The 144,179-nt window shown below is 48.9% G+C and overlaps 1 protein-coding gene and 1 long non-coding RNA gene across 4 annotated transcripts; one reads left to right on the plus strand and one right to left on the minus strand.

Annotated features, from left to right (window-relative positions):
• Positions 1–4,436: 4,436 nt before the first annotated feature.
• On the plus strand, positions 4,437–102,032 carry DAG1 (dystroglycan 1). Of its 3 annotated transcripts, XM_075574064.1 has the most exons (5): positions 4,437–4,634; positions 27,640–27,865; positions 31,857–31,906; positions 85,396–85,769; positions 94,730–102,032. In XM_075574064.1, the coding sequence occupies exons 4-5, from the start codon at positions 85,491–85,493 to the stop codon at positions 97,142–97,144; spliced, it is 2,694 nt and encodes an 897-aa protein (XP_075430179.1). In that variant the 5' UTR covers positions 4,437–4,634; positions 27,640–27,865; positions 31,857–31,906; positions 85,396–85,490; the 3' UTR covers positions 97,145–102,032. The 3 variants fall into 3 exon arrangements, with proteins under 3 accessions (XP_075430179.1, XP_075430180.1, XP_075430178.1); XM_075574065.1 differs by lacking the exon at positions 27,640–27,865; XM_075574063.1 differs by lacking the exons at positions 4,437–4,634; positions 27,640–27,865; positions 31,857–31,906 and adding an exon at positions 68,793–69,079.
• On the minus strand, positions 101,119–103,632 carry LOC142468013 (uncharacterized). The gene is made up of 2 exons (XR_012788566.1): positions 103,549–103,632; positions 101,119–103,101 (listed from the first exon to the last, which is right to left on the minus strand). It is a non-coding gene; the product is annotated as an uncharacterized LOC142468013 (long non-coding RNA).
• Between the last annotated feature and the right edge of the window lie 40,547 nt (positions 103,633–144,179).

Consider the following 144,179-nt stretch of genomic DNA (forward strand, 5'->3'; position numbering starts at 1 on the left):
ACTGGGTGGGTGACTGAGTGACTGGGTGGGTGACTGAGTGACTGGGTGGGTGACTGAGTGACTGGGTGGGTGACTGAGTGGGTGGGTGACTGAGTGAGTGGGTGACTGAGTGGGTGGGTGAGTGGGTGGGTGACTGAGTTGACGTGGGTGGGTGACTTGACTGAGTGGGTGGGTGACTGAGTGGGTGGGTGGGTGGGTGAAAGTGACTGGGTGGGTGGGTGGGTGACTGGGTGACTTTGGGTGACTTGGGTGGGTGGTTGACTGGGTGGGTGGTTGACTGGGTGGGTGGGTGACTGGGTGGGTGGGTTACTGAGTGGGTGGGTGACTGAGTGAGTGGGTGTGTGACTGGGTGAAAGTGACTGGGTGGGTGACTGAGTGGGTGGGTGGGTGACTGAGTCGGTGACTGAGTGAGTGAGTGGGTGGGTGACTGGGTGGGTGGGTGACTGGGTGAAAGTGACTGGGTGGGTGGGTGGGTGACTGGGTGACAGTGCGTAGGTGGGAGACGGTGGGTGACTTACCTTGACCCCGTGGCATCTGGCTGGGGCAGGAGGTGAATTCGGGAAGCTGGGGGGGGGGCAAAAGTGGCAGGAGACCCGCGCCGCGCTTCCCCTCCGTCCGGGAGCCGGCGCACGTGAGGGGGAGTCCCGCGCCTCGCTTCCCCTCTCCGGTAGCGGCGCACGTGAGGGGGAGAGCAGGAGGCCCGGCCCGCGCTTCCCCTCTCCGGTAGCAGCGCACGTGAGGGGGAGAGCAGGAGGCCCGGCCCGCGCTTCCCCTCTCCGGTAGCAGCGCACGTGAGGGGGAGAGCAAAAGGCCCGGGCCGCGCTTCCCCTCTACGGTAGCGGCGCACGTGAGGGGGAGAGCAGGAGGCCGGGTCGCGCCGCGAGGGGGGAGGAGCCTGGAGTTTGCTGCTGAGCAGGAGGGCCGCGGCGCACGGTGAGGGTGATGGTGCGGCTGGGGATGTTGCGGAGCGTGGGGATTTGGGTGAGGTGGGGGGAGAGAGTGAGGGGCACCGGGAGAGGAGGGGGGGGGTGTGAGTGGAAGGTGAGCTGCGGTCCAACTGACGGGGGAGAGTGAGGGTGTGTGTGTGTGTGTGTGTGTGTGTGAGGGGTGTGTGTGTGTGTGTGTGTGTGTGTGTGTGTGTGGTTTTTTTTGCCCGTCACTCTGCCTCAGGCCAATGAGAGGTGCGAGGGCGGGCAGGCCAAGGGACCAATGAGATTGCCGCTAGGGACGCAGACATACAGTGCTTTCAGAAATATATAGTAGATAATCATAAGCAAGGGTCAATTAGTTCAATTCTTCGTCCAAAGTATTGTAAGCCTACAACTACATCATGGTGTGACCCTACAGAAGGGCGTACTGTGCAGGCTTAAGAATACTTTGGCCAAAGAATTGAACTAAATGACCCTTGCTTATGATAAGAAAAACAGATAAGTATTTAACTATATAAATTGTCGCATTGCATGCAGCCTTGGGGCTTCTTGTCTTTTGTTGTATGACCTAAACCAGGCGTGCGCAAACTGGTGGGCGGGAGATTTGTCTGGGGTGGGGGCGCGGCCGGTTGCCCAGGTCCCGCGCTCTTCCCCCACGCATTTAAATTAAATGCCGGGGGATCGCATGAGGCCTCTGGAACAAGAAAACCTACCGGGATTCAGACATTGTGACGCTTCTCCATGACAACGAGGCGTCAAATGACGCCGCGGGGTCATGTGACGTGACATCACAGGCGTCAAATGACGCCGCGGGTCACGTGACCCCAGAGCGTCATCTGACGCGGCTGCAGGTAGGACGATTGGGGGCGCAAATCTGGAGCACAGGGGGGAGCAGCAGGAAAAGTTTGCGCTCCCCTGACCTAAACAACCCAATGATATTTTGGGCATTGGCATTAATGGTTATTTTTTCGTGAGTAAGGGACTCTCTGCATGTTATTTGCGGGTGGTATTCCCTAACGTCCTTCCTTTATAATGCTTTGCTTCTAATGTGACGTTAACATAAGTGAAAGTTATGTTACTTTATTTAGTGAAACTCACCAGCCCTTATATCCCCTGTAAACAATTTTCCAACTCTTAACTGTCCATAAAATGTCTGTGAATTGACTGTATAACCCTGTTCTTCTAATGTAACCATGTATTTGTCATCATAACTCTGTGCCCAGGACATACTTGAAAACGAGAGGTAACTCTCAACGTATTACTTCCTGGTAACACATTTTATACATAAATAAACTAAGGTTAACTTGGCGTAGTTCAGCGAGTCTATGTCTAGGTTCTGTGAGGACCACACGATTTGTAATACTGGCACACGTTGGCCAGGCCCCGGCATTCCCAAACCCTTTAATACTTGGGGAGGGCTCCATGCTACCCAATGGTTTCCCCAAAGAGCCAGCATATTGCTCTACAAAGGGTTAACTCTTTTAATGCTGGGTCCTGCAGAGGTTCATCCTTTGACCAAGTGGAGGTCCAAAAGGCATTGATTTCTTGAAGATGGTGGGGGGGGCGTGAGAGCATGTGGAGGAACGTGTTCGTTGATTGAATACAAGGATATTGTGTGTAGGATGTGTTAGAATGACACTTTGTCCTCCCAGTAAGTGGCAGTCACGCTCAGACCATTTCGGGAAGATTACGTTTATTTTTGGTAATGCTGCGTGTGAATGGGGAATCAGGATTCACAGCTCAACAAAGGGGCAATCACACAACAAAATATGTGCTTGGTCCAGATGTGTGCTCATGTGCATGTCCTTTCCCAGAATCCCTAGCTGCAGTGGAAGCACTGTATGTTAAGAGATAATGGGGAAAGGCAGGGCTGCACACCTGTGTGAGACGTGTGGATGGGCTCACACGTGGTATTTTTATTTACTGTACAGCGTACGGTGGAGGGTTTTTTGTCACTTCTTTACCCACCCTAATTTATATAATGGGGGGGATTACTGAAAGGCAAGCATGCTGAGTGAACTAAATGATCATTAATGCTAATCAGCTGCTGCTAATCACTAGGACAAGAGAGCAATGTTCTTGGACTGTCAGAGGTCAGGGACAAGTGTCAGAGGACCCTGTTTAAAAAGCATAGTGGCGTTGACATTTCAAAGGTTGGAAAACAAAAGTAGGCGACACCAAGCTGTTTAATGGCCATCTGGACTGGGGGGCGGAGTGGAGTCTTTCAAACCATTGTTTGGGAAGGCCACCAAATTAGCAGCCGAACAACAAGAGGGAGAAGGAAAAAGACAAAGAGGCCGGGGGGATGAGGGGCCACCGTGGAAGGTCTCAAAGTGGCTTGGGTGGGGGAGGGAGCAGTGGCCAGGAGGTCCTTCCAGCCCAGGAACTGTTGTATGTATGTATGTATATATGTATATCTTTATTTATGTAGCACCCACAGTGTACACAGCGTTTTACACAGCCAATACAGTGCAGGGAATTATAATACAATAAGCGCAATAATGTCAGACAATAGGAAAGGAAATCCCTGCCCCGGAGAGCTTACACTCTACTCCAGAATGTGACAATATGATGCATTATTGATTAACCTGCCCCTCTCCTCTGAGAGGCGCTGCTGTTGTGTAATGATCTGTGATTGCATCTCTGGGATTTTCCAAGCTTTTCGGACCTCACTTCGAAGCTGTGAGGGTAATAAGGCACCTTGAGGGCCTAATTACCACCAGATCATCTCCTCAGAGGGGCTGTTTATTAGAGTCATTTAAGTACAGCTCTGTCTTGGAGGAGCCCAAAGTATACCATCGGTTTGAAACAGTAAGACATAGATATTGACAGCAGATTAACTTCGTGCAACAGTATGAAAGCACTTAGTCATGTAACACCTCCTCAACTATGTATATGGCTGTTTGGGCATCCAATTCAGAAGATAAAGTAATTCTGTATTCAAATATAGCTGTAACCATTATTCTGGCTTTACTAGAGTGCTACCCAGCAGGTGCCAATACAAGTTCTCTCTTTAGGGATCTAATCAATATGATGTTAACTAGGCATCAACTCCCCCTGAAGTGCAAGGACGTTGCTGAATGGTTAACTGCTTGTTACCCTGCTTCCCATTATAAGGAACGGCGAGGTAAGAGAATGTAGTTGTTCACTCATCCCCCTAGTCGTCGTTCCTCCTCACTTTCCATGGCGTTTGGCACTTAGGGGGGGGGGATCCTGGTGATGTTGAGTAGGATATGGCTTTGCCGACAGCATGTTGTTAATATACAGAACTCTGGGCTGTATAGGAAACAATGGGACAAGTAGGAAGCTAATGAGATTTCATCGCGTATAAATAGATAAGGATGCAGCTCCATTCAAGTTCAGAGTTTGACAGCTGAGGCAAGCTGGCCATCCCACCCATTGGTCGGCAGTGAAGAGATGGCAGCCAGTGTGAGCTAAGGACCCTACAAAGGCTGTGAGGATGATTGGCTGGGTTGTGTGTTTAGCTGGTAGCAGGAAGAGGCTTGTTTCTTCCCTAGGAATTGAACCTGTCTTTGTTAGGAGTGAGAGATATCTACGTCTTGCGAAACAAGACTGGTCGTTTATTTTATCCCAGCTTTCCGCTGCATGGCTCTTTCTCCCACCTTCTCCGCGCCCTTTAACCAGCTACATCTGACGGCTTTGCTGAGGACAGGAGAAGCCGAAGGAGGCAGAGAGACATGGAAGGTAGAGTGCCCATTTCAGCTCAAACACTGTGTGTGCGTCTCGGTGTCTGTGTGTGTCTGCCGAGGCCCATCAACACATGGACACAAACCCACATATCTTGTAGACAGAGCCACATATCGTCACACAAACACTTTGCTTGTCTGACTCTGTCTATGTACAGTCTCACACATTGTATATTAATGCCCACACATAGTCACACAAACACAGCACACAGATAATCAGAGGCATGGGCAGATGGCAACTAATACATGGCTGTGACTGCACAGAAACACACAGGGACATCTGAACGTACGGGTAGAGGAGCTACAGCTTGGGGGAATGTACAGCTTTGTGCCAATATTGACAAAATGGTGCTATTTATAAGGCATCGGCCGGTGCCGACCCCACACATTCAAGTGAATAGTGAAATAACGTCTTATGGCAGAGCACCGCTTAGTATATATGGCCCGTTGTGTGCTCATAGCAGGTCAGTGTGCAGTCAGAGTCCGCGGCAGCGCTCGACTGCAAACTGGGGCACAGACATTTGTTTTGCAGCGGAAAGCTTCTCAGGCAAATGTAAAAAAAAGTGGCAGAGTGGGTAGAATTAATATTAACGCTTCCCGTCTCCACCGCAGACAGGGAAATCTTGCAGACCACCAATGTTCAGGGCGCCCCCCATAGGTTCTCAGGCTAAAGGTGAGGAGGGGCAGGACCCCCGCCTGCCGCGGGTAGTTGCACAATATTTCTACCCCTAAAACATATGAATAACGCCCTGGGAATAAGGCTGGGTGAGGGTGCGCGTGTGTCCGGGGCGGCGTTTTCTCCTGTATTCCTGCATTCATTGGGGTTGCGGGAACGTGTGTGCGGCAGGAAGGGTTACCGGGCGCCTAGCGACGTTATTGTGATTACGTTCGGACATCATTCCATTAACCCCTTCACTGCGGGGAGGTCTCCGGAATGTTCTAGATCTGCTGGGGGGGAAAAATTATGCTTGTGTTGATTAACTCCATCACTGCCGACTTGGATGCGTCCTCGCCCCCCTCCTCCCCCCCCTTCCCTTTTGAAGCTGAGAGATTAAAAAGATGCTTATTGTGTAGGCCCCATCGCCTTCAGGAAAGTAGTGTTATGGTGTCTGCATGTAAAGACGTGTAATTCTTAAGGCCTTATTGTATATATAGTCTGATTTTCGGTTCAAACATTCCCATTAAAGTCAATAAGGATTTTCAGACTAAAGTGACCCGAACGGCAGCATCGGACTAAATGGAATGACCCGCGTAATCCTCTGAAACAAGGGAAGGACACCTTTTTTTTATCTAAAAATTAATGGGTTGCTGGTTTGTTTTTTTAAATAGGTAATTTTGTCTCTAAAAATGAAGTGTGATTGTAGGCGTTGCTGAGTTATGCTTAACTGGTATTCTCCTGTACAGTGCTGTGTACACTGAGGGGTGTCATAAATCTGTCTATAAAATTGGCAAACTGCATTGCTAATGCAGCACTATGTGACTCTGCTCAAACTTTGAGAAAGTGACTTTTGCCATAAGGGAAGGTGAAAGGGGACAGGACTGTAATTTTCATTAGAAGCCTGACAGATAGCTGTAACACTGAGTTATAGCACAGCTCCAAAAATCCACATTGTTCAATGGGTTGTCACCCAGCACAGACTATAATTCACACATAGAAATGACATTAGATCAGCCAATCAGGCAGAAGTTTGCCCTGCTGCTGCCAGTTCTGTACCTATCCTGTCTGTACGGAAGGGAAGCCCGCACTGCTGCTGCCAGTTCTGTACCTATCCTGTCTGTACGGAAGGGAAGCCCGCACTGCTGCTGCCAGTTCTGTACCTATCCTGTCTGTACGGAAGGGAAGCCTGCACTGCTGCTGCCAGTTCTGTACCTATCCTGTCTGTACGGAAGGGAAGCCTGCACTGCTGCTGCCAGTTCTGTACCTATCCTGTCTGTACGGAAGGGAAGCCTGCACTGCTGCTGCCAGTTCTGTACCTATCCTGTCTGTACGGAAGGGAAGCCTGCACTGCTGCTGCCAGTTCTGTACCTATCCTGTCTGTACGGAAGGGAAGCCCGCACTGCTGCTGCCAGTTCTGTACCTATCCTGTCTGTACGGAAGGGAAGCCTGCACTGCTGCTGCCAGTTCTGTACCTATCCTGTCTGTACGGAAGGGAAGCCCGCACTGCTGCTGCCAGTTCTGTACCTATCCTGTCTGTACGGAAGGGAAGCCCGCACTGCTGCTGCCAGTTCTGTACCTATCCTGCCTGTACGGAAGGGAAGCCTGCACTGCTGCTGCCAGTTCTGTACCTATCCTGTCTGTACGGAAGGGAAGCCTGCACTGCTGCTGCCAGTTCTGTACCTATCCTGCCTGTACGGAAGGGAAACTGCTGCTGCCTCTGATGAAACTTCAAGAGGTGTCACTAACAGATATCTTTAAATACGCCAAAAACATATGTAACCCTTCTTTCCTTCAGACCATGGAATCTGTCGCTGAAGTGGGAGCCTGGAACCTATGGATAAAAAAATATATATATATCCGGTTATAATTCAATACGGGTATGTTGTGCCCAGTTGCTCCGGCCCCACGTCACGTGTATCGCATACTGATATATATATATATATATGCCGACCTGACACTGTGATCCTTAGCTGCAGGATCGCCTTACACACTACTGCACATTTATCACACAGTACAATAGGATCGCTGCGCCAATGGGTTACAAAGTGTAGCACTTTCAGGCCTCCCAGTCCTGGGGGTTCTGGCCTATATGTTGGGGGTGCCGGCACACCCGTCAGAGCTCGTTAGAAGGTGTATGTGTGTTGCAGGCCTGTGCTTCACAGTCGCTTTGCTATGTGTCTCAATCACTCCCGTCCTGACGCGCGGTCCCGCTCGGCTGGTCTCCCTCGCACGCCTGTGTCTCTCTCACGCTCTTGCACCCTGCGGTTTGGTCCTGCTCTGCTCCGCTGCACGCAATCGTCCAGCTGCGCAGCGCTCCCTCAAAAGCATCCCCCCAAACTCCTTCAGGGTCATGCAGGAACTCCCCAACTGTCATGGCCGCCCCCTCTTAACAGCTCCTCTCTCTCATAGTCCCTCCTCCACAGTCACCTGTCACGTAGCGAGGAACCTGCTAGGGGGCAGCCAGCCTGTGTTGCTTGCAGACACAGGGGGTTACACATAAGAGAAGTTTCACACAGGTCAGATCTCCCAACCGAATTTGAAAATCTCATCTAGCTGAACTGGTTTTAGGAATATGGACCCACTTGGGAACCAAGTTCTAGAGCAGCGAGGGCTGCCACCTCGGGTCTCTGTGCCGGAATTGACAGACTCTGTGTGTGTGGCCGGAGAGAGTTGAGTTTTGTGGCTCCTGATAATATTGTTCCTATTGTGCCTGTGTGTAGAAGTTTACTGTCCCACCGGCTGCACCAATTCTGAGGTTTCAGATGCGCCTGACAAAGGGAATTTATTCGCCGAAACGTTGTGCTGTTCTCTGCCTATAAAATCATAAGAATTATGGTGAAATCTGCCTAATTTGACACACGGCTCTGATGCGCGAGTACTCCTGATGTTGAAATTCATACTTTGAAGACAGCACATGGCAGGCGGTGAGTGGAAGCCGGCACCGAGTTAAATGGAGCGTGTCCAGTCAGATGGTTCAAGGGAAGAGCGCTGACGTCACTGATTGTTTCAAGTTATCAGTAAATAAGAATATCACTTGTGAGCACATTCATATGTCTCAGGCATTATCCCTTAGCATTCAGCGCTTCCATTGCAGCCAGGGATTCTGGGTAATGACATACAAATGAGCACTCAGTGTCACCTTTTGCTTCTAATCCATTTTAACATGGACCCCTATAAGTATATTCCTGCCGAATTACACTGCTTTTCAGCAGAGCCGGGGTTAAAGAAGTGCCGAGCCAGTAAACCTACCCGAAGTAATTACAGGCTTATTGATAAATTAATTTCTTCCACCTGCTTCCCTCTGTGGCTCACTGATTTCTCTCAGTAAATTTCACTGTTCCGGTCTCCTGGGACTCGTCACTTGACAAAGACTTTGTGTGGACGTCACTTGGGAAGGAAAGATTTAAATAACTCAGATTCAGTTCCATAAGGACCCACAAATTGGAGTGATCAGAGTCAGACCCGCTGACTGGCACAGACCTAATGACCGGTCTCGGGACAGAGATGGGGAACCCCTGAACTGATGATGATTACATTTCCATTACGTAGTCATAGCCAAATTCTGACATAGAAAACAAACAGGCAATGGGGGAGCAAGGGATTAGAAAAGCATATATAATCACTTTTAGAAGTTGATGGAAGTCTTGATTGATTACATGCAATGGTGGGTTATTCAGATACACATAAATACTTACACGGCCATGTGTAAGCAGACACAATGTTTGGTAACTTTCATAGGGCAAAATCTCTCTCTTCCAACAGTGACAAATGATTTGTATGGTGAATGGGTATAAAAAAGTGTACAACACTGTACTCACACGGCCCAGTGTGAGCAATTGCAGGGATTTGGTATCTTTTTAGGTTGGCATTAACCCGTCTGTATCTGGTAATCAGCACACTAGGAGCTGTATTCAGGTTCCAAACTGGTGCAGGACTATAGATTACAGGTGGACCCCTGGCCTCCTTGCTTGGTCCAGGATCAGGTGTTATGCACAGAGTCACAGCCGGTCCCGCGTCCGGGATCAGGAAGGGAAACTCTCCTGCTCGGCTGGAAATGCTGCACAGTGATCTGACTACGGAAGCCTCGGTGGGTCAGTTTCAGCAGATGATTTAGAGCAACGCGTTTCGCCGACGGATCGGCTTCCTCAGGCTCAAATGTAGACGTGTATGGGGTCTCTAAGCTTTATATAGACCCTCTGATCAGTTAAAATGCTAATAAAGATAAGCTGTGTGTCATTTAATCACTTAGGTATTGGGTGCAGCTTGGCTATGTAATTGCCAATGGCCGCATCTATACTCATGCTTAAAATCAAGTGTAATCCTATTGCAAAACATGTGTAAACTTCTAGCAAACATGTATGACTAATAAATACCTCCAAAGCTGAGAGGGGTCTTTAAACAGGGGTTATAATAGTTAGGAACCATGATTATATCTTAATTCATGATAAAACACCTCTTAACTGATGTTTCTATATAGTGCCTCCTTGGGTCCATCTCTTTGATCTTTATACATATCAATCAAAATTACAATTTTAAACAATCACCAATAAAATCTTTAAATAGTCTCTACTTAAAAACTCAGTAAGGTCTTTTCATTTATGTAGATATTTAAATACTATCCACATATTTTGGTTTATTGAGATTTATTAGACATTTATATGACAAAAATCATATTTTATTCATAAATATTTAAATTACTCCTTTCTGAAAAATGGTCTAAAACATCCTTTAAAATTTATTAATACAAACTTGCAATAAATACTTTATAAAAATACTATACAAAATTATAAATAAAAAATCACAAATAAAAAATAAGCTTAGTGTGATTCTGGTCTGTGTGCTATATAGCAAAATCATTGTTAATATATTGAAACACCACGGGGGAGACCCCACTGGTCTGAGTTACAGAGGGATAGAGACAGTCCCAGAGAACTGGAGAGGGGGAGACAGACTAAAACGCCTCCGTCAAAGGGAGACGTTTTGGATTTATCGCATAAAATCTATGTCCCCTGCTGGTCTCAATGTAGACATTGATATCGCAGCATTCAACTGAGATTATAAAAATTATCTGCGAATATCAAACCAAAAAAAAAAAAAAATTTTTACATTGGGTTCAAAAGCGATATTTATGCTGAATCTCTAAGAAAGGCACTATAAAAACTCGTATGCCATTTACTAAATATTCTGCATTTTCCATTTTTTTCAGAACATTCACACTTGTATCAATTTTATCAATTTACGATGATTTCATTTTCAATATATTAACAATGATTGTTTAAAATTGTAATTTTGATTGATATGTATAAAGATCAAAGAGATGGACCCAAGGAGGCACTATATAGAAACATCAGTTAAGAGGTGTTTTATCATGAATTAAGATATAATCATGGTTCCTAACTATTATAACCCCTGTTTAAAGACCCCTCTCAGCTTTGGAGGTATTTATTAGTCATACATGTTTGCTAGAAGTTTACACATGTTTTGCAATAGGATTACACTTGATTTTAAGCATGAGTATAGATGCGGCCATTGGCAATTACATAGCCAAGCTGCACCCAATACCTAAGTGATTAAATGACACACAGCTTATCTTTATTAGCATTTTAACTGATCAGAGGGTCTATATAAAGCTTAGAGACCCCATACACGTCTACATTTGAGCCTGAGGAAGCCGATCCGTCGGCGAAACGCGTTGCTCTAAATCATCTGCTGAAACTGACCCACCGAGGCTTCCGTAGTCAGATCACTGTGCAGCATTTCCAGCCGAGCAGGAGAGTTTCCCTTCCTGATCCCGGACGCGGGACCGGCTGTGACTCTGTGCATAACACCTGATCCTGGACCAAGCAAGGAGGCCAGGGGTCCACCTGTAATCTATAGTCCTGCACCAGTTTGGAACCTGAATACAGCTCCTAGTGTGCTGATTACCAGATACAGACGGGTTAATGCCAACCTAAAAAGATACCAAATCCCTGCAATTGCTCACACTGGGCCGTGTGAGTACAGTGTTGTACACTTTTTTATACCCATTCACCATACAAATCATTTGTCACTGTTGGAAGAGAGAGATTTTGCCCTATGAAAGTTACCAAACATTGTGTCTGCTTACACATGGCCGTGTAAGTATTTATGTGTATCTGAATAACCCACCATTGCATGTAATCAATCAAGACTTCCATCAACTTCTAAAAGTGATTATATATGCTTTTCTAATCCCTTGCTCCCCCATTGCCTGTTTGTTTTCACGTCTCTTAAAGGGCTCTGGATTAACCCTTATTTCTGGGGTGGAAGCAGAAGGGATTCTGTTGCTGGCTCAGAGAAATAGTGAGCCACAGTTGGTTTGACGGCTCTATTGTAAGCCTATCAGTGTTAAATAAACTTAAAGGTAAGCGCCTGGTCCTTTTTTACACTATTAAATTCTGACATAGGCTATAGAAATCTAACCCCAAATCCCAGTATGCATCTGTGCAAAAACCATTTACATCTCTGTTTTAGAGACTACATTGCAGGACAAGACCAGTCCTGGTCACTTACCAGCTGTGCCCATCCTTCGGAATATGCCACATATTTGAGCTGTTGCCACAACCTCCTCCCCTGCCTGCAGATCCTGCAGATCAGTGGTGGGATCCTGCGGATCAGTGGTGGGATCCTGCGGATCAGTGGTGGGATCCTGTGGATCAGTGGTGGGATCCTGTGGATCAGTGGCGGGATCCTGCATTTTCCATACTCCCAAGCTCAGACACTGCAGTGCATTCATGAATGGACCAGACTCCTCCACGTAACTACATGTACCTAAAACACACTAGCACACTCCCTGCTGGATCGGCTCTGCCAGGTTGGAAGTCCCTAACACTTTTATTCTCAGTAAGATGTGTCTGCTCACCCGTAAACACCGGCGCTCTGGTTAGATCTGGCCTGGGTACATTTAATGAATAAGTGTTCTTTCTGCAGCTGCGTGTGCATTGTTTTAGCTTATAACATGCTAGTGTAACAATGGCACATGCCCTGTTAAACCTCTGCTATTCATAAAGACTCCAGCCCCTGAAATGCTCCTTGCTATTCATTCACACGGCTCCCTTGTATTAGTCTCACTGTATGCAGTTTCAAACACGGATGTTGTAGTCAAAATATAAAACCAGTGGGGTCAGCCCCGGTCTCGCTGCATTCAACACCATGTTTATAATTGTGTCTATTACTCTGTATTTTATCACAGGGCATACATAAAAATGTCATGTACATCACCTTTCCTGATCGATCAATATACTGCAAAATTCTCCTGAAACTCTTATTTATTTACACATTGATAGCTGCCTGTTAATCCCCACCCCTGGGGACTACTAATTCTATAAGAGGTTAACAGCCTAAATGGGTTAAGTAGGTGGGCACACTCTGATATTGCCCCTCCAAACCCCCCACCATGTGATGTAGGATGACTGTGCAGAAGGGATTGCCACTCCCTTGTATGGCTTGTGACCCGTGATGTCACCATTGGGACTATAGCTCCACCCAATATTCTAGAAGCAGGTTCTTCAGAGTTCTGACTGGGGGGGGGGGTCCTCACTGTGAGTCCTGTAAATAGGGTTGTATGTATGTAGTAAGAAGTGTCCTCTCACCGTTTGGTGTTGTCAGTTAGGAAATGTGGCCATTAAGCAAGCACCAGCAGGAAGGGTCCAAGATTGTTCTCACTACTGATAAGGATGCTGCATGCTCTTGATAGGAGTTCTCGGCATAGTAACTCCTGAGTATGTTTGGAGCAGCCCGACCGGAAAGTCCCTAGTGCAATCCTGATCACACAGGTATGGAAGAAGTATGCAGTATACAGTAGCGGGTTACTAATTCAGCAGCTTGAAGTGTATTCCTGATGAGTCCCATCCGATATATTGCATTAATAAATCTTCTTATTCACGTCCCGCCTGCCCCTACCCAGCACCATGAACAGGTACGAGAGACTGAGCAATGCCATGTATATAGTCAATCTGACGTAAACTCTAAGGCTGCGTCCATAGACACTGCAGCCGTGCGGAGGCGCGCGGAGGCTGAGGGAAAGCAGGTGCTTTCCCTGTCCTTAGTACGCGCGCCGTCCGGGGGCGTGTCTATGGGCGGGCCAGTGACATCACGGGCGAACTCATTGGGCGAACCGCTCACGTGACCGCCCTATCGTGCGAGAAATCAGTTTTGACTGATTTCACGCACATCGCGCGCCCCCTCTCGTGCGCACGCACCCCCATGGTGTATAGACGCGATCACTGCCTTTAGGCTGTCTGATGCGTGCGGACGCGTTCGAGTGGTCTGCCCCTGTAAGGACGCGGCCTAAGGCTGCGCTTATAGTAATGGCAGGGAGACCAAAATCGCTGTAGTCAGTGGATTTTGTGATACACAGCGACGGCCGCATCACGTGACTGGTGGCCAGCCAATCACATCTCCCTCTTGCCTTTTGTGCCTTCCCCCTTGCTGACGTCACAATATCAAACTATTCGAGTGCAACTTTCGCTCTAGCCACGGCGGCGTGTGACCTCACGCGGGCACGAGCACGCCACCAATACTATAAGCGCAGCCTACGTAAGTAGCAGACTGGCAATTCCGGTGACAGTACAGTGAAGGGGTTAACAGTGACGGTACAGTATCGTGACTGGGGTAGTTACATGCAGTTGTGATTCACATCTCCGTTCTCAGTGACACTCAGTGACCCCGGCATATTTCCTTGGCTCCCATGTTATGCTGCATCACAGACACACTGCGCATTCCTACGGCTTTTACGGCAGCTTAAACATTAACTACAGACACAGAAACCCCCCCAGGCCGAAACTGTACCTGAGCTCGCCTGGTTCCAGAGCGGGAGTGGCCAACTCTAGTCCTCCAGGGCCACCAATAGGTCAAGTTTTAACAATATCCCTGCTTCAGCACAGGTGGCTCAATCAGTGGCTCAGTCATTGACTGAGCCAATGATTGAGCCACCTGTGCTGAAGCAGGGATCTTCTGAAAACCTGACCTGTCGGTGACCCTTGAGGACTAGAGTTCGCCACCCTTGTTCTAGAGCATTACCTTCAAATGTGAGGGTGTGTGTGTAACTACAGACTGCGTGCTGCCTCCTCCCCGGCACTGCGTGCTGCCTCCTCCCCGGCACTGCGTGCTGCCTCCTCCCCGGCACTGCGTGCTGCCTCCTCCCCGGCACTGCGTGCTGCCTCCTCCCCGGCACTGCGTGCTGCCTCCTCCCCGGCACAGCGTGCTGCCTCCTCCCTGGCACTGCGTGCTGCCTCCTCCCCGGCACTGCGTGCTGCCTCCTCCCCGGCACTGCGTGCTGCCTCCTCCCCGGCACTGCGTGCTGCCTCCTCCCCGGCACTGCGTGCTGCCTCCTCCCCGGCACTGCGTGCTGCCTCCTCCCCGGCACTGCGTGCTGCCTCCTCCCCGGCACTGCGTGCTGCCTCCTCCCCGGCACAGCGTGCTGCCTCCTCCCCGGCACTGCGTGCTGCCTCCTCCCCGGCACTGCGTGCTGCCTCCTCCCCGGCACTGCGTGCTGCCTCCTCCCCGGCACTGCGTGCTGCCTCCTCCCCGGCACTGCGTGCTGCCTCCTCCCCGGCACTGCGTGCTGCCTCCTGCCCGGCACTGCGTGCTGCCTCCTCCCCGGCACTGCGTGCTGCCTCCTCCCCGGCACTGCGTGCTGCCTCCTCCCCGGCACTGCGTGCTGCCTCCTCCCCGGCACAGCGTGCTGCCTACTCCCCGGCACTGCGTGCTGCCTACTCCCCGGCACTGCGTGCTGCCTCCTCCCTGGCACTGCGTGCTGCCTCCTCCCCGGCACTGCGTGCTGCCTCCTCCCCGGCACTGCGTGCTGCCTCCTGCCCGGCACTGCGTGCTGCCTCCTGCCCGGCACTGCGTGCTGCCTCCTCCCCGGCACTGCGTGCTGCCTCCTCCCCGGCACTGCGTGCTGCCTCCTCCCCGGCACTGCGTGCTGCCTCCTCCCCGGCACTGCGTGCTGCCTCCTCCCCGGCACTGCGTGCTGCCTCCTCCCCGGCACTGCGTGCTGCCTCCTGCCCGGCACTGCGTGCTGCCTCCTGCCCGGCACTGCGTGCTGCCTCCTCCCCGGCACTGCGTGCTGCCTCCTCCCCGGCACAGCGTGCTGCCTCCTCCCCGGCACTGCGTGCTGCCTCCTCCCCGGCACTGCGTGCTGCCTCCTCCCCGGCACTGCGTGCTGCCTCCTGCCCGGCACTGCGTGCTGCCTCCTCCCCGGCACTGCGTGCTGCCTCCTCCCCGGCACTGCGTGCTGCCTCCTCCCCGGCACTGCGTGCTGCCTCCTCCCCGGCACTGCGTGCTGCCTCCTCCCCGGCACTGCGTGCTGCCTCCTCCCCGGCACAGCGTGCTGCCTCCTCCCCGGCACAGCGTGCTGCCTCCTCCCCGGCACAGCGTGCTGCCTCCTCCGCGGCACTGCGTGCTGCCTCCTCCCCGGCACTGCGTGCTGCCTCCTCCCCGGCACAGCGTGCTGCCTCCTCCCCGGCACAGCGTGCTGCCTCCTCCCCGGCACTGCGTGCTGCCTCCTCCCCGGCACTGCGTGCTGCCTCCTCCCCGGCACTGCGTGCTGCCTCCTCCCCGGCACTGCGTGCTGCCTCCTCCCCGGCACTGCGTGCTGCCTCCTCCCCGGCACTGCGTGCTGCCTCCTCCCCGGCACTGCGTGCTGCCTCCTCCCCGGCACTGCGTGCTGCCTCCTCCCCGGCACTGCGTGCTGCCTCCTCCCCGGCACTGCGTGCTGCCTCCTCCCCGGCACTGCGTGCTGCCTCCTCCCCGGCACTGCGTGCTGCCTCCTCCCCGGCACTGCGTGCTGCCTCCTCCCCGGCACTGCGTGCTGCCTCCTCCCCGGCACTGCGTGCTGCCTCCTCCCCGGCACTGCGTGCTGCCTCCTCCCCGGCACTGCGTGCTGCCTCCTCCCCGGCACAGCGTGCTGCCTCCTCCCCGGCACAGCGTGCTGCCTCCTCCCCGGCACTGCGTGCTGCCTCCTCCCCGGCACTGCGTGCTGCCTCCTGCCCGGCACTGCGTGCTGCCTCCTCCCCGGCACTGCGTGCTGCCTCCTCCCCGGCACTGCGTGCTGCCTCCTCCCCGGCACAGCGTGCTGCCTCCTCCCCGGCACAGCGTGCTGCCTCCTCCCCGGCACTGCGTGCTGCCTCCTCCCCGGCACTGCGTGCTGCCTCCTCCCCGGCACTGCGTGCTGCCTCCTCCCCGGCACTGCGTGCTGCCTCCTCCCCGGCACTGCGTGCTGCCTCCTCCCCGGCACTGCGTGCTGCCTCCTCCCCGGCACTGCGTGCTGCCTCCTGCCCGGCACTGCGTGCTGCCTCCTCCCCGGCACTGCGTGCTGCCTCCTCCCCGGCACTGCTGTCCCTCCTCCCCGGCACAGCGTGCTGCCTCCTCCCTGGCACTGCTGTCCCTCCTCCCCGGCACTGCGTGCTGTCTCCTCCCTGGTACTGCGTGCTGCCTCCTCCCCGGCACTGCGTGCTGCCTCCTCCCCGGCACAGCGTGCTGCCTCCTCCCTGGCACTGCTGTCCCTCCTCCCCGGCACTGCGTGCTGCCTCCTCCCTGGTACTGCGTGCTGCCTCCTCCCCGGCACTGCGTGCTGCCTCCTCCCCGGCACTGCGTGCTGCCTCCTCCCCGGCACTGCGTGCTGCCTCCTCCCCGGCACTGCGTGCTGCCTCCTCCCTGGCACTGCGTGCTGCCTCCTCCCCGGCACTGCGTGCTGCCTCCTTCCCGGCACTGCGTGCTGCCTCCTCCCCGGCACTGCGTGCTGCCTCCTCCCCGGCACTGCGTGCTGCCTCCTCCCCGGCACTGCGTGCTGCCTCCTCCCCGGCACTGCGTGCTGCCTCCTCCCCGGCACAGCGTGCTTCCTCCTCCCCGGCACTGCGTGCTGCCTCCTCCCCGGCACTGCGTGCTGCCTCCTCCCCGGCACTGCGTGCTGCCTCCTCCCCGGCACTGCGTGCTGCCTCCTCCCCGGCACTGCTGTGCTGCCTCCTCCCCGGCACTGCGTGCTGCCTCCTCCCCGGCACTGCGTGCTGCCTCCTCCCCGGCACTGCGTGCTGCCTCCTCCCCGGCACAGCGTGCTTCCTCCTCCCCGGCACTGCGTGCTGCCTCCTCCCCGGCACTGCGTGCTGCCTCCTCCCCGGCACTGCGTGCTGCCTCCTCCCCGGCACTGCGTGCTGCCTCCTCCCCGGCACTGCGTGCTGCCTCCTCCCCGGCACTGCTGTGCTGCCTCCTCCCCGGCACTGCGTGCTGCCTCCTCCCCGGCACTGCGTGCTGCCTCCTCCCCGGCACTGCGTGCTGCCTCCTCCCCGGCACTGCGTGCTGCCTCCTCCCCGGCACTGCGTGCTGCCTCCTCCCCGGCACTGCGTGCTGCCTCCTCCCCGGCACTGCGTGCTGCCTCCTCCCCGGCACTGCGTGCTGCCTCCTCCCCGGCACTGCGTGCTGCCTCCTCCCCGGCACTGCGTGCTGCCTCCTCCCCGGCACAGCGTGCTGCCTCCTCCCCGGCACAGCGTGCTGCCTCCTCCCCGGCACAGCGTGCTGCCTCCTCCCCGGCACAGCGTGCTGCCTCCTCCGCGGCACTGCGTGCTGCCTCCTCCCCGGCACTGCGTGCTGCCTCCTCCCCGCCACTGCGTGCTGCCTCCTCCCCGGCACAGCGTGCTGCCTCCTCCCCGGCACAGCGTGCTGCCTCCTCCCCGGCACAGCGTGCTGCCTCCTCCCCGGCACTGCGTGCTGCCTCCTCCCCGGCACTGCGTGCTGCCTCCTCCCCGGCACTGCGTGCTGCCTCCTCCCCGGCACTGCGTGCTGCCTCCTCCCCCGGCACTGCGTGCTGCCTCCTCCCCGGCACTGCGTGCTGCCTCCTCCCCGGCACTGCGTGCTGCCTCCTCCCCGGCACTGCGTGCTGCCTCCTCCCCCCGGCACTGCGTGCTGCCTCCTCCCCGGCACTGCGTGCTGCCTCCTCCCCGGCACTGCGTGCTGCCTCCTCCCCGGCACTGCGTGCTGCCTCCTCCCCGGCACTGCGTGCTGCCTCCTCCCCGGCACTGCGTGCTGCCTCCTCCCCGGCACTGCGTGCTGCCTCCTCCCCGGCACTGCGTGCTGCCTCCTCCCCGGCACTGCGTGCTGCCTCCTCCCCGGCACTGCGTGCTGCCTCCTCCCCCGGCACTGCGTGCTGCCTCCTCCCCGGCACTGCGTGCTGCCTCCTCCCCGGCACTGCGTGCTGCCTCCTCCCCGGCACTGCGTGCTGCCTCCTCCCCGGCACTGCGTGCTGCCTCCTCCCCGGCACTGCGTGCTGCCTCCTCCCCGGCACTGCGTGCTGCCCTCTCCCCGGCACTGCTGCTGCCCTCCTCCCCGGCACTGCGTGCTGCCTCCTCTCCTCGGCCCTCCCTGGTACTGCGTGCTGCCTCCTCCCCGGCACTGCGTGCTGCCTCCTCCCCGGCACTGCGTGCTGCCTCCTCCCTGGCACTGCGTGCTGCCCTCCTCCCCGGCACTGCGTGCTGCCTCCTCCCTGGTACTGCGTGCTGCCTCCTCCCCGGCACTGCGTGCTGCCTCCTCCCCGGCACTGCGTGCTGCCTCCTCCCCGGCACTGCGTGCTGCCTCCTCCCCGGCACTGCGTGCTGCCTCCTCCCTGGCACTGCGTGCTGCCTCCTTCCCGGCACTGCGTGCTGCCTCCTCCCCGGCACTGCGTGCTGCCTCCTCTCCCCGGCACTGCGTGCTGCCTCCTCCCCGGGCACTGCGTGCTGCCTCCTCCCCGGCACTGCGTGCTGCCTCCTCCCCGGCACTGCGTGCTGCCTCCTCCCCGGCACTGCGTGCTGCCGTCCTCCCTGGCACTGCGTGCTGCCGTCCTTCCCGGCACGTGCGTGCTGCCCCCCGGCACTGCGTGCTTCCTCCTCCCCGGCACTGCGTGCTGCCTCCTCCCTGGCACTGCGTGCTGCCTCCTCCCCGGCACTGCGTGCTGCCTCCTCCCCGGCACAGCGTGCTGCCTCCTCCCTGGTACTGCGTGCTGCCTCCTCCCCGGCACTGCGTGCTGCCTCCTCCCCGGCACTGCGTGCTGCCTCCTCCCCGGCACTGCTGTGCTGCCTCCTCCCCGGCACTGTGTGCTGCCTCCTCCCCGGCACTGCGTGCTGCCTCCTCCCTGGCACTGCCTCCTCCCTCCTCCCCGGCACTGCGTGCTGCCTCCTCCCCGGCACTGCGTGCTGCCTCCTCCCCGGCACAGCGTGCTGCCTCCTCCCTGGCACTGCGTGCTGCCTCCTCCCCGGCACTGCGTGCTGCCTCCTCCCCGGCACAGCGTGCTGCCTCCTCCCCGGCACAGCGTGCTGCCTCCTCCCCGGCACAGCGTGCTGCCTCCTCCCCGGCACTGCGTGCTGCCTCCTCCCCGGCACTGCGTGCTGCCTCCTCCCTGCCACTGCGTGCTGCCTCCTCCCCGGCACTGCGTGCTGCCTCCTCCCCGCCACTGCGTGCTGCCTCCTCCCCGGCACTGCGTGCTGCCTCCTCCCCGGCACTGCGTGCTGCCTCCTCCCCGGCACTGCGTGCTGCCTCCTCCCCGGCACTGCGTGCTGCCTCCTCCCCGGCACTGCGTGCTGCCTCCTCCCCGGCACTGCGTGCTGCCTCCTCCCCGGCACTGCGTGCTGCCTCCTCCCCGGCACAGCGTGCTGCCTCCTCCCCGGCACTGCGTGCTGCCTCCTCCCCGGCACTGCGTGCTGCCTCCTCCCCGGCACAGCGTGCTGCCTCCTCCCCGGCACTGCGTGCTGCCTCCTCCCCGGCACAGCGTGCTGCCTCCTCCCCGGCACAGCGTGCTGCCTCCTCCCCGGCACTGCGTGCTGCCTCCTCCCTGGCACTGCCTCCTCCCTCCTCCCTCCTCCCCGGCACTGCGTGCTGCCTCCTCCCTGGCACTGCCTCCTCCCTCCTCCCTGGCACTGCGTGCTGCCTCCTCCCTGGCACTGTGTGCTGCCTCCTCCCCGGCACTGCGTGCTGCCTCCTCCCTGGCACTGCCTCCTCCCTCCTCCCTCCTCCCTGGCACTGCGTGCTGCCTCCTCCCCGGCACTGCGTGCTGCCTCCTCCCCGGCACTGCGTGCTGCCTCCTCCCCGGCACTGCGTGCTGCCTCCTCCCCGGCACTGCGTGCTGCCTCCTCCCCGGCACTGCGTGCTGCCTCCTCCCCGGCACTGCGTGCTGCCTCCTCCCCGGCACTGCGTGCTGCCTCCTCCCCGGCACAGCGTGCTGCCTCCTCCCCGGCACTGCGTGCTGCCTCCTCCCCGGCACTGCGTGCTGCCTCCTCCCCGGCACTGCGTGCTGCCTCCTCCCCGGCACAGCGTGCTGCCTCCTCCCCGGCACTGCGTGCTGCCTCCTCCCCGGCACTGCGTGCTGCCTCCTCCCCGGCACTGCGTGCTGCCTCCTCCCCGGCACTGCGTGCTGCCTCCTCCCCGGCACTGCGTGCTGCCTCCTCCCTGGTACTGCGTGCTGCCTCCTCCCCGGCACTGCGTGCTGCCTCCTCCCCGGCACTGCGTGCTGCCTCCTCCCTGGCACTGCGTGCTGCCTCCTCCCCGGCACAGCGTGCTGCCTCCTCCCCGGCACTGCGTGCTGCCTCCTCCCCGGCACTGCGTGCTGCCTCCTCCCTGGCACTGCGTGCTGCCTCCTCCCCGGCACTGCGTGCTGCCTCCTCCCTGGCACTGCGTGCTGCCTCCTCCCTGGCACTGCGTGCTGCCTCCTCCCTGGCACTGCGTGCTGCCTCCTCCCCGGCACTGCGTGCTGCCTCCTCCCCGGCACTGCGTGCTGCCTCCTCCCCGGCACTGCGTGCTGCCTCCTCCCCATGCCTCCTCCCTGGCACTGCGTGCTGCCTCCTCCCTGGCACTGCCTGCTGCCTCCTCCCTGGCACTGCCTGCTGCCTCCTCCCTGGCACTGCGTGCTGCCTCCTCCCTGGCACTGCCTCCTCCCTGGCACTGCTGTCCCTCCTCCCTGGCACTGCGTGCTGCCTCCTCCCTGGCACTGCTGTCCCTCCTCCCTGGCACTGCTGTCCCTCCTCCCTGGCACTGCGTGCTGCCTCCTCCCTGGCACTGCGTGCTGCCTCCTCCCTGGCACTGCTGTGCCTCCTCCCTGGCACTGCGTGCTGCCTCCTCCCTGGCACTGCTGTGCCTCCTCCCTGGCACTGCGTGCTGCCTCCTCTCTGGCACTGCTGTGCCTCCTCCCTAGCACTGCGTGCTGCCTCCTCCCTGGCACTGCTGTGCCTCCTCCCTGGCACTGCATGCTGCCTCCTCCCTGGCACTGCTGTGCCTCCTCCCTGGCACTGCGTGCTGCCTCCTCCCTGGCACTGCTGTGCCTCCTCCCTGGCACTGCGTGCTGCCTCCTCCCTGGCACTGCTGTCCCTCCTCCCTGGCACAGCGTGCTGCCTCCTCCCTGGCCCTGCTGTGCCTCCTCCCTGGCACTGCTGTGCCTCCTCCCCGGCACTGCTGTGCCTCCTCCCTGGCCCTGCTGTGCCTCCTCCCTGGCCCTGCTGTGCCTCCTCCCCGGCACTGCTGCAGTTAATGTTTATATCGGGATAGCAATCAGTTACAGATTGCTTATCATTCTATATGGGACGCTGAGGAGATAGCTTGTTGCACATTAACTTAGAAAATGATCCCTGCATGAGTCCAGACACACAAGGGCCTATTTATCTAGGGACAGACATGCCCTTTCTTGTCATCCCTGCTTATCATGTGCCTCGTATCAGCAGTACTGTACTTTGCTCCCATTTCCCCCTTTTTGTGCACCAGATACTGCTCGCCAAATTCCGAATCTCACTCTGCCAACAAATCTGCCCAGGATGTAGACGGCATCTACTCATCAGCCCAAGGCTGCGGCCCCGCTGCCTGCGCGGCACACGCGTCTGCGAGGCTGGCGGCGCGTGCAGCCGAGTCCCCCGGTCCCATTGTGGGGCGGCTCTTGTCCCTGCAGCGTCCGCCACAGCGGGCGCTGCAGTAGCCAGCGGAGACCTGGCCTAACACAGGGGTGGCCAACTCCAGTCCTCAAGGGCCACCAACAGGATAGGTTTGAAGAATATCCCTGCTTCAGCACAGGTGGCTCAGTCATTGCGCCACCTGTGGCGCACCTGTGAGCCACCTGTGCTGAAGCAGGGATATCCCTAATACCTGGCCTGTTGGTGGCCCTTGGGGTGCGGAATTGACCACCCCCTGGTCTAACAGGTCTGCGTCAAATTTAAGAAACTTGATTAAGAAGTTAATTAAAAGTGACGCGGGCGTTAAAGCAAATGTGTCAGGCTGTGCGTGGCACAGCTAGCCTGAGCTTTGTGAACACACCCCACACCATGTAACACACAGTCCCACTTCGCTAAGTACAGGCGGGCCCCACTAATACGGCGGGTTCCGTTCTGAGGACCCGCCGTAATGTGAAAATCGCCAGAAAGTGGAACCGGCGATTTTTGTTAGGTGCGCATGCGCAAAACCGGAAATGCGCCGCTCTGCGCATGCGCGACAGAAGGAAACCCCTCCATTCCGCGCATGCGCCACCCCTGGCCGGCCCGTTCTGCACATGTGCGGACATGGCAGCCCCCTTCTCGGCACCGCCGTATCGCCGAGAAGCGGAGCGTCGAGAAGCGGGGCCCTGCTGTATGTACAGTAGGGGCAAGATATTAAAAAAAGAATAGCAGTCATCAATGTAACATATTATATCTCCTGTTTTACCCCCTTGGACCAAAGTGATCTAATGACGGGGATATGTTAATTGCCCAAATGCAGCTCCCTGTGAAATGTGAGATTAGGATGTAAAAGTGATTACTAATAGAGAGCAAGTGGGATTAGAGCTCATTTTAATGCACCTACAGTACCTCTCCCGCCCGCAGATTCCCGATGCTGGACACGTGCTGCATCATTAGTAGCACGTCCCAACCCACCACAATGTTGTCATTTTAGCAGTTGCACAACTCCGAGCGCAAGCACAGAAATGGATCAATGTCATAAACTAACACGGGGGCGACCGACTCCAGTCAGCAAGGGCCACCAACAGGTCAGGTTTTCAGCATATCTCTGCTTCGGCACAGGTGGCTCAATCAGTGGCTCAGTCGAAAGACTGAGCCACTGATTGAGCCACCTGTGCTGAAGCAGCCACTGATTGAGCCACCTGTGCTGAAGCAGGGATATCCTGAAAAGCTGGCCTGTTGGTGACCCTTGAGGACTGGAGTTGGCCTCCCCTGATCTAAGACCTCCCGGCTTGTGTTGTATCAGAATAGGCAACTACATGGTACAAGGCTACTTGTAGTTCTGCTGACCTGTCCTTAGATTGGATACGCCTATTTGACACTTCCCAGCACCCGTTCTACCTTCTCTCTCTCTCTCTCTACACATAAATATATTCTCTCTCTTCTCAGCCTGGTCATGCACCGCTGGGCACAAGAAAGCAGTTTCTGGAGGCCGACCCCAGCGATCGTCCCTTAATAAAGGAGGCTAATGCTTTGTGTATACACTTTTTGCATCGCTGTTCCAAATCAATTTCCAATTCGTTTGTCCCCCAGGAGGAGCGGAGAGAGGGGCAACAAGGAAATGTCACAGGATTGTGACTTCTAAAATAATTTGCTCTGGTGCTGACCCCGTGGGGAGCCGTGGAAAGACTTCTTGCATCTTTTTAGCGCTTAACTCTTGCTGGAAGGTCTTGCATGACTATTACTTTGCATTAAAGCACCACAGGTCCGTCGGGCACTTGAAAGGGTTAACTGTGTTTCTTCTATACAACTATAAATAAAACATTTGCAAAATGTATCCAAAGAGCTTGCAATCTAATGTATGGCTCTAGATAAATAGACTTGGTCAAGCTTGTGTCCAGCCAATGGCTGCGGCCAGGCAGGGAGCGAGCTGGTGCTTGTGCGTGGTGACATCACGAGCTCTGCTCGGCCGGGAGATTTGTGGACAGCTAGGTACGCGCGCGGGGGCCTTTTGGGGGGGGGGGCGCGGCCATGATGTCACGGAGCTGGTTCGCCCTCATTGGGTCGAACTGCTCACGTGACACGCCAGCGAGCGGCAAATTCAAATGTACTTGCTTTGGCAAGCAGTTAAGATCCGTGGAGGCGCTCGCTAACACTGGCCACACACATTGCAGCAATGTGTTTCATCTCAGCGAGCGTGAGCGCCCGCTCAGCGTCACCCTGGTCGAGGCCTTAGACCGCGATTATATTGACAGCGACTGCGCGCACAAAAGACCTCTTCTCTATGAGGCCGCCCATTGAGCGCGCGAGCTATGAAGCGCGACTGCGCGCGCGATTCTCAAGAAGCTACAAACAATTTTGTCTTTGCCAAACGACGGCCGGGTCACGTGCGCGGTCCAGCCAATGAGGGCGAACCGCTCACGTGACGTCACAGCCACGCCTCAGCGTCACCTCGGACCTCAGTGCAGGTTTCGCGCAGGCGTGCGTGACGTCACGCGTGCACGTGGCCACTACTGTATAAACGCGGCCTAACTCTTCTATTCTACTGCCGTGTCACATGACCTTTAAAGCAGCAATTATCAGTATGCACATTTTTCGTTACAGAACCGTGCTTTTTTTTAGCTCCGTTGGCCCTCCGGTTCCCAAGATAATTGCCTTATGGGCCAATGTTTCTAGTCCCATTTGGGAAATCAATATGGCTGCCAACCAAGCTCCTTTCCCACTGGCCAATAGGAATCCGCCATGTCATCAGAACATGACATTACAGCTTCCTGTTGGACAACACCAGCCATCATTGATTTTACCTTCATTTTTTCAGCAGACATAAATGTTTCAGAAACCGGAGGACTCGCCAGTTCTGAATATAAATAAATAAAAAATCCAGAGATGCGGGCATGGCAGCTTTAACACAATAGTGATATTCTGTCCGTTCCCTCTGTGGGTTTCAAATGTACCATAAGCAATCCACGTTCTGGAAATATGCTACGCTGTTCTGCAGGTGACTTTTTTTGTAATGCACACAGCTCGTGTAAACTCAGAACCCAAATCCACCACATCATATATATTGTGCCAAAAAGAGCACTACTGGGATTGTGACCTCATGTACAGAACAAAAGACAAAAAGGCCCAGTGCTACATCTAACTCGACATATTCTATCGTTAAATACTTATCTGGATGTCTTGTCATAAGCGAGGGTCATTTAGTTCTGTTCTGGACCAAGCACACCCTGATGGATGCGTAGGGACAGGCAGGATAACTCAATCCCATATACCAGGCAAGGGAACCTTCTTACTCGCTGAAGTGGTTATTTGGGGCAACAAAATACAAATAAAAAGGGGGAAAAAGTACTGAGGGAACACTGGGACATGAGAGCAATAGAGAGGGAGGGGAGCTATGGGGGAAGTGGGATAAATGCAAGATATAGGGATAGGTAAAAATCAGTCACTTTACCAGGATAGGAGAGATGTCTGCTCAGGATGGCTGCTGGTACTAAGAGAGCGCATGCTGGTCTGGGCTGATGGGAAGTTAACTGGGACAATACCACCTGGCAAGGGGAGGGGGAGCAGTCCATCCTGGTAAAAAGGCAGGGGGGTTGCCAAGGCAACGGGCTGAAGCCAGGAAACCCACAAAGGGTCGCAACATTGTTGCAACAGCTAGGCTGGCAGCCTGAAGCCAGAGAAAACACAATCCTGTTCCAGGACAAGTTCAATTGTTTGGCCAATATGCATGACATGGGGGATTTGGGCTCTGAATGTCCAGGGGCCTGTGGGCGTTTGTTAATTTCAGTTGCTAAAGCATCTTGGAGGTTAGTGACCCCTCCTCCCTGTTTCCAAGCGCACTCATTCCATCCCTTCTAATTGCAGCTCTTGCTTAGCATCTGTAACTGATCAGTCTATTAAAGACAGCCCTCGCTCCATTATACAGGCTATGAGAGCTTTCTGCAGTGTAAGGCTGCGGTCCCAGTAATGTCTGTGACACGCGCGTCCCGGCGGGGGGGGGGGGCGGCGCGTGTCACAGCGCTAACCGCGATCTGCGGTCTGTGAGGAGAGGAGAATCTTGCGACGGGAGGGGGCGTGGTCGGGGATTTGCGGGGGCGTGGCCATTACGTCACGCGGCTGGTTCGCCCTCATTGGGTGAACCGCCGGTGGGGGCGTGGCCACGCCTCCATCGCTAGGAGTAAACTCAATTTTATTGAGTTGGGAAAAACCCTGCCGCACGGCGCGGCTGCACCTTCTGCGTGACGGCGCGTACTGGGCCCAGCCCCCTTGAGGGGCGGTGCTTACACGCACAGCGCACGCCGCGCCGTGCTCACAGGCTGTACTGGGACCGCAGCCTTAGGTCCTAAGGATGGGCCACACCATGACATGGGTGTAAGCTTAAATTACTTTGGCCAAAGAATTGATCTAAATGACCCATTGCTTATGAGAAGATATACGGATAAGTATTTAACTATATAATATGGTAAGTCGGATGTGGCACTGGCGCCTTTTTGTCTTTTGACCTTTATTCTACACTGCTAGAGAAAACAACTAAAAGTGTCCCAAATGCACAGACATACTCTCTCATCCCAGGTAATAAAGGCAGGATGCCCCTTGCTTAAGTAAGGCTGAGTACATAGAAGGCACGTCTGTGCTGAGCCGTGCGGACGCTCCGCGCTGAGCCCCTGCATCCTCCATGAGGATGTCTTTAGAGGGGGCTCACGCGAGCGTCCGCAGGCGTGCTAAGGCGCTGGATTTTTCAGCCGACAGCCAAACTGTTTTTCAGAGCGCTGTCGGCTGAAAACATCCAATCAGCACGGAGCAGCGTCAGCATCACGGCGCCGTGACGTTGACGTCGGTGCGTCGCCGGCGATTGGCCCAGCGACGTCACTGCCCCGCCTCCCTCAGTCTCCCCCCGCCTCCCGATCGCGCCCTGGGCATGAAATCGCGCAGATTTCAGCAGGCGAGCCTCAGCCCTGCTACCCCCTCTATGGCCCCAGCCTAAAGTGGCAGTAATAGGTTGGGTGGTGGAAGGCAACAGCTGTGATTATGAGCGATGCCAACAAGGGCTTCGTGTCTGTTCTCTACGTCCCAATAATTGAAGGGACCTTCATTGATGCTATGGTGAGACAATGCTAAGCAACAGAACAGCTACATCACTAAGTCCTTCCCTTCCACCCTCCTTGTGATCTCCGCTGGTTTGCTCGCCACCAAACCATACCTTCCCCTCCATCTTTTTATCTACCTTGGTACTGCTGATTTCCTTGTCTGCATATAACCCTTCAACAGTCCCATATGGAATTCCATTTGGCCTACAGGCTATCCCCCTTGGATTGCCTTTTATCTAAGTGACGGAAGTATCAGAGACTGGTAAATATGGGGTCATACTCAGTACTACTTTTTTTTCCTGCTTGTTCATTTCCACTGTCTCTTATTTGCTAGCAATATGCTCTCCTTTATCACAATAGGTGCCGAAGGCAGAGAAAAGCAGGAGATGTTCAGTGGTGTATAAAGATGCTTTGGGAAACAAATACAAACCGAGGTACACTTAGCTCCTCAGCACGGCTCCCATGAGAATCCTACATGGCCAACCGTCCACAGACTGTAGGATGCCTGCTAGAGGGGAACTGATTGGACGGCTGATGGGACTGGAAAGCGACGCACGGAAACAGAGGGATCTGGCGCCGGTGACGGGTAAGAGAGGTTCCGAGCTGCAATGGCAGGGCAACGTCTCACCCTCTCTGACGTTTGGGTAATGCGAGACGTGGTCACGTAAGGCAGTGACCCTAATTCTCAGCAGAGAGCCGTGAGGGTAATATCTCCTGAATAGGCTGAACTGGGGCCGGGGCTCCTCACACCTTTCATTAATGGTATAATTATAATGGGATTATAGAAATTGGCAGGCAGATAATGGCTATTTGGGGACGCCAGCTTTAGTTTTGGATCCATAATAAGCATGTAAGTTTGTGGATGCGGTGAGGTTTTCTCACCGCTAATTAGGGTATATAGCAAGCACGGCTTCATTAATTTGCTCTATATTCATCCACCACTGCTGGAAAAGCTTAACGATTCCTGTGTTGTGCTCATATCACACTCAGGCCCAGATCCACTAAACGGTGCTACACTTTAGCACGCTTTCACGTTCATATGGATGGGATATTTTCAATATGAAAGTTGCATTGGAAGGGATCTCCTGATTCTGGACTTTATAACATATGAAGATTTGTTTCTGAGTGCCTTTTTTTTTTTTTAAATAGATTTTTTTTTTACGCAGGGGGTCTTCGGAGCTGAACCCTATTAATTTCAGCTTTGGGGACCCCCTGCTTCCGGAGATACTTGCTTCTGTAGTAGGTGCCGGTAGCCGCTTCAGCCGAGCACTCTGGGCTCTAAAGTTTAAAGCTCCCGCGTCACGCAAGCCAATAAGAAGCCGCACATGATGGCGTCGTGGCTTCCTATTGGCCCGTAGGACACAGGAGCTTTGAAACGCCGCCATTATGTGAACCCGGGTAGCAGAACTGCTACTGTCGCCCTCTACAGAGGTAAGTATCTCTGGGAGAGAGGGTTCCCCGGAGCCGAAATGAATAGGGTTCAGGTACGGAGACCCTCTGCTTCAATCCCGGATAAATAAAATAAATAAAGAGCTTGGATTGGACCCAAATCTAGCAGGATACAGGGGGTGGATGCTGTCCTGGGACAGGATTATTTATTTCTGTTCCCCCCTTTGCAGCTCTCTCACAGCTTTCTATATTTCAGTTGCCTGCTTCTCTGCTCTGAAAACACACCGTGCCTGTGTAACTGACACATTTTAGTTCCATTCCCCTTTCCACACAGCCTGCAGCTGGTTGCCCTGGCAACCTACCAATTCTCCTAGCTGAGATTGGGTCATTCCACCCCCCCCCCCCTGCCCTTGCTGACAAGTTAGTTTGGTCCTGAGACTATTCCTGTCTCCCAGGAACCCCTCACTTCCTTTTCCATCCAAGCAGGCTGAGTGAGTACAACTATTCTCCCCTACTTCCTCGCAAAAGCAATTAGTTTGACCTTCCCTTGATACAAAAGCACCCTCACACAGAGAAGCACTCTGTCACCACTCGTAACACCTACAAGCACCCTTTATTTTGCTGTGACATTCTCAATAAAGTTAAGAATATACTAAAGGACTTGGTGTGCTTTCAAAGAGGGATGAGTCCAGCTATCTGACCTTACTTATATCCTGCATATAACCCTGTGGCTGCAGAATAGATGTTATGAATCAAGGCAACTTGGTAGCATACTTCATGCAAATTGCGTCATTTTAACCCTGCGTCTCTTTGCATTCCCGGTGCATCCAGGTCTCTGCTCGACGTTTTGCGCCGTGTATATCAGTTTGCAGTTCTGGGACATTCAATAAATAGAGCTTGAGATGAATTATATGACACACAGATTATAATGAGATTTATCCGTTCAATGTCTCTCTGTCGTCTTTTATCTCGTATTTGTATATATATATAAAAAATATATATATCTGGCAAGTCCGCAGTGGTGTAAACTTCTCTGGAAAATTATTTTGCGTCACACATTGGAAACTTTATTACATTTCAAAAACAAAAATCAAATACAAAATTGAGTTCTGCATCAAAACAACACCATGTGGTGCTCAAATAATAATAACTTTATTTCATACTAGCTGATATACCCGGCGTTGCCCGGAGACAGGGAGGGAGGTGAGTTGGAGCGCCGGGGAGGGAGGGAGGTGAGTTGGAGTGCCGGGGAGGGAGGTGAGTTGGAGCGCCGGGGAGGGTGGTGAGTTGGAGCGCCGGGGAGGGAGGGAGGTGAGTTGGAGCGCCGGGGAGGGAGGTGAGTTGGAGCGCCGGGGAGGGAGGTGAGTTGGAGCGCCGGGGAGGGAGGTGAGTTGAAGCGCCAGGGAGGGAGGTGAGTGAGTATGATGGGGAGGGGTGTGTGTGGCCGAGGGGGAAGACAGTGGCAGTTGGATGACGTCAGACCCACCAATCTGATTGGCCAGAGGCTGAGGACCAATCAGATTCACCGCAGATAGCACTAACCTTTCGATTTTATATATTAAAATAGCACTTTTATCGCAATGTGACTCAAAGCGCTTCCCAGTATAGTGCACAGTATGCAGCCAGCACATAGGATTGTTACAGACATAGTCCTTGCCCTGCAGAGCTTACAATCTATGTTTTTGGTGTCTAAGGCTGCGGACATGGTGCTGCAGCCCGTGCGGAGACGCGCCATAGTACTCGGACGGTGGGGGATTTCCTAGTGACGTCACGGAGCTGAGGGCGAACCGCTCACGTGACCGCCCTGTTGCGTGAGAAATCTATTTTAACTGATTTCTCGCACACCGCGCGCCCCCTCCTGCCTCCGCGGGCACGCCGCATGTACGCAAACACTGCCTCAAGGCAGTCTGTTCGCTTATCGTGCGGACGCGTCGGCGCGGTCTGAGGTACCATGGACGCAGCCTAAGGCACAGAGAGATAAAGTGACTTGCCCAAGGTCAATAGGAGCTGACACTGGGAATTGAACCAGGTTCCCCCTGGTCCCATCGTTGCTTGTAGAGTCTGTGTCGTTACTCACTGAGCCGCTCCCTGGCACATTCTGTAGGTAGTTTAACCTTTTCGGCATAGGATGGGCTAAGTGCAAAAGGTATTAAGTACGTGTAAAATGTGCCGGCAGCGTTTGAGACTCCAGTCCATATGATCCAGCACTATTCCCGATGGATATAACAGATAGCTTGGTAAAACAGAAGCTGTGTCTTCAGACCTTGTGAAAAGTCACACACAAACTCCAAGCCCTAGATCCATCATTGTGTATTTGCGTCTCCTTCTGCTTTCCTCACTGCTACATTCTCCAGGAAGGTGTGATTCTCACACCACCTCCTCCCCTGGGAGACCAGGGCTCACTGGGCGTAGCTTTGTAATGAGACCCGCGTGCGTGCGGCGTCCAGCAGTGTCTGCCTGAGTGTTTGTGTATGGAGGGCACATACTGCGATGGATTAGCATGAGGACCTCAGAAAACCCTACTGTACGGGGGCATACGACCTTAGTGACTAATAAACGCCCTGTTAGGCTGGGTCCCGAAGGCACCCTGTGGGATGCGGTGTACTGTATATAAAAATTCAAGTCCAACTTTCTGTGTCCAGATGCTTGTCACATCTTTATGGCACATGTCGACGTGATATGCTCCAGAAGTTATTGTTTAAAAGTTGGCAGCTATGTTGAAACCGTGCAGTGCCATACTGTGCTGAGGCGACTTGCGATGTTTCCAAAACTTCTGAAAACCCCCAAGAAAAGCAGCTGGGACTGTGTCATAGTGTCACAGTGTCATAGTGTCACAGTCACACTAGTAGATCCATGTTATTAAAGAAACTTGTGATGGATTTTTGCTTCACACTGGAACTGGTTGATGTGTAATGCTCAGTACCACTCATTTTCATTGTTCCAGACCTGCCACTTGCCTTCTTTAGAGAAGAAAATGATTTGATGAGAATAAAATCTGTTATCTTGTACAATAAACCTTTTTAACGTTGGGTATGAGAGGGCACCCATTTCCCCATATTATGCGGCCATAGATTCGAACGCAGTGCCACTGCTTTTTCATGCAATTCATCTGTTGCAAGGAGGGGGTTGTTGGGGTTCTACGATCACCCGCTGTATTTATATACTAATATACCGTTCATTTTCTATAGGTACGGTATGGATACTTGATGTGTGAGCAGGAAGCACCTCTCAGCCAAAGGTAAGTTTCCTGTACACTCAGCTAACTGGGACTTGATGACCAATCAGAAGTCTGCAGTTTATGTAACATACAACCTTATCCAGCGGGAAGCCATTGTAAAAGCAGCCGCCGAATATTCATATGATGTGCTTTCTCTTCAAGCACGTTCCCTTGAAGGGGAAGCAGTGCAGATACAATATGTAGTATGCATGTCTGCCTATGTATTTCTTTAGCATAAAGAGTAAAGGTTCATTACAGGCATACCCCGGTTTAAGGACACTCACTTTAAGTACACTCGCGAGTAAGGACATATCGCCCAATAGGCAAACAGCAGCTCGCGCATGCGCCTGTCAGCACGTCCTGAACAGCAATACCGACTCCCTACCTGTACCGAAGCTGTGCGCAAGCGGGGAGACTATAGAGCCTGTTACAAACGCGTTATTTACATCAGTTATGCACGTATAGGACGATTGCAGTACTGTACATGCATCAATAAGTGGGAAAAAGGTAGTGTTTCACTTCTAGAATTCCCTCCTACTCTCTCTGTACGTTCTCCCTACCTACCAATTAGATTGTAAGCTCCTTGGAGCAGGGACTCCTCTTCCTTAATGTTACTTTTATGTCTGAAGCACTTATTCCCATGACCTGATTTATATTATTTGTTAGTTACATGATATGTATTACTACTGTGAAGCACTATGTACATTTATGGCGCTATATAAATAAAGACATACAATACAATACAATTAAGTACATTTTCGCTTTACATACATTGCGTACGTTAATGCGGGGTATGCCTGTGTTACATAGTTACATACATGCTCCGGTCCCATTGCGTACGTTAATGCGGGGTATGCCTGTGTTACATAGTTACATACATGCTCCGGTCCCATTGCGCATGTTAATGCGGGGTATGCCTGAGTTACATAGTTACATACATGCTCCGCTCCCATTGCGTATGTTAATGCGGGGTATGCCTGTATATATGCGTATGTTAATGCGGGGTATGCCTGTGTTACATAGTTACATACATGCTCCGCTCCCATTGCGTACGTTAATGCGGGGTATGCCTGTGTTACATAGTTACATACATGCTCCGCTCCCATTGCGTACGTTAATGCGGGGTATGCCTGTGTTACATAGTTACATACATGCTCCGCTCCCATTGCGTACGTTAATGCGGGGTATGCCTGTATATATGCGTACGTTAATGCGGGGTATGCCTGTACTGAGAGTTCTACCTTCTAACCCTGATTTATAAGCCACACAGCCACAAAGGCTGCTTACTGTATCTAATGTGTCCCACGGGCTTTGCTAGGTGTCCTTTCTTGGGGTCAGGATAGAGAATTCTGGCTTGGTGCTGATTGGCTGCCGTACACGCCTTTTGTATTATCCTTCCTTGGAATGAACGTAAGAAGCATAATCGGCCTGGGAGAGATCTGCTTTCTGTCACCGCCTTACTACACTGATCTTACAGTGGCTGCTGTCCCCACCCGTGACAGGGCAGAAGGTCACCAAACCGCCTCTTACCCTGTAAGAACTGTAGGACCCAGTCACACAACGCTGTTATTAAAGAGGCTATCCAAGCTGGACATTTTCTTTTTTTATACATAGGATTGAAGCAGGGGGTCTCCTGAGCTGAACCCCATTCATTTTAGCTCCGGTGACCCCCTGCTTCTGGGGGTGCTGGTAGCTGCTCTGCTTGGCTACCAGGTATCCCATAATGGCGGCGTTTCAAAGCTCCCGCACCCTGCGGGCCAATAGGAGGCTGTGACATCATCCAGTGCATCTTCCTATTGGCCCGTGTGACGCGGGAGCTTTAAATGTGCAGGAGGACCTGGTATCAAGGGACCACTCAGATATCCTAGTGTAAAGTTATCCAATTAAGAAATAATCTTTATTAGTATTATAATTAAAATAAAAAGGGGTATGTATGAAGATCACGGCGTGTGTAGCGGTGGTTAAGGTCAGTGCAACAGCAAATAAATCAGTGCTAAGCCAAGATAAAGACAGACATATTTGCCTGGCTTAATAATTGGCCATCGAGCAATGTAATGCTATGTAAGGCACTCTAATGATAGAGCTGTTCTATATGGTATATTGGCCTGGCTCAGTAATAGGCCATAAGGCAATATAATGCTATATTAGGCACTCTGTTAATAGAGCTTTTCAAAATAGCATATTAATCACCCCAAAACTACCTCCATGGGTAGACAATACTGACCCTTGTAGTCCAATGCTGGTGCTTCACCTGTACTGCACTTAAGTTAAAAGAGTGGGGGGTTATTCTTCAATAGATATAATTTTTAGTCTCTTGACCATATAACCTGATGTTTAAAAAGTGAAGTTTGGGGGTCTCAAGTCCCTAGTTCACTATGACTCAGTGCGTTAGTACTAGCCCATAGAGTGACTGATCAGGACACACGTACACGGGCTGTATCTGTAATCTATACCTCAATAGTAAGCTGGATGCTAGATATAATATGTTGTGGGTCTAACTGTGGGATAAAGTCTGTAGTGGTAGCTCCTAACGTAAGGACCGACCGGGAAGGTGACAACTCACCGTTGATACTGCAACATACAAATAAACAGACTCCCCACTGACTTGTGGTAGGAGGTACAGTAGTGTCAATACCAGGATACAAAGTATATGCGTAACTAGCCACAGTTACGTGTACTCATTTGTGCAGCCGCTGCGGGAACCAGGAAGTGTTTGTTTCTCCAATAGCGGTCATGTGAAATAGCCGCACGCAGACCGCACTGACAGGTAAGTGTATGCACTATCCGCAGAGAGCATGTATATATCCATGAAGATATCCATGTATGTGTATGATGTGTATGTTTCCAGAATTTAAGGTATTACGACAAAGGTGGCGAACTCCAGTCCTCATGGGCCACCAACAGGTCAGGTTTTAAGGATATCCCTGCTTCAGCACGGGTGGCTCAATCAGAATGACTGAGGCACCTATGCTGAAGCAGAGATATACTGACCTGTTGGTAGGGTTGCCAGGTGTCCAGTATTGAACTGGACTGTCCTGTATTTGGACACTCTGTTCAGTAAAAAATTAGAGGTAATACTGGACATGTGTGTGACCGGTATTACCTCTCCGGACATAGTGACCTGACCGGCTTGGGGGGCCGCGGGATTTCCCCGAGCAGGGAGAGAGCAGGGCTGTTGCTAGGGGTCTGGGCAGCTTCCTCCATCCTGATTGGCTGCTGCTGGGTAATGCTGCCAATCAGTTGGAGGTGTCAGAAGCCTGAGGGTGGGGCCAAGGAGAGGAGGGAACAGCATGGAGCAGAGAGAGGGGTGTGTGTGTGTGAGTGTCTCGAGCACGTCGCACCTTTCGCCATTGTGTCCAGTATTTTTGGAGACGCCACCTGGCAACCCTACCCGTTGGTGACCCCTGAGGACTGGAGTTGGACACCCCTGTGCTTTAATGCAGGTGAATGATTCATTCCAGGTCACCGAGGAAGGGGAAATCCAGTTCTTTTGTTTGTGAATCCCAACAAATGCGGGTTTCATTTCGCTGAGGTGTATGAGGGTACCGCTTTATAATAAGAGTGACACTGCACAGGCAGGAAAAGCTGGCAGAAAACAATGTCATCCCATCCCGTACCCAGCACTGACATCGGAGAAGAAAGACGCAATTAAAACAGAGCAAGTGTCCCCTGTGTGAGGCAGTACAGCTGTTGTGTGCATTGTGCGGTTCCCATCCCTCCCTCATGCTTGCAGAGGCTGTATAACACACACACACACACCAAGACCCAACCGCCCGACAGCTGTGGAATGCTGACCTGGGAGAGAGAGGGCGTCGTACTTGCTTTAATTGTACAACGTGGCAATATGTTGCCATATTTGCAGCGATGGTGCAGAGTATAACAGTAAGCAGACCGCATGAAATATTAATGATTCTCTTGAGAGTTCTGGCACAAAACCGATGCGAGTTACAGCGCTCTTCTCAGGCTTCTTAGAGTGTGTGTCATTAACGTCTTATCATGGGGAAGTAGAAAGGGTCCTGTCACTCCGCTTTAATTATTCGCCCGGCGAGGTGCGCTCGCTTCGTACTCTGGGGTCACCTGCCAGGGCCGGCTGCCAGGAAGCCATGATCTGGAATCCCGGCACGGAGTCCAAACCTCGCAACTGGCTGGGGTTCCAAGATATTTACTAAGCGGTGCTATGCTAGGAAACACCTTCCAGCGCTAGGAGACGCCATTCAAGTAAAATAGCGCTGCTTAGTAAATCTGTGCCAGAGTGCATGAAGAATTCATTCTGCTGTGCACAAGGTGTAACTCTCCGGTCCCCTCTCCTTAATTACCACCAGGACAGCTGTCGCACCACAAGGACACATCAAACGGAAGGACGTGTTTATACCGGAAAAACGCGCGCGGCGCCAAAACAAGTAGCATAAATGCAGTTAAAGTGCTCGTAGCGATGGTGACGGTCGCGGCGTGCCGTTCTGCAAAGCGGACGGCTGGGGAGGAGACATCCAGGTGTGTCTTTCTCTGGCGACGGCCGTGTCACGTGAGCGGTTCAGCCAATGAGGGCGAACCGCTCACGGCCGTGCCTGCACCACGCTTCCAAGCCTCCTCTGCTCTGTCTCCCCGGTATTACCAAGATTCTGCTCGGCGGCGGCACAGGGTGACATCACAGGATAAGGTTTGGGGGTTTACTGCCTCTGAGAGTCCCAAGACTCAAGTTTGACGTCTAAAAGAAGTACAATTTCCATACCGGCTTATTTTAATAGCACTAGCACGGGAGTGGCCAGCCCTGTCCTCAAGGGGCGCCAACAGGGCCGGTTTTTAGAATAGCCCTGCTTCAGCATAGGGGGCACAGCCATCTGTGCTGAAGCGGGGTTATCCTTAAACCCTGACCGGTTGGTGGCCCTTGAGGACTGGCGTTGGCCGCCCCAGCTGTAGCAGATTAAGAAAGGGTCATTATTCCCAGGCTCGGAGATCTCTAGTTGCTCGGGACTTTGAACATTAGGACTTTGAGATGTTTCCAAAAAAAGCTGACGCATTGCGTTACATAAGCGGTTTGAATTCACAAGACACCATAAACCCTGCGAAACGTTTAAAATCCTAAATAAACCTGCTTGACTATTGACTTACCTTGATTGATTAGGTTGGCATGTACACAATGTATTATTGTCCTTAATGGCTAGCTTGACTGCTAATGCAGATGGAGTTACATTGTATCTTATGTGCATATCGGAATTTATAGGTAATTGGAACCTGTGGAAGTGATTGAACTAATGGCTAATATACTAACGTTCTTGTAATCTCCTCTATTGTTGGCAAACATATTCTTATAGTATATATTATTTTATTATTATATACTATATAAGTAGAGTATTCTTATATTTTTAGATAGACGTGTGTGCCTCTGTGCTGGGGACGTCTTAATTGTATTCAGATTAGCAAAAGGAGGAGTGTTTAGGCAAATATAGAATTCTCATCCCAGCTGCATGACATATATATATATATATATATATATACAGTGTTCGACAAATCACCCAAAAATCTACTCGCCCAACCAAAAAATCTACTCGCCACCTAGTCCCGCCCCCAACCCCGCCCCTAGTCCTGCCCCCAACCCTAGCCCCGCCTCCAACACTGCTTTAAAATAAAATATATTAATAAAATACATTTAATAAATTCCTAGTCAGAACATTCATTTTTGACATAAATGTATTTATTGTATTACATTATACTACAATTAGTCCTTGTTACGTGTGTGTGTGTAAATGTCGGATCTAGAAATAAAAGCCAGGTGTGAATGACTAGTTTCCTGAACCCCTTAACCAGTTTCTGGACGTCCCCGCTTCACAATATCTAAAGCAGCAATCCCGCCTGGGATCTTACCTGATCCGCAGTCCCTCAATGTCCAGGTACCCTCATTCCCGCGATGTTATACATTGGAGGGAATGTGTTCCTTAACTGTCTTCTGGGTTAGGGGGGATTCCGATGTCTTCCGTGTGAAGCTTGAGTCAGATCTGGAAGAAAGCTGTATAGGTTATTTCGGTGTAGTATAGGGCTGTTAAGATATATAGGGTAAATAAGATATCCAGATCGAGAGTGTAAGAGAGAGAGAGTGTAAGAGAGAGAGAGTGTGGGAGAGAGAGAGTGTGGGAGAGAGAGAGAGAGTGTGAGAGAGAGAGAGTGTGAGAGAGAGAGAGTGTGGGAGAGAGAGAGTGTGGGAGAGAGAGAGAGTGTGGGAGAGAGAGGGTGTGGGAGAGAGAGAGAGTGTGGGAGAGAGAGAGAGTGTGGGAGAGAGAGAGTGTGGGAGAGAGAGAGAGAGTGTGGGGGGAGAGAGAGAGAGTGTGTGGGGGAGAGAGAGAGAGTGTGGGAGAGACGCAGAGGGGAGAGAGGGTGGGTGAAACACACACAGAGGGTGGGTGATACACAGAGAGAGAGGGTGGGTGACTGACTGGGTGGGTGACTGACTGGGTGGGTGACTGACTGGGTGGGTGACTGACTGGGTGGGTGGGTGACTGACTGGGTGGGTGACTGACTGACTGGGTGTGTGACTGACTGGGTGGGTGGGTGGGTGGGTGGGTGACTCACTGACTGGGTGGGTGACTGACTGACTGGGTGGGTGACTGACAGACTAGGTGCATGACTGACTGGGTGGGTGACTGACAGGGTGGGTGGGTGACTGACTGACTGGGTGACTGACTGACTGAATTACTGGGTGGGTGACTGACTGGATGGGTGACTGACTGGGTGGGTGGGTGACTGACTGGGTGGGTGACTGACTGGGTGGGTGACTGACTGGGTGGGTGACTGGGTGGGTGGGTGACTGGGTGGGTGGGTGACTGACTGGGTGGGTGGGTGACTGACTGGGTGGGTGGGTGACTGACTGGGTGGGTGACTGACTGGGCGGGTGACTGACTGACTGACTGGGCGGGTGACTGACTGACTGGGCGGGTGACTGACTGACTGGGCGGGTGACTGACTGACTGGGCGGGTGACTTACTGACTGGGCGGGTGACTTACTGACTGGGCGGGTGACTGACTGACTGGGCGGGTGACTGACTGACTGGGCGGGTGACTGACTGACTGGGCGGGTGACTGACTGGGTGTAGAATGGGACAAATACATTAGGAATAACTGTAGACAGCATAAAAAATTGTTACTATCAACCAAACACACTCTCCCATGCATACACACTCATGCACACACACCCCCATACACCCACCCATGCACACCCACACACACACACACACACACACACACACACACACACACACACACACACACACACACACACACACACACACGACGAGTTGATTCTAAAACTTCAAACAATGGGATCATCACTGCAGTATATGATATGACACTGCTATTATATGCAGAACAAGGCAGCTAATCCCGTTACTGGATATGGAAACACTCTCCCCATCCTCCAAATGAATGACACCCCAACCCCCCCAATGAGTGAGGCCCATTCCTAAGTAGAGACACGTGTAGGCCTCAACACTGCCGGACATATAGAAGAAAATGGGTCACACCCAGGGATAGGGCTGCTCTACCTGAGATGAGCACGCACTTGATCTGGGACGGCGTTCCCTCCTCGGTCTATGTTTGCAGCTTCATTCCTGGCTCTGCTTGGGGTTGCAGGCCGGTCCACCGCGGTGATTGGCAATGGGTAAACCGAAGCTTAACTGGATTAGCTGGTTATGGATTGGCTGGTTGGATTGGTTTCTAAACTGGCGCTCACCCAAATTGGCCGGATTGTAATCCTTGGCTGATCAGCTAATCCAGTTCCACCACCTGGGAGCCGGTGCACGTCCCCAACGCAAGTCGGACGGATTGCAACTCTGTACACACCAAACTGGCCGCTTGCACACACGCATACACACGCATACACATACACACACACACACGACAGGTGGAAGAAGAGGAAAGGCCGCGTGACCATCTCCTGCCCCGCGCGGGGATCGGCGGGAAGCCGGGGTAAGCCGGGACAGGGAGAGAATGGGGGAACACCCCCACTACCATCTCCTGCCCCGCGCGGGAAGCGGGGAGTAAGGGGGCTTGCAGGGAAGGAGCAGAGGGGCCGCAAGATGGAGGATTGGAGAGTACTTACTCTCCAACAGATCTCCGGCCAGAAAGAATGGCCGCTCGTTGGGGGCGGGCTCATATAGAGCCTGGGAGCGCGCGCCAATCAGCTGTCAGGTAGGGGGAGTTTTTTTTTTTTTTCAGCGCGAGCAGGGAAAATTCAGCGCGAGCAGGGAAGTTTAAAAAACAAGCACGTGTTCTGCTTGGGCCAATATTTACTCGCCCGGGGGTTAAATCCACCCGCTCTGGGCGTGTAAATGTATAGGATTGTCGAACACTGTATATATATATATATACAGATACATATACATATACAGACACAGATACATACACATACACATACACATACTGTACACATACACATACACATACACATACACATACACATACACATACACATACACATACACATACACATACACATACACATACACATACACATACACATACACATACACATACACATACACATACACATACACATACACATACATATCATCATCACGTTTTAAGTTATGGTGGGTGAAAAGGGCAACAAGAAACCTCCACCGTATTGCATATAGCAAATAAAAAGATCACTTGTGAGCACATTCACATGTCTTAGGCAGGTCTGCAACCCTGCCTTTCACCATTATCACCCAGCATGCAGTGTTTCCACTGCAGCAAGGGATTCTGGGAAATGACATGCAAATGAGCACACCGTGTCACCTTTTGCCTGAAGAACCATTGTTTCATGGAGCCCATATGCATGAAATACAGATATAATTTATCAATAATACCACCAGACCCAAAAGTGAATATTAAAGCCCCTGTTTAATAGGCTGTGAACCGTCTTCCCCTTGCTTGGGAATTTCAGACCCATTCCAATGGAGGGAGCATCCCGAGTTGATTAGACACCTAGGAAGGATAGTCTACCATGCAGCTCGGCGATGTGATATAATGGAATAAATACACCATCTGTTTGAGTGGATAACATTAGGGATATTGGAGCACAGTAGAGACGCGTATTTTGGGAGAAGGGACTGAAATGTTGATTTTCAGTTAAGAGTTGAGTTTTATACTATGTAGGAGTGCAGTTTAGTGAATTCTTTTAGGGGGCACATCCATTTTGTGTTCCCCCTCCCCCCCTTTTTGTCTGATTCACTTTTCAGTTCACAGTTTGCACCCACATCTTTAATTACCACAATCATACACTTGGTCACTTTACTCAATTAGTGTGGTTCTGTGATCACTCCCGAACCCTCTTGTTGTTTTCTAAGAGTTGAAGGGGGAGAAAGAGGGAGAGGTGGGGGCAAATGTCAGACATCCCTGGTCATATTTACCCAGCCGTGTTTACCCACAAGGACCGTATGGCCCATGCAGGCTTTAACCGCGTAGTAAATCTGGCCTTACGTGTTATACAATGTGCACCATGAAGGCCGAGCGCTTACCACAATCCAACCTCATTGATACTGGAGCAATCCGGACGCCATCACTTTGCAGGGTTTGCTGATGGATGTAGGTTCTCAAATAATGCAACGAAGACATGTATATGGGGATTCTCTGGTTTCTCCTCTCCCTGCGGCATAACGCTGACATGCTGATATAACATGGCCAGTCCATAGTGGGTGATGAGAAGAGAGATGGCCAGCTTGGCACTATCTGTGCGAAGTCTTCACAAGCTAGGACTGAGGAGCCAAAAACCCAACCACATGGGAACGGCTCACTTTAATAGTATTATCAACTGGCTAAGCAAAACTCAGTATAAGAGTTACATAGTTACATAGTGAGTTACATAGTGAGTTACATAGTTACATAGTGAGTTACATAGTTACATAGTGAGTTACATAGTTACATAGTGAGTTACATAGTGAGTTACATAGTTACATCGTAGATGATGTTGAAAAAAGACATACGTCCATCAAGTTCAACCTATGCTAAATTTAAACGACAGACACTTTATCCTATATTTAAAGGAAAGCGTTATTGCTTTTTAGATCCCCCCCGCCCCCCCGCGTTACACGCAATAAGTGTGGTTTAAAAAAAGAATAATTCTGCATGTAATTAACAAAAATTAAACTCCAGGAGAACCAAGACACCGCTGTTAGGATGTATTTGGTAGCGACCCTACCCATGGGCAATAGACGCCTCCCCCTCCCTGGCACGGGCTGCATACTGTACATATTCACTGCCCCCCGAGAAATGACATTATGTATATATATATATATATATATATACATATATATAGATGCCTCCGTGAGCCGAACGGAGAGAAATAATATCAATGAGCAGCGTTTGTAAGGATATGGAGGGAAAGTGTAGGTTTGTAAGTAACAATGTAACGGTATTACCATCACTCTTTGATCACGGCCTAAGGCAGAGGTGCTCGGCTCAAAACTCAAGCCCCCCCCGCCCCCCAACAGGTTAGGTTTTTAGGATATCCCTGCTTCAGCACAGGTGTCTCAATCAGTCCCTGCTTCAGTACAGGTGGCTCAATCAGATGCTCAGTCTCCAACGCACGGTTAGGGGACGTGACTCTGACATCACAGCGTTAGGCCGCGCTGTGATTGGTTCGCGGCGTGGCTGCAGCGCGAAAATACAATTTGATTGTATTTTCCCTGGTCGGCCGCACCGCCGCTCACGGCCGGGCGCGCGCACGGTAGCGCATGCGCGAGGACTATATTACACGCCTACGGGAAGATTAACGGAGCCCGTGTGGGCTGTGCGGCACCTGTCCGTGTCCTTCAGCGGGATAGAGTTACTGGAGTGAAAGTTTTCGGCTCCTGCCCTGATTGGCCGGGGGATTAAACGCGGTTACTGTTTGTAAGGCTACACGAGCAGGCGGGAGAGAGAAAATCCACGTAGAGAGTATAAAATCAATGAGTTTAATAATCCCCCCGCCTGCCCAGAGATGGACAGTACACACTAGCCAGAGACAGTTTCAGAAACGCAGTGTGCGACCGTGATATGTGTGTGTGTATGTGTTTCTGTATGTGTGTGTGTGTGTTTCTGTATGTGTGTGTGTGTGTGTATGTGTTTCTGTATGTGTGTGTGTTTCTGTATGTGTGTGTGTGTGTGTTTCTGTATGTGTGTGTGTGTGTTTCTGTTTGTGTGTGTGTGTGTGTTTCTGTATGTGTGTGTGTGTGTTTCTGTGTGTGTGTGTGTGTGTGTGTGTGTGTGTGTGTGTGTGTGTGTGTGTGTGTGTGTGTGTGTGTGTGTGTGTGTGTGTGTGTGTGTGTGTGTTCTGTGTGTGTGTGTGTGTGTGTGTGTGTGTTTCTGTGTGTGTGTGTGTGTGTGTGTGTGTGTGTGTGTGTGTGTGTGTGTGTGTGTGTGTGTGTGTGTGTGTGTGTGTGTGTGTGTGTGTGTGTGTGTGTGTGTCTGAAATTCATCATACTGTGATAGTGCCGATCAGGGCACAGAAACTCCCATTGACATGAATTGTTTTGCAATATTACAGTTTATTGAATAACCCCCTTTGTGTGTTTGTCACCGGTTGTGTTTGTTACAGAGGCTGTGGGATGGGTTGTGTTTGTTACAGAGGCTGTGTGTGGGTGTGATGGGTTGTGTGTGTGTGTGTAACGGGTTGTGTTTGTTACAGAGGCTGTGTGTGTGTCTGTGTGTGTGACGAGTTGTGTTTGTTACAGAGGCGGTGCGTGTGTGGGTTTGACGGGTTGTGTTTGTTACAGAGGCTGTGTGTGTGTGTCTGTGTGTGTGACGGGTTGTTTTTGTTACAAAGGCTGTGTGTGTCTGTGTGTGTGACGGGTTGTGTTTGTTACAGAATGTGTGTGTCTGTGTGTATGTGACGGGTTGTGTTTTTTACAGAAGCTGTGCTTGTGTTTTGTGTATATGTGATGGGTTGTGTTTGTTACAGAGGCTGTGCGTGTGTGTGACTGGTGTGTTTGTTACAGAGGCTGTGTGTGTCTGTGTGTGTGTGTGACGGGTTGTGTTTGTTACAGAATGTGTGTTGTGTATATGTGACGGGTGTGTTTGTTACAGAGGCTGTGTGTGTGTGTGACAGGTTGTGTTTGTTACAGAAGCTGTGCTTGTGTGTTGTGTATATGTGATGGGTTGTGTTTGTTACAGAGGCTGTGCGTGTGTGTGACGGGTGTGTTTGTTACAGAGGGTGTGTGTGTGTGTGTGTGACGGGTTGTGATTGTTACAGAAGCTGTGCTTGTGTGTTGTGTATATGTGACGGATTGTGTTTGTTACAGAGGCTGTGCGTGTGTGTGACGGGTGTGTTTGTTACAGAGGCTGTGCTTGTGTGTTGTGTATATGTGATGGGTTGTGTTTGTTACAGAGGCTATGCGTGTGTGTGACGGGTGTGTTTGTTACAGAGGCTGTGTGTGTGTGTGACGGGTTGTGTTTGTTGCAGAAGCTATGCTTGTGTGTTGTGTATATGTGACGGGTTGTGTTTGTTACAGAATGTGTGTGTCCGGGTGTGGTAGTGAATGGGAGCGGGTGCTGTAGAAGAGACGATTGATTGGCATTGGCAGTGGAAGGGACTCTTTTCCCTAGAGGTAGAATTATTTAAACTTTGCCAAGTTGCCAATCCTCTATGTCCTAGAGGTAAACAGGCCTGTGTGCCAATCATCTGTGTCCTAGAGGTAACAGGCCTGTGTGCCAATCATCTGTGTCCTAGAGGTAACAGGCCTGTGTGCCAATCATCTGTGTCCTAGAGGTAACAGGCCTGTGTGCCATGCCTGTGCTGTGTCTGTTACAGGAGCAGATGTCGGTGGAAGTTTCTTGGAACAGCTATGCTCAGCTCAAAGCGAATCTCCTGACATATGAGCACTGCTGCAACTGTCTCCACACTGTACCGCTCTGCATCACGTTACTGGCTGCTGCTGCAGCACAGCGGGAGTTAGGTGTCCTCTGTAACCCATGCTGTCCCTTGCACTTCTCCACCTCATGGACTTGGTGGATCAGTTCAGTGCACCAGTAAATGTATCATAACACTCGATCTCACATCCTGGATTGTCCTTATTGCGATATCTGTTCGATGAAAAATAGCCATACCGTGTTTATAATGCAAGATCCGCGAAACGGACGTGGGAAAGTCCCTGCAAGAAAGAAAAATCAAAGCTTGGATCAACAGCAATAATAAAACTTGCTGTGACTTCGTACGCTCCATCCCCCCTTCCCCCCCCCCCCCCATAAGACTGCTTGTGACCCTGAGCAATTACATTGTCTGATCTGGGCTAGGACCCGCACAGCACCACTGAAGTCTTGTGATGTGAGGCTGGTGAAACTATTGAGTCCATCACCTTGGCTCCTGTCTGCTGAACCCGACGCATTCCGAGACCCGGGATGTCCGTGAGCAGCCACTCCTCAGAGTGCCCTTTGCAAATGTAAGGAGGGCTCCCGTGTCGCCGAAACCCTTTCAATCACATTTGGCTTTTCCATCTTTCTTTCTTTTTTTCCAGGAGACCTTTGCGTGCAGCTCAGCGCCTTTTCATCTCAAATTAATTTAGAGCGGAGAAAGGAAAATCAATTTAGAGCCCGGGAAAGTGAAGCCGGGCATTTGTACACAGAATAGACTAAAAAGCTAATAACACATTCACGCTGCATTGGGAAAGGAGTTAACAGCAGCGCCAGTGATGTACAGTAATACTCACTGACTGCTGGGAAACTACATTTTCAGTGTAATTATACACCTTGGCCATATTTACTAATCGCAGTTTTTGCATAAGACACTTTTTCCCATTAGGGTTGCCAGGTGTCCAGTATTGAACCGGACTGTCCTGTATTTGGACACTCTGTCCAGTAAAAAATTAGAGGTAATACTGGACATGTATATGTCCGGTATTACCTCTCTGGACATGTATGTGTATACCGGTATTACCTCTCTGGACATGTATGTGTATACCGGTATTACCTCTCTGGACATGTATGTGTATACCGGTAATACCTCCCTGGGCGTGTATGTGTATACCGGTATTACCTCTCTGGGTGTGTATGTGTATACCGGTATTACCTCTCTGGGCGTGTATGTTTATACCGGTATTACCTCTCTGGGTGTGTATGTGTATACCGGTATTACCTCTCTGGACGTGTATGTGTATACCGGTATTAGCTCTCTGGACATGTATGTGTATACCGGTATTACCTCTCTGGGCGTGTATGTGTATACCGGTATTACCTCTCTGGGTGTGTGTGTGTATACCGGTATTACCTCTCTGGGCGTGTATGTGTATACCGGTATTACCTCCCTGGGCATGTATGTGTATGCCGGTATTACCTCTCTGGACGTGCACGTGTATACTGGTATTACCTCTCTGGGCGTGTATGTGTATAGCGGTATTACCTCCCTGGGCATGTATGTGTATGCCGGTATTACCTCTCTGGGCGTGTACGTGTATGCCGGCATTACCTCTCTGGGCATGTATGTGTATACCGGTATTACCTCTCTGGGCGTGTATGTGTATACCGGTATTATCTCTCTTGGTGTGTATGTGTATACAGGTATAACCTCTCTGGGCGTGTATGTGTATACCGGTATTACCTCTCTGGGCGTGTATGTGTATACCGGTATTACCTCTCTGGGCGTGTATGTGTATACCGGTATTACCTCTCTGGGCGTGTATGTGTATACCGGTATTACCTCTCTGGGCATGTATGTGTATACCGGTATTACCTCTCTGGGCGTGTATGTGTATACCGGTATTACCTCTCTGGGCGTGTATGTGTATACCGGTATTACCTCTCTGGGCGTGTATGTGTATACCGGTATTACCTCTCTGGGCGTGTATGTGTATACCGGTATTACCTCTCTGGGCGTGTATGTGTATACCGGTATTACCTCTCTGGGCGTGTATGTGTATACCGGTATTACCTCTCTGGGCGTGTATGTGTATACCGGTATTACCTCTCTGAACATAGTGACCTGACCGGTTTGGGGGGGCTGCGGGATTTCCCAGAGCAGGGCTGTTTCTATGGCGCTGGGCAGCTTTCTCCATCCAGATTGGCTGCTGCTGGATAATGCAGCCAATCAGGGAGAGGAGGAAACAGCATGGACCGGAGAGCAGAGGTGTGTGTGTCTCGAGTATGTCGCACCTTTCACCATTGTGTCCGGTATTTTTGGAGAAGCCACCTGGCAACCCTATTTCCTGTGCTGGAACGCCCCTTAGAACTTATTCGTGTGAATGGCCATAAGGTGTCTTCTGCTGCAGGAAGGTGTCTTCTGCAATAGTGCTGCTTAGTGAATTTGGGCCCAAATCCTCTGTAGCATGCACGTTCCTTCATAAGGGTTTATTATGCTGATCCTATGCCCCTTGTTTACCCCGCCAAAAAAACACCATGAAATAAGGGCATCCAACGCACTGTTGTGGGCAATAAAATATTTATTACCATTTGCATGTCTAAGAGCCTGGCGACCAGCACGGACGTAGCGAGCCCGACCTTTAAAAGTACGCCCGGGGACGGGCTTCGCTCCACCCCTAAATTATTGACGCCTTAACTGAAAACAAACCAACCCCTGGGGCTGCCGGGTTCCAGCCTCGCACCCTGTCCCTGCATCCTTATCGTTGATATTTGGGCAGAGCCGTCCCGACCGTAGAGCTGGCACCCACAGCCTAACAATCATTTCTTGGGGTATCCCTACTAGACCAACCATAAAGCTGGTGCCTAAATCCATCAGTATTCAGCATCGTTGGCCTGGCTTGGCCGTCAGTCCCGCTGTCCTGTCCTCGCTGTGACAGTCATCGGTGAAGTGCTAGCATACCCGGCACAATGTCGGTAATTACAAACATCATTAAATTGTGGGTGGGTGGGTGGAATTGTTGGGTCCTTTATTGGATCCTTGCTTCTCTGCCCTGCTCACCTCCTCTTATACTCCTAGCCCCAGTATTTTCACACCTGGCCGCGTACGAGGAGACCATGCAGCCTACCCACACATAGCCAGATTATGGGCCGGCTGGACCCTGGGGTGCGGACTGCCGGCCTTGCGTCTCTGTCCGACCCTGCACCGGCCTGGCGCCAGCTCCCAACCCTTATGTGGGCGCCGGTCCCACACTGGGGAACCTCTGTCTGTCAATCACCAAACAGATCAGGACTTTTTAGTTGGTTGTTGAGCTTTGTTTTTTTTTCTTCTTAGAGCTAACACACAAAGTCTTAATGAAGGCATTTAAGTTGGAAAAAATGCATATTAAGGATGACTTGCTAGTTTCTGTTTAAATGTTAATGTTTTCACGTTGCCATGAATGCCTCCGCCGGTTTTTATCATTGGAGTTCCCTTGTGTAACGGAGCAACCTCTGCCAGCTTTGGGTAGTGATATTTTTATACAAGCTCGCCGAAGCTTTAAGTACATAATATATGTATCGTTGGACAAAGATGGCCCAAGCTAGGGCTGCCAGGTGTCCAGTGTTGAACTGGACTGTCCTGTATTTGGACACTGTCCAGTAAAAAATGAGAGGTAATACTGGACATGTATGTGTATACCGGTATTACCTCTCTGAACATAGTGACCTGACCGGCTTGGGGGACCCACGGGATTTCCCAGAGAAGGGGGAGAGCATGGCTGTTGCTAGTGGGCTGGGCAGCTTCCTCCATCCTTATTGGCCTCATTACCCAGCAGCAGCCAATCAGAAGGAGGGGTCAGGAACCTGAGGGTGGGGCCAAGGAGAGGAGGAAACAGCATGGTGAGGTGTGTGTGTTGAGCGTGTCTCGAGCACATCACACCTTTTCACCATTGTGTCCAGTATTTTTGGAGAAGCCGCCTGGCAAACCTACCCATGACTGGATTCCAAAGGATATCAAAAGTAAGACGGGAGAATGAAATCAGAAAGATTGTTGGAGCAGCATGGAGAAGAGAGGCTTGCAACCACAATACGTGGACGATCTTTGGGGAGGCTTCATCCCGCAGTGGGACGACAAGGGCTAAAGATGATGATATATATATATTCTATATTCGTCAGGATCTCCTGACGAAGTCGCCGCAGTGTGACGAAACGCGTATAGCTGTGACGTCATCGCGTTCGTGTTGGTGTATTTGGAGTCCCTGGCTTCCCTGCGCTCCGGCTGGCGGTAATTTTAAGTGCTAGCAACCATTGTATGAGAGGGAGCAAAGGACGTGCAGGCATTGGATGCCTTTTTATCTTGCTGCCAATTTGGGATAGGAGTTCATGGTGAACCTGTGCTGTTTACATCCACTCTGCAAACCTGGGACTCACCCTACCACCGCAGATGACCACAATAGAGATTTCTCTCCCACAAATGGTTCTGTTTAAAATCCTGTAAGTGCACATTCTTATGGGTTGCTGATTTTTAAAATAAATGTACCTTATTTTTTACTCAGTTACGTGCTATGGAGCTTGCGCTTTTGTTTGTTTTTTGTTCATATATATATATATATATATATATATATATATATATATATATATATATATATATATATATATATATATACACATTCCTGTCCTCCTTTCATTACAGTGACATGTTGTCCCTCGTATCGTTTTCTGTTTTTGGAAAAACATTGGAAGGATGTTGATCCAGGGAATAATCCGATCGCCAATTCTTGGAGTCAGGAAGGAATTTATTTTCCCGTTATGAGATATCATTGGATGATATGTCACTGGGGTTTAGTGTTTGCCTTCCTCTGGATATCAATATACTGTGAGTACAAATATAGGATAAAGTATCGGTCGTTTAAATTTAGCATAGGTTGAACTTGATGGACGTATGTCTTTTTTCAACCTCATCTACTATGTAACTATGTAACTCATTATGTAACTATGTAACTCATTATGTAACTATGTAACTATGGGAGTGAAATATTTTTTGGGCGCTCTTACTGAGAACTTTGACAACTATAAGTTCTGATCACTGCAGTTCTAGAATGACGGCTGCTTTGTTTCCTGAGGTCTGAAACCCTAATGTGTCCCCATTGAACATACATCATGTGTTCTGTGATATGTGCTGATGTTCGGGGTCACATCTATCTCTAATTATAACATCCGATGGTATAAAAGCTGGTGCACTGCCTTTCTTCCTACTCCGATATATGGCGCTACGAGGGGGCTGCAGTAAGAAGGGTTCACAAGAGCAAACCGTTTAAAACCCAAACCGCTTCCGCCCCTCGTTACTCCGTCCCTAATACATAAAGATGAATATCCTGACTGTGATGAGAAGTGAAAGGCGCTCCCTGCAGGTTTGCAGAAACCTTCCAAAAATAGCAGCGTGCCTCAGCCCCAGTGACTTCAGCCAGGTTTTTTTTATGCAAAGCGTTAGTCCTTAATTTGCGGCGCCAGTTAGAGCACATAAATTACAAGCGCCCTAAGCCCCGGCACTGGCAAACATGGCCTTCCCCACCCCCACCATCACCGGATTAACTCTCTCGCTGCAGGACGGGGCTGTAAAGGCTAGCAATCTGCCTGCTTGGCTAATCCTTTAACTAAAGAAGAAAAGAAAAAAGGGAAAGAATAAAGAAGGGGTGTATAGGGCACTGTACTCTATCCCTTAATTGCCAGCGAGGCCTGAATACAACAACAACTTGGGTTAAAAGTGCAGCCCAGTCTTCTAGCTTTAGCTTCCAAACACATGGAGCAGATTGGACAGATATGGGTGTTGATATCCACAGCCTCTGTTCTCCCAACATTAAAGAAGCTTTAAAAGCAGCCAACACCCTGATTCCTAATTTTGGGAACGGCTCAGCTCTCGGCTCTTCCACTTTCTCCTTCCCCTGGCAGTTTTCACAACCTCCCTGAAGAAAGGGAGCTGGGTTAATGTTGTAGAAGAAACACACACAAAACCCCAGCATGCTCTTTTTGGGAACCCCTGAGCCCCCCACAAAATATATGTATATAAGTGTCAAAAAGGAGAGCTATTGAGCGTGGCAAATGTATACAACAAACGACAGAGAAGCCCAATGCTACATCCATTTAGTCATTTAGTTTAACCCTTTGGCCAAAGCGTTGGAAGCTTGCGCGCCACGACAAGGCAGACACCCGTTCGCAAGTCCTAACACTACCAGATAAAATATTAATATACCTCTATTAGGATTAAAATGTACTGTGTATTTTTGTCATATTGGATGTAGCATTGGGCTTTTCTGTCGTTTTAATGTTGTAGAAGGGCAGAAAGCGGCAGATTGCGAGGAATCTCGCCGCGCTGCTGCTCTCTGACTCTGACCGTCTCTCAAAACACGTTCCAACAGCAAGGACCATTCCCAAAGGAATCATTGGATTGCCTATTTTATTTTCTACACATACACTTCTTTAGGGAGACTTCTTTTAGCCCAGCCTTCAAATCATTTTCCAAATGGCAGGATTAGAAAAAAAAAAGTTACAGGTAGGGAAGAGCAGAAGCACCATCATTTTATACATGTCCAGAAAAATTGCTCTTCATTTCAGAAGCAGAAGAAAAACAGATCCCTTCACTAATTATGTCACCAAATTTCGCCGATCAATACATGGAGAACGAATTGACTGGCAGCTATACAGTTCTTTAGGTAATTAGAGATTGCCCACATGAAACTATGGAAGTAAAAAAATAAATTAAAATTAAAATTAAAAAAAGACTGAACTGCAGCTTTAAAACTTTACTTGGCCAACAACTTTTAGATTGCTCTGTGGTTCCACATTTGGTCACCATCAAATCTATACAACAAAAGACAGGGGTGCCCAATGCTACATCAAATTGACAAAACATATATGGTAATAAGTATCAAGTTGAAATACTTCAATAATAATAGTAAAAACGTGGTTATTTAGTTAAACCCAAAGCGCCGTAAGCCTGCATACCAAACGTCAAGGTACAACCAAAAATCTACCAACCACATGTTTGCTGCTGGTCTGCAGAGGACTGTTCTTCGTCACTTTCACCGAGCCAAATAAGATAGCAGCCATTCAAAGTGACAAGTGCATAAAAGTGACTAATGCGTTCTGCGTAGCTGTATTTGTCCAGGTGAAAATTGGATTCTTTGTATGTAGCGCAGTAAAAAGGTACCGCAACCTCCAGAGAATCCAATTACACATTTAGGTGGCAGATCCATAATGAACATTAGCGTCTTCGTTTCTAAAGGGTTTTTTCGAAGGCTCTGTGTAGGCCTCAATTATTCTGAATCAGGAACTTTGTCTTATGACAACACAATGGCTCTTGCCATGTAAGGCAGCCTCATTACCCCAATATATAAAGAGAATACATGACGAGCCAATATTATTGCTAGTAACTAGCAACTCCAGTCCTCCAGGGCCTCCAATAGGTCAGGTTTTCAGGATATCCCTGCTTCAGCACAGGTGGTGTAGTGTTCGACTGAGCCACCTGTGCTGAAGCAGGGATATCCTGAAAACCTGACTTGCTGCTGGCTGTTGGGGGCTGGAGTTGGCCACTAATGGGTTACATGACACTGGGAAGGTTTTCCTTTCATATGCTTAATCAGCGCCCCCATCTGCTTTCTTCCCTTCTCTCCTTTGTTGTCCCGTGGAGGGAGGGGAGCTGCAGACAGGTGAGTCTGATTGCAGGAGGGAGTGGAAAGATCGCAGATGGATATACGTTGGGAATCTCTCTCTCCCGCCGGCCGGGCCCTTGTTCTGAATGAGAAAGTGAGTCGCCTGTCCCAGCTGAAAGGGAGACGGAGTGAAGGAGCTGTAGGCTAAGTCACAAGGAGGGAGGGTGCAGTGTCCTTAGAAGGAGGATCTGCAAATTCGTGCCCCTGCAGGCACAGATTCCTGGGCTGGAAAGGAAAACAATAATCAGACCTGGGAAGATTGAGGAGACGCATGTTTCAGCAGAAGTGGCGAATTAACCCCATGTTGGCTGGAAATAGCATCATACCTAGAGCATTAAAGCTGGCGTGATCCCATCTTATGGGTTATCACAGGAGTAACGTGCTGTACTATATATAAGCAATCTTATAGGAATAGTATGCTACTGTGTGTATATCTGCTGTGCAGGAATACTGTGTTACATGTGGAATCATACGGTATCTTTAGTGTTATCACATGGACACTATTATAAAGGGTAATCTCAGGGATAGTGTGTTATAATCAGTTATCACAGGGATACTGTGTTATAAGGAGTGTGTTATCACATTGATGGTGTGTAATAATCAGTTATCACAGGGATAGTGTGTTATAAGGAGTGTTATCACAGGGATACTGTGTTATAAGGAGTGTTGTCACAGGGATACTGTGTTATAAGGAGTGTGATCACAGGGATGGTGTGTAATAATCAGTTATCACAGGGATACTGTGTTATAATCAGTTATCACAGGGATACTGTGTTATAAGGAGTGTGTGATCACAGGGATGGTGTGTAATAATCAGTTATCACAGGGATAGTGTGTTATAATCAGTTATCACAGGGATACTGTGTTATAAGGAGTGTGTTATCACAGGGATAGTGTGTTATAAGGAGTGTGTTATAAGGAGTGTGTTATCACAGGGATGGTGTGTAATAATCAGTTATCACAGGGATACTGTGTTATAATCAGTTATCACAGGGATACTGTGTTATAAGGAGTGTGTGATCACAGGGATGGTGTGTAATAATCAGTTATCACAGGGATACTGTGTTATAATCAGTTATCACAGGGATACTGTGTTATAATCAGTTATCACAGGGATAGTATGTTATAAGGAGTGTTATCACAGGGATAGTGTGTTATAAGGAGTGTGTTATCACAGGGATAAGATGTTGCAATATGTTCATATCATGATTCTGTCACAGAAATAGTGTTACAACATGTTCATGTCCCGAGCTGTAACAGACGAGCGCTATGTAACGTTACACCAACCTCAGAGTTACAGGAGTCATTCCATGACAATCGGAGATTAACATGGTCATTTGGGCACGGGATCCAAGCCCTAACCTCAGGCTCCTTGTGTGCGGACAGGGATTGCCATAATCCCATGACAATCCTGTTACATTTTAGATTACCAAATGAGTTATGTTAAAGGAGTGAATGAAATGGAAACTAATCTCCAGGCCTCTTTTTATTATTTCAGTACTTTTTTTTTTATCCCCTTAGAAGTCAGCGTAACTTTATCCCTTCGCTGGTGGAGGGACCTGCAGTAATGTAGCCGGAGCCTACCTCCAGCAGCTATAAGGTTAAAAAAGCCACGAAACCAGGGGTGGCCAACTCCAGTCCTCTCGGGCCACCAGCAGGTCAGGTGTTCAGGATATCCCTGCTTCAGCACAGGTGGCACAATCGGTGGCTCAGTCAACGACCACCACCTGTGCTGAAGCAGGGATATCCTGAAAATCTGACCTGTTGGTGGCCCTTGAGGACTGGAGTTGGCTTCCCCTGCACTAAACCGAACTGACTGATATTCTGGGCTTGTTCTATCCCCTAAATTCATTGTGGACACTTTACGTATGTGACATCAAGGTTAAAATCAACGTAGGAGTCTCGTGTTATTTATAGATGGCGCGATGGGCGTGTCCGTCCGCCTTCTACCTACTAACACGAGTGTATACAACGGCAGCGCGAAGAGATGATCGCCCAGAAGAGATTACAATATAAGCAGCCGGGCTGGGGACTGGGACAAGAATAGTAAGTAGGGATGGACTGTGTGTGAGCAAAGTGACACCACGCTGTGACATCACGTGACCATAACCCAATTTATGATCATGATTGTGACACTATCATTACAATCCTGCAGTAATCGCCCATGACCACTTCCCTGGGTGATCTATCTGCGCCTCTGCGTCTATGCAGCTTGAATATACAACAGCAACTTGTTCAAGGTCACGCAGAGCTGACCTTGGGTTCTGAGCCATTAGCTCTTGTTTCAGAGGTGAATGTTCCTACTGCATTTTGCATTTGTTGCAACAGAGAAGGTCCAACACAGGTATTTCCCATGGCTGTTGCAGGAAGCTCTTCTTCTGCCTCTTTCTCTGAATGATGATGATGATGATGACGAGGGGAGGGAGGGGGGATTGTACAAAAGCCTCTGACAATAGTTTTCTCCATAGCTCTTGTGTAGAATGTGTTCCTAGGCAACGAAGATCTCCCTCAAAGGACCAAGAAAGCATGCAGTTTGTGTTTAAGCTGCATCATGTAGTATTTAACACCTTCAACTGCTCTGCCATATAAAGGGCCTGTTATGTCTTGCCTGAAAAATATGAATGTGCAATACAAATAAGCTGTTAAATATCCACTTACGAAAGGACGGAGATTTGCACATCCTGGACCAAATGTGTATTGCGTGTTCTGCAAGGCCGCTGATACCACGAAGGAAGGAGACGCTGCCTTCCCGTGAGAAAGAAAGACTTTCTTCCATGAAGTCAATGAGAAAACACAGTGGAGTGCGTCCAGATATGGGACACAGGCTCCTAATCCTGCTTCTGCTTCTGAAGTCCCATGAAAGACACCTGCCGTGTCTATGGGGGGCAGGACATAGAGCGCGCAACTGCGCCCACGATGAGAAGCGCCCGCGCTCGCAATCCATGAGGAGACAAATAAATTTGATTCTGTCGCGCGATGGCCGTGGTCACGTGAGCGGTTCCACCCAATGAGGGCGAACCAGCTCCGTGACATCACAGACACACCTCCAGGTTGCGTGTACCCCATGGCCACAAATCACAGCTACAGGCGCACGTGATGCGGCCCGAGATGTAGTTATTCCGATTTTCAGCAGGGGCATCAACATCAAGATGTCGTGAGAGGGACCACCTTCCCAGTGAGAGAGACCACCTTCCCAGTGAGAGACACCACCTTCCCGGTGAGAGACCACCTTCCCAGTGAGAGGGACCACCTTCCCAGTGAGAGGGACCACCTTCCCAGTGAGAGGGACCATCTTCCCAGTGAGAGAGACCACCTTCCCAGTGAGAGGGACCACCTTCCCGGTGAGAGAGACCACCTTCCCGGTGAGAGAGACCACCTTCCCAGTGAGAGAGACCACCTTCCCAGTGAGAGGGACCACCTTCCCAGTGAGAGAGACCACCTTCCCAGTGAGAGACCACCTTCCCGGTGAGAGACCACCTTCCCGGTGAGAGGGACCACCTTCCCAGTGAGAGAAACCACCTTCCCAGTGAGAGGGACCACCTTCCCAGTGAGAGAGACCACCTTCCCAGTGAGAGAAACCACCTTCCCAGTGAGAGACACCACCTTCCCAGTGAGAGAGACAACCTTCCCAGTGAGAGAGACAACCTTCCCAGTGAGAGAGACCACCTTCCCAGGGAGAAGGACCACCTTCCCAGTGAGAGAGACCACCTTCCCAGTGAGAGAGACCACCTTCCCAGTGAGAGGGACCACCTTCCCAGTGAGAGGGACCACCTTCTCAGTGAGAGAGACCACCTTCCCAGTGAGAGGGACCACCTTCCCAGTGAGAGAGACCACCTTCCCAGTGAGAGAGACCACCTTCCCCGTGAGAGAGACCACCTTCCCCGTGAGAGGGACCACCTTCCCGGTGAGAGACCACCTTCCCCGTGAGAGAGACCACCTTCCCAGTGAGAGGGACCACCTTCCCGGTGAGAGACCACCTTCCCGGTGAGAGAGACCACCTTCCCCGTGAGAGAGACCACCTTCCCCGTGAGAGAGACCACCTTCCCCGTGAGAGAGACCACCTTCCCCGTGAGAGAGACCACCTTCCCAGGGAGAGGGACCACCTTCCCAGTGAGAGAGACCACCTTCCCAGGGAGAGGGACCACCTTCCCAGTGAGAGAGACCACCTTCCCAGTGAGAGGGACCACCTTCCCAGTGAGAGAGACCACCTTCCCGGTGAGAGACCACCTTCCCGGTGAGAGACCACCTTCCCGGTGAGAGACCACCTTCCCGGTGAGAGGGACCACCTTCCCAGTGAGAGAGACCACCTTCCCGGTGAGAGACCACCTTCCCGGTGAGAGAGACCACCTTCCCAGTGAGAGGGACCACCTTCCCGGTGAGAGAGACCACCTTCCCAGTGAGAGGGACCACCTTCCCAGTGAGAGAGACCACCTTCCCAGTGAGAGAGACCACCTTCCCAGTGAGAGGGACCACCTTCCCAGTGAGAGAGACCACCTTCCCAGTGAGAGAGACCACCTTCCCAGTGAGAGAGACCACCTTCCCAGTGAGGGAGACCACCTTCCCAGTGAGGGAGACCACCTTCCCAGTGAGAGAGACCACCTTCCCAGTGAGAGACACCACCTTCCCAGTGAGAGACACCACCTTCCCAGTGAGAGAGACCACATTCCCAGTGAGATAGACCACCTTCCCGGTGAGAGACACCACCACCACAGTGAGAGAGACCACCACCCCAGTGAGAGAGACCACCACCCCAGTGAGAGAGACCACCACCCCAGTGAGAGAGACCACCACACCAGTGAGAGATACCAGCTTCCCAGTGAGAGACCACCCCCCCAATGTAAGACACCACCCTCCAACCAACAATACCCACTGTGTGTGATTCCGGCTGACGCCTAGGCCCTAGGGAATAAGATTGCATCCAGAGTAGACCGATATGAATACAGACACTTTGCATTGATGTTCCGTGAGCTTTGACGGACGCTGGAGGAAAGATGGAGAGAAGCAGAGAGGTAACCGCATGCTGTAATCTGGAAACGATTCAGACAGTGCTATGCAGCTCTAGGCTGGGAAATGGGGAAGACCATAGACCAGGGCCGGCCAACTCCAGTCCTCAAGGGTCACCAACAGGTCAGGTATTAGGGATATCCCTGCTTCAGCACAGGTCCACCTGTACTAACGCAAGGATATCCCTATCAGTGGCTCCGTCAATGACTGCATCACCTGTGCTGAAGCAGTGATATCCCTAATACTTGACCTGTTGGCGGCCCTTGAGGACGGGAGCTGGCCACTCGTGCCAGGGACTGTAACATTCGTGCTGGAGCTTTACTATGATCTTTAAATAACCGCCTCTCTAACGTCTAACCTTTGGGGTGATGTTCCTCTCCCCCCCCCCCCCCCCCCCCCCCCCCCCCCCCCCGCAAATGACAGGGAAGGAAATAAAGAGATTAGGAGAGACAGAAACGCCATCAAATGTGATTTCTCCAGTAAACACTTTTATCAATGCAACAGCCAATGTTTCTTCAAATTCCAGCACCATGAAAAATGCTTTTGTGGGGTTTCCATGGAAACCGGAATCTTTTCAGACCTGCTAATCGCTCCGCTCATAGGGAAAGGGGTCAAAGGGGACTCGGAATCCAACCCCTGTTGAGAAAGCAAACCCTCTCCCTCTCTGTCTCTCTTACACACACAACGCTTTTAGCTTCTTTTATTGGGGGCGATGGAAGAGCTGGGCTGAGGGAGGCTGGTGAGGGGGGAGTAGGGAGGGAGGCGGCTGAGAGGGAGCCAGGGGGAGGCAGCTGAGTGAGGGAGCCGGGGGGAGGCAGCTGAGTGAGGGAGCCGGGGGGAGGCAGCTGAGTGAGGGAGAAGGGGGGAGGCAACTGAGTGAGGGAGCAGGGAGGGAGACAGCTGAGTGAGGGAGCAGGGAGGGAGGTAGCTGAGTGAGGGAGCAGGGAGGGAGGCAGCTGAGTGAGGGAGTATGGAGGGAGGTGGCTGAGTGAGGGAGTAGGGAGGGAGCAAGGGGGAGGCAGCTGATTGAGGGAACTGGGGGGGAGGCAGCTGAGTGAGGGAGCTGGGGTGGAGGCAGCTGAGTGAGGGAGCCGGGGGGAGGCAGATGAGTGAGGGAGCTGGGGGTAGGCAGCTGAATGAGGGAGCAGGGAGGGAGGCAGCTGAGTGAGGGAGCAGGGAGGGAGGCAGCTGAGTGAGGGAGTAGGGAGGAAGGCGGCTGAGAGGGAGCCAGGTGGAGGCAGCTGAGTGAGGGAGCTGGGGTGGAGGCAGCTGAGTGAGGGAGCTGGGGGGGAGGCAGCTGAGTGAGGGAGCAGAGAGGGAGGCGGCTGAGGGAGCAGGGGGGAGGCAGCTGAGAGAGGGAGCAGGGGGGATGCAGCTGAGTGAGGGAGCAGGGAGGGAGGCAGCTGAGTGAGGGAGCCGGGGGGGAGGCAGCTGAGTGAGGGAGCAGGGGGGAGGCAGCTGAGAGAGGGAGCAGGGAGGGAGGCAGCTGAGTGAGGGGGAGGGAGGCAGCTGAATGAGGGAGCCGGGGCTGAGCAGTGAGGGAGGCAGCTGAGTGAGGGAGCCGGGAGGGAGGCAGCTGAGTGAGGGAGCAGGGGGGAGGCAGCTGAGAGGGAGCAGGGGGGAGGCAACTGAGTGAGGGAGCCGGCTGAGAGAGGGAGCAGGGGGGAGGCAGCTGAGTGAGGGAGCCGGGGGGTGGTGGCTGAGTGAGGGAGCCGGGAGGTGGTGGCTGAGTGAGGGAGCTGGGGGGGAGGCAGCTGAGAGAGGGAGCAGGGGGGATGCAGCTGAGTGAGGGAGCAGGGAGGGAGGCAGCTGAGTGAGGGAGCCGGGGGGGAGGCAGCTGAGTGAGGGAGCAGGGGGGAGGCAGCTGAGAGAGGGAGCAGGAGGGAGGTAGCTGAGTGAGGGGGGGGGGAGGCAGCTGAATGAGGGAGCCGGGGGGGAGCAGTGAGGGAGGCAGCTGAGTGAGGGAGCCGGGGGGGGGGGGGCAGCTGAGGGAGGGAGCAGGGAGGGAGGCAGCTGAGTGAGGGAGCAGGGGGGAGGCAACTGAGTGAGGGAGCCGGCTGAGAGAGGGAGCAGGGGGGAGGCAGCTGAGTGAGGGAGCCGGGGGTGGTGGCTGAGTGAGGGAGCCGGGAGGTGGTGGCTGAGTGAGGGAGCAGGGGGGAGGCAGCTGAGTGAGGGAGCAGGGGGGGGAGGCGTTTCTCTGTACTCTTTTCCCAAAGCTTCTATTATAAAGTGATACCACCACACAAGCCTTCATCAATCTACCATGTTGATCTGTGCTTCCCTGAGGTTCTCCCAATCATTTATAAACCAATAAGTCCTTTGTCACAGCAGTAGTAGAAGTAGTAGTAGTCGTAGTAGTGTTTGAGGCATAGTGCTAGAAACCAATAGGGACGGTCTGTGGGGTCAGCAGGGTCTGTGGGGTCAGCAGGATCTGTGGGGTCAGCAGGACCTGTGGGGTCAGCAGGGTCTGTGGGGTCAGCAGGACCTGTGGGGTCAGCCGCTGTAGTTGTTGAAGGTGTGCCTGTGTTTTTCAGGTTATTCACTTCTCAGTCACTTAATCTCAGCGGAGGACCATGTCACTCCCTGTTGGCACTGGTGGCTTCTTGGACATCGCCGTAGTGTCACGCGTTAAACTACGAATAATTCCATTCCAACGTCCTATTTGTGTCCAAGCCTCACTCGCACGTTGTGTGCACTGGGAACACAAGAAGTGCCGGGAATCAGCCTGGAGGCCATGTGCCCATTAATCTCCACTTCACCCGTATGTGGGCGTCACGCCTACAGTGTGTGTCAAAGCCAGGGCATGAAATAAATGACTCCCAAGGAGAACAGGAGAGACGCTTTTTATATCGGCGGCTAAAAATAAGACGTGTATATCTTCCATGGTTGGGGTTTCCCCCTCCCCCCCGACTACAGAGGGATGTGGTCACATGAGAAGTCCCAGCAAGTTTTATCTGTAGAGAGAAGAGGTTAATGCAGATGTACTTTAACAGAGAAACAGGGTCATTATCGGAGAGCAATGATAACAGCCAACTATTTTAACCCTACAGTTAGGGTTGCCAGGTGTCCGGTATTGAACTGGACTGTCCTGTATTTGGATACTCTGTCCAGTAAAAAATGAGAGGTTCTGTAATACTGGACATGTGTGTGTCCGGTATTACCTCCCTGGACATAGTGACCTGACGCACCTTTCACCATTGAGTCCAGTATTTTTGGAGAAGCCACCTGGCAACCCTACCTACAGAGCGTCAGTGGCCATTATGTAAATATTAAGCTGATCTTCTGTGTCTCCTCTGGGCGTGTTACCCTGATAGAAGCAGCATTCAGGTCAGGAACAGGGATTACAGATATAATTGTACCCTACACCTCCTGCCCATGTAGAAGAGACACACAATATCTATTCCGGTCCCTTTAAATAACCAGCTATCCTGGAAGGGAGTCTCTCTTTGCTTTTGGATGTGTTGGTCTCAGAGACTTCAGCAATGTCCCCACTTTTGTGGCGCTGGCACCGTGCCAATAATACATCAGGCTATATTGATAATTGATCATGGACGCCCTGATCTCACTTGCGTGGCCATTGTACACTTCACGCTGTAGGGAAAGAGGAACTGGGATTTTTCAATACAGTATTGTCTTCGCCGCTCGCCCAGGAAGCGGATTCCACGGACTAACTGCAGCCTGAGAGCTACAGTCTCTCCTCGAAATCCTCAGATCATTTAATCAGAAAGTCCAAACCACAGCCGAGTCGGCATCTTTGAAACCCAGAGCGGCTGCGGGATCTCGCTGCGCCCACTTTCAGGCTATTTCCTGGGAACTTCCTTCCTGGCTGCAAGCCGTCCAAACTCCAGCTAATCGAAGGCACTTTTTTAATTCATTGTTTGTGTTCCCGCTGAGTTTACAAAGCTAGGAGAGTCTTTGCACGCTGCACCATCCCAGCTCGCTGCGGCTGCCGTCGCTGGGCTCGGGCTAGTGACAAGCTTCCCTTATTAGTGGAAAATACCCACGTTTAGAAAGCTATTATTATCTTTGACAAAGGCGCCGCAACAGTTTCCTCCTATCCGGAGATCTCCCCCCAATCTCTCATCGCCTCTTCAATCCGTTCCCTGACGGCAGTGACGAGTTTGTTTGCGGACCTGCCTGAGACATGGGGATGTGCTCACCAGGGGGACTGTTATTTGACCAGTGGAGGGGTTTAGTCCCTGTCTTATTCCCCATTACTTACCTGATGTGTCAGGTTGATTCTCTAGGTTATTGTAAGACAGGGGGGGGGGGGGCTGTGTCTGCAAAAAATGGAAGCGACAAACGCATTTAACGGTTGATCTGGGAGTCAAGCGTTTAAGCCTTTGCAGCCTGCACTTTGGTGGCTCAATGAGCAGACGGTCTATGAATTCAACTTTTTACAACCAGGTATAGGACCCTTTTTGGCGGGGAAGGGGTGAGAACCACAGTCCCGCCATGCGCTAAAGAGAGAGCACTCACCCACGGAACAGCTTCATTTTCACTTTTCACTATACACCTCGACCTACATCGACCTTGGCCCCCTGCAGACGCACTTACCAGAACACCCTCATACTGTCTCTGTACGTTCTTCCTACTTACCGATTAGATTGTAAGCTCTTCGGGGCAGGGACTCCTTTTCCCAAGCGTCACTTTTGTGTCTGAAGCACTTCTCCCCTTTTATTTGTTATGTGTTATTTATATGATTTATGTCACGTGTATTACTGCTGTGAAGCGCTATGTACATTAATGGCGCTATATAAATAAAGATATAAATACTTTGTAACATTGTGTTTCAGTATTAAGACTTTTTTCCAGTTGGACCCATAATCCTGACTGGCACAGGAGAGACTTTGGAGGGGCACAGAATCGTTGCTTATTCTGGGGAATGGTGTAGAAGGGCGATGGGGAACGCAGAGTTACCGTAGGATTGAAGCTTTGCAATGGTCATTGTGACTGCCACCTTTTTATCAGGCCGGTGTAAGTACAGAAGTCCAAGAAACCTACAGGGGTGCAGTGTGAACTAGTACAGGGGTGCAGTGTGAACTAGTACAGGGGTGCAGTGTGAACTAGTACAGGGGTGCAGTGTGAACTAGTACAGGGGTGCAGTGTGAACTAGTACAGGGGTGCAGTGTGAACTAGTACAGGGGTGCAGTGTGAACTAGTACAGGGGTGCAGTGTGAACTAGTACAGGGGTGCAGTGTGAACTAGTACAGGGGTGCAGTGTGAACTAGTACAGGGGTGCAGTGTGAACTAGTACAGGGGTGCAGTGTGAACTAGTACAGGGGTGCAGTGTGAACTAGTACAGGGGTGCAGTGTGAACTAGTACAGGGGTGTAGTGTGAACTAGAAACAGGGGGCTCGACTCCAGTCCTCAAGACCCCCCCCCCCCCAACAAGTCAGGTTTTCAGGCTATCCCTGCTTGAGCTACTTTAACACTTTCGCTGCTGGGGAGCTGGATCTCCAGCAGCTGAGGGGTTAATTCAGGGGTTCTCAACTCCAGTGCTCATGACCCCCCCCCCCCAGCCGACGGTTCAGGTTATAAGGATATCCCAGCTTCAGCACAGGTGGCTTTCGACTGAGCCACCTGTGCTGAAGCGGGGATAGCCTTAAAACCTGACGTGTTCAAGGGTTTTGAGGTCTGGCGTGGAGAGCCCCTGAATTAACCCCTCAGCTGCTGGAGATCCAGCTCCCCAGCAGCGAAGGTGTCAAAGTAGCTCAAGCAGGGATAGCCTGAAAAACCTGACCTGTTGGGGTGGGGGGAGGGGGTCTCGGGGACTGGGGTTGAGCACCGGCTGAACTAGGATAATAAGGGCAAAGCAAACACAGTTTGTATAGAATGTTTTTTGGGGTTGTTCTTCTGGACAGAGGAAGTGTCTTTGTGCGTCTGATAAAAGCCCTGTGTGAGGTCTGCAAGGTGTTAGGCTCGTTCTGTTTGACCTTCATGTCGTCACCGACTTTTTCACGTCGCCAATAAGATTAGATTCGTAATATTTTACTGTCGGGGCAAATTCTGCTGGGAATCGAGCTGTTTGCGTCGTTCATTTTTTTTTTTTTTAATTTCGCTTACAACTGTGGACTTCCGCGATCGCTAATATGTCAGATGCGCCATTGATAATGGCCGAACTGGCACCACAGGAGTTGGGCTATCGAGGATATTTGCCTTCCTTGGATTGATTGCGAGTAATAATTTATATGAGCGCAGCAATAGGACAGCGGGTGTTAAATTGTGTGCACTGTGTCGTCTTCAATGGTCTTCCATAAACTGTCGTCAAGTGATTTAAATGCTACAAGAGACTGAGCTTTATGCGTTTTTTTGAAAATGCGCCATCAATTCATCGTTAAAAAAGGCAGGCAAATATTTGTCAGTGGAATGAACTTACATCATTATACGTACACGAGATAGGAAATGTGCTTATAAGTGGAGAGTTAAACTGGTTACTAAATACTTTCCATTCCATTGAGGCAGATGTAGGCATCTTGTGATTTATTGCCTACAATCAAAATGTGGTTTGGCTCCCCATAGAATTGCACAGCAGGGGTAGGGTTACGGCAGGGGTGCGCCACTCCTGTCCTCAAGGGCCACCAACAGGTCGGGTTTTCAGGCTATCCCTGCGTCAGCACAGGTGGCTCGATCAAAATGACTGAGCCACTGAGTGAGCCGCCTGTGCTGAAGCAGGGATATCCGGAAAACCTGGCCGGTTGGTGGCCTTTGAGGACTGGAGTTGGCCACCCCCTGGTATAGTGATTAAAGTAATGGTCACGTATTGGTTGTTAATGCATTGAAGAGCAGGAACAGAAGTAGCACTGCTCTCTGAGGGCTGCTGGATAGATGTAGAAATGCTGGTGATCAGATCATGTCAATGTTTACGCCGGGGATGCAGATACTGATATAGGATGTCGCTGGTGGGGAGGAGGTGGACATTTTTCCAAGCAGTCTCACAAAACCAGCCCACAAAAATGCCTGTTATGTTGTGTGACTGTGCTGCTCCTGTCCCAGCGCGTTGTGTGACTGTGCTGCTCCTGTCCCAGCGCGTTGTGTGACTGTGCTGCTCCTGTCCCAGCGCCTTGTGTGACTGCTGCTCCTGTCCCAGCGCGTTGTGTGACTGCTGCTCCTGTCCCAGCGCGTTGTGTGACTGCTGCTCCTGTCCCAGCGCGTTGTGTGACTGCTGCTCCTGTCCCAGCGCGTTGTGTGACTGCTGCTCCTGTCCCAGCGCGTTGTGTAACTGTGCTGCTCCTGTCCCAGCGCGTTGTGTGACTGCTGCTCCTGTCCCAGCGCGTTGTGTGACTGTGCTGCTCCTGTCCCAGCGTGTTGTGTGACTGCTGCTCCTGTCCCAGCGCATTGTGTGACTGTGCTGCTCCTGTCCCAGCGCGTTGTGTGACTGCTGCTCCTGTCCCAGCGCGTTGTGTGACTGCTGCTCCTATCCCAGCGCGTTGTGTGACTGTGCTGCTCCTATCCCAGCGCGTTGTGTGACTGCTGCTCCTGTCCCAGCGCATTGTGTAACTGTGCTGCTCCTGTCCCAGCGCGTTGTGTGACTGCTGCTCCTGTCCCAGCGCGTTGTGTGACTGTGCTGCTCCTGTCCCAGCGCGTTGTGTGACTGCTGCTCCTGTCCCAGCGCGTTGTGTGACTGCTGCTCCTGTCCCAGCGCATTGTGTGACTGCTGCTCCTGTCCCAGCGCGTTGTGTGACTGCTGCTCCTGTCCCAGCGCGTTGTGTGACTGCTGCTCCTATCCTAGCGCGTTGTGTGACTGCTGCTCCTGTCCCAGCGCATTGTGTGACTGCTGCTCCTGTCCCAGCGCGTTGTGTGACTGCTGCTCCTGTCCCAGCGCGTTGTGTGACTGCTGCTCCTGTCCCAGCGCGTTGTGTGACTGCTGCTCCTATCCCAGCGCGTTGTGTGACTGCTGCTCCTGTCCCAGCGCGTTGTGTGACTGTGCTGCTCCTGTCCTAGCACGTTGTGTGACTGCTGCTCCTGTCCCAGCGCGTTGTGTGACTGTGCTGCTCCTGTCCCAGCACGTTGTGTGACTGCTGCTCCTGTCCTAGCACGTTGTGTGACTGCTGCTCCTGTCCCAGCGCGTTGTGTGACTGCTGCTCCTGTCCCAGCACGTTGTGTGACTGCTGCTCCTGTCCCAGCGCGTTGTGTGACTGTGCTGCTCCTGTCCCAGCGCGTTGTGTGACTGCTGCTCCTGTCCTAGCACGTTGTGTGACTGCTGCTCCTATCCCAGCGCGTTGTGTGACTGTGCTGCTCCTGTCCCAGCGCGTTGTGTGACTGCTGCTCCTGTCCCAGCGCGTTGTGTGACTGCTACTCCTGTCCGAGCACGTTGTGTGACTGCTGCTCCTATCCCAGCGCGTTGTGTGACTGTGCTGCTCCTGTCCCAGCGGGTTGTGTGACTGTGCTGCTCCTGTCCCAGCGCGTTGTGTGACTGTGCTGCTCCTATCCCAGCGCGTTGTGTGACTGCTGCTCCTGTCCCAGCGCGTTGTGTGACTGCTGCTCCTGTCCCAGCGCGTTGTGTGACTGCTGCTCCTGTCCCAGCGCGTTGTGTGACTGCTGCTCCTGTCCCAGCGCGTTGTGTGACTGCTGCTCCTATCCCAGCGCGTTGTGTGACTGCTGCTCCTGTCCCAGCACGTTGTGTGACTGCTGCTCCTATCCCAGCGCGTTGTGTGACTGCTGCTCCTATCCCAGCGCGTTGTGTGACTGCTGCTCCTGTCCCAGCGCGTTGTGTAACTGTGCTGCTCCTATCCCAGCGCGTTGTGTGACTGCTGCTCCTGTCCCAGCGCGTTGTGTGACTGTGCTGCTCCTGTCCCAGCGCGTTGTGTGACTGCTGCTCCTGTCCCAGCGCGTTGTGTGACTGTGCTGCTCCTATCCCAGCGCGTTGTGTGACTGCTGCTCCTGTCCCAGCGCGTTGTGTGACTGCTGCTCCTATCCCAGCGCGTTGTGTAACTGTGCTGCTCCTGTCCCAGCGCGTTGTGTGACTGCTGCTCCTATCCCAGCGCGTTGTGTGACTGTGCTGCTCCTGTCCCAGCGCGTTGGTGACTGCTGCTCCTGTCCTAGCACGTTGTGTGACTGCTGCTCCTATCCCAGCGCGTTGTGTGACTGTGCTGCTCCTGTCCCAGTGCGTTGTGTGACTGCTGCTCCTGTCCCAGCGCGTTGTGTGACTGCTGCTCCTGTCCCAGTGCGTTGTGTAACTGTGCTGCTCCTATCCCAGCGCGTTGTGTGACTGTGCTGCTCCTGTCCCAGCGCGTTGTGTGACTGCTGCTCCTGTCCCAGCGCGTTGTGTGACTGCTGCTCCTATCCCAGCGCGTTGTGTAACTGCTGCTCCTGTCCCAGCGCGTTGTGTGACTGTGCTGCTCCTATCCCAGCGCGTTGTGTGACTGCTGCTCCTGTCCCAGCGCGTTGTGTGACTGCTGCTCCTATCCTAGCACGTTGTGTGACTGTGCTGCTCCTGTCCCAGCGCGTTGGTGACTGCTGCTCCTGTCCTAGCACGTTGTGTGACTGCTGCTCCTATCCCAGCGCGTTGTGTGACTGTGCTGCTCCTGTCCCAGTGCGTTGTGTGACTGCTGCTCCTGTCCCAGCGCGTTGTGTGACTGCTGCTCCTATCCCAGCGCGTTGTGTGACTGTGCTGCTCCTATCCCAGCGCTTTGTGTGACTGTGCTGCTCGTATCCCAGCGCGTTGTGTGACTGTGCTGCTCCTATCCCAGCGGGTTGTGTGACTGTGCTGCTCCTGTCCCAGCGCGTTGTGTGGCTGCTGCTCCTGTCCCAGCGCATTGTGTGACTGCTGCTCCTGTCCCAGCGCGTTGTGTGACTGCTGCTCCTGTCCCAGCGCGTTGTGTGGCTGCTGCTCCTGTCGCAGCTCGTTGTGTGACTGCTGCTCCTGTCCCAGCGCATTGTGTGACTGCTGCTCCTGTCCCAGCGCGTTGTGTGGCTGCTGCTCCTGTCGCAGTGCGTTGTGTGACTGCTGCTCCTGAATATTCAGCAATGCTGCACCTGGCCTCATTAATGCTTCGGCAGCGCAGAATTACTCGGTTGCTCACATTGTGGTGGATCGTTACTCCTGATACTCCTGATAGGAACATGTATGCAGTAATGTTTCCTCTGTGTTATTAATTAAACTTTCCGCGCCGGTGTCTGTGACCTCGGATCGTGCTTTGATCGCTCCGGCCTAGGGCTGCGAATAAACAGCCAAACTGTAGGGCGCGCACGCATGTGACGTCACATTAGCGACATGTGCACAAGCACATGCTACTGCTCGCGGCTGCAGGCTGACGGGCGACACCACGGGCTGTTTGGGGTATAATCGCAGCCTAGGAGATGTATAAGCAGGGTTACTATTTTGGGGGATCTGACGATGAACAAGAACCCGCACGTACTGCAATGGTGGCCAACTCCAGTACTCAAGGGCAACCAACAGGCCAGCTATTAGGGATAGCCCTGCTTCAGCACAGGTAGGCTTGCCAGATGTCCAGTATTGAACAGGAGTGACCTGTATTCAGACCGGTATTATCTCTCTGGACATGTATGTGTATACCGGTATTACCTGTTTAGGCGTGTATGTGTATACCGGTATATCCTCTCTGGACATGTATGTGTCCTGTATTACCTCTCTGGACATGTATGTGTCCTGTATTACCTCTCTGGACATAGTGACCTGACCGGCTTGGGGGGGACTGCAGGGGGAGAGCAGGGCTGTTTCTAGGGGGCTGAGCCGCTACCTCCATCTTGATAGGCGGCTGCTGGGTAATGCAGCCAATCAGGAGGAGGTGTCAGGATCCTGGGGGTGGGGCCAAGGAGAGGAGGAAACAGCATGGAGCTGAGAGGTGTGTGTCAAGTATTTTTGGAGAAGCCGTCTGGCACTCCTAAGCACAGGTGGCTCAGGCCTCGGCCAGGGTGGTGCTGAGCGGGCGGGCTCACTCACGCTGGTCGCGATGAAACACATTGCGGCAATGTGTGTGGCCAGCGTGAGGCAGCGCCTGAGCATGTGCCGCGCTTCGCTGCTTGCCGAAGCAAGCAAATTTGAATTTGCCGTTTGCTTGCACCGCTGCGCATGAGCGCCTGCACGCTCAGCGCCACCCTGGCCGCAGCCTATGCCTATGTCAGAATGGCGCAGTGGTTGTGAGTTTGTTAATGATGGGGCTAGATACTGCCTGGGCCAGAGGGAGACGTGTTATTTCAAAGACATTTCTTTATTTAAAGCTGCATTATTAGTTGTAGTTTAGATCTGAATTCCCTTTCCTTCTGTACAACACACCACTGCCCATATCACTGGATACCCTGCAGAGCCGGCGGGCGCTGAGACCCTGCGGCTAGGCGGGGCAGCCGCGCCCAATAGGGAGAAAGCGCAACTCGCCGCTGATTGGTTGGTGGCTGGGAAGGGGTGGGTCTTGGAGTTACGGGGGCGGGGCGAACCAAGCGGAGAGGGGAGGACCGGGCCGGAGGTAACAGAGTAGGGGGGGAGTGACGGGAGGACACGGCGGCCCTGTGCTGTGTGACAGAAGCCCGGGTCATTTTGCTTTGTGCTGCGGGCTGAGCGAGTTCTCTGAAGGAGGTTCTGTGAGCTCCCCGCACCCCCCCTCCTAACTTGGTGTGACCGCAGCGCGCCCCGGCGGGTGACGTGCCCGCGCATAGGCTGCTCCGGAGCTGCGGCCCGCGTGAAGGAGGAGCGCCGCGCGGACAGGGAGGGGATGCCCGCCGCGCCTGCACGGGACACGGAGCGGTGAGTGAGCGCGCGCTAACCCCGGGGGCTGGGCCACGCACACCGGCGGTATGTAACGGGCAGGCGCGCAGGGAGGCGCAGTGTCCCCACTCACAGCGGCTGCAGCGACTCGGCCTGCGGGGGGGACACTGCAGTGTGTGTGTGTGTGTGTGTGTGTGTGTGTGTGTGTGTGTGTGTGTGTACACACGGTGTGTGTCTGTATGTCTATTTACTGTGTGTACAGTGTGTGTCTGTATGTCTATTTACTGTGTGTGTGTCTGTATGTCTATTGACTGTGTATACAGTGTCTACAGTTTGTATACAGTGTCTGTGTGTGTATATACTGTCTAAACAGTGTGTGTACTATATATATATATATATATATATATATATATATATATATATATTAAACATCACATGACACACGGGTCTGTAACTGGGTCTATATTTTTACATTATGGTAATGTGTATGCTACTGATTTTGTATGTACAGCACCCCCACCCCACAAATAAATCTTATACACCGGTATATCAGAGCCTGGGACTTTAAGTGTGTGTGTGTGTTATAATATATGTATCTATATCCCATACATATTCTCTAGCAGAATGGCTCTGGGTTACTGGCCCTGGAAGAAGGGGAAGTTATGGGACCTCCTGGTTTTGTTGTAAAAGCTGTGATTCTTATTGGTAATCAGAGCCATATCTATGTATATCTATCTCGAAGGGTTACATTGGTAAGGAGTCTCCCTGCTCTGTTGTCCCCCTTGGCCTCCGAGAAGGTTTTTTGTTGAGTGTTGTTTTGTCTGGTTTGCAGCAGACATTGTGCAGAACATTTTTAATCTTGTTATACTTTACCCCCCAGTTTTGCAATGGGGTAATATTATCTCCCAGATTACACGAAAAAGCCGGGGGTGGGTGGGGGCTGTACAAGCTGTATTAAAATGGTTATTTTTTTATTGCGTGCTTGGCTTTATTTGTAACATTTATGCGCATGATTACAGAAATCAGTTTCACATCTTGGTTTATGAATGGTCCTGTACAATAGGTCAGTGGAAAACGTCAGGCGACAGGTAGATAAAACCTATTTGCAGTGCTGGTTAATCTGGCACTTCAGAAAAAGTTAATAAGTTATTGTATGCAGTAATGATTGAACATCTGTTCTAACCTATGTGCACCCCAGTAATATGGATCATTCCACATATGTTATGTATGGGATCAAAGCCTATTTTCATCATGTCTGCAGTTAGGGCCTTATTCTATTCACACCACAGCTGCCCAAACAGTGTATATAGAATTACCCCCTTGGAGTTTGTTGCTTAACTTGAGAGGGAGCAAGTTCGAAATGGCACATTTCCTACAAAATAAGTCTTGTGCTAAACTAATTCAACACAAAGCACCTAAAACGTGTACCTTGCTTGGCTGATACTTGCTACATCTAAAAGCACAGTACTGGACTAGGTTGCAGATACAGGTGTAAGCAGGTCATGGGTCATTACAGCTGTAAAGTTGGCCTCTTCAGACGCTGGCATTGTGCATACACTGTAGAGAACTTTATCCCATTTGGAAAAACCTGCAGTTGTATGAACATGTTTTAATTATTTTTTTCTTCCCTGGCACTGTTTGCAAGCTAATTGTATTTCATTTATCTCTGGCTATGAGATTGTTAATATGTTGTACTGACACCTTGCTTGAAGGACAAATGTCTCTGGTTGGGGCGTGCTGGCGTGACTCTGTAGTAATAGCCTGCAAGAAACTTCTCTACGGATTTGAAAATGAATGTTTTGCAATGTGTATTCAATAATGGGGCTGGCCTCTCACTGCCTGGAGCTAAAATCTTGCCCGATATGTAAATTGATCTATTTGGTTTTGTAATCTCAATTCACAACATATTTTCGAGGAGAATTTAAATGTCAGTAAGCATTTATGTCAACATCGCACATATGAAGTACAGCAAAATTAAGTTTCCCTTTTCGAAATAGCTCTGCATAAATTCTCTTGGTCTCATTATTTAAAGTGGAAAGCTAAGCGTATGTCGGCACAGAACACGCCTGCTTTATCAGATTTAACATGGTTATGGAGGTATTGAGGATGTCATTTTTAGTTTTTTTTTTTCCCCCTGAATACATGGACAGCATTTAAGCTAATGTTTGGTTAACCTTTGTATATGTAGTGTACATTTGCAGTATCTAGTCTAATCCTCCGCGCTCGTCCTTCCCTTTTAGGAACCACACTCCAGTACTTTTAAAATACGTTTAATTTTATGTGACCCTCTCCAGTCCCACAAGGGCAGTAACATAATAGGTTAATCAATAGCAAAGTTAGTTATAAGGCGGACATTCATTAAACCTTGCCGGTCACATGCCTAATAGGTGCCGTGGAATCGCATTAGGCTTCATGGCCATGTTTTAACGCAATTAAAAAAAATAACTATTTGTAATTCCTACCCTAAATTAAACGCCGGTACTCGAGTGACACAATGTGTCATGTTCAGTTGCTTTCGCATTGTTTGTAATAAGTCACTGGAAGAGGAAAAGGGTGAACTGTAGGTTTTTCCATAATCCTGGTTTAACCCCACTGGGCCGAGTGGAACCTGCAGGATGCCACAGAGGCAAGAAAGCACGGAGTGTGCATGGTACAGTTTTGTGCCTTTGTTTTAGGTCAGAGTAGAAAGTGAGTCGGTGTTGGCTCTCTGTGTTTGAAAAGCTTTGTTCTCTTAACCTCCAGGGTAAACCAGCGGCGTGTGAAGTTCTTCCAAACTAACCCTAAATAAGTGCTATTGAATGCATATCATTAGCAGTTGAATTAATGTAGCACAAACAGAAATGATGGCCGCTTCCCAAATTAAAAGCACGGTGGAGTTGCACTGACCTTTTTTTTTTTTTCACTGAAACATTACTATTTCAATTTGGGATTGGATTTAGGAAGTGACAATTAGCTTTGTTTCAAGACATAAGATAAAAGCTCTCTGGTAACTAAACAGTTGTTGTGTAACTCCTTTTATTGCTAAATTGTTCCTATAGCACAGGGTGGCCAACTCCAGTCCTCAAGGCCCACAAACAGGTCAGGTTTTCAGGATATCCCTGCTTCAGCACAAGTGGCTGTCAATGATTGAGCCAGCTGTGCTCAAGCAGGGATGTCCTGAAACCCTGATGGCGACTCTTGAGGACTGGAGTTGGCCACCTCTGCTATAGCACGTTGATTAACGAACTACAGTCTGTTCCAGAAAGTGAACTCTGACGGCAGGGGCATGTTCTGTGTGAGCGGATAATATCCATGTATAGCAACTTCCAAACGCAAAGACTTTCACTGCTTAACGTTAGTCATTGGTGCAGGCACCTGTGATGTGAAACGCTACATCTCTGCTTGATGGTCGACAAAGGGATTATAATTATTACTCAAGTACAGGGGGGGAAAGAATGAATTGACGACTTGCCACAATATGGGACAAAACTGATAACCTCTGCTACTGCTCCACATCTCGTCCCAAACTGTGTCAAAACATACCCACAGGGAAAGTAAATTCACGATCGTCTGCAGATACAAATCGATGTCATGTTGGCATAAAATCACAATATAACATGTATCAGAACATTTGTTAAAAGTGGGGAATAAATCAATGTATTGGGAGGATTGTAGGGGCTCCCATCACTTCTTTGTGAATGCTCTCATGTTATAAAGCGGAGATTTTCCTGCGCCCCAGACTTTGCAATTCTCATTTTAGCCACTAAAACATGAATGACAAATGCCTCCACGGAAGGTGCTTATAAGTGTCATTTAAACCAGTCTGACAATTTAATATGCCATCACTGTTCGCATGAAAATAAGTATTTTACTCGTATATCAGCTTTATGGGTCAGTCACACTTCTTTAAATAACACTTTCTCGCAGTCATGGCATTTTAGTGGTGCAGATTTGCCACCTGTAGTTTTAACCAGTTGCATTAAAATAAGGCACTTTGTGTAATTTGTTTCTCAAGCTATGAGCTGAAGGTACATGTGGAATGCACAAGTGTTTGCATGCGAGGTGCTGCAATGCACAAAGCAATGTGAAGAATGACCTGTCCTTGTCGGCAGTAAGCAGATCTGTGCAGTGAGGATCAGTTTGTTCCATGAAAGTTTCCAAAGTCTGAAGCAAACCCTTCCCAGCGCCTCTCATTAGTGCAGGTATTCCGAAATAGCTTGATTAGCTTGTCCTTTATCTGATTTATACTAACATTTGCTTTGAAAAGAGTTCAAGTTACTAGGGAATTCGCCCGCCACTCCTATTTCACAAGTGGGTGTGTCTGTGTACACTAGGGAAGCATTGTACACCCGGTGTAGCAAAGGGTTGCTGGTGCTTTCATGTTATAACTCCATTTCCTCTTGTAGCTTTATTTTATAAGTGTTATATCCAGATGACAAAGAGTTTTATGCTCCTGTTTTGGAATCTATATTCAAAGTCGGTTCCACCCTGCCAAATATACCAAGTTGTGTTTTTGATTTTTGAAGGGGTGAAGTTGGGGGGGAATATATATTAAATCTACAATCTAGAACAGGGGTTGCCAACTCCAGTGTCCTAGGGCCACCAAAGGGTCAGATTTTCAGGATATCCCTGCTTGAGCACAGGTGGCTCGTTGACAGAGCCACCTGTGCTGAAGCAGGGATATCCTGAATGTGACACTTGTGGAGTACACCCCTTCGCGTCCCCCCCCCCCTCCCCTGGATCTTGCACAATTGCACACCCTTCATGAACTCTAACCCCAAGCCTACCACTTTCTCTCTTGTTTAAAATAAATAGCAAAACAAAAAAGTTGCCATGTTAAAATGAGTAAGTGCATCTTCAGTATGGTTGGCTGGAATGAGCACTACTCGTTCTGTGTAATTAGCTAACAGACTGGACTGGGTTTCATGTAGGCTTTTAACCAAGAATGTATCTTTATTTTTAAGGCCCAAAAAGGTAAGAGTACAGGCCCTGTTAGCTGTATGAAGCATGGCTGCGTAATGATGTCAGAGTACTATTATAAGATCAGCCAAGACCGGCTCTCGGAGTTCAGTATTAATATATCCAGTGTACTTTGTTGCAGCCGTTCTAAAATCCATCTTGCATTCCTACTTTATTACGTTATCTGCAGGTAACTTTTTTTTTTTTTTTTCAAGGTTATGGTGCTTAAAATTAGATTTTGGTCTTGGGGGGAAGAAACTGCAGATGTAATCTTATTTATTACTATATATATATATATATTTCCCCCCTTCTAATAATAAGGCCACGTTCTTATCACTTAAACCTCCTTTTATTACAGAAGAGCTTTGAATAGCAGAATCCTTCACAAAGGTGATATTAATGAAGTTATAAGCCAAGGGTTTACAGTGCAATTAACCCCAGGCTGTTAGTGTTATGTTCTTTGCATATAATATGTTGTAATCTCTCTCCATGAATTGTACTTCCTGTAGTAACTCATTGCAGGACCGTGTAGAAGGGCTTCCATTGCACTTTAATAAGGGGTCAGTTAGTAAACTGAAACAGATAAGGCCAAGGCCCCACTCCCTCAGTCAGCACGCCCGCACTGCAGACAGGCGTGGCGCTGACAGACACAGACCGCGATATGCGGTCTGTAGGGAGCGGGGGCTGGAGTGGGAGGGAGGGGCGTGGTTTAAGCGGAGGGACCCGCTACACACATCCCTCCCCCCCCTCCACGGGGTCCCAGGCTGCAGGAGAGAGCTGCTGCGGGCTGCCCTACTCACACGCTGACACTCAGGCACACACACTCAGGCACACACACTCAGGCACACACACTCAGGCACACACACTCAGGCACACACACTCAGGCACACACACTCAGGCACACACACTCAGGCACACACACTCAGGCACACACACTCAGGCACACACAGACAGGCACTCACGCACTCACATATATACACACACACACACAGATAGGCACTCCGACACACACATACATACACACACACACACAGGCAGACAGACAGGCACTCACGCTGCTTTCCCTCCACACTCTCCTCCCCGCTCCCCGAAGCCTCCCCTCCTCCCGAAGCCTCCCCTCATTGGCTCACAGCCACACCACGTGACGCATTGACGCTTGGGATTACAATTTTCTTGAATCCCCTAGCGGCTGACGTGTCACAGCGTGTAGTGAGCTGTGCAGCCAGGGGGGACCGGGACCGGCTCGGGAGGATTCCCCTGCTGGTGGGGAATGCTCGCGCGGCCGCCCGCACCGCCGAGCGCAGCGGGTCCCAGCCCTAAGATTGACCAAGCTTTCTGTTCAAATTTTCTCAATCTTGTTGGTTGGTTTCCCAAAATGATCACACAATACATTTTGGATTTTGTGTAATTGTAATTTTACCTCCAAGTTTTATTTAAACGCAAAAATTAACATCAGTAAGGCCAGGTCTCTGCTGGCTACTGCAGCGCCCGCTGTGGCGTACGCTGCAGGCACAAGAGCCCTCCCCTCATTGGGGCCGGGCCCGCTGCAAGGAGGGGGCCGCTGCACTGCGCCAAGAGTTTCTCCTGCTCAGAATTTGAGAGCAGGACTCGCGACGGAGCGCTGGGCCACGCCCCCGGCGGTTCAGCCAATGAGGGCGAACCTGCCTGGTGACGTCATGGCTGCGCCCCCTGCCATGCCCCCCCCTGTCTTTCCCTCTGCAGCTCACTGGAGACCGGGGAATCGGCTGCACGCGCCGCCATGCATCGCCACGCAGGCGCGTGCAGCGGAGGCTCTGGGGCCGTAGCCTAATGCACACTCTCTGGTTTCTTCCACAATTCTGTTAAAGTTTTTCTTGTAGTGTGCAGAAGACGTCCAAATTAATTGTTACTTTTCCCCCCCCTCTATTTACACACATTTGGTATAGTTGTGAAAAATGTCCATTAGCCAATAATGTGCTAAAACAAACCGTAATTGTCCTTACTTGGGTTGCAGTTTTGTTATGTTTTGGGTCAGCAACCTTTTATAGAGCTTTTAGTTCAATTACAAGTTGCCCTACATCAACCCCTGTCCTGTTGGAGCTAAATTGGTTAGTATTGCATTTCATTTCAGCATGGACATAGTGAGGTGTGGTAGATACAATAGACAGTGTATACCTTGGTTTTGTTCATTTTGAGTGTAGTGTGAAACGGACCCACGATACCCAACTTTCAATCTAGTGTCGAAAGTAGACCTTTTAGACCAAGTACAGAAGTTCTCACGCCACCCTCTAACATTAAGGTTGTTGCTGCCTAGACGTTGATTTCTGCCCTGTTGAGCTTGGGCGATTTTGAGAAGCCCCTTTGCCCGTTCTCTTGAATTCTTTTGCTTGGAAATGTGCTCTTGCCAGGCAGCTTCTATAAAGCAGCATCTGTTCAGTGTCCTTAAGTAAGCTAGTGTAAAAGAAAGCGGCACAGATTGCATTTTGGAAATGAGCTCCAATTGGTACTCCGTTTTGATTGCTTTATTCTGTCTTCTCTGAGAACATGCGAACGCTTCAGAGAGACGGCTGCATTATACTGTCCTAGAAAAAAAAAAACCTGGAGGAGGTGAGCAGCAGGTGGGAACTGTGAGCTTTGGGCCAGAATCTTTATATCATAGTTTACCAGCAAATATGTACCGAGACATCTCATTTTCACATATCCCCAGGAAACAGTAGAAAAGTCACAATGCAAAAACAGTTGAACTGCTAATTTGCCAATGAGACGACCCCCCCCCTCTCTCTCACTGCTCCCTCCCTCTGGCTGGCTTGTTAAAGGTAACCAATTGAGGCCCACTCACACTCACTGCTCCCCTCCCTCAGCCATGCGTGTTAAAGATGAGCCTTTTAGAAGGGTTGTGCAGCCCGTGGAGCTGTTGGCACTTGTGCAGAGTTTGTGCAGCGTGATGGCTGCAGCCTGTTACATGTTCTGCATATTGATTGCCAGCACACTGGATAGTAAAAATGTCAGTGTCCCCTCTAAACCACACACATGAGCAGATCAATGGTTGATCGATCAGGGGGAGGAGGTGCTACGTTTGATTTTTAATCCGTCGACTTCGGCATATATGCATCATCTGTTGATGCTTTTGTGAATGTTTTCTGCAAGCTGTAAAAGCCACAATAAAAATAGCAAACAAACTGAGACCCATCCTACAGTCTCTGGGCAGCTCACCACCAGGTGTCTAATACCTTCCACTCCATCACCTGTACATGAGCCTGTTCTGTTGACTGGGGCAAATGAGATATTGAAAGTTGGCCTTTACAGTGTATCCGGTGGTGATGGTGGTAATAATACTAGGGGGATTGACCCAGTTTTAGAATTTCCTTAAAGCAGCAATCCACTCTGCTTGATTATTTACTGTTTTACCTGAGGGATGAGGAGGGGGTCTTCTCCAGAGACTCTCTGGTTTCTGAGATCACTGCTCTTTGTCCAGGTGGGTTTGATCCTTGGAGGCCAATAGAAATCTGCAGTGTCCGAAAACATTACAACAAAGGAGGAGCGGCTCAGGGAGTAAAGGCACGCACTGGCACTGAGTTTGAAGCAGGGGAGCCTGGTTCAATTCCCGGTGTCGGCTCCTTGTGACCTTGGGCACAAGTCACTTTATCTCCCTGTGCCTCAGGCACCAAAAAAACATAGATTGTAAGCTCCACGGGGCAAGGACCTGTGTCTGCCAAAAATGTCTCTGTAAAGCGCTACGTAAAACTAGCAGCGCTATACAAGAAGAAACATTTATTATTATTATTATATAATTGGTATTCCTATTTTGAAAACGATGAATATCTCTGGGGCTTTTCAAGTATTTCAATGAAAGAAGGCTTGCTGCTTTAAATCCAACACCGCCGCCACTTAGAAGACAATATTGTTTTTTTTTTCCCTTTTAAAACGACATGGACTCCAAGCCTTACTAATGTCCTGTAAGAGTTGTTACTTTTGTAATGGTGACTTCTGTACACATTCGTAGCTCCCCTACGCCGCGGGGCCACTGAAATCTAATCAGGGTAATAAGAGAAAAGGATGGATTTCTCTCCTCCTCCTCCTCACCCCCCCCCCCCTCCCTGTGGAGTGTACAAATATTGCTGCAGCTTCGTACCTGGAATGTGTTTGGGGGACCATAGTGAAAATATTGTTTTCCTCAGGACTACCAACAGTTCTGGTGTGTTTGTTTTTTGTTTTTTTAAGTGAAACTTCTTTCGTGGCACCTAGTCCTGATAGGACAAAACTGGATAGATGGGGACGAAATGTCCCCTGTCGCCGCCGGCGCCGCTCCTAATCGCCGCCCCACCCCCACACATACACCTGGCTGCTGACATATGCGGCGGCAATAGCCGCCGCTGCTCCTAACGGCCCGCCTAACTGTTCCACGGTTCCACGACCGCTGCCATGCCGCGCATGCGCAGTTGTGATGGCGCCGCTGACGGACGCCACACATGCGCAGAAGCGGCTGGCAGCGGCGTCGTTTCCACCCACACGCTCCTAACGCCCATTGGCAGCGGCGCCATTCAGCCCTCCACTGGCACACGGCGCAAACCCGGGCGCAATCCGCGCGGCACAGACACACACCCGCTGACGGACCCACCCACACCCACTGACTGACCCACCCACACCCCCACACCCACTGACTGAACCACCCACACCCCCACACCCACTGACTGATACAATACAAATACAATTTCTGTGGCAAAAGTCAAAGAAGTTTCACTTACTATGCGCGTGCACAGCGCACACAGCTTTTTTTCTTTTTTTTTTAAACTTAATTTTTTATTAAAATTTTTTTAGGGAGCGGGGGGAAATGGAGAAAATAAAAGATGGAGGGGGGGGGGGGGGAAAGGGTACAAAAAATAGAGATGGGAGAAAGAACACATTAATTTAGAATTTTACCTAACAAATCATCTTATAATCAATCACACAGTTAATATAAATAACATTTTTTTACAGCAAAATTAAGTGGGTATTAATTTCTGGTTGACCATCACCCAAAATCCAAGGTAACCACACCTTCTGGAAAATCTGCGCAGGTGTCGTTATTAATACTAACCAATTTTTCCATGCAGCAAATCTGCCAGATTTTATTTTTAATTTTAGGGATTGAGGGAAAAGTGGTTTGTTTCCATACTGCCGCTAATTTGCGTCTTGCGGCTGAAGATATGTGGCACAGTAATTAATTTTCATGTCTCGTGAGGAGGTAATATGGTTTGTTAAATAGAAATAACCAGGGATCCATTGGTAGATCCAACCCGAAAAACCTTTGTGACCACATTTTGATTTCCAGCCAATAAGCTGATATGAGTCCACCACATATGTATAAATGTGGCTTGTACTCCACCTCCCTTCGGACATATTGTTGGGTACTCTGGGATGAATTTAGCTAGTTTCGTGGGGGTTAAGTACCACCTCATCATAACTTTATAGGCATTTTCTCTGATTGTGATACACATTGAAGATTTAGCAACCGTCTGAAAAATATCATTCCAGTCTTCCATGTCTAGTTCCTCCCCCAGGTCACCTTCCCATTGTATCATATATTTCAGTTTTTGATTCATATGAGGAGGAGGCGATCAAATACCTAGGAATATTTATCACAAAAGACTATAGTACTCTCTATAGGGAGAATTACCCAAAGGTCCTGAGAGCTATTAAATCTGATATTGAGTCGTGGTCCGGCCACGCTATGTCATGGATAGGCAGAATACATAGTATAAAAATGAACATCTTGCCCCGTCTCCTGTATCTTTTCCAAACTCTACCCATCCCATTGGTATTAGAGGAATTTAAGACTCTACAGTCTATTATAAACAAATTTATCTGGAAAAATAAAACACCAAGAATTGGGAAGAAAATTTTAAATATACCAAACAAGACAGGAGGGCTGGGACTACCATGCCTTATGTCCTACTACAAGGCAGCCCAGACAAGCCAACTAATACTATGGCACTCTAATCCAGTCCACAGACGCTGGGTATCTTTGGAAACGGATTCAGTTGCCCCAGTTGAATTAAGTAATCTTCTGTGGTCCCCAGTGAGAAAGAGACCCGAAATATTCAAATCCAGCCAAATTATAGCCCACACACTCAAATTATGGGACTCCGTAGCGATTCGACACCTCCTTACAACACGTAATACACTTATGACTCCACTATATGACAACCCAGAATTTAGTCCAGGAATAGGCCGTTATAGGTTTATAGACTGGAAAACAGCAGGTGTCACAAGATCAAAAGATGTAGGCACAGAGGGATTTCCCAGACCCTTTGAATATTTCCACAAGGAAAAGGTAATCCCAAACAATCAGTTCCTCAATACCTTCAATTGAAAGCCTTTTATAACAAAATCTGACCCCCCAAATTGCTAACTAGGTTTGAGTCACTTTGTCTAGCAGATAGTAACACATCTGGACTGATCTCTAACCTGTATGGGTACTTTGTTAGCCCTCCTCAACAGTTCTGGTTTTCAGGAGATCCCTGCTTCAGCACAGGTGGCTGTCAAAGACTGAGCCACCTGTACTGAAGCATGGATATCCTCAAAATCTGACCGGTTGGTGGCCCTTGAGGACTGGAGTCGGCCACCCTGGCTTGGAAAGTAAATAGCTTGCTGTGCTCACAAGGATGTTTGTTTTGACGCTTTGCTGTATACTGGCGCTTCTATACAATGCCGTTTTAGTGAAGGGATTGGAACGAGTTTTGCATATTAGCCACAAAATGTAATAAGACTTAAACCTGGAGAAATTACTTTAAAAAGTGACAAAATATTACAATTAAATATAAGTCCATGTAAAGGTGTAACTCCGTTTTTCTGTTTGCTCCGGCAGCCAGGTCTCCATGCTGTGATTTTTAGTTACAGAGCTGTATTTTCTGCTGCTATACAAACTTAGCTCTAAGACGAGCCCGTGTAAAGCAAACTTAAATATAGTGAGTACTATATCCAGTACAGTGTCAGAAACATTACCTGGGAATACATCTCTCCGGTATTAGATTATAGGCGAGGTGTAGATTCTGTTCAGCAGACTTCTCTTGGGTTGGATTACTTGGTTTCTCCGTGGGGTTTTTTTGCTGGCAAAATCCCCCTCTCGGAGGAAATCGCAAGTCTGACGTGCCTGACTTTTTCTTTTTGCAAGTTGTAATAGTCTTCTGCAACGTTACTGCGTGTCACGATATAAAGAGAGAGATACTCTGCTTTGTAGAGAACTCCAATGTGATAGTACCATAAACCAACCCAAATACTCTTATCCCACTTACATTTACGTTTCGTCGAGTGTGGTAGGTTTAAAAATATATAAACCTTTCATGCTGTTTTAAAGACCCATCTGCACTCTCATTGAATTGTTGTGCTTTTAAGTAAAACTGATAACAGACCGTTGCACCTGTTTTTAGGACATATTTAAGAAGGGACCTATCTGTAGTGAGATATTGAACGTGGTTTTGGTTTTTGTTCAGTAAGTTATCACAATTTACGATGAAGGTGCTTTTTCTCCATAGCCAGTGCAGTCACTGCCATCCTATTCTATATTTCTGTGCTTAAAATCCAATTATTTGAACTCCCGTTCAAATAAATCTGCCAGCTGGTTTTTGTCAAACTTTGTAAGGCACCGTCCCTTGCCGCTGGGATGATCCTGGCTCCCAAACGGGGCTGGAATTATTTCCACGGGGCCTGATCTCATATTGCAGGCATGTAAGATGCACCTGCTTCTGTCACGTTGAGTAGTGCTAGTTTTACACACACAACCAGCACAGAGTTATGTGTTCCCTAATGCAGACAGACATAAATCTGGACATTTCTCCCCGCAGGAAGTATGCTTTTTCCTGTAGATAATGCTCCTATACACTGCAATTAAGGTCCAGTGCTCCGGCAATCTGCGTTGGTTAGTGGTTTATTTGAACAAGATGCAATTACCTTTAGGACTAAGTACGTGTTTGGGTTTATCTTGCTGTCTGCAGCAATAAAGGTGTACATGCTTCTGAGATGGTGTGAGGGACGGGGGTTTCCAAATTAATCCTCATTTTATGTCTTCGTCTGTGAAATCCAATTAAAGGCACAGGCGTCCCCGCTCCTGCTTGAAATTACTGGAGAAACCTTCAAATAGCCTTTGACCTCAAGTTTCTCTCCAAAGGTGCATTATAATCTGCTGGGTTCTAAATATAACGTTCCAATGTTGTATGTGGTGATTGGGGGGGGGGGGGGGGCATGCACAAGCTGTGTTTAATGCATTATTTGTTTATTTTATAGACAGATTTTCCGAGTTATTTGTATCTTGCCGTTCAAAACTAATAAGCGAACTTCCTTTTAGGCTTTCTATATATAAAATATAAAAGTTGTCTTTTCCATGTTGCCTGTGTTAACTGCCTGTTGCCTGTGCTGTTTTACGTAGTGCTGGTGTGAGGGAGTATCCGTACACAGGATTGGCACACCGTGTCGGTGTTTAAGTATTGGTGCTATGAGCACAGTATGATGACGGTTGTGGTTTCCTGATTTTTGTATAATCACAATAAAGCAGGAGAGGCCAACTCCAGCCCTCAAGGGCTGCCGTCGGGTATTCAGGATATCCCTGCTTCAGCACAGGTGGTGCAGTCTTTGGTTGAGCCACCTGTGCTGAAGCAGGGATGTCCTGAAAATCTGACCTGTTGGCGGCCCTTGGAGTAGAGTTGGTGACTCGTGTAATAAAGCATCGCACGGTATTGCTGCTTCCCCAGTCCTGTTTTTGGAGCCCTGCAGGGGTATCGTTCCGTGGCACCTCCCCTGCTTGGGCCCGGCTAAATGTTGATGCGACACATACATTTGTTACCTGCCCAATTGGGGAATTTGATATATTCACGAGGATGGGGGCAGACGAGAGCATAAGGAACGATGCGACTTCTACTAGCTGTATCAGACTTCCGGAAACGCAGCAGTGTTGTAAATTGCGATACCTTTTTAGAGGATCAGCATTAAGGTTCTGCCGAGATGAAATTCTAGTGTGCAGATCTTTCAAAAGCTCACCTGTTTCTCCTTAACGCGCGCTGTGACAGCCGGTTTGGAAGGAAGAATATTTCTATCCCAAGGTAATTAGTGCGGGTGGAGAAACTTTATTTTTAGGCAGTTGAAAAGCAGAACCTTAAATATTCTTGCTATACTAGGATATTATGTAATTAACTTTAATGTAGGGATGGAAAAGTCCCGTGTGTGCCTGCCTGCGCAGCGATGGCTGACCTGAGGACAGGTCGTCACCGCTGTGCAACTCCATGCAGGGGAGTGGAGAGCAGCAAGTAGACGCGCTGGGGACTGGGCTTGTTAGAGGATGGGTGTCTCGCTGGGTGCAGAGCTAGTGGAGATCGGTGTGCGTGTGACACACCGCTGATGCAAAAAAGTGAGACATACTCCACCATATGCACTCACCACCATTTCCACTACCATAACACACAGCTGATAACTGGTAGGGCATCCGGAACGCCCCTCCCCCCCGCCCCCAATGCCTAACAAAACGCGGGCTCTGAAAAATCCTAGCTGGCTCTTAAGTATTTTATATTTTCGGCCATCCCTGCTTTAATGTGTATTATTGCACTTGGTGACAACTTTGTGCTTAGTGTAGCAGAGTATTTCAGCCACAAATCCGTCCTGTTCCGTAGTGATTACAATGTCCGTTTGGTGAGTGTGTATCTACATGCCTGTTCTACTTCATCTGTGTTCAGCACCTTTCTAAATTAAACAGGCTTGTACACAGCCAAGACGTGGTACGTTTACAGATATTAATGGAAGCGTGCGGAGTCAAGTTCTTACCCTGCAGAGCTAAGTCTGGACGCATGTTTCCAGACTACTGTGATGTTTAGCAGGGACAGTAAAACTGTTCTATGCAGAGCTATCACATTGCAGTTTTATTAGCCCATCCTGTCCCAGGAGCTTTCTCGGTTGTCTGTTCCCTTGTCTAGTTCTTGCTGCTGTTGAATGCTATTAAGAGATCTGAAAGGTACGGTCTTATCCCCTGGGAAAGGCCCGTCAGTGTGGGACATCACATCATCCCCAGTTTGTTTCTTCTGTACCTGTCGCTCACATTCTGTTTGGGAATGAAACGTGAGATGGTCAGGTTTGTTGTCTTAGCAAGCGCACTGTGCTCTGTCCCGTTGCTGCCCTGGTTATAAACACGGTTACGGGAACTGCACCCAAAGAGACTTTCTAATAATACAAACTAAATGTCCCTGATCATGTTACATTGCTGTGCATCACTTACCTTTTTATAGCCACTGGCTGCTTGTGGGGCGTATCCTGTGTTACTGTATCTCTTCCACTTTGCCGTTTCCTGCATTCTGGTGGTGTGTGCGGTTTTTGTAAGTGCACATTTTTATCGGGTGTATGGTGGGTGGCCTTCAGAAACATGGTATAAAAATGAATATATAGAACATAAATGTCATCTATTGGGCATTTACACCCCATTATAGCTATTTCTATAGCAATCGCGGTGGTTTAGCGGTTGTCACAGAGTAAGGGACTTTCCCCCCCCCCTCCTCCCCCCTCTGTGGGTACTTTTTGTTATAATAAATCCATAGTAAAGTCAGGAGGATTATTATGTATTGACAAATGACCTGGAACTACTTGCAACTTGGGGAAAATCCAGTCCTGTGACCATGTATTTCTATTTCTTGCATATTTCATTGTGGGACCCCTTCTTTTTCATAACACACGATTTGGGATTCAGAAGCCGGACCCCGGATATAGTAGAGTCGTGCGCATAATGTCACGCGCGCCTGTATTAGAAGCGATCTGTGGTCTGTAGGTTTGCGCTATGGGTGTGGTGAGGGCGTTCCTGTGACGTCGCGTTAGGGGCCACCCCCATTGGCTGAACGGCACACGTGACCCGGCCGTCGCGCAGCAAAAAACAATAATTTTGTCTTGGTATCGCTAGCGCCGTCGCTCTCGTGCGCTCTATGGCCATGCGCATTGCCATCCTGCCTCTTGTTTTAGTCGCTCGTGCCGTAGCTCATACTATGGACGCGGCCTTAGATTACACCCACACCCACAGAGATGCAGTGCTGCCATACACAAATTCCCCCTCTGATACGGCGAATACAGGTCCTGCCACAACTGGCCAGACCAGGAGTGCGCTCTATACCACATGAGCGTTCATTGGCAGAAGTCACTTGACCTTAGTTTCTGACGGATGCCACTGAAGGAAATTAAAGCCAAGTACTGTACATGCTGTGTTCAGTTTCGGAGAACATTACTAATGTTTTATCGTTCATGTGATGTTTTGCTGAATAAAATTGCTTGCAACATGGACTTTATTTTTTCTATCTTGTAGCGTTTTTACTTGTTGCTTTTGTACCTTTTACTGAAAAACCCCTTTCTTGCATGTTCGCAAATCCGTTAATTTGTATTTGTTGTCCAAAACCGATGTGAGATTAATACTAAGATTCTCTTCTGTTTCCCACCAGGATGTCGCTAATGAAGAAACGGAGTGTCCAGTAAGACTTGCACAGCTGCGTCATACATATTTAGTTGTGTTGCTGTGGTGTGTGACGCCGCCAAAATGAATGTTGGGTGTGTTGCACTTTCTCCTCTGCTGTTGAGGACTTTGGTGGTGCTGCTGATGGCCTCCTCTGCTTGGTCATTCTGGCCAAGCGACCCCACGGAAGTCCTTCGGGACTGGGACAATCAGCTGGAAGCCTCGATGCATTCGTTGTTCCCAGAGGTCAGGGAGACTGTGGCGCCCATGATGGGAATCCCGGACAGCTCCGCTGTGGTTGGCAGACCCTTCAGAATCAATATCCCAACAGATCTAATCGCCTCCAGCGGAGAAACGATCAAGGTGAGAACGTACAACTCCTTAACATCTATCCGGCGGCAAAGCTGCAACCGTGCAAAGGTTTCAATGTTTGGGTTCTGGTTTTAAATGTGACGTTTGGTACATAAACCTGGGAATGAACATTCAGCAGAGACTATTTCTGTACACGTCTAACCCTGGCAATTATCGTCCTTCTTTAAAAAAAACAAAAAAAAAAGACTTGAAACCCCAACACCTGTATTCAGCCTAATATTTGCTTTTTGTGTGGGGCTCTTCAAAGATGGCCTTTTTTAAACCACACGGCCTTCATCTTTTGGTCCTTAAATGATACTGGGAGCAGTGTGGAACAGCAGTTTATGTTGGGGTTTTTGGTACTGAAGGGGATTTATTCTAATTGTTTAAGTTATTGTTCTTGATGTACAGCAGGGGTGGGGAACCTTTTTTCTGCCAAGGGCCATTTGAATATTTATAACATCATTCGCAGGCCATACAGACACAGACAGGCAGGCACACGGCAGGCATGTAGGCACACAGAACCCCGCCCCCTACCTCTGGTAGTTGCTGTTGCTGCTGGGGGGATCGTGTAGGGTGGAACTGCTGGAGAATCATCTGACGTTCCCCACCCCTGATGTACAGTATCACTTTGTTGTACTATCTCTTCAGGGCCTTCAGTAGACCAGGTTTTGGGGGGAAACTAATCAAAATCCTATATGAAAGAAAATTAGTTGATTTTAAGCCTTATTCCTGATGTCAGTGGTCTCGGTTGAGATGTTTGAGAATTAGTGATGTATACTATTGAAAACCTTAGGTCAGCGGTGCGCAAAGTGGGAGGCGGGAGATTTTGCTGGGGGGCCCGGGCAGTTGCAGAGGGGATCGCGTGAGGCCCCTGCAACTGTTTACTTACCAGGATTCAGCCGCTCTGTGCCGTGTAGCCATGGCAACGCCGCGTCGCCATGTGACGTCACACAGGTCAAATGATGTCGCGGGTCACGAGACGTTACATGACCCCGTGGCGTCATCTGACGAGGATGAAGGTAGGCGCGAGAGACGGGGGGGGGGGAGACGGGGGGCGCAGCACTAAATGTGTGCGCTCCCCTGCTTTAGGTGATTGAGTGAGACTGGACAGATGGGGGAGCTTGCGTCCATCTGGATATTTTAGAGAGGGCGGAGAAGGAATGTCTCGGATTTCATATCCCGGGATATTAGTTCTGTTGGGAAGTATAAATGGAAGTTCAGCGCAACCACTGGCGCAATGACGCCATAATTACTTCCGCGTCTTGTACGGTTTATCTTGCAGAACGATGCAGATAGCACAATGTTTCGAGGGTCTGAGCATCTTCGTCAGGTGCGGGTGGCCCGGGGCCATTGTGCTATAGCGGGCGTGGCCAACTCCAGTCCTCAATGGCCACCAACAGGTCAGGTTTTAAAGGTATCCCTGCTTCAGTACAGGTGGCTCAGCCCCTGATTGAGCCCCCCGGGCTGAAGCAGCGATATCCTGAAAACCTGACACCTTGGTGTGACCCTTGTGGACTGGAGTTGGCCGCTCCTGTGTATATGAAGCCTTACAAGATGTTGGAGCCATTCTGCTGTTACTGTGCGCCGGCTCATGCTGAATGGTTGTGGATCTTTTGTGTACGTAGAGTGGTCTTTAGAGTTGTAGAACTACCGTTGGTGCACAAGCACTTGGGGGCCCACAGCACGAGGTAGCCTCGGCACTGCCCCTGTGAGAGGGGGGCAGGAGGGGGGGGCACAAAAATATTCTTGCACTGGGGCCCCTTGTTCACAAGTTCTGCTGTTTGGAAGGATGCACATGTGCCCACACTGCTGTACTTTAACATGTGCTAATGTGGGGGGAGGGGCGGAAGCTCAAGGGCCACCAAGAAGTCAGGCTTTTAAGGATATCCCTCCTTCAGCACGGGGGTCTGTCAGAATGACTGACACTGAGCCACCTCTTCTGAAGGAGGGATATCCCAAATACCTGGCCTGTTGGGGGCCCTTGAGGACTGGAGTTGGCCAGTCTAATCATACTGAAAGTATTTCTGTGAAATCGTGTTTCTGAACCAGAAGAAGCTGCGGTCCATTTGAATTATTATGCAGCCATACTCGGGATTACTTTGTACTGCCAAGTGTTCATTTTCATTATCCTGTGCATTAACCACTGTTGGCTCACTCTGCCCCACGCTTATCCACATATGGAATGTAAATGGAACATTTTGATTGCGTGCAATGATACCTATGTAACAGGTACGTGCTTGTGGAGCAGATGTGTGAATACTTAAACTGCGACTACTTCTTAATTTATATATACACGTACACACCGTTGAATTGCCCCGTTAACTGCTTTTGTGTGTCTGAGCAAACGAGGGTAATTCAATCCATGGATTAACTGGTTTACAAAACCTTTTGGGGGGGGGGGGGGCGTCCATCTCTAACATGAAATATGGCTTTCACAGCTGCTGAGAAGAATGCAGACACCAAGTAAATGCAGATGGGAGGAGGGCAGATGAGGGTATGCAGCTGTTACTAAACCATAAACCCGGAGCAATCTCCCCTAATTAGCAGTATTGTAAATGTATTGGCTTGTCGGAATGTGGCGGATTGAACAAAGATGTCGTTAGAAGCTCCACGTCAGGCTGTCCCCCTCTTTCTTGCAGAGGGGGGGTTAAGCCCCACTGCTGTTTTCTTGCAGGTCCATCAAGCACTCGTTGGTTAATGAATGTGTACATTTACTGTGGGGTGTGTTGGATTTTAACCCTCTTGACTCCATGTGCAATTTTTGGTGGGTTTATATGAGTTTTGGTAAAAGCATACTCCAGGAGTTATTACCACTGGATTATATCTTTTTATCGCGGTAGGGCTTGTCCGCGGTAACCACGCGTCCTCGGAGTTGCACCTCCATTGTGGAATGTGTGTTTTAATTAACTTTTAAGTCGACACCTTTTTTTAATCCATAAAAACAATTCCTAAAATCCTCGGACTGAATACAGGTTGTGTTTCCAGACTGCGTTTGTCTCTTACCCACAGTCGTGCAGCAGAGGAAACTAGATAGGTTTTTTTTTTTTTTTCCCAAAAATTTTATTCGGGTTTTACAGGGAAAAATATACTTCATAACATAGCGCGTACCCAAGCTGATGTAGATAGACATATACAGTACTGAGTAGAACGTCGAAAGGAGAATATATAACTCGGGCTAATCAGACGCTATGTTCACTCCTCTTGGTCTTAAAGACTGCACCCCCAGGCCATGCACCCCAGGAGCAGGCCCTGCATTTTCCCATAGTTAGAATAGAAAGAGGGGATAAAGGAAAGAAGAAAAAGAAAGGGGAGGGCGGAGAAGGGGGGTGGGAGGTGAGAGAGGGGAGGGGAATCTTCCCCCTCGTCAGCGGCCCCACCCAGCGCCAGGACGTTTCTTGACGCCGGTGTTGGTCGACGTTCTTGGAAACGAGAGATTTTAATTGTGTGTTCGCATGTCTTTCAATTTAAGGGCGGTATCCTGACTGAAGCACCTTAACTATCCCACTGAATGTATGCAACATATATTTACTTTATTGGCTAGTTAAGTGGCAATAACTTAATGGGTATGCATTATTATAGGTTGGTTATAATGACGAACCAGAAGGGCTACACTGTATGTGACGGTGTCAGCTGCTGTCTACAAACCAGAACTAGTCCTGTAATGTCACAGCGAGTCTCAAAGTAGCCGATATTGTTACTGATTGCACTAGTCACTGATCACCAGATTACAAGTGGCTTGGAGATTGGCAGTATAAAGAGTATGTAATCCAGGGAGCCGGTCAAGTATTCTACCCAAGTAACAGCACTTTTATAGAAATGATATCGAGGCTTTTATAGATGTTCTTGCTCATATGCTAGTTCATGTTACTGAAATTATCCCTGAATCAAGTCTCACTGGCTGCTTTTTGCTCCCCATGCTGAAATCCCAGCACAGCAGATAAGGTTGTTGATTTTGAGACCGTTCTGATTGCAGCGGGTTATGGCAGCTGGCCATACAGACAGGAACTTAGTCACAACTTCCACTTAACTTCAAATAACAACCCAGCTCCTAACTGTGTAACACGGGCACACATGCAGCCATTGTCTTAACATGTTCAGGCTTTGGGAATGCTTTAACCTATCTGCTGCTGAAAGCTGCTGCAGCGCATTTCACTTCTGTAAGATTATATAAAGGGGATGCAGTCTGCTTTGCAGGACACTCCTGAGCAGAGCGTACGGTGAAGGGGTTAAATTGAGGAAGGAGGGAATTCTATGCCCTGATGCATGTTTGATTTGAAGGTCACCTTGTTCAGGATGAATGACTACTTGATATTCTAGACTTCAAAACAAAGAGCGGCCTATGTTAAAGACTTTGTTTTCTTTGGAGAGCTTGTGTATTGAGCTCCGGAGAAGTAGTTATAATGTGCTGTAATATCCGCTCACGGGCAGGGCAGAAATTCTGTGGCTTTCAGGGAAACGGCAAACTGCTCAGGTAACTTCTCTTTTTTTTTTTAAATACTTGGCTATTAATTCAGACACCCTAGTTCTCATCAGTGATTTGTTTTTTTACTTTCACTGGTCACGATCAGGATTCCTTTAATCAATGGACTTCTTTATTCATACTTACTACACTCGCACCTCGAAGTCCATTGATTTTTAAAAAAAATTTTTTATTTATTATTTTTATTCCCCCCCCCCCTTACCCAAGAAAAATACAAGGGTGGGTTATGGTGCAGAGGAACCTTAAGTGGAAGCTCCGTGAATGGTTCAAGCTTTCCATAATAAGGACATGTAACACAGATCCTTTCTGCTTTCTCATTACATCACATCCCCAGTCCATTTCCATGAGCTCTGCTATGATTATAGGATGCTATTTGTGAAGCCTTTGTATGTTTTTTTATTATTTATTTATTTTTTAAGAGGTCCTCACATTCACTGGTTTTTAACTTGCATGTGGAGTGTCTCTGAGATCCAGTATGAATCGTATCTGCAGATCTTTTCCTGCTCCATTCAAACAGAGCCATATTGTCCAGGGTTGGTCTTTAATATGCAGCCAGGCCATTTTTAATTATCTGTAGAACGGCAACAAAACAAGTCTTTTTCTCCATGACTCGCGTCTCGTGGGTGTTCCACAGACATGAAAGTTCAGGGAAACTGAATCATGACCCTCATATGCAATCTAGTGCAGAGTAGTTATTTGTCAATAACAGACTAAATGTAACCCCCCCCCCCTCCCCACTGCAGAATAATCTTCATTTCAAGCCCCTTCAGAAGGGGGGAGATTCTGCGGGATGTACTGTATTTTACTCGTTTTATTCTGCATCAAACACCCATTTACTTGTCAAGAAATTAGGTAGTGCACCCAAACTGTGGTTAATGTATAGTTAATAAACATTTTACAGACTTGCATAAAATAAAATATAAAACATCGTCAAAGTAGCGGGGTGGGGGGACGACGATGTTGCATAACCATTGGCAAGCGCAGTCTTTACTTTGCTGCTTATACTTTTATAAGGGGCTCTCAACTCAAGGCCTCAAGCCCTCCCAACAGGTCAGGTTTTCAGGATATCCCAGCTTCAGCACATGTGGCTCAGATGCTCCATTTTCGACATAGCTTCTGAGCCACCTGTGCTGAAGCAGGGACTAATTGAGCCACCTGTGCTGAAGCAGGGACTAATTGAGCCACCTGTGCTGAAGCTGGGCTATCCTGAAAACCTTACCCTGTGGAGGGGAGGAGAGACTGGAGCTGAGTACCCTTTCTTTATAACTCCCACTTTTACGCCGCTCTGTTAGCAAAATAACAAACTTCATTTTCGGCACAATATTTGTCACAGGAAAAAATTAAATCTGAGTTTAAGGCGATTTTATGCGGGAGATTGGTCCAAGATTTTCTTCTTTGAATCCGTGACGTAGGCGCCGCGTCTTGAGGTGTGGTGCGCTAAGGGCCCTGTCATATGGTAGCTCCAACAGCTGTTTGCAACAGGAGATGGCGTTCTACGCTGAAGGCGACCTGAATGGAAGTGCCCTGGCAGCTTTTGTGCCCTAGCAGAGTTAAAAGGGAAGCCAAATTGTCAGATCAATACATTGACAGACTTGCATAAGGCTTCTTCAGTTGTTCACAAGCTTTTGTTGTACGGTAGCTAAAACAAATTCTCCTTTCTCTGCTCTAAAAGTCCCTTTAGAAGTGCATTCCCCAGTGATTATTTTGTGTGTATTTTTGTTGTTGTTAATCTAACATTTTTAGAGGGTTTCCTACAGTGTTTTGATTTCATTTCCATGATGTAGCAACCCAGAGAAATCTGCCCCCAAAGTTAGCTGCCTTTTTACCCAAATAACGATGGCTGCTGTTTGTCCCAAGTCAGTGGGGTGAGGGTTGAGCTTATTTTAGCATCTCTAATGATCGGGAGGATAAATAGAAGGTTGGTGTGTGATTTCCTACAAAATGTAGTGGGAACTTTTTTGGCGGGGAATGCCCCTTTTTAAGCCTCCCACGTCGGTGAAAGCGGAGATCTTTATCATTTCCTTTTCATATCTCCTTGGTTGAAGTCTTTATGTTGGACGGTATAGGTATGTGGTGGCCAACTCCAGTCCTCAAGGGCCACACCATAAGGCCAGGTATTGGGGATATCCCTGCTTCGGCACAGGTGGTGCAGTCATTGATTGAGCCACCTGTGCTGAAGCAGGGATATCCTTAACCTGACCTGTTGGTAGCCCATGAGTACTGGAGTTGGCCATTCTTAATATAGGCATTATGCTGAAATTCCAAACCGTGAGACTTTATACAGAGATCTCTGCTGTACATTTGTGTGTGTATAGGGCTGCGGTCCCAGTGCGTTCTGTAGCACACGCGCCCGGCGCTTCACCGCGGTCCTGGGAGAGTGTTATGGGAGGGGGCGTGGCCATGACCTCACGCGGCTGGTTCTCTCTCATCCGTCGCAAGTTCCACATACAATTTTTTTTGTATGTGTGTGAACTTGCAGTACAGCGCGGCTGCTAAATAGGCGCCGACGCATGTACTTGGCTCGGATAGATTGGGGGGCGGTGCTTGGGCACACAGCGCAAGCTGAGGTGAGCGCTGTAGAACGCACTCGGACCGCAGCCTAAGTACAAGAGACATGTAACCGTATTATGCTGGAAAGGTCAAAATTGTATGTACACTAAATATACACCATGTTCTCACATTGCAAATGTGTCAAATTCTCGGCAGCACAGGGATAGATCTATATCTATATATACACACTCCCTTTGTACAGATTGGCACATCTCTGCATGCAGGTCTCTGGTTTCCTTGCTTTGTGTCTTATTACCATGTGCTTGGAACTATACAGAGCAGCCGCATGTGGCAGTGGCGAGGCGATGCTTACAAAGTAATCACTGTCACCAAAGCTTGGGGAAGATGGAATGTTTTTCTGCCATTAAGAGACCTGTGGTGTGGTCACATCTGCCTCCTTTTTATGACAAAAGCAGCACATAAGTACCCTCCCTATTTGTGTCTCTGCTGTGGTAATGTAGTGAAGGAAGCATCTTGGGAAACTTTGTGTTTGACGCGGCAGCCGTGGAAGCCAAACGTCTGTTGCCGTACATGGGACGATATATGAAGTAATCTGACGTATGGCTGACGTATCAAAGGGATTCTGGGATGGATAAAGTGAGCCAGAGGCGATGTGGACAGACTAGATTTACTCTCGCCTTCCATCTTTTCAGGGTGATCCTCTCGCCCTAATAAGCGTGGAGTGCTGCGATTGGTTTGCGCCAGGCCGCTCTTGGCTACAGGAGGGCCATGAAAGCAGGTGCACATGACCGCGATGTACACCGACACTAATGCCATATAGTTGGTAGTCTCCCACCCAGAGTTGTATTATGCTTACAAGAGCATTATAAAAACCGGTAGTGTTTTAAATATGCGTGGGAAGGGCTGAGAAAAACCTGCCGTGAAATGCCTTCATTCACTTGCACCCACAATCAATAATGATCCAACAGTAATCACCTTCAATTAGAATGATCAATACTTTTAATAACATTTCCGTTTTATGGACGTTAGATGTGTTTATGGTAGTTTTTTTAATGGTATTTGGGAGCTTCACTGGTTTAACCTTCTTCTCCCTGACTTTATGGCCTTGGAGGTATCTCTTCCAAGTGTGACACAATCTTTTGGATCGTCTCCCATTGGTTTATTGTACTTTTTTACATTTTATCAACTCAACAGTTTGCAGAAATCCAGTTTAATTGAGATTCTAATCTGTAGTGGATTATACTTTGTGTGAAGTTCATGGAGATGGTGTTAAATGTTGGTTATCATAAACGCTTAAAATTTTATTAAATCGTACAAAAAAAATTGTTCTTGGGTGTAATACATCAGACCTGGGGAAACGTTAGCGTTTTTTTTTAGTGTGCTATTTTTTTAATTTTTATTATTATTAAAACAGGCTTCCATTTTAGAATTATTTTTATTTTTTCCTCTCTATAATTGGTGTTGTGAACATAAACTTTAGACATAACCTAAATCTTTTGTACTTTCAAGAATATTTCCTGTTTATTTTTATTTTTTATGGGAACAAAAAATTATTTATGGCTACTTTTTAAACAAGGTCTCAGACAAATATTATCGAATGCTTGTTATGCCAAGTTTCCAATTTGCATGAAGGTGTTTTCAAGGTCCGGTCGGACGCCTACGCTACATGTTTGGAATAAGGGACTGTTTTGGCAGACAAAGGACTGCTGATAGTGACATGAATGTCGGTTTTTCGGCCAATCGCAGTGCAGTCGGTCGCTTCACTAGATTTTTAAAGTCTCAAGGACAGGCCTCATTTGTAACTATTTTTGTGTTTACTGAAATGGTTAAACTCATGCAGTGCTGGAAAGACCTTTTAACGCTTTGTTCTGTGGTGTTACTGGCCCTTCTAAAGAATTGCTAATTTCCCATTTCTAAAAAGGGCCTTTGGAAGTATTTATTGGCATTAACCATTTCCTTTTGTTCTATTTCTGTTTAGATTTCGGAAGTTGGAAAGGAGACTCTGCCCTCCTGGTTACACTGGGATCAAGACTTTAGCGTACTGGAAGGTCTTCCTCTTGAAAGTGACAAAGGCGTGCATGACATCGTGGTGACCACATTGCATTTGGCGCCCAATGGAAGTTATGTACCACAAGCCACTGATGTTTTCTCTATTGAGGTTCACCCCGAGGCCCACAATGAACCACAGTCTGTACGGGTAGTGGTGCAGGAAACCAACGAAGCGGCTCCTTTTGTGTGTGGCACCGATGAGCCCGTAACGATCCTTACTGTAATCTTGGATGCTGACTTGACAAAAATGACACCAAAGCAGAGGGTGGATCTTTTGAGCAGAATGAGAGACTTTTCTGAGGTAGAACTTCATCAAATGAAATTGGTCCCAGTTGTCAACAACAGACTTTTTGACATGTCTGCCTTCATGGCAGGGCCTGGAAATGCTAAAAAAGTAGTTGAAAATGGCGCCCTGTTATCTTGGAAACTTGGCTGCTCAATGGATCAGAACAGCGTCCCGAATATCAGTTCGGTTGAAGTCCCTGCTAAAGAAGGCACAATGTCCGCTCAGCTTGGTTACCCGGTTGTGGGTTGGCACATTGCTAATAAAAAGCCTCACATACCTAAGAGGATACGAAGATCACCCTCTGCTACACCTACCCCAGTTACTACTATTGGTCCCCCCACCACTGCCATCCATGAGCCCCTTGTGAGAATTGTTCCTACGCCTACTTCACCAGCCATTGCTCCTCCAACAGATACAACTGCACCACCGGTTAGAGAACCAGTACCACTGCCTGGGAAACCTATGGTCACAATAAGAACCAGGGGAGCTATTGTTCACACTCCCACTCTAGGTCCAGTCCATCCAACCAAAGTGATAGAAACAACCAGTGTGATCAATGGTCACATTCGTCCAACAATGACCAGGCCTGGATTTGTAGAACCAACCGCTGTGGTTACCCCCCCTTCTGCCACTACGAAGAGGCCAAGGGTGACCACAATGAAACCCGCCACACCACCAACGACAGATTCTTCTACGACCACAACTAGGAGACCAACCAAAAGAACAAAGACTACTCGACCAAAGCCTCATGTCACTACCAAAGCACCAACCACAAAAATGGAAACTACTTCTCCTGGCCGCGCACGCGCCACTACCGTTGGCGTTCCTCGTGTACTTGAACCTAACACTGATCCCGAACTCAAAAATCATATTGACAAGGTTGTGGCATGGGTGGGTACCTATTTTGAAGTTAAAATACCACCTGACACATTCTATGATAAAGAAGATGGCACCACTGATAATCTGAGGCTCACGTTGGAGCCGAGAAGTAAACCAAACAATGGAGAGAAAAATTGGGTGATCCTTAACAGCACTAGCCAAGTTATGTATGGCATGCCTGATTATGGTCATGTGGGAGACCATGAGTATTACTTGAAAGCTGCAGACAAAGGGGGCCGCACTGCTGTGGATGCTCTCGAAATTCAGGTCCGTAATCTGTTCCAGAAAGGCCAATTGCCTGTTAAATTCAATGCCAAGTTCCATGGAGACTACAATTCAGTGGTTAATGATATTAATAAGAAGATCCAGTTAGTCAAGAAACTCTCTCTTGCATTTGGTGATAGAAACAGCAGCACTATTACTTTGCAGAATATAACGAAGGGCTCTGTTGTTGTGGAGTGGACGAACAACACCTTTCCTATGGATCCATGTCCAGTAGAACAGGTAGAATCTGTGGGCAAGAAGATTTATGATGAACGTGGCAATCCACGTCCTCATTTTATCAATGCTATGGAGCCAGAGTTTAAGCTTGTGAATATTTCACTATCATTTACAGGGAGCTGTAAACATCAACATTTCCAGTTTATTCCTGTGGGCAAAGAAGATAAAATAGTCACAGTGGTTGTCCCGACCATAGCCGCAGATAGAAATCCACAAAAGAGCAGCGAGGATGATGTCTACCTTCACACTGTAATACCTGCTGTGGTGGTGGCTGCCATTTTGTTAATTGCAGGCATTATAGCTATGATTTGTTACCGTAAGAAGAGAAAAGGCAAACTGACGATAGAGGATCAGGCCACCTTTATCAAGAAAGGAGTTCCCATTATCTTTGCAGATGAATTGGACGACTCTAAGCCTCCTCCCTCCTCCAGTATGCCATTGATTCTCAAGGAGGAAAAAGCCCCCCTTCCACCTCCGGAGTATCCTAATCAGAATGTGCCAGAGACAATACCCCTAAACCAAGACAACTTGGGGGAATACACACCACTAAGGGATGAGGACCCTAATGCACCCCCATACCAACCTCCCCCACCTTTCACAGCACCCATGGAGGGTAAAGGGTCGCGCCCGAAAAACATGACCCCCTATCGGTCACCACCCCCTTATGTACCTCCTTAATGAACAGTATCCTACGTGAGGGGAGGATGGGGCTGTGAGTTCCAAACCAGTGTTGTCTGTAGAGGTTGGTAGCCTGCAATCGACTGTCCGAATGACAAACTCTGCTGTTGTAAGCAAAGAAACAAAAACATGGACTTTTCTAAAAACTCTTAATGCCCCGCTCCCCCGCTGAGTGAGACATCTGGGACACCTGTCATTTACCTTAACGGTTTTCATATTTGTGGTCATACAAATGTGTGCTTACTTCTAGATATTTAACGGATTGCAGGCTTCTAAAGACACTAAGCAAGAGGAAGTTACTGGTCCAGTACAACACTGGGGTGGCCTTCTGGTTCTCTGCTGTTTGCCTTTTAACACTAACTGTATTTTGTTTTTGTTTTTCTTCTATTCACGTGTGTCTAGCTACAGGACATATCCTGCGAACTGAAACACTGAACGTCAGAGAGACTTGCTGAATTTTTACATTTAATCCGCTGTATTACCTATTCTTTATATGTATTAGGGACAATTAACTTTGCTTCAAAATAAGCTCCAGCAGTGTTTCAAAAAGTGGAATCCTATCTTACTCTTACATGTCTAGATATACTTGCTTACTAGTCTGAATTTTACTAGCCGATTTATTACCAGGTTTGATTGGTCTATGAAGAATCTCCTCTTAATGGCAGAACTTTCTGCTTCATTTCTCTAGTTTTTGATAATAAATAAATAAATGCAATCTTTGGACTAGTTGGTTCAAAATATCTGCCGCAGTTGAAGCACCCTCTCGGAGCGATGTGCACTGCATTACCCTATGTTACAAGCGCTTCTGATAAGGGGCTCATGGAATGACAGGCTCATCCTATTCATGTAATCTCGTTTTACTCCGAGCTCCTCCTCCCTGGATTTTTGGGTGCAGCCACAGGATCACTGTGGTTCTGGTCGCAGGTTGGGTTCTCATTGTTTGAAATGCTGTCATGGAATTATTTTAGGTAAAGATGCAATATTTTTATGTAGTGGTTTTGATTTCCTCACTTCTGTTCAGTAACCTTCTCTTGTTCACTCCCCTGCTGCCATAGTCACAAATATTTATACACACACACACACCTTTGCTTCAGCCTACACATACTGGTGCTTCGACAGGCTGGAAGCAAGGAATCACGCAATTTTATTTTTAAACAAAAATTTTGATACAGCCTCAAATTGTTTTAATAAAAAAAAGAGATACAATGGTCAAACGCTTACAGCAATTTCTGTAACCGTAGCTTCTTGGGCGTTACACGTGAGTGGCGATTTTATCATTTGCCTTTTCTTCTCATAGATCACAATGAACATTTTTAGAGCCATATTTTCTGCATTTTATTTTTTAAAGATATTTCTAATGAGTTTTAATGTATTTATCATCATTTTGTAGGGATCTACTGAGACATTTATGCTCTTGCTTCCCCTGGAACTAAATCCTTTCTAAGCATGGTTTTTTTTCTTTTTTTTTTTCATTTCCTTTTAACCTGTTTTATTAAGAAGGAAAACGAACTATTTTGCAATAATGTTTCCTGCCTTGGGTGTTTGAAGATTTGGCGGATTCTGCATAAAATACAAGACACACTTAAGCCATATTGACTGTTCTGCAGTATGTGTGTGCGTGCTCAGGCCCTGCTACATACAAGTGGATGAATGATGCTAGCGCTGGATTTGAAGTCTTGCGAGGGGGGTGTTTTTCAATCCAGCCTTGTCAAGTGACTGACAGAAATTGGCATTATTCAGATACTGTCACCTCACACCAGTTTCTGTCTATTCTGTCTGTACAGCCAATGCTGGTACTTAACTCGTGGCAAACTTGTGGTCTGGGGACAAAACAAAAACAACCATTTGGTTAAAAGTGCATTTACTTGTGATGACACACACACTTTTTCAGACAAACTTAACAATTGTGTTGTACCTATTGCTACAATTGAAAGTTACAATACTGGGGCCATTTTGTATTTTTTTTCTAATGGCAGCTCCCTTTTTTCTTTCTTTCTTCCATCACAAATTCCAATTTTGTAAGTGCTGTGCGACTGCTGCTTTTTTTTTTTTTTTTTTTTTTTGTGTATAGGCGTCCCCAAATCGTGAGAAAAAGCAGATAACTCGATCTCGCAGCCAAGAAAAGGCGTTTAGAAAAATAAATACGTCATTCTATGGTTGAGAAAAATCCTGAGATTTCTATATTTTTCTTTTTTTGCATATGTTTGTAAGGGTAAATGCGCCTTTGGTTAGCATTTTACACTCATTAAATTCTCTACCTTGTTACTTTTTTTTTTTGATTTGCAGTAATTCATACTGGGTCACACTCCTTGGTAAGATCTGTTTCTGGGATCTGTAATATGGTTAAACTCCATAAAAAAATGCTTACAAAAAAAACAAAAGCCTACTTTCTGGTGAACGAACTGTAATAAAGAGGTTAATAAAAGATGTTTAACAGATTTGCTTTCTTCAGCAGTAAAGTAGTTATCTGCCTTCAAGCGTTTTAATTTCTCTTCAATTGTTTGTAACACCATATAAAATAAAGCAGTGTGTCTGAGGTTACAGCTGATTGTTAAGAGTTCCTTTTTGGTATTAAAAAAAATTAAATAATAATAATGCACTGAAAAACCCAGTAGCATATAAACAAATGTTATGTTGCACTTTTTTAAGACTGTGCAGTAAGAATATAGAACTATTTGTAGATTTCAGATATCAGCCAAACAACAACTTGAACTGATTTTAGAAGTGCTACTGTAAAGCAGGGTGATGCATCTCCCACCTCCCCACAAAAGGTTAGGTTTTAAGGATATCCCAGCTTCAGCAAAGGTGGCTCAGTCCAAGCCACCTGTGCTGAAGCAGTGATATACTTAACCTGACTGAGGGGGTGTAGTGGTGGTGTCTTGTTTTGGGGGCTAGAGTTGAGCACCCTTCAGTTTCAGGTGGTTTTGAGAGATCGCCTCACAGCAAGAACACATGGGGGCCTATGCAGAGAGCAGCGAATTTTAAAATTGGCGAATTTATTAAAAAGTAGCTTTTTTGGAGAGTTTTATTCTCCATATGCAGAAAAGTGCGAATTCTGCTATGTTTAACATGGATGCGTGTGGCGAGTTTAAATTGGCGAGATGCGCGCTTCAGAAACGTGTAAAAACAAATTCGCGCCTTTTTTTTCCCTTTGCAATGGCCGCGAGCGGCAGCTTCTTGCCAGTTTTCTGGCGAGGCAAAAAGGAGACAATCGCGCCATTTTATTGGCGCGAACAGCCGCTAGATGCCGTTCGCGCCTCTCTGCATACGGATATTTTTAAAACTGGCGAGATTGAGGTTCTCGCCAGCCGCGAGGCGAGTTTTACAAATAGAAAAGAAAAATTGGCGCGTTTTTCGGAACTCGCCATTTTCTGCTGCTTTCTGCGCGATTTTCTCCAAAAAATGGCGAATTTCGAAATAGCGCTGCTCTCTGCATAGGCCCCATGGTCTGTGTGGGGTATGGTAAAAGTTCCTGCTTGTGCTGGCACTTTTATATTATGGGATATTCTGTGCTTTCTGCATTATCACTGGTGACATCAGTTTCCATAGGATTCATGATCAGCGGGAGAATGACGTATCTGGCTTTCGGGATTTACACACAATTGAACAAAAATAAAATAAAATCGGATTCTGAATGTTATAAAATTGCCACATTGTTTTGCACCCCACATGCAGGGCAGCGGTTATTGTGAGCACTGGATTTGTTACAGTAAGAGGCAGAAAATGGTGGGATTGTTTTGTGCACTGGAATTATACAGAGTATGTGCTAATTTGTACCAAAGGAAGTAGAGAAATTTATGAAAAGATTGTAAATCAGCCATCCACCCTTTGTAAACTATTTTTCGGTTAAAAATGCGTTTAGTATTTTGTTTTTCACACTGACTTAAATATATAATGTGTATCCAATCATAAATAGTAGGAAAGCAAGTTACAATGAGGTGAGCTCTGCCTATAACGTATTTTTTAAAAGAGGACTGGATGTTTGAGATACCAAAGTAGTTACCACCCAGGAGAATTGAAATACAGTGCCTTTTGGGCAGCACATTTAATACATCTTTTGATTACCACATGTTTTTTGGGGGGGAGGGGGCAGGCGTGCGCCTTAAATCCATAAAATGGTGTACATTACAAATTAATTGGCATCACATTCAAGATGTTTTGTCCATCATAGCTACCCATAGTTTAGCAATAAAGGTGCAGTTGGGGTGCTTGTAAGCTTTCGTACACCAAGCATGAAGGAGAAAGTGTCTAGGATATAAAAATGTTCTGATTTTGGCCTAATTTGTTATATACAATGTTAAAAAAAAAAAAATGCAAATAAATTGGGAACACCCACAAAGTAAATGAAACGATGTCCTGGTCGGCAGCACAACCAAGAAGTGGTTTGGCAGCTTCCATATGAAATTGCACTGTGTAACAATGAGGTGGCTGCTGGCCATTCTTGAACAGTGAAAACTGCTGAAATGTGCTTCCTTGTACCTCCAGAAGCCCGTAGTGGGGGAGGACCGGTGTGCTGTAATCTGGAAAGGCCATCCAACCCTATTTGGTTGTCGCTAGCAACCACTGTATCAGTCATGCGCAAACCGTGAGCGGCCTGGTGCTGCGTGTCGCCATAGAAACTGAAGGGGAAGGGGCAGTGAACGGAATAATAATGCCAGTCTCCTTCCATTCCTAGCACCAAAAGCCGTTTTGTTTATGCCACTGGATGCTGTAACTGCGAGAGGTTCTTGTATTAAAACAAATGTTCACAAACTACTGCTGTTTTGATTTGTATTTATTTTCATACATTTTGTTTGTAAGTGATGCTGTTTCTCCCCCTGTGTTTATCCTGCACTCTGTATAGAATATAGAAACGTCCACTAAATAAAGCCGTGTTCTTTACGATAAACCGGTGTTTTTTGGCTTGGGCCGTGTTCCATGTGGGACATGCTTTCCATTATCTCTGAAGCGGCGAGACGGTTTGGATGAAAGCAGAGCCGTGCTAAAATGATCATCGAAATGGACGGTTGGTTGCAAAGGTCTCCTTCCTGTCACAGGTTTGAGTCTGTAAGCATTACAAAAAGTAGTGTTGATTTTGTAGTACGTGGAGGGTTAGAACAGCCAGTGAGATCAGACGAAAAGCATTTCATGTGTATCCCAAAAGCAACGCTTCGTCCACTATATCAGCAACACTTGTGCATTTCTGGTGTCTGCCTGACAGCGCAATCCATAATTATGACAGCCCGAGAAGGCTTTGTTGAACTGAAAGATCTTATTTGCATATGCAGTGAAGACGCTATTATCTCTTGGAAAGCATGCTGATCCTGCCTGCTACAGAGCTGTTCTCATCCTGCTATTTCTAAGAACAACGCCACCCTGTCTACAATTCACATTGTAAAGGAAACTGCAGGAGTACATTTTACTACGCCGGGAAGTAATGTGTTAAACCCCCTTCCTTCCATTTATTGCTGCCTTTTTCTTTTCCAACTCCCAGAATCCTAACTAGTTTCTTTACCAACCACAAAGGTTGGCAGTTTCAAATATGGAGTGTTGCTGACGTCAGATCTGGTGGAGCGGGGCCTTCAGCTTCAAGATAAGCATTGCAAATGGCTCCCAAAAGAGCAGCACTGGAATGAGCACAGTGAGGACTTGGGATGAATATGTCTAGGTACCTGGTTAATATTAAATAATCACCACCTATGGGGGTGTCTAAAATGAAAACAAAGCCGTGTCTACCCGTCCCCTCCCCTACTACAGCAGGTGCTGCTTTGTGCGCCTGCTACTTTCTAAAGACTTGAGTTCGGTTAGGGCCTGAAGGAATAAAAAGAAATGTTTAATGACTTGTCTCTGCTGGAGCTCCAAGGTCAAAGCAGTGACTTTTACATGCAATAATGTTTCTTTTCAACGTGGATGTGGTCTGCAAGAGACCTGTGCACAGATACACATCACAGGGCTTTATTCTCCAGTCCATGGTGCCCCTGTGGAGGTAAAGAAATGCAGCACTGATTAGGCAAATGGAAGCGGCTCTCCTGCTAGCTCCATGTAGTGTTATGTTATTGGGTTGCACTGAAGACTGTGTGTAACCCTATAAATGCTGCAGGGCCATGCATTGTATAGCAGCCTCCGTAACGAACCGTAGACATGCTGTGGCTGGGCAGGACGCGTCTTTTACTGGAACCTCTTGTGGTGTGGTGTGGGGGGGGAATTATATTTTAACAATCGTAGAAGAAGCCCAATATACATGATCAGGGTTAAACACATACATCTATATATACACAGAACAAAAGGCAGCCCGTAGTGAAAAAAGGTCTGGTTTTCGGCTCCCAGTGGAGCCTTTCTCAAGAACACCAAAGTAACCCTTTTAAAGCCGAACCTGTCTCGGTGGTGTCAAAATTATGCAAATGAGGTAATGGACACACGGATACCTGTGGGGGAGGGGAAGACAATTGCATACAGAAAATAGAAAACAGCATCCTGTGTCACCACGACGCAGCACTGGGGATGGGAGATCAGAGACTGAGGCAGCACTGGGGATGGGAGATCAGAGACTGAGGCAGCACAGGGGATGGGAGATCAGAGACTGAGGCAGCACTGGGGATGGGAGATCAGAGACTGAGGCAGCACTGGGGATGGGGGATCAGAGACTGAGGCAGCACTGGGGATGGGAGATTAGAGACTGAGGCAGCACTGGGGATGGGAGATCAGAGACTGAGGTAGCACTGGGGATGGGAGATCAGAGACTGAGGCAGCACTGGGGATGGGAGATCAGAGACTGAGGCAGCACTGGGGATGGGAGATCAGAGACTGAGGCAGCACTGGGGATGGGAGATCAGAGACTGAGGCAGCACTGGGGATGGGAGATCAGAGACTGAGGCAGCACTGGGGATGGGAGATCAGAGACTGAGGCAGCACTGGGGATGGGAGATCAGAGACTGAGGCAGCACTGGGGATGGGAGATCAGAGACTGAGGCAGCACTGGGGATGGGAGATCAGAGACTGAGGCAGCACTGGGGATGGGGGATCAGAGACTGAGGTAGCACTGGGGATGGGGGATCAGAGACTGAGGTAGCACTGGGGATGGGGGATCAGAGACTGAGGCAGCACTGGGGATGGGGGATCAGAGACTGAGGCAGCACTGGGGATGGGAGATCAGAGACTGAGGCAGCACTGGGGATGGGAGATCAGAGACTGAGGCAGCACTGGGGATGGGAGATCAGAGACTGAGGCAGCACTGGGGATGGGAGATCAGAGACTGAGGTAGCACCTGGCCCTACTACCTCCTTCCATATTACTGTTGGAACTACGATCATTCACCCAGTAGCCCAAGCACGCTGCCTAGGGGTCACACTCGACTCCTCTCTCACATTCGCCCCTCACATTCAAAACATTTCTAAAACTTGTTGCTTTTTCCTCCACAATATAACAAAGATACGCCCTTTCCTCTGTTGCTCGACTGCTAAAACTCTGACTCAGGACCTCATTCTCTCCCGTCTTGATTACTGTAACCTCCTGCTGTCCGGCCTTCCTGCCTCTCACCTGTCTCCCCTACAATCTATCCTAAATGCTGCTGCTAGAATCACTCTACTCTTTCCTAGATCTGTCTCAGCATCTCCCCTCATGAAATCCCTCTCCTGGCTTCCGATCAAATCCCGCATCTCACACTCCATTCTTCTCCTCAGTTTTAAAGCTTTACACTCTTCTGCTCATCCTTACATCTCAGCCCTAATTTCTCGCTATGCACCATCCCGACTCTTGCGTTCTGCTCAAGGATGTCTTCTTTCTACCCCCTTTGTATCTAAAGCCCTCTCACGCCTTAAACCTTTTTCACTGACTGCCCCACACCTCTGGAATGCTCTTCCCCTCAGTACCCGATTAATACCCTCTCTATAGACCTTTAAGACCCACCTTAAGACACACTTGCTTAAAGAAGCATATGAATAGCACTGTGAATATTCTGAACACATGATACATAAAGCTTGGCCCCCTGCAGACGCACTTACCAGAACTCCCTCCTACTGTCTCTGTACGTTCTCCCTACCTACCAATTAGACTGTAATTTCCTCGGGGCAGGGACTCCTCTTCCTTAATGTTACGTTTATGTCTAAAGCACTTGTTCCCATGATCTGTTATTTATATTATCTGTTATTTATTTGATTACCACATGTATTACTACTGTGAAGCGCTATGTACATTAATGGCGCTATATAAATAAAGACATACAATACAATGGGAGATCAGAGACTGAGGCAGCACTGGGGATAGGAGATCAGAGACTGAGGCAGCACTGGGGATGGGGGATCAGAGACTGAGGCAGCACTGGGGATGGGGGATCAGAGACTGAGGCAACACTGGGGATGGGGGATCAGAGACTGAGGTAGCACTGGGGATGGGGGATCAGAGACTGAGGCAGCACTGGGGATGGGAGATCAGAGACTGAGGCAGCACTGGGGATGGGAGATCAGAGACTGAGGCAGCACTGGGGATGGGGGATCAGAGACTGAGGCAGCACTGGGGATGGGGGATCAGAGACTGAGGCAGCACTGGGGATGGGAGATCAGAGACTGAGGCAGCACTGGGGATGGGAGATCAGAGACTGAGGCAGCACTGGGGATGGGAGATCAGAGACTGAGGCAGCACTGGGGATGGGGGATCAGAGACTGAGGCAGCACTAGGGATGGGAGATCAGAGACTGAGGCAGCACTGGGGATGGGGGATCAGAGACTTGGGCAGCACTGGGGATGGGAGATCAGAGACTGAGGCAGCACTGGGGATGGGGGATTAGAGACTGAGGCAGCACTGGGGATGGGGGATCAGAGACTGAGGCAGCACTGGGGATGGGGGATCAGGGAAAATACAAAGCAACAATAAATGCAAGCTGATAAGATGTCAGAATAATGAAACATCAGCAACATGAGTCTATGGAGCTACTGGAATGGGAGTCAAAGGGTTAATGAGGACCAAATAAATGATGGCCGACGATCTGTAATACAAATGTTCATACTGGGGTCCGTGTCTCTCCCCAGGTATTGCGAGATCTCGCCTGCGCACTGCTCCGCTTCCAATCAGTTCGCGGTCGGGACTCTCTCTTCCTCTATCCTCCTGCAGCGTTACCGCCGATCGCCAATCACCCGACGTTTCACCAGTAAGGCTTCTTCAGGGGTTGACACGTGACGCGGAAGTGTTCGGCTGTCAGGGAGAACAGACGCCGGTACACGGAGCAGCAGGTCCGAGTCTCCAGCGGATCTCCAAACCAGGTTACACCCTTACCCAGAACGGACACTAGCTGATCGGGTTACAAGCTGAGTGTGAGAGACTCCGTTTGATTAAAAACTCTCCAACAGGCGCGTTCTCCTCTGGGGGTCAGAGCCCAGACGACGAATAGCGACGAACAGGTAGGTGACAGCCCCCAGGGTAGCAATCCAACACACCTAGTCTATAGGGATAACTCGGCATACTCGAGATGGAGACAATGAGGGATATCTACAAAGATAAGAAGCTTATAAGAGACTATACGTCGGTAGGCATACCCGGAGAAAACCCCTCCCCCCTTCTCCCCCCCTCCCTTGTCCATCGTCTAGTTTGTCTTGTTTGTCCTATATGTTTGCTTCTTGTTCCATATTGAGGCAGTTCAAATAGTCTAATGTATGATAGAAAAACTTTATTGGGATGCTTTAATACAATGGGCTGTGATACAATGTAAGAATCTGTGAACCCAATAAAGAAAAATTTGAAGTTGAAAAAAAAACTCTCCAACTGCCTTTTTACTAGTTACAAAGTGTGAGTGGATAACCTATATGTTTATAGGGTTTTATTATTTTAAATAAACGGTGTTACACTATATTTGATTCCCAATATCTTTATCTCTATGTGGTGTTCCATTGAAATGGAGAACAAGTCCATCTAAGCCCGCGCTTATAGTGCCGGCGACGCGACATCGCCCGAAAACAAATGCATTGATCCCCTGATGAAATCAGCCGGTCTGAAGAAACGCGTAGGGCTAGGTGTTCTGCGGAAATCCTAGTGCTGCTCGTGACCTGCCGCATATTCCCACAACAAGCGTGCGACGTCACAAGCTGTTCCGCTGTATCCGGCTTCCCCCACCTCCCCCGGTGGGAACCAGGGTCATCTGGTGGTGTGTTCCCGGGGGAAGAGTTCGTGTAGAGCCCGTCATCGTGAGTTCCTGCTGGACGGTGACTCACGAGGGTCAGAGCGGACCTGGTGGAGTTGCAGAGCTGCGGAGGAGCGGATTCTCGCTGTACACTCGGAGCATGAGTATTATCTCATAAACTGCTGTTTTTACTTCGTTGTTTGTGAGTTCTATGTATGAGCTTTTTTGGAAAATTAAATACACTTTTTGCACAGTAATGCACTAGGATCGGGCTGCCTGGATCCTTCCCAGTGCTTTATTCCTTATACATTGGACTAATATCTCCATGGACTCATAAGGACAATTCATATAGTTTTTCTCTAATATTAATTTTTGTATAGGTTTCCACAGCACATTTGTATATATATTTTTTATATACTATTCATTTTGTTTTAATACCAGTAAGAGTTTATTCTATTGATACATTTAACTAGGTTGTTTATTTGTTTTTTAATTACTCTATTATTTGTTAACATCTCACACCCCAGTGCAGTCCCCTATTGTATGTGTATGTATATACATATATATATATATATATATATATATATATATATATATATATATATATATATATAATCTAGTGGGATGCCACTTTGCAGTCACCTGGACTGCAGTAAATCTACACAAAAAACATAAAATATACTTTTAAATAAAAAATCAAATGTGATTTGTGTGCTCGTCTGTTTTAATTGGAGTCTCTCATGCGCAGGGCTCTCGGTACTACAGTATCGGCCTGCGATGATCTGTTCTTATTTTGTATGTCATTCTCTTTATTATTGTATGTATGTCATTCCTCCATTGTACTGCGCTGCACAATATGGTGGCACGTTTTTTTTTAAATACAGGATGATAAGCATAGGGCTGTACCTTTTAATGCACTCCGTTTCATGTAAATGTCTGCAAAATGTTAAATACTACAAAGTAGGCCCAAACCCCCTAGGAGAGGCATCTCTGCAGCTGCCTGTAATAATGATTTCCACCTCTGCTGCTTCTCTCTTCTAATGCTAGAGATAGTAGCACAGGTCTTTGTCCTCTCCAGACAGGATTTTGCCAATTCTGCGCCGATGGGTCTCCCAAAAACATGATATCAAAGCCCTGCAGTTGATGCAATACGCCACAGCCCGTCATAGCAAGAAAGGCGAGACCACGTCTCGCCCGTATTACAAGAGCCTGCACTGGCTCCAAGTGGAGAAAAAGGGTTCATTTTAAGATCTTGACCCTTACCTTTAAGGCTATGCATGGACTCTTTCTCTCTCCTCCCCCCCCCCCCTGTACCTACAGAACTGCCTTATCCATAACGCCCCCAATCGGACCCTTAGATCTGCCATCGCTCCTGAGCAGATTGAGTCTCGGTGTAAGGTCGAAGCTAGAGGGAGGGTTTTTCCAAGAACTGCCCCAAGACACTGGAATAAGCTCCCTGCTACCGTAAGAAATCAGGAAGCTTTACTTCCATTCAGAAAGGAATTAAGACCTATCTAAACAAACCATGACAAACAGACCCTAATACCCTGGCAGACAGTTTCCTGCTCCCTTTCGTGTTTCCCACCCTTTGTTGGTCTTCCTCCTCGTTCCCCTACATGTTTGCGGTAGGTCCCGGTTGCAGTTCTGGGATCGGCGTCCGCCCTAAGTTCCTACAACGTGGTCTAGTACGGAGTGTCTTGGCGAGTAGCGCGTTAGCATTTTTGGTTTTAAATCAAATACCTCACCCAAATACACATCCGTAATAACCGTGATTGCGCCATTTAATGTAACCAACAGAAAATATGTTATCTTGGGTTGTACGGTTTATGTGGCCGAAAAACCTACATTTTACACATGATTTAATATGGGCTTGTAGAAGTGAATGCACCTTGAACACCATTATGGTGTTTGCATGGAAGGGTGTAATTCACCCTTTTGTGCGAGTCCTCAATCATTCCTCTGACTCCCCCTTTGACGTTGCAGAGTAATGTGTTCCTGGCCACAGCAGAGACTTTTTTTATTTGCTGGGATCCTGGTTGCCATAGGGACGCTAAGCAGCATTAATGCAATGTATTTTCTGTCCTTGCCACCAGCTGATAAGAAATCTCGAGTGCTATAATTCACTGGCTATCTCCAGGTATTAGGGGCAGACGGGGCAATCAGCGCAGCAGAGAGCAAAGAATAACTAGAATGGCCCTTTCCCCTCTCTCCGAAATGTGCTCTCGCCCTGTGCTCCGGGCCGCCCTCACTGCAGAATGTTTTAACCATGTGAACTCTAACCAGTGGTCTGAAATGGCTCAGTAACACTAAGGTTGGTCTAGAAAACTCTTTAATCACTTGTGAATTAACAAAACATCGTCATAAATTAGAGTATAAAGCAGGGGTGCGCAAACTGGGGGCGCGCCATCCAGAGGCCCCGCGCTCTTCCCCAAGGCATTTCAATTCAATGCCGGGGACAGCGCCGGGCCTCTGTACTCTATCCTACCTTGGCTCAGAAGACGCGTTGCTGTGGCATCAAAAGACGCCGCGGGGGTCACGTGACATCACGTCACATGACCGCTAGCGTCATTTGATGCTTCAGGAAGGCAACCGGGGTAGCGGTGGCAGGGGGCGCAGCGCCGAAACTTTGCGCACCCCTTTTAAGTATGCTAGCACAAGCCACAAATGAATTTCAATAAACAGGTGTGTGTTAAAATGATTCTTTTCCTCATTTATAGAGCGCCAACAAATTCACTAGCGTGGCACAACGGTGGAATGACACGCATACAATAAAAAGAATGACAAATGAAAAACAAACAGGCCGATATATATACAGCAGGGCCCCGGGTATACGGCGGGTGCCGTTCCAGAGGCCCGCCCTATAGTGAAAATCGCCGGAAAGCGGATACAGCGATTTTCAGTGCTGCGCATGCGCAAACCAGCATTTTCGCCGTTCTGCGCATGTGCGACTTGCGGTCAGCGCGCAACCTACGGTCTGCGTATGCGCGCCGGGCGCACCCAGCCGTTCTGCGCATGCGCGATTTCAAATTCAACATGGCGGCCCCCTTCTCGGGGCCGCCGTATCAGCGGATCGCCGAAAAGCGTAGCGCGGAGAAGCGGGGCCCTGCTGCATATCAAATATAAATCCCACTGTGAGCACATTCACATGTCTCAGACAGGCCTGCAACCCTGCCCTTCCCCATTATCTCCCAGCATACAGCGCTTCCAGTGCAGCCAGGGATTCTGGGTAATGACGTGCAAAGGAGCACACAGTGTCACTTTTTGTTTCTTGTACATGGAGCCCTATAAACGTATGCCTGCCGCATTACACAGCTTGTTCTGCACATCCTGGATTAAAGAAGTGCAGAGCCAGTAACCTACTCGCAGAGAGCTCTCACGACCTGTTGGGTCTCCGCGTGAGGTTGGTTACTGCCTTCCCAATGTGGATATAGATGTATAGATATATTAATGTTTATAGGTGGGGTGTATTACATGTACATATGCATTTTTCCAATTTTTCAGAATTCCTAGACCGTGACGTCACCGTGATGGAACCTGCAGCATGTTGCAGCCTGTGCAGCTCTAACTGTAGGTTATGGCATAGCGGTGCATTGTGTTTTTCTGCGGATTAGCACGCCATGATCCGTGACTAAACATCGTGAAGCTTGACATCCCCTCCCTGACAAGTGGTGGTTCCACTGTAAGAATGTAAAATAGCCCATGAATCTATCAAAAAACAAACAATATTGCCCTTTCCCCCTATTTCTCCCCTTTTGGGTCACCCCGCTAACCAGATCTTATTTGTCCTGGCTATCCAGTTGTATTTTTTTTTCCATGGAGCTGCCATCTTTGCCACACCCGCCCTGTGAGCAACCCAGTACTGGCGACCTCTTGTAGCCACGACCTTTACTCACTGCAAGTCTTAACGACATTCTTCCCAGTGCCGCTGTTTCTGCAGATTAAAGAATTCGAGAGGGAAACCTCCTGGTGTCGAATACCATGGCACATCTCTCTTCAAGTACGATAATGACTGGTATTATTAAAGTAGTCTCGCACAATGCAAAAGGACTTAGCACACCTCAAAAGCACAAGAGAGCCATGTCAGATTACAAGACTCTAAAACCAGACATCTTTCTACTACAGGCGACACACTTTAGACGGGATATACCTGCCCCCTTCTTGAATAAAGGCTTCTCACAGATATTCCTGGCATCAGCACAATCGGGAAGGGGAAAGGGGGGGGGGGAGTCGCAATTATGTTCAGTAATAGGATCCCGTTCAATCTGAGCAGGAAAATGATAGATAGGGAAGGCAGGTTTATTTACAGGCGGAATCCAAAAATATTACGATCACAACAGTAACTCCCAGTGATGCCAGATGGCCCCTTCTTTAGGAGATCCTTCGACTGACTGGAAAAAATAGGTACAGTCATAGTGCATGGGAGGGCAACTCCAGTCCTCGGGGCCAGGTCAAGTTTTAAGGCTATCCCTGCTTCAGCACAGGTGGCTCAATCAGTAGCTCAGTCAACGACCGCACCACCTGTGCTGAAACGGGAATAGCCTTAAAACCTGACCTGTTGATGGCCCTTGAAGATTGGAGTTGGCCCACCCCTGTCGTAGTGGAAGCGAACTTCAATCTGGCTATTAACAGTCAAAACCAAAACGTCAAAATGAGTCCCACCCCCACCAATAACCCCAATTCTGCCCCTAAAATACTAAAGGAAAAGCTAAGGCAAAACCTGCTAGTTGACGACTGGAGGTGTCTATACTCAGGTCAGAGAAACTATACCTTCTCCCCCCTTCACCAATCATACTCTAGAATAGACTACAGATTGCTAACCTCAGTGATTAATGCAAAAAGTTATGATTTCACCTGGTCTGACCTGACCACGCGAGCATAGAAATCACCTTGAAAAATCTTATCACGGTGCGTCATCGCGGATGCACGCGGGCTAAGGAAGCTCCGTGCACTCCGCCCATAGAATTCATTTTAACCCCTGATCGCCGCGGGACACTGCATCAGCCGGGGGAACCAGCGGGGTTGGCCAAAAGAAAACCCCGAAGCCGGGGACCCCAGATCTTTCCCGCTTCAGCCGCGGGCAGTCAGCGGCAGCAGAGAGAATGAAGAACAAAGATGGCGCCGCCAAGCGCAGTGGAGCGCGCGTCTGCAGCAACAGCCAAAGAAGGAGAGAGGCAAGTTGCGGGACCTGAGGGGGTAATCCCTGACGGAAAGGCTACCCTGAGAAACTCGGCAGAGAGGGCCACAGCAGGGGAGGAGGCAGTGGGAGAGCGGTTTCTAGCAGAGGGAGATACAGTAGTTACTAAGCAGGACCTCCAGAATATGCTTAAAGAAATGCAAGCGGGCGTTCCGTCAGATCTGGATAGAGCTGTAAAGGAATTTAAAACAGAAGATTCTTTATTGTCTATATATGCACTACGGAGCTTGAAAATAAAATGGACATTTCTTTACAAAACCAGGTAAATACTGACGATCAGGTCCTGCGTCTCAATGAAGAGATAAGAGCCATGAGGGGTGGCATAGACGATCTAGAGAACAGGGAGCGAAGGCAGAATTTACTACTCCTTCATGTCCCTGAGTCGGTCTCCGTAGAAGCCCTCCAGCCATATCTGACTGTTTACATCAATTGACCCCCAGCTACAGGATGGCGATCTTTTGATGGATAGAGCCCACAGAGTCCAGGGACCGAGATTTAAGGAACCCAAAAGAAGCAGAGATGTGGTCCTAAGACTCCACCAATATGCAACCAAGGAAAGGATATAGAAGCTGCAGAAACAGCGGCTCAATTGAATCTGAAAACAATTCCATCCAGATTTTTCAGGATCTGTCCGGGGTGATTATTGAGAGGAGGAGAGGGCTGCGTCCAGTGACGGCGGTGCTCCAGCAAAAGGGTATTCACTGCCGGTGGGCCTATCCATTCCGCCTAGTGGTAAACCATGATGGCAGGTAGATCTCGCTCCGTTACCCCGAGGAATCAGCATCTTTTTTGTCGGCGTTGGGTCTGACCCCCCAGGGAGGGACAGGGCCAGTACCGAAGACCTCGAGAAGACAACACAGATGACGATTGATCGACTGAGGGTGCGGTTGCCCAGAGATAAAGGATTCAAGACCGACTGTGGCTTTGAGGGACTCTCGGCGAGTCCGTGGCCATCTCCTTAACCGGCCATTCGGCAACCCAGGGAAAGATATCCCGGATTACTGCTCAATATTTTAAAAGACAATGAACATTTAAAGATAAAATATGAATCCAGGTTTTTATATTCCTAGCCGGGAAGCCTATCCCTATAAGTGCATGTTAACACGAAAAGTTTTATATGTTTATTTGTACCACGGGTGTTAGGAATTGGCGTGTTTTTTAGGCTCTTTTATATTCTAATCAAGCTGTGGTGGGGGCGCGACCAGGGGAGGGAGAGGAGAATGAGGCAGGGTGTGCAGGATCGGTGGGAGATCTGCATGCCCGACGTCAGGTCGCCCCCAGTAGGGCCATATCCCCGCCAGGCCACGTTGGGTTTGGCTGCAAATTTGGGATGAGTTACACTCATCTTACTTTATAGTTACATTTTTGTTGTTTTTGTTCTTCCCCAAGTTCCCGGAGGGAGAAAGTCTCTTCCCTTCGTTTTTTATCCCCATCTGTTCCCTACAACCATTAAAGTTTATCGTTCACAACTTTCACATGAGAGAGAGAGAGACATGACATTGGGAATGACTAGTCAAGCGCCACTGAACTTAATATCCCTGAATGTTAAAGGTCTTAACAGTAACGGTAAACGTAGATTGGCCCTAAAAGAATTTAGGAACTTGAAAGCAGATATTGTTTTTTTGCAAGAGACACATTTTGATGCTCAGGAAACCACAAACACCTTTAGGGGGACATACCCTATAGCATTTTACTCTTCCTTTACTAGCAAAAAAAGAGGGGTTGCGATACTCATTAAACGGGACATCCCGTTCCAGGCATTGGAGGTTAAGAGAGATCAAGGGGGAAAGTCCCTCATGTTCACGGGCTTATTTCAGGCCAACACATCACGTTAGTGAATATCTATGCACCCAACGAGGGACAAATTGATTTTTTTTAAGGGAAACACTGGAATCTATGGGAGATAGCCGAGAGCAACTGCAGATATTGGGAGGTGATTTTAATATCGTTCCAGATCCGGATGTGAATAAGTCCACCCACCCAGAGCAATCATACTCTACTATGGTAAATAGTGTAGCTAAGAAATGTAGACTGCTACTTAAAGAATATGGTCTGTGGGATGCTTGGCGTAGTTCACATAAAGGACAGCGGGATGACTCATTTTATTCACCCCCACACGATTCGTACTCCAGAATTAACAATATATTTGTATCCCCGGGTATTCTGGAGGTATTGGTCCACTCAGATACAGGTGGTCAGACAACGCCCCGGTGGAGCTTCTGTTTGATCCCCCATTTGCTAGGACTCAATCATTCCATTGGAGGGTGAACGCCTCATTACTGAACTACCCAGAGATTAGCTCAGAAATTGGAGACTCCCTCAAAAATTATTTTCATATCAACAATGGCTCCGTAGAGTCAACATCAACACTATGGGAGGCACATAAGGCCCCGATCAGAGGACAGCTCATCTCAATAGCATCACACAAAAAGAGAATAAAAATAGAAAAACAAAAAAATGTAACAGGAAAAATTGTAAAATTAGAACAATCAGATTTAAAAATAAAAACACAGAAGAAAATGTATAAAATCCTGACCCAGGCAAGGGGGGAATTTAAGAGGGTGCAATTAGAGGACGTAGAGCCCTTAAGTGGACTAAGCAAACATATTATGATAAGGGAGATAAGGCGGACCGCTTATTGGCAAATAAACTTAGAGGGATCAGGGTGAGAGCTTTGGTCCCTGCTATTAGGTTAAAAGGAGGAGAAGTGACTTACAACCACTCAAAGATAGTAGAGGAATTTGCTACATTTCATACGGATCTCTACGATCTCTATAATTCTACCCCGAATGCCAAAACCCCAGACCTGACCCAGATTGAGGCCTATCTTAGGCTTGTTATATAGTAGGTGCTGGTGCGCGTGCGGGCGCATGCCCGGCGTTGCGCATGCACGTGGCGTGCGCGTTTCGTTTATATGTTGTAAGTGGCGGCGTGTGCGGCTACTGGGCGTAGCTCTAGACGTCGCAGCGTTAGCCACGCTGTGATTGGCTTGGCAGCGTCACGTGGAGCGGCAGCAGCGCGAGAATATAATTTTCATGTATTTGCTGTGATCTGCCGCACCACCGCTCACTGCCGTGCACGCGGCTGAAGTATAGAACGCCAGGCCTGGACACAGCCAATTCTAATTGACGCTTGCACGGTAGCACGCGCACTATATTACACGCCTTAGAGATTGTAACCTCCCAAACCTGTCAGAGGAAGACCACAAAGTTTTAAATGCAAAAATAACCCGGATAGAGTTAGTAAGGGCGGCTAGCTCATTGAAGCCATCAACGGTAACGGGCCCCGATGGTTTTTCTAATTTGTACCATAACATTTGTATAGGAATCCTAGGGCCATGTTTACTAGATTTATTGAATGATTTTCTCAGCGGAAAACAAATCCCCCCACAGATGACGAAAGCCAATATAGTGATGATCCCTAAAGAGGGTAAGGACCCCGTATGTTGTGGTAGCTACAGACCAATCTGATTGCTCAATTCGGATCTGAAAATGTATAGTAAAATCCTGGCTAACAGGTTGGACCCAATACTTCCTAGATTAATCCACTATGACCAGGTAGGTTTTGTGAGGGAACGCCAGGCGTTGGATAACACAAGGAAAATTATTCATGTGATAGATCAGATACATAATTCTAAGACGAAAGCGGTGCTGCCTTGATGCGGAGAAGGTGTTTGATAGGATAAGATGGGACTTTCTAGATAAGACGGAGGCATTTGGATTTTCAGGGTTTTTTTTTTACAAGGGGTCCAGGCTCTCTACCAGACGCCAAGGGCCACTCTGAAGATCCCAGGGGGAGAGAGGAATCTGATAACAATTAAGAACGGGACTAGACAGGGGTGCCCCCTCTCTCCACTTCTTTTTGCCTTGACAATCGAACCCATTGGGGCTACAATCAGAGCTTCCCCAAATATACAAGGGATTAATATAAAAGATAAGTGTTACAAACTATCACTTTTCGCGGATGATATTATCCTTACTATAGATAACCCATTGACCTCTCTTCCGAATTTACAATCCGCTCTCCGGAGGTTTGGGGAGTTGTCTGGGTACAAAGTTAATGTGGGAAAATCGGAAGCGCTAAATTTAACGTTCGTGGAAAAGGAGGTCGAGGTTCTTAAAACGACATTTTGACTATAGGTGGGAAAAGACCCATCTGAAGTATTTGTGGACATACCTTACTAGGGACTAAAACTCATTATATAAATATAAATATCCTGACCATTTTTCTAAAATTAGAAAGGATCTACAAGTTTGGAATTCTCACGGTATCTCCTGGATTGGGCGTATAACAGCGGTTAAGATGAATATCCACCCCAGACTTCTATATTATTTCCAAACATTACCAATACCTGTCCCACATACAAATATAAAAGAAATCCAAAACCGAAGTATGGAATTTATTTGGAAACATAAACAGCCGTGAATAGCCAGGTCAATTATGCTGGAGTCTAAAGAAGGAGGGGGTCTAGCGGTTCCAAATACAGTATTCTAAAATATTATATAGCCTCTCATTTGAAACAAATGGTTTATTGGCACTCCCCGGGAGGGACCTATGCCTGGGTGGATCTGGAAAGCTCACTTACCCGGTTGGCCTGCCTACTTTGCTGAGGTCGAGCACCAGGACTGGGTTTGGGAGACAGCCTGAGCCGGCGGTAATCGGGTTTACTCTGAAAATCTGGCAGTTGGCAAAAAAGAAATATAAGGTTATGTCAACTCCATGTAGACTTACGCCCCTATTCGGTAATCCAGGGTTTTTGCCGGGTTTTCAGGGTCGGGACTTTGAAACCTGGAGACGTAGAGGAATTCTAGAGATGGGAGATTTATTAGAAAAGGATAAGTTGATGTCTTTTGAGGAATTGATGAGAATGTACGGTTTACATCGGACGGAGATGTTTAAATATATGCTATGAGGAAGAATTTCCTAAATACACATGATTTGAAGATTTACGCAAAACAAAATAATATGAAAAAGGTCTGATCTCACTCCTGTACCAAGGTTTAATCCCCCAAAAGGACGCCCCGGCCCATAAATACATGGACCAGTGGGCTCTGGATTTCCAGACTGAAATAACAAGAGAGGACCGGGAAGATATATGGGATAATGTGGGTAAACCCTCTATATGCACAGTTACAAAAGAGAATATATATATACAACATTTTGTTACGCTGGTATTACACCCCCAAAAGGTTAAAGCAAATGTTTCCGGAGGCGACCGGTAGATGTTGGAGGGGATTCGGACAGAAAGGGGATCTAGCACATACATGGTGGTTCTGCCCAGTAATGCAGAAGACATATTGAAGGACAGTTTTGAAATTAATAGAAGATGTGACGGGAATCAAGGTTCCGCTAGACCCAATTTTAATCATTTTGGCTAAGCCTACAGAAGATGTAACTCATTACACAGCTAAATTAATTTTGCATATACTAACGGCGGCTAGGTGCGCGGTAGCAGCAACATGGAAAAAAACACGGCCACCCTCCAGAAGAGAGGTCATTAGAATGGTTAACGGTGTACAATTAATGGAGAGACTCACCTCATTCTTGAATCACACCACAAGGAAGTTTGATAGCGTCTGGGATCCCTGGGATGTTGGATAGGGGTAAGACCCCAATAGGATAGAGGATCTGGGAGTGATGAGTGTACGATATTGTGACGGTAACTTTGAGACAGGCTATAATAATACACCAAAAATATAACTGGGTTGAATTGAACGAGGCTTAGATATGATAAAATATAATTTATTGCTTGAAAAAGGTGAACACAACAGAGAGTACAAATAACAAACAAAATATGGACACTTACTTAAAGGTTAGGACAAGAAAGCCATCAGGATACAGGATGGGCCATTTCTTCCATAATTCAGGTTCAGATGTGGACATCACGACAATACATGAAGACAATTGGGTAAGGGGTGAATCTGTCTTATATACCTTTTCAGCCCTGTACTCTTAACCCTAGGCGCCGAGCTGGCTAGGAAAATCTCTTTGAAGTAGATTTTAAGTGTGAAGTATGACACTCACAAACCACTCAACTTCCTTTGTTCCTGGCCCTATTATAAACAATCAGGGCAGTTAACCTTTGATCAGAGGGCGTACTTCCTAGACATTTGGTCTCTCTCCTGGCCATTTGCATCCCATAGTAGGCAGGAATATTCGCGGGCATTTGCCCCCGCTTAGAAATATAATATGGTTCTGAATATACACACATATTAAAATCACCGGTTCTGGTAGGCCAAGCGGGTCCAAACTTTCCAGACCTTAATGTCGGAAGTGGTACACTATAGGGTCCAAGTTTCAGCCCACTGCGACCTTCGGAACCGGAGATATACAAATACCATATAAACCGTTTCATATTTTATTATAAAAATCTCCGCTAAAAAGAAATCTCAGTTTTTCACTAAATCCCCATTGGAAACAACGGGCTCCGCCGCCATGGGTTTCAATGGAGCAACTCTGCCGTTGCATTCAATGGGGTTCCTGCCATAGGCTTTCAATGGGGTAACCGCCGCCATTGAAGCCTATGGGAAAAACCACAAATCTTTACATTCGTCCATACTCCGTCTGGTTGTTCGGAGAGGGCTGGGAAGGGTCATACATTAAAGCCGGAACCTTGGCTACATGCCACCCAAATCCCATCCCTCTGGTCATTCCAGAACCGGAGATATGGACTTACATTTTTCATCATTTTACACTTAGTCGTTTTTACGCCACGCGGCTTTTCCCCATTGGAATCAATGGCCGGCGCCGCCATAGACAATGCATGGCGCACGCCGCCATTAGATTCAATGGGACCTCCACTCCGCCATTGAAGTCAATGGTGCGACCCTCCTTCTCCGCTCGACCCCTTACGGGGATCTCTCATTCCTGGACGCGGTGTGGATCGTGTGTGGGGGTTCCTAGGAGCTAGGCGCAAAAAGAACTTTATTCCCAGGGGCCCTAGAACCTAAGATTCCCACGCCAATTGTCTTTGAACTTGACCGAAGTGATTAAACTCTTTTCAAAGACATTGTATCCGCTTTTGCGGTCTGCGGTTTGGATGGCTGCCAACCTGTTCCTCGAGACTGGCGTTGAGGAATGTCCATTGAAGTCAATGAGCCCATTGACTTACAATGGGAAACCGCCACTCCTCCTCTCGGACGCCACCTGCTGGTCGTCGCTGGAAAACAGGTCCAAAACCGCTACTTCTGCCATTAGAACGCATGGAGCCTCAATGGCGACCTATGGAAGGCTGCAAAATGGAGCCTGAAAAGGCGGGAAAAGGGAACAAAGGGCTATAATCACTAAATTAACATTAACCCCTTCCCTCCCGCATCAACCCTAGTGTATGTGTGAGTGCAAACACCAGGATGAGACATTACATGATATGTATTGTGACTGTTGTCTTTTCTGTACCCCTCCACTTCCCATTTATGGTTGAAAATCTTAATAAAAATATAAGTTTAAAAAAAGAAAAATCTTATCACGCCATTTACTAAATTTAGTTGAAGACTGAATAACTATGCTTACTATTCCAGAGATCAGGTTTTCATTATTTCAAAGAAGGATTTGATATCCTCTGCTAATTCCTCCAACTGCAGTGTCCCCAACCACATTATGGGTGACGCATAAAGCCTATATCAGGAGCACTGTAATTAAGATAGCTACCCACAGAAAGACAAAACAACAAGAAACATTATAAAGCTCGCAGAGGTGCTGTTCTGTCTTGACGTGAACAAAAAAAACAGTTTTCAGTGTTTACAACACAGGAGCTTGACAGAGTAAGACATGAATTAGACTTTTGCCACACCGATTAGTCTGAAAATTTCAACAAGCCTGATTCCCTCCTAGCTAATAAACTTAGAAACAGTATCTGTGCACTCCGGCTTAAATTCATGTCAAATATCCAGCCACCCCCAAGAGATAATGACTGAATTTTATAACTTCTACACCAAGCTATGCGATGGACAGAAGGTACATCATGCGATCAAACGCTGCAGTCAAGGACTTGCGGGTCTTCCTGAGGGAGAGTAAGCTTCCTAAACGGAACAAAGTAGAACTAGAAAAATGAAATACAAAAATCACCAGTGAAAAGGTTGAAACCACAATGAAGTCACTAAAAGTCTCTTTGCCCTGGTGGGTACACTGGACTGTATTACAAAAAATGTGTGGTGCTAGTCATCCCGCACCTAGTAAACCTATTTAACCATGTAACAAGAGGCAACGATCTCCCTACTGAGATGCTATAAGCCAGCACTCATGCCCAAAGGGGAGAGATCCCCTAGATTGTAAGAACTATAGACCTACATCCACCCCAACCAGGTCGGCTTTGTCCCAAACAGGTAGGCACCGGACTATGTCGAAAGAATCGTGGATCTGATCCACCAATCCCAAAGGCAAAAGTACCCAATGATGCTCCTCCTGTTCACAACATTGAAAGTATATGGTTTTAATGAGCAATTTCTAACAATGGTTAGGACCCTATAACGCTCCCTATTCGCCACTATAAGAAGCTCAGGTTACACCTCTAGTGCCGTCCCAATTAAAAATGGAACGAGATAGGGCTGTCCACTATCCCCTTTGTTGTTCGCACTATCAATTGAATCCTTAGCAACCTCTGTTAGAAACAACCTGGATATCTTGGGAGTGAGAGTTAAAAACCAGGACTATAAAATTACTTTATTCGCAGATGACATACTAATGACGGTAACAAAACGCTTAATCTCCCTGCCAAATTTGTACCACTAATTGAATACATTTGAACGGCTCTCGAGTTTTAAAATGAATCCCAGTATATCAGAGGCACTAAACATCAACCTCCTGACAGCTGCAACTAAATTAATTTCCCTCAACTTTGGATTCAAATGCAATCCAAAATATTTAACCTACCTCCGGGTGAGAATCACAGCTTCTTATGGTACACTATACTCAGAAAATTAACCCCACATCATCCAGTCATTTAAAAAAGATTGAGACATGGAGCAGATACTCTACATCCTGGATTGGCAGAATTTATGCGTCTAAATGAAGCATCGTTACCAATTACTTCCAATCCCAGTCCCATTAAAAGACAGAGGGCCTTCAGAAGGATATTATGCACTATACCTTCAAAGGGCAACATCTGAGGGTACAAAGAAATCTTCTATAACAGCTACGAGAGGCGTGAGGTCTGTCAGTCCCCTGTTTAAGGGCTTACTACAGAGTCGACCCGACAGCTTTGTGCCATGTATTCCCCAACAATGTACGATGAATCGACATGGAGAATGCAGAGTTGGAGTTAAGTAGCCTGGACTCACTTGTGGGACTCCACACTCTCCCAAAAACAGCTAACTCCCTCCAAATTTGGGATGGACAAAAAGTAAAAGCTGCCCTGACCTCTACTCCAACATGACACCAATTCCAGGCAACCAAGCCTTCTCACCTGGTCTGGACACAATAAGCTGCCAGTAGTGGAGGGGGAGAGGTCCAACAAGAGTTGTGGATCTTCTGAGCTGGAACCATACAAGCTATCGTATACATGGTATGTAACACCTGAGAGGCTACACAAGATAGACAGACATAACTCTAACCTCTGCTTTCGGGGATGCAAGGGACCTTTTTCCACATTGAGTGTACTTGCCCCTCATAATAGTCCTCTGGTAACGGGTGTATAGGCTGATCTCCCCGGTATTAGGAGTAACAGTGTGCTTGGACCCTTAACCATCCCTGTTAAATAAGCCCAACTCGAACCTTATCAAAAGCTGAGGGCAGATTGGGGTCACACATTCTGTCCGCCACGCGCTGCTGTATAGCCGCTAGCTGGTGGAAGGAACACGATCTGGCAAATATTACAACATGAGAAACTAACTGTATTTCTCAATCTCGGGCCCCTGGATCAGGACGGAAGGACAGAGGGGTTTGACAGGGAAACCTTGGAGCTCTAGACAGCCCGTTATGCTCTTTAGTTGAGGAGGAAACAGGCAAGTGGAGGCAGCTCTCCACCCCCTTTTTTTCTCTTCTCTAATTTTCCTCTTCCATTTCTCTCTTCCCCCTCTCTCCATTCTCTCCCCCCTTTCCCTGATTAAAGGAGTAATCAACCTAAACATTGATATTGCTGTATTGTAATGTAATACAACCATTTACCAATAATAATAATAATAACTTTATTTAAATAGCGCTTTCTCCCAATGGGACTCAAAGCGCTTCACAGTTAGGCTGCGTCCCCGCTGGCGCTGAGCGCGCGGTGCTTGCCGAGCTTCCTTCTTGCAATGTGAATTCTGACTTCCCTGCTCATGTGGCGCACGCTTGCTCGTGCACAGGCACGTACGCTCTCCCAAGCTCGGCGCTTGGGGAGACATAAAAAATTGAGATTGAAGCGCGCTCAGCAGGTAAGTGCACACAGAACACAGCCACACACACACACACAGCCACACACTCACACACACATTACACACACAAATAGCCCCGATCGATGCCCTCCGCTTGCAAAATTAGGCAGGACACCCTGCGCTCATGCGTCTCCAACTCTCAAGCATGAGCGCGGTCAGAGACAGCAGGGACCCAGCCGTACAAAAAGGGAGAAAGAAGAAAACATTTAAGGTTATAAAAGGGACCAAACACAAGGAAAAATACAATACAGGATGGGACGGTGCTGTCGCTAGTAAATATCGCACAGGTTGTGGTTCATGAATTAAATGCCTGGGTAAATAGGTAGGTCTTGAGCCTGTTATAGATTCCCAGAGAGGGGGCCTCTCGAAGTGTACGAGGCAGACTGTTCTAGAGAGTGGGAGCAGCGCGGCTTAAAGCTCGGGCGCCAAAGGTAACTCCTCCAATAACCAATCCCCAATTTCCAAGCTGATGCGCACTTTAATACACTGATGCATGCTTAAAGCAGCAGTACAAGCTGCCGTTTAAATAAAAAAATATGTGCATCAATACAATCTATACGCTGATAAGTGATTCGCTAAGTTGCCGATCGATCCGTTCTCCTGTGATTGATCGGCGAAGATTCGGGCTCGGGGGTTCACTAAATGGCTGTCAGTGCAGCAGAAGAGAACCAAAGATGCAAAGTTCTGTGGGGAAGATCATGTGACCAGGCAGTCACTAGACTGCTAGAGAGAGGGCAGGGATCAAAAAGGGGTGTGCCAGAGCCTATTTAACAAGAGGAAGGGGATGTGACTTTGTAAATGGTTGCTATAGGAAAAAAAAATGCTCATTACATTAAAATACATTAAAAATGTTTTTTTTAATGTAAAAGTATTTTCTTATAGTACAGAACTGATTTATTTAAAAAAACCACATGTACGATATTGCTTGAACTGCAGTTTTATTAATGTGTTTCCTAGCATTAATGGCAAACAACGTTTTTGAGCTCGATCCATAGCCGACCCAAACCTCACTTATTTGGCAGTGACAGGCAGCCTATGGGAGGGAGCGCGTTACCATGATTCTGAAGTACAGGTTGAGGACAGGGAATTTTGGCTGGGCTAAAGAGCAGAGCGTGTACAGTATCTACAGAGCGGGGCAGAGGGGCCTCTCAATGATATATATTTGTTAGCACTTGTCCCAACGTTACGTTTAGGAATCTTATAAAAATACACAAGATAAGGCTATCTGCCCCAGGAATGCAGAACTCAGGAGTGCTGTCTGAGAGATCAACATCAGGTGATAAATACGCGTTACACGGCATGGGCAAGGCAGTGAAAAGATGGGGCAGTGCTGGGGAGCAGCCGAATGCTTGGGGAGGAGCGGGAGGTGGGCTGCGGCAGCACATGGTGGGAAGAATGAAATAATATTTGGGGGAGTTCTCCATATACTGCATACAGTAGTTACATAGTACTGTATACATACACATAGTACACATACTGCTCATTCAAGTCTCTCCTCGCCCTATTCCTGCTAGCACAGGGGGGGCCCAACACCAGTTCTGAAGGGCCACCAACAGGTCAGGTTTTCGGGATAATCCTTTATTTGGGGTTTATTTGATTTGAAAAATTGTGGTTACAGTCAGAGGACCACGTAAAGACCATTCATGTTAATTTCATTGCCATCACAGGTACATACGTATACACATATGGAATATAAATATAAATGCTGAGACCGGTCATTACAGGGTACTGTGTATGCAAAGAGTCACTGAAATGATGCCAGGAGTGGCCCTGACTTGTAATTCCCATGAAGCGATCATCCTCAATCGTCTTGTTTGCAATTAGTTAACGATGCGTCTATTCTTGTTATATATAAATATATATATAAAAAGTCAAATGCACCCTTACACAAGAAGACTGCAACCATCCATCTGGTCTATATTCTGCATTGCTAATACTTCTCCCATGTTCCTCTTATACCTAGTGTGCGACTTGCTGCTGAAAGGGTTGATAACTTTGTACCCCCCATGACCCAATTCAATGTTTGCTGTCAGTGTTTGGGGCCAGACAGGAACCTGGGGACCTGACTTCGGAAGCGCCCCTTTCCAAACCATGGAGCCCTCCTCTTGCGAGGCTGTGCGGAGCATTGCGTGTCTGGGTGGCAGCTGCTGCTGGCTGCAAACCAGCTACTGTACTGTGTGAATCCAAAGAATAATCGCGTCCTTCAAGGCCTCCGGCTCTCAGATGCCTGGGGCACATATGTGCGGTCATGGTCTTAACTTCCTCTTGGGTTTGGACCAAAATGACAACTCCCACCTCTGGAATATGGGGAGAGGGCCATTTCTTGCTTGGGAATGTGAGACAACTGTACGAGTTGGAATGCGTGGTCTTTATCAAGGGGCTGCTATTGCCGTGCAAAGTCATTCTTGCAAGCACATGCTAAAAAAAAACCAGTTCCACATTTTCCATAAAATATGTTTTTGATTTCCACTTCAATGCCTAAATATAATATGTATTATTGTATCTGCAATAGGTTACAGACCCACTCTGCATGTCTGGGCTATCACTGAACACAGCACCAGATAAGGAACTTCATTGCCGAACTTCGTCCCGACTCCTTGTAAGCAGCCTCTTCAATCTGTAATATCACATTTACCATACCTCTTCCATATATATCCTTGTATTACACTCTCGGGGGGGGGGGGTGGAATGACTGTTTTGTATTCTTAATTGATAAGCTTTTTTTTTTATCATGTGAGAAATTCCAAGACCGGTATTAAAGCGGCATTCGTAGCCGGCGATTTTTGTTTGTTTTTTTAACATAATTTATCATTCCATTCATTTCGGCTGTGGGGACACCGTTTCCCGAGATACCGACCTCCATTGGGGGTGCCGGTAGCCGCTCTGCTCGGCTACCAGGGTTCATGTAATGGCGGCGTTTCAAAGCTCCCGCACCCTGCTGGCCAATAGGAAGCTGTGATGTCATCCGGTGCAGCTTCTTATTGGCCCGCGTAATGCGGGAGCTTTAAACTTTGTCGACATACCGGCACCCTCTTTGGCGGTAAGTATCTCAAGAAGCAGGGGGTCCTGGAACTTAAGCGAACGGGGTTCAGCTCCGGAGACCCCCTGCTTCAAACCAATGTTAAAAAACTGTAATACAAAAAAACAAACATGAATTGCCCCTTTAAAGACAATAAAACAATCTCTTTAAATGGCGCATACCAGTTAGTATTTTGAAAGCAAACATTAATGCCTAATGGGCCCACCAGTGCTCACATTATAAAAGACCCCACTTAATTCCCACATCCAGGACAGCGCTTAGATTATATAATGTCGTGGGCCATTGGTGTATTCTAGCTTAGACTCACTGCCAGCCTGTAATAGGTGCAGAAAGCGCAGTGAGCAGTATTCTGTTGCTGTGCCATTATGTCACCCAGTTGTTTGATGGACCACTGCAATGAAGAGACATTCAAATGGTCCATCGGTCCCTTCTCTAGTTGGTATCACTTTGTCATGCTGCGGTCACATGATAGGCACTTTGTCTCACTGTCACTATGTAAGACTAAGGCCCCTAATTAATGTCCTTTCTCGTTTGCCAACGCCTCCTCCAAGAGGGGGGAGAGGGGCTCGGAAGACCGCCGATACGGGGGGTGGGCAGAAAAAAATCTGTCAGTGGCCCTGGACATACTCTCTCTTGGTGGCCTTATCACATCTCCTTGGATTCAAATATCACCTCTATGCTGATGACACATACATTTACCTTTCAACCCAACCGTACACCTGCTGTACAGACCAAAGTCTCTGAATATCTCTCCACTATATAATCCTGGGTGGCCCTCCGCCAACTCAAACTTAACATGTCAGACGGAGCTCCTCATACTTAATCCCGAGCCTGGCCCTACTGCCCCCTTCTACATTACTGTTGGTAGTACTATCATACACCCAGTATCACACACACACACGCAGCCTGGGGATCACACACACACACGCAGCCTGGGAATCACACACACACGCAGCCTGGGGATCACACACACACACGCAGCCTGGGGATCACATTCTCTTCTCACATTCACAATGTGGTTGAAACCTGTTGTTTTTACCTCCATAACATTGCAAAGATAGGTCCTTTCCTCTGTCCCATTACTGCTAAAACTAACGCAGGCGCTCATCCTCTCCCATCTTGACTATTGTAACCTTCTACTGTACTGCCTCTCACCTCTCTCTCCTACAATCTATCCTAAACGCTGCTGCTAGAATTTCTTTACACTCTCCTAAATCTTTCTCTGCGTTTCCCCTGCTAAATCCCTCTTCTGACTTCTTACTAAATCCCGTATTACTTACAAAATTCTCTTTTTTAAGGCTATACACTCATCTGCCCCTTCTTAGGGCTGTTATATAGTGTGTGCGTCCGTGCGCTCACGCGTGTGCCTGTGCGAAGGCGCGTGCACATGCCGCACACGTTTTGTAAGTATACTGTGCGCGACTGTATGTGTATGTATGTGTGTATGTGTGTATGTGTATGTATGTGTGTATGTGTGTATGTGTATATGTGTATGTATGTGTGTATGTGTGTATGTGTATGTATTTGTGTATGTGTGTATGTGTATGTATGTGTGTATGTGTGTATGTTTTCAAATAAATAAATAAATCCTGTAATAATTTTTTTAATAACGTTGTACATACATACAGACAGACACACACAGAGACACACACACACACACTTACATACATACAGACAGACACACAGAGACACACACACACACTTACATACATACAGACAGACACACACAGAGACACACACACACACTTACATACATACAGACAGACACACACAGAGACACACACACACACTTACATACATACAGACACACACACACAGAGACACACACACACACTTACATACATACAGACAGACACACACAGACACACACACACACTTACATATATACACACATATACTTACATTTTCAGCGGCGGTAGCGGCACAAATTCTCTCTTTTTTTCATCTTCCCCCCGGTCGGCCGGTTCCACTCTCCTTGCCGTGCGCGCATGCGGCGCCATTATAGAAAGGCTGACTAACGTCAGCCAACTATAAATGCCGCGCGTGTACGGCGCAGCAAGCGCAGGCACTATATAACAGGCCTTACATCTCAGCCCTAATATATCGCTATACAGCTGTCCGTCTCTGCTCAAGGATGTCTTCTGTCTACCCCCTTGGTATCTAAAGCCCTCTCCCACCTAAAACCCTTCTCACTCACTGCCCCACACCTCTGGAATGCCCTTCCCCTCAATATCCGACTAGCGCCCTCTCGCCACCTTTAAAAAACCATCTTAAAACGCACCTCTGTAATGAAGCATATGAGTAGCCGCGCTGGCTGATACTTTACATCTCATGCACTGACCTTGGCCCTTTGCAGACGCACTTACCAGAACACCCTCCTACTGGCTCTGTAAGTTCTCCCCACTTAGAGTGTAAGCTCTTCGGTGCAGGGACTCCTTTTCCTAATGTTACGTTTATGTCTGAAGCGCTGTGTATTACTCCTGTGAAGCGCTAGGCTTTGTCCCCGGTGGCTTCAGCTGCGTGCGCCACATATAAAGTACAGCCCTCTATGGGGCAGGCCCCAGTCGGCGTGTGTCCTCGCACACACAAAGCGAAATGGGCGACTGCCTTTGCCAAATGACAAGATTTTTGTCTTTTGGCGCGGCGGCCGAGCTGTGGCCACGTCACGACGGCGGTTCAGCCAATGATGGCGAACCAGCCGCGTGACATCATGGCCGCGCCCCCCCCCCCCCCCCACAGGTCGCGGGTGAAACTGGTGCACGCGCCACCAGACGCTCCAGTGTGTGTGCACGCAGTGACTGGGGCCGTATCCCTATATACATGGAAGGCGCTATATAGATTAAGATATACATACATCTTCCCATTCCTGGAAAAGATTTCACTCCCATTCATTTGAACGAAGCTGAGCTCTTTTTCAGAACATAATGAGTAAGGGCCTAGATAACAAGATACAGGCCTAGGTGTCTCTTGTCTCTGTTTTTGGGTTTCATGCACTAAAAAGGACCGACTTCATCGACCGTATATCTCTTCTGTGTCACCTTGCAACACAATGTGTTCAGAATGACTCACCACAACTTCACAAGTATGTCCCCCTCATGCAATACATCCATAAAAGATACCCCGCCTGAGCTGAGGACGTCTGTGCGTGTCCTTCCCCAGAGCCCAGTGTCGGAGGACAGTAGGGGACGGAAGATGTCTCAGTCGCCTCCTGCTCACCAGGCTGTCAGTGGGAAGCGACCGTTTTATTCCACAGGGAAGGAGTTTGTGGAGTCGCCTCTGACAATATATGGATGTGGTGACTAAAAAGGATAAAGCTATTAAGACATAAAGAGCTCATGCTGCCTTGTTAGCATGTCACAACCCCATTGTCATTTGTCCTATTATTCCTGCAGAACCGGTAATTAACAGTGATAATTAGACGGGGAGAGGACTCATTTCCACTCTGCTGTGATTGGGGTGTCACCCACCACGCAGAGATATCTGTGTTGTAAAAAGGTTGAGTAGCTTGTGCAAAACATTTTGTGTCCCCCAAATAATAAGACGCGGAGTAATTGTCAGCATTCCCAGCTCACTATACTCTCCTCTCCGAGCACTAACCAGAAAGTATTCCCGTGCCCGTTTTGCCATGCTGGTTTGGTGCGTTTCACCTCCATGCTGCGACCTAAGACTTCGTAGTAACCAGTATTAAGGGAGATTGGTTTCTCTGTAGCTTTTTGGAAATCATAACTGAAATACCTATTTTTAGGGGCTGAATCTATTATTGCGAGCCAATCATTTTTATTTTTATTATGGAGTTTTGATTCTCTTCTCAAGTAGAAAACATTTGAGCAGTCATAAGTTTGTAATAAATAATACGCAACGTTGCTTTATGTCAGCCGTTCTCAACACCACTCCTCAAGACCCCCCAAAAGGTCAGCTTTTCAGGATATCCCTGCTTCAGCACAGGTGACTTAATCAGTGGCTCAGTCAAAGAACCTGCTTCAGTACAGGTGGTGCAGTCGAAGAGCTTGCTGATTGAGCCACTTGTGCTGAAGCCAGTGGTGGAACTACTGTCCCGTCAAACCCCACAATGCAGAGGGGGAGGGCAGCAGCTGCAGGGGCCCCAACTTCAGAGTCCGACTGCCAGGGCCTCTGCTTACTGTGGGGCCGGTCTTACTCTCCCCCCATGTCCTGATCGACAATGGAAGTTGGGCCTGCATCCGCCAACACTGTGTGTGTGTGGGATTGAGTGTGTGAGAGAAAGAGGGGAGGGGGGGTGATTGTGAGGTTGCGTGTGTTTAAGAGAGAGAGAGAGAGGGGTGTGATTGAGTGAGTGTGTGTGTGTGTGTTTGTGAGAGAAAGGAGGGTGAAAGAGTGTGTGGTGTGTAAGAGAGGACGGGGTGAGCGAGAGAGAGAGAGAGAGAGAGAGAGGGGATGATTGAGTATGAGAGAGAGAGAGAGAGAGAAGGGATGATTGAGTATGAGAGAGAGGGGGGTTGGATTGAGTGTGCAAGGGGCGATGGATTGTGTGTGTGGGAGGGGGGATTGTTTGTGAGAAAGGGGTGAATTGTGTGTGTGTGAGAGGGGGGATTGTGTGTGCACAAGAGAGAGGGGGGATTGTATGCAAGAGAGGGGGGGATTGATGGATAGACGGGGGGTAGATTAGGAGGGGGCGACGGATGAGAGGGGGGGGGGCTTTAAAAAACTTTGCAACGGGACCAAACAATTGCCACTGCTTGAAGCAGGGATATCCTGAAAACCTGACCTGTTGGGAGGTCTTGAGGACTGTTGTTGAGAACTCCTGGCATAAAGCAATTACCCTTGCTTTATGGCAAGCAAGTTAGCCCACGCCCCTTCAGGTATGAATGGGGAATTAGGCTAAGGCCCCGCTCCCTCAGTCAGCGCGCCCGCACTGCAGACAGGCGGGGCGCTGACACACACAGACCGCATAGGGAGCGGGAGCCGGAGCGGGGCGGGAGGGCGTGGTTTGAGCGGAGGGACCCGCTACTCCCCCCCCCCCCCTCCCTCCACGGGCTCTGTCTGCAAGGCAGGAGGGAGCTGCTGCGGGCTGCTGGAAGGTAAGCAGCTCCCTCCCCCTTCCCACACAAGTGCCCTCACACACGCTGACACTGAGACACAGACACACAGACACCACCCCCTACCTTGTGTAGGAAGCTGTGTGACAGCTCCCGCCGCTGATTGGCTCATCAGCGCACCTCGTGACACGTCACCGCTCGGGATCACAATTTTCTTGCATCCCCCGGCGGCTCACGCGTCACAGTGCGTAGTGAGCCGAGCAGCGAGGGGGGACTGGGACCTGCTCAGAAGGATTCCCCTGCTGGTGGGGAACGCTCGCGCGGCCGCCCGCGCAGCGGGTCCCAGCCCTAAGGAAGCTATGCAGGAGTTTTGTCACCAACAGTTTGCACAGGACCTGATGCCACAGAATGGAAAAGTATGTAAATAAGTAGAAGCCTGGCAGTATACAAACACAATGGCATTCAATGAGAGATCCCCCCACTCACATCCCCTGTCTGTCCCTCAGTCACTCCGCCTTTTTGCTCGCCGATTTACCGCTTCTCATGTGACAACTTCCGAGCAGCTGACACCGGACAATGCAGCTAATGTTCACAAAACTTTTTATCACAAATATTCACTGTGAAGCAAACCTGTTCTTTCTGCCTGGTGGGAAAGAATTGGGTTCTGGCAGAACCCCCCCTCCCCCCCCCCCCCCCCAGCTTTACAGTAACTCTTTCAGTCCTAAACGCCAGACCTGCATGTCTGTCATTATATTTTGCAATGTTGCTATTCATGTTAATCACTCCAGTACTGGAGGATAGTGATTATGGGCCTTATTTACTAAGCTGCACTATTGCATAACACAGCGGTGTGCAAACTGGGGGGCGCCCCCCGAGATTTTTCTGGAGGGGGCGGGCTGTTGCAGAGATCCCGCGCTCTTCCCCAAGGCCTTTAAATGAAATACCGGGGGATCGCGTGAGGCCTCTGCAACATCAACTTACCTTGATTCAGAAGGCTGCTGTGACGCGACGCCACGTGTCGTGACCCCGCGGCGTCATTTGACGCCAGCACAAGAGGTGAGGGGGGCATGAGCACGGGTGGGGGGGAGAGGGCAGGGGGGGGCAGCTCTAATAGTTTGCGCACCCCTGGCATAACACACCTTCCATGCTGGAAGACACCTTACAGCACACTCACTTGAGTGCTGGAAGGTGTCCTCCAGAGTAGCACTGCTGAGTCAATATGACTTTATAGCTTGACGAGGCATGGGCACGTGTTATGCAGTTATGCAGTTATGCAGTTATGCAGTTATGCAGTTATGCAGTTATGCTTTAGTAGGGAGGATGCTGTTCATTTGAATTTAAAAGTGTATGCCATGGTTGACATGATGCAAGTTTTTGGTTAGTAACTGTATTTTTTAATGTTTGATTTTCCTCTAGCTACTTCAGGGGCGGCCAACTCCAGTCCCCAAGGGCCACCAACAGGTCAGGTTTTCAGGATACCCCTGCTTCAGCACAGGGCGCTCAGTCATTATGACTGGGCCCTGATTGAGCCACCTGTGCTGAAGCAGGTATATCCTGAAAACCTGACCTGTTGGTGACCCTTGAGGACTGGAGTTGGCCGCTCCTGCTCTACTTTATTCATATTTTTAGATCCAGCATAAAAGACAGCACTGGCCCAGTGACCTGGGGTCGCACTTCTTGCGAGTCAGTGGTCCTTTAACACTCTTCAAAGTCTCCAGAATAGTCACCACTCCGCTGCCAACTGCTGACCATTCCCTGCGGGAAAATTGTCCCCCTCACACAAAGAACAGAGGTGTCAATAGTCCAGACAATGGTGTTTGAAAAAGTAAACAGGATGGAAAGGCTCATTACACCAACAATGCTAAAATAGCACACAGCAAATATAATAACATCAGGGACATTTCTCAACCACAGTCACGAGCCACATCAAAGCCAGAAATGCATTTTGGTCTGTGTAATGGTGGGTTACCTAAAATCACCATATTCTTACATGTATATCCTATTCTGTATATCCTGTCATGACCCTGTGTCTAGTCTCACCGTGACTGTACCGGTCCCTGTTCTGACTGTCTCGTTCTTACTTCATGTAGGAGGCAGTACACTGAGTTCAGAGTGACCATGGCAGTGGCACTATGCTAGTCTCTCCATCAGCAGAAGGGTTATTGCCCAGCTGCTCTCTGCTTTTTTTCTTGGCCGTGTTCTCCCCCCCTTTTCATTTTCCATGTTCTCAATCTCTTTATTCTGTAACATTTCAGATTTGGCTGGTGAAGGGTGTGACCTTTACAAACAGGAGGGTGGGTGTGGAACTAGGGGATGGAAAGAGAAGGGTCCTCTTGCTGTATGTGAAAAACAATTCTTATTCCAGAACAATATGGGTTCTGTTCAGTCCGCACCCGGCTGGAAACCTGTTTCTGGGAAACAGCTGAGAGTGGGCGGTGGGCGGAAGGGCAAGTCCCCCAAAAAATGTCAAAATGATCATCTGTTCGAGCTTTGTACATTACTGCAAATCTAATACACACATTATCCCAAAGTATTTTTTATCGAGGGTGGTTTTAATTCTCTTCGCTGAATCAGGTTTATAGAGATGTGGTACCTGTTATTAGACTTCAGGGGAGGGTGGTGTACATGAGCTTTCAAGACTTAAGACGTCTGTGCAAACAATGTATATGAAACACTCTTCAAGCAATAACGCAAGCCCCTGCCATCCGCTGTTTGAGATTTCAACCCAAAACTAAACTGTCAGGAGGAATTCATGACTATGGAGGCACATACATTATTACATATGGTGGCAGAGAGTATTAGAAGTCATACCTGTCAGAAGGGAATGGGGAGGTTAAGGTTCAAGAATCCCAATTTGTGACCAACAGCTGTAAACATACAAAATGTACAGACTCACCATAACAGAGCTTTTTCAGTTGGTTTGTTGGTCCTTTGGTATCTTGACATACTTATATGCTGGGCATATGTAATTAAGCTTACAGAAACATATTTTTGTTATGTGTTTTAGAACATAACGAGCTGATGATCACTCACTTCTTAAGGATGGGCTAGGGTTTTATCACCACATCATCAGTAAGAGAAAGTACTGAGCTCACTGCTGTCTTTTCCCTCACTAGTGAGGGTTTGTAAGAAGCAGAACACGAGTGCTGGTCCCCTTCGCCCAGTCATTTATTTAATCAAACATATTAAGAGTTACTTCTCCTTTTCAACTATGCCCTAGGCACAAAGTAATGTTGACATTACAATTTACAGTTGTAAAATGGGAAACAGCCAAAGTCTTGAAGGAATGTGGGCAGGAAGCTGATTGGAGGGACTCGGGTAAATTCTTCCAGCCATTGGGGGATCGGTACCAGAAGGAAGAGCGGCCGGATTCTTTATTGAACCTTGTAACGATAAGCCGGGTGCTGGAGGCGGAACTAAGGAGATAAGTGTTGGGTACAGTGGGGGGGGAGAAGCCTGCTCAGATAGCTGGGTAACTTGTCCACAAAGTATTTGAAGGTGAGACAGGAAAGATGCATGTTGTGTCTGGACTAAAGGGATAGCCAATCTAGTTCAGTTAACACATCACAATGGTGGGCCTTGAAGTTAGTTAGTAACAACCGTTGGTGAATGTGCTGAGCTGTTTTCCCAGACTTATCCAGTGGCATCCAGTCACATAGAACTAACGTGCAAAGTTCAATGACATGACACTAAAGTTACCTGCTAGATCGCTGTGGCAGTAACTGCTGAGCTGGTGGCTAACTTGGCAGATATAAGTGAAACAGATATAAACAAAAGCAGACTCTCCAACTTCTCTGCTCTGGGACACTGAACATGGAGAACCAGAACGTTTAAAGACAATTTTCCAGATGTCTGTGAATTGACTGTATAACCTCTGTTCTTTTAATGTAACCATGTATTGTTATAACTCTGTGCCCAGGACATACTTGAAAATGAGAGGTAACTCTCAAAGTATTACTTCCTGGTAAAACATTATAAAAAAAATAAAAAAAAGACTTCCCCGTGTTGTGCATGGCATTAGGCTATTACTTCTGTTACAATGTCAAGGGGAAAGGTTTAGGACGTGTCTACAGAGGAAGTCCAGAGGGCAGGGGAGCGCAAACTTTTGAAGCTGCGCCCCCATGCCTGGCCTCCCCCGGTCTCGCGTCCCCTTTCCTACCTGCCAGCTGCGTCAAATGACCCTCCGGGGTAACATGACCCGCGGTGTCATTTGACGCCGCGTTGCCATGGAGACACGTCTGAATCCCGGTGTTACTGTTGCAGAGACCTCACGTGATCCCCAGCATTTCCTTTAAATGCCTTGGGGAGGAGTGTGGGACCTCTGCAACCACCCGCGCCCCCCACCCAGACAAATCTCCCGACCCCCCTGGGGGGCGCGCCCCCCAGTTTGCGCACCGCTGCCATAGGGTACCCACATTTTACCTGAGTTGAAGAAACAAGTTAGCAAAGTATGAGTTGACAGCAATATGATGAGTGCAGACTAAAGCATTATGGCATGGGCCATTAGTTGTGAAATACAGCAAGGCCCCGCTTCTCGGCGCCCCGCTTTTCAGCGATCCGCCGATACGGCGGTACCGAGAAGGGGGCCGCCATGTCTGCGCATGCGCAGAACGGGCCGGGCTTGCGCATGCGCAGACTGGGGTTTTTGCCGATGTTGCGCATGCGTAGAACGGCGCATTGCCGGTCTGCGCATGCACACATAACGAAAATCGCTGGTTCCGCTTTACGGTGGGTCCTTAGAATGGAACCCGCCGCATGATTGGGGCCCTCCTGTACTACAAACAATACCTCTAAATACACTAATGGGTATGTCATGTAGTATAAAAAACACATACAAAGATGGCGGGTCAGGATCATTGGGGCAATCTAGTTTTTCCTCTCTTTTTACTTTGGTTATAACGTGTGTTTCTTGCCTTCTTTCAGCCGCAGTGTGACTAATTCAAGAGAGATTGTTGCTGCGATTCGCGCGCTCCAGCTCACACCAGCAGGCGGCGTGCTCTTGGGGCAGAAAGCCATTGTATTATTATTTCTGAGTGGAACTAGTGCCATTGCCTATGTTCTTCCAATGTTGTGGGGACCACAGCGCATACAAACACATCAAAGGTTTCTCCCATCAGTGAGCTTCTTAAATACAGGAGGTAACAAAGCATTCCTGCTCGTTCTGCCAGATCCATCACTCACCTCCCTCTGCTCTATTCCCCTTTGTTGGCTTTCCCCTTGTTTTGTTTGTGCTGCGCCAGGCGGCAGTTTGATTCAGCCGGGTGGAAGGTGGGTAAAATCGCTTCTCTCAGCACACAGATTCTTTCTAGGGCTGATGCTATTAGTGTCACATCGAAAAGCAGCATTCTTTCTTTAACCACCTCAATACATTAACTCAGGAGTGGTCAACTCCAGTCCTCATGGGCCACCAACAGGTCAGATTTTCAGGATATCCCTGCTTCAGCACAGGTGGTGCTGAAGCAGGGATATCCTGAAAACGTGACCTGTTGGTGGCCCATGAGGACTGGAGTTGGCCACCCCTGGATTAACGCCTCGCCTGCCAGAAAGTTGTGGGGCGTCACTCCACTGCTCGTGTCATTCTGTGTTCCAAGGACACAGAGCTGAGCTAATCACCAGAAGGGCACCCAGACCTTGGCAAGCCGGCAGCTATATCTCGGTTTAGGTGTTGTGAAGACAGCTCTTATCGCCTAAGTCTGTGCTGAGGCCTCAGTTTCACGCGAGTAATGTCTGCTATTCCATCTCCCTCAACTTATGATTCAACTCCGTCCGAATTTGTGTTGCTATCTTCATTTGAAGCAATGGGGCCCCTTAATAGGGTATGCAATTGTAACCCCCTTGCTCAGCTCTAAAAGGAGTTTACATGGAGTTGAATATATATCACATGGCTGTGTTCAGTCTCTCATACCTTTTCAGGGTGCTGGGTCGGTGCAGGCTGGGCGTGGATATGTAGATAGAATATCGATGAGCGCCAGGAACTTTTATAGTACAAACAAGAGCTTTATTCGCAGCTGTTCATAATGCTCACCATATAAACAGTCAGACTGTATTTCAGACAACTGGTGTCAAACAAAACGGTTACCCTTTGCTTATTCCCCTGGTAGCTCACTCCTACACTGGGGCGGTACTTATGCTTGTTTCCCTTAGTATTAGTTAGATTGGCAATCTCAGATGGACCCTTGTTGGGGGACACAAACTATTCTCTGGGATCACTATCCCGTTTCGGTGCACGGCATTCTAAGTCTATACTTATCGCGAGTTTACTTAAGACCTTCCGGTGGGGTCGATGCAATTATGCTCTGGAGCTACTACTCTGAGAACTCCCTGCTGAGTACTTGCCTGCTCCGCTAGTGGCCAGAGAACAATCTTGTTCCACTACTTTAGGTACAGTACTAACTTTATAGGGCACGTCATTTGACGCTGCGATTCGGAAGGAGGGCGGCAAAGGCGGCCGCCACAGGTCTGTGTCTTCCCATCAGGCCCGATAGGTCAGAGAGCACGCCAGCTGTATATGGGGGCAGACATTTTTGCCGCCCCAAAATTTTGCGGCCCTAGGCCCGGTCCTAATGGGAAATCCGCCACTGCACATCAGCATTAAGCAGCTGACCCGAGGGGGTGGGAAAGTGCTCCTACTGTACCTGTGGCCCCTGATCCCTGTTTACCTGGAAGAGGGAGATGTACAACACCTCTGTGTCCCTATCTTTCCCCATGTTACTCTCTCCCCACCACATCACGTAATCCTCCAGATGTCACCCACTTCCCCCATGTAACTCTCTCGGCCCCCATGTCAACCACACACCCTACATGTCACTTTCTTCCCCCTTGTGACTCTCACTCACCCATGTCACTCTCTCCTCCCTCTCCTTCACTCTCTCCTCCCCCTATCACTCTCATGTAATTCTCTGTCCTCCCGCATGTCACTTTCTCCCCCCCCCCCCTGCAGTGCACTCTCCTCCCCGTATCACTCTCTGTCCTCCCCATGTCACTCATGTCATTCTGTCTCCTCCCCCCACTGTCACTCTCTCTCCTACCCCCTCATATCTCCCACTCTCTCTCCCCCCTCACACCTCCCACGCTCCCCCATGTGTTCTACTGAATCAGTGGCTGGTAAGGGAGGGTATTGCGTGGCTCTTTTAAAGGCATGTGGAAACCTTGGAAGTATATCACATTGCCCCCCTATTTCCCTCAATCATTATGACCGAGCCAGAATGAGCCACCTGTGCTGAAGCAGGGATTTCCTGAAAACTAGACCTGTTGGTGGCCCTTGAGGACTGGAATTGGACCCCCATTGCCCTAGATAATAGCTGCCTAGCATATTTATAGTTGTTAATGTCCAAGGACCCACATCCGTGAGATGTTGAGGTTCTGCACCACAAAGACATTTTAATGTAACAGTTCTAGCTTTAACCCTCTTGCTGGCAGAGGGCCCAGCAACACATTGAGGAGCCATAATAACAACATGCGTGCAAGGTCTCTCTGTCGGCGAAAGGATTAAAGAATGAGACTCCATTGAAGTTTATGAGACCACAAATAAACTTTGTGCATAGAATGGTTACAGAGTGTCTCTGTTGCATGCACCTTGCACACCCTCCAAAAGCGAAGGCATGAAAAGTGACATCTGAAGGGCATTAAGGTGGAAATCCATGTTTAAAAGTAGTTGTCCTGCAGAAAATCTCAATGCTTCGCTGGAGGGGAGCCAGGTCCTCCCAACCTTGGAGATGCCTGGCTACAGACACATCTTGTGCACAGAATCCTAGCCCACGATAAGCTCGGTATGCAGAGACAAGCACTCTAGCCCAGCCCACTCATGCTGTTTACACGGCATGCAAGGCCTTTCTTGTCTTTTATTGACATTCTTAAAAGGCCAGAGGCTTTTGGGACAGGAATGTTTGACATTCTCTGTTTAGGCTGATTGTCTCAAGAGTGCCCATAATCCCTTCCCTGCCAGAGGGGACTGCAATGTATTGCCTTGCAATGTACATACGTACGTACATACGTATGTACGTACACGATGTTTTGTATAGGGCAGCATGCAATATAAATATACGATTAGAATATACCATATCATATTTACTGTATCTGTACCACGTGCAGTGCTGCATACACTGAGTAATACAGAAATCGCGTTCTTTAGTAATACAGCTTTGAGGGCCAATAAATGGCTAAAGAAGAGAATAAAATTGTGCGTTCTTAAATGTCAGTTTATCAATACATTTTGTAAGTCACCTGCAATACTGCTTCCTCTGCGTCACCTCGATCACTGACACTCCTATGCTGCATCTCCTATTGCTTCTCTGTGTTTCCTATGACACCACTTGGATTACAAGTCTTTGCATTTATGATGGTAGCCTGTACTTCCGTCATAGATATCCCTGCATATCTAAAGCTCCAAGTACACTGCCGGACATACCGCGGATATAACAATAAATGAATACCAAGAGAGCGCAGAGTGTTAGTGCCATTTCTCCAGGAAGGAGAGGTTGTGCGCTGCTCAGCAGCTCTCATGATATAACTGGCTTAGCTGTATTGCTTCGTAACCCTTTTGGTAGGTGCAGATGTAGTCAGACTTACTATCCCCGGAGTCGGACTACAGGTACCCCTGGCACCGAGAACACTGTAGCTGGCTACGTATGCGAGTGGATAAGACTATTGTATGCGATAGTAACTTAGAAATCCAATCCATTGTTCTGCAGATCTCTCCGGCACAAACTGAGCTGTGTTTTAAGAAGAAAGGTAGTCAAAGTATTGGCCTCTGAAGTGGGAAGACCACGTGAGGCAAGAGACCACGTGCCAGCTCACTGGGATATTGGGCCAGTCTCTTTGTGCCCTGGGCCTCATGATATAAAAGCTAGTTTGTAAGGTCTTTGGGGCAGAGCTCAATGTGTCTTTCTTATAATTATAACTTAATGATCCTCCAAACCAGGAGCTCAGCTCTCTCCTCTCCCCCCATCTTCTCTGCGGTCCTGCTACACTCTCCCCTCTAACGACAGCTCCCTCCTCTCTGCTCCCCCACGTCACTGCTCAGACCTCTGGGGAACTGGATGCAGCCAAACCAGAATAACAAGGGAAATTAAAAAAAACAAAAAAATGGAAGCAGAGCAGAAAGCAATCTTCCAGCCCAGGAATTCCCCCCATGGAATTGCCATCCTGTGCACACCGTGGCGGCTGCTGGAATGAGTCGTTCAAAGGAAATAGATCAGATTGGCTCTGTTCATCTATTGTGTGCTGGGAAACAACAAAATAACAGATGCACAAGCGGAGGTCAGGATAAGGGAGGCCTTACGGGCAGCCTCCTGAAATCCGTGTAGCCAGTTTTTGTTTTAGCCTGAATTTTAAATCAATAGTTTCATGGTTTCACATGATAAAACTTTACAACGTTAATGCTGTAGGTAAAATACATTTAGCAGTTAGGCTATTGTAATGTCATATTATAGTATCAGTGGTAAAGCAATAAGGCACTAGTGCTTGTGCACCATACCTCTTTTCATGTACACTCCTGATACCGCTCACCAGAACAATACAGGCACAACAATGCACTGGGGCGGAGAGCTTACCATCTGATTTCTAGTCATTTAAGAGAAGCAGGACAAATGGCTCTGGTAACACAAAGCGGCAATTGGTCCTCAAACCAGAACCTTCACAGGCCAGTGTCTTAGCCACAAGGCTCTGACTGCCAAATATCCTGCAGTTTAGGAGCTACAAAGGATTCAAACATTATTCTAGACATGTCCCTTAACCTGAACCCAAGATATCCTGATCCAAATGCAGAGGATCTTGCAGTTAAGGTTGATAGACAAAAAGACAATTGCGGGTGATACAAGCTTCTCGCCATAACACCAACTTCTCTGCTCGTGCAAGGCTTACCTGTGCCCGGGAGGATTTAGTTACTACCGATGCTTAACCCTTTTGCTGCCGGGGGGGGGGGGGGGGGGGGCTGCAAGCATTTCACAGCAAAGGCTCTTACTGGCAGCAAAATGGTTAACTGTAACATTAATTAAATCGGTGAATATTATGACATCTAATGCTTTTCCATTCATTCTGAAAATTGCTCTCTCTGCTATAAAACTACAGTACTTTGTTTTTTTTGTTTTTTTAATCTGTATATAATTTGAACTTCCCGTTCTGGTAAAGAAGCAATCCTTAGGATATTTTATTGCCATGCCTCATTGTTTTTGGCTGCCCATCACAGGGTATAACAGAATAGAACTGTACGTGTTTGACTGCCCTGCTGAATCCGACTGTGCCCAATGGATCTGTTCAGGGTGGGGGAGATGTCAATAAGAGGCAGGTTACTATCATTATGTATTGAGCATGGGAAAGTTTAATCGTGGCCTCTCTTCTTGTTATGGAACTCATCACCACTTCAGACAAGTCGGCTTCTCCTCCTGTAATTGACTAATAACAGACTGATCGATGTCAATGCTTATCGATCTGAATGCTTAACCCCTCACCCACTTGAACCCTCAGCACTAAAGATATTAACATACCTTTTGTGGGGCTGTTGCTGTGAATCTCTAATATTTTATTTACCAAAGGAAGTACAAATCCCAGAGCCTCTCTCTCTGAGCTAGGGGCGGCTAACTCCAGTTCTCAAGGGCCACCAACAGGCCAGCTTTTAAGGATATCACTGCTTCAGCACAGGTGATGCAGTCATTGACTAAGCCACTGATTAAGCCACCTGTGCTGAAGCAGGGATATGCTTAAAACCTACACAGTTTCCGTTCTACTGTGGGAGATTACATTCAGACATCTGGAGCCTACAGCAGATGGAGGCGCTGAGTACTATGGAGTAAATGTCGGGTATGTATCCCAGAAGCCTGTTCTGCAGCCCCCCCCTACCATCGGCGGACACCTCAGCCTCTTGTGAGCCTACAGGTAGCATGCACCATACACCTGGTAACAGGGAATTCTCCTATAGGGTGGGGGAACAACCGTTACATATAGATAAAAAAAAGTTTACAAGTACACGCTATGTTGGGTTCTTCACCTTATTTATCTAGGTAACCAGACCCATTGGCTAAAGAAAGAACAGAGACAGACATCATAAAGTCGCATCATTGCCACTGTTTTGGACACACTTTTAAAGATTGGGAAATTTGTGAGTACACACCCTACAAGATTTCATGACCAAAAAAACACATTTTGTTTAAACTTATTGCACTATATTTGGTACGTTTTTTCTTTTTTCATACATCTGCGCTCCCCAAACATCCGGACATTTGCATACGTGGGATTGAGAAAAACAACCCAGAAAGGGTTTGAGCTGCAAAGTATATTTTTAATATTGATTGTATATCACTTATATTTGCATATTATCTGCAAATCGATCTAATTTGATTCACATTATAATCACAGGATATTATTCTTATGATAAGAAAGTATTCGATCTAAGCGCCTATAGGGTAACACTCCTTTTCCTCTCTTAAAGAATCTAAATGCCTGGCTCTTCTTTTCCATTTCCTCTCCTACCTGTTTATTTAGTCACATTGGTTTAGACTTGTGTCTTTTATATTTATTACCCAAGGGTATACACTGCCAAGTGTGCTTTTCTAACAATGTTTTAAAGACATCATCTCAATCTATTCCTTGTAGATTACTCCTCAATTTATTAAAATCTGCCTTAAAGTATAAAGTCTTTGTTGAACCCAAGTAATATGTTTTTTTGATAATTTATTTCAAATAGACCATGTTATGGTCACTGTTACTCAAATGTTCCCGGACGTGAATATTTGTTATTACTTCTACATTATTTGATATTACCAAATCCAGTATTGCCCCACTCCGGGTTGGTTCCTCAAGAATTTGGGCCATGTAATTGTCTTGAAGCAACCCCAAAAACCTGTTTCCTTTCGTTGTAATGCTAATCTCATTGCCCCAGTCTGCCTGGATAATTAAAATCATCCATAATGCAAACATGACCTGGTTTTGATGCCTTCTCCATTTGCAAAAGTATTTTGACTTCCTCAATCTCACAGATATTTAGTGGTTTATAGAACATCCCTAGAAATATTTTCTTTGCACTTTTACCTCCACTGCTAATTTGTATCCAGAAGGTCTCTCTACATTTTAATCATTCCCTTCATAAACATCTTCCCTAGTGTAGCCAGGTCACCTTTTTCCCCCTTCGTCCTCCCAGGGAGCCTCCGTGGCCACGGACGTTGTCGGGTGCTGTCAGAGGCCAGCGGCCGACCCGACGGCCATTCCGGAGGGTGGGGGCCGAGGAGGGAGCTCGCCGGAGTGCAGGAGATCTCCGGCGGCTCTTGCGTAGGGCGCCACCATGTTGCGCCGGTTCGCGCATGCGCAGTGAGTCCCCGGCGGCCCGAGATAGTCGCGCATGCGCAGAAGATCGCGCGATGGCAGGAAAGAGTCGCGCGAGAGTAGGGATAGGTAGTGAGAGGCTGCGGCGGCCATTAGGGGTTAGTGCAGGCAGAGGGAAGGCGAACACGCGGCCCCAGTGTTATTGCAGGTGCCTCGGGACTACAACTCCCATGAGGCTTAGGGCCACGCACCCCAGGTGCCTCATAGGAGCCAATAGGGCTGCAGGACTGCCAGGAGAAGTGGATACATTTGGCAGGCTGGCAGCTACGTGTCAGTCAGAGCAAGGGGCATACAAGGGAAGGAGGTAGGGGTATAGTAGAGAGGGACCCCTGTACTAGGCCAGCACCCCCTTGGCCCAAGATAAGTATAAGTTATCCCATGATAGTGAGTGTTGCCAGGGACTGCCCTAGAGTAAGGGACCCTGTCACTCAGGTTAGTCAGTTGTTAGTGGGAGTCAGGACTGGGAACTGTTAGGGGAGTAGGCAGGCTATTAACCCCTTAGGCCCCAGATAGGCTCTCACTCCCCAGTTGTGGTGCGATAGGGACAGGCCCTAGGTTAGGGTACCTGTCACGTTAGTGCCTAGGGTAGTTAGGGACTCAGCGGATGCTGTGGTTCCAGCGACGGAGTTCGGACCCACGTTGGGGTCCACAGAGACTTTCGTCAGAATAGGATCGCCCCTGGCGGTCCGCGCGTGCCAGGAGTTCGGTTGGAGGATCAGACGGATTCATCACACGTCTGACCCTTTGTGAAGAGTTGCTGACCCGAGCACCAGAGTGCTCGGCAGGTATCACACATTCTTAAGTGCACCACCGGGCCCTTAACGTAATTAGTGACTGCGCAGTCACCCACGTTCCCTCTGCAAGAGTGCGGGACATTGGGTGGGGTTCTTTGGACACTGGGTGGGATCACCTAGTGTTGGGGAGCGTCCTGCGAGACGTCGCAGTAAGTGTCTCCTCGTGAGAGGGACACATGGTCATTATGAATGTGATGAGTTGTTATGCATGTTAGTAAAGCCATTAGTTATTATACCCCACTGT

Source organism: Ascaphus truei, chromosome 17 (assembly GCF_040206685.1).
Source record: "Ascaphus truei isolate aAscTru1 chromosome 17, aAscTru1.hap1, whole genome shotgun sequence".
NCBI lineage: Eukaryota > Metazoa > Chordata > Amphibia > Anura > Ascaphidae > Ascaphus > Ascaphus truei.

What these genes read in the sequence shown, in the direction of transcription:
- DAG1 (XM_075574064.1), top strand. Translation starts at nt 85,491, where the DNA reads ATGAATGTTGGGTGTGTTGCACTTTCTCCTCTGCTGTTGAGGACTTTG. An exon ending in CCAGCGGAGAAACGATCAAG is followed by an intron (nt 85,770 to 94,729) that starts GTGAGAACGTAC and finishes ATTTCTGTTTAG; the next exon opens with ATTTCGGAAGTTGGAAAGGA.